At 43.0% G+C, this 144,179-nt stretch overlaps 6 protein-coding genes, 1 long non-coding RNA gene and 1 pseudogene across 22 annotated transcripts; 7 read left to right on the top strand and 1 right to left on the bottom strand.

The window, feature by feature from the left end:
• Positions 1-17,419: 17,419 nt before the first annotated feature.
• Positions 17,420-20,281, top strand: LOC106561290 (uncharacterized). 2 transcript variants are annotated; one of them, XM_014125078.2, is made up of 4 exons: positions 17,420-17,674; positions 18,180-18,273; positions 18,572-18,659; positions 18,886-20,281. In XM_014125078.2, exons 2-4 carry the CDS (start codon positions 18,260-18,262, stop codon positions 19,816-19,818), a joined length of 1,035 nt encoding a protein of 344 aa, XP_013980553.1. In that variant the 5' UTR covers positions 17,420-17,674; positions 18,180-18,259; the 3' UTR covers positions 19,819-20,281. The 2 variants fall into 2 exon arrangements, with proteins under 2 accessions (XP_013980553.1, XP_045544246.1); XM_045688290.1 differs by having other exon boundaries at positions 17,449-17,997.
• A 13,171-nt stretch (positions 20,282-33,452) lies between these two features.
• On the top strand, positions 33,453-47,617 carry LOC106561283 (uncharacterized). Of its 9 annotated transcripts, none has more exons than XM_014125061.2 (12): positions 33,453-33,742; positions 36,638-36,725; positions 36,899-37,223; positions 37,854-37,947; positions 38,415-38,502; positions 38,723-39,047; positions 39,258-39,351; positions 39,452-39,539; positions 40,663-40,987; positions 45,870-45,963; positions 46,062-46,149; positions 46,347-47,617. In XM_014125061.2, exons 3-12 carry the CDS (start codon positions 36,944-36,946, stop codon positions 46,953-46,955), a joined length of 2,085 nt encoding a protein of 694 aa, XP_013980536.1. In that variant the 5' UTR covers positions 33,453-33,742; positions 36,638-36,725; positions 36,899-36,943; the 3' UTR covers positions 46,956-47,617. The 9 variants fall into 9 exon arrangements, with proteins under 9 accessions (XP_013980536.1, XP_013980533.1, XP_045544242.1 ...); XM_014125058.2 differs by having other exon boundaries at positions 36,872-37,223; XM_045688287.1 differs by adding an exon at positions 35,966-36,029 and having other exon boundaries at positions 33,465-33,742; positions 36,638-37,223.
• Positions 47,618-48,008: 391 nt separating this feature from the next.
• LOC106561292 (protein FAM3C) lies at positions 48,009-56,299 on the top strand. Of its 2 annotated transcripts, none has more exons than XM_014125083.2 (10): positions 48,009-48,279; positions 48,402-48,434; positions 48,943-49,017; positions 49,249-49,323; positions 49,519-49,642; positions 50,291-50,349; positions 50,461-50,511; positions 55,467-55,551; positions 55,798-55,924; positions 56,093-56,299. In XM_014125083.2, the coding sequence occupies exons 1-10, from the start codon at positions 48,261-48,263 to the stop codon at positions 56,180-56,182; spliced, it is 738 nt and encodes a 245-aa protein (XP_013980558.1). In that variant the 5' UTR covers positions 48,009-48,260; the 3' UTR covers positions 56,183-56,299. The 2 variants fall into 2 exon arrangements, with proteins under 2 accessions (XP_013980558.1, XP_013980559.1); XM_014125084.2 differs by having other exon boundaries at positions 48,045-48,279; positions 48,402-48,451.
• A 14,553-nt stretch (positions 56,300-70,852) lies between these two features.
• hakai (E3 ubiquitin-protein ligase Hakai) lies at positions 70,853-74,113 on the top strand. Its single transcript, NM_001173564.1, is given in 8 exon segments — positions 70,853-70,870; positions 71,422-71,589; positions 71,671-71,771; positions 71,922-72,005; positions 72,320-72,393; positions 72,582-72,902; positions 72,904-73,173; positions 73,175-74,113. Coding segments are annotated over 8 exon segments (1,458 nt in total). The 5' UTR covers positions 70,853-70,857; the 3' UTR covers positions 73,602-74,113.
• A 145-nt stretch (positions 74,114-74,258) lies between these two features.
• On the top strand, positions 74,259-80,370 carry actr6 (actin related protein 6). Its single transcript, XM_014125076.2, has 11 exons — positions 74,259-74,501; positions 75,747-75,864; positions 75,999-76,067; positions 76,214-76,337; positions 76,565-76,700; positions 76,965-77,021; positions 77,140-77,238; positions 77,643-77,721; positions 79,340-79,511; positions 79,624-79,762; positions 79,913-80,370. The coding sequence occupies exons 1-11, from the start codon at positions 74,434-74,436 to the stop codon at positions 80,040-80,042; spliced, it is 1,191 nt and encodes a 396-aa protein (XP_013980551.1). The 5' UTR covers positions 74,259-74,433; the 3' UTR covers positions 80,043-80,370.
• An 8,958-nt stretch (positions 80,371-89,328) lies between these two features.
• sycp3 (synaptonemal complex protein 3) lies at positions 89,329-101,200 on the top strand. The gene is made up of 8 exons (XM_014125085.2): positions 89,329-89,727; positions 89,852-89,924; positions 90,040-90,074; positions 90,228-90,345; positions 91,072-91,171; positions 91,263-91,361; positions 91,799-91,903; positions 100,875-101,200. The coding sequence occupies exons 1-8, from the start codon at positions 89,595-89,597 to the stop codon at positions 100,926-100,928; spliced, it is 717 nt and encodes a 238-aa protein (XP_013980560.1). The 5' UTR covers positions 89,329-89,594; the 3' UTR covers positions 100,929-101,200.
• Positions 101,201-107,891: 6,691 nt separating this feature from the next.
• Positions 107,892-133,988, bottom strand: LOC106561294 (uncharacterized). 6 transcript variants are annotated; one of them, XR_006757061.1, is made up of 9 exons: positions 133,855-133,988; positions 125,104-125,165; positions 117,359-117,442; positions 117,006-117,254; positions 115,943-116,845; positions 115,462-115,836; positions 112,760-112,807; positions 112,559-112,645; positions 107,892-112,140 (listed from the first exon to the last, which is right to left on the bottom strand). It is a non-coding gene; the product is annotated as an uncharacterized lncRNA (long non-coding RNA). The 6 variants fall into 6 exon arrangements; XR_001318760.2 differs by lacking the exons at positions 125,104-125,165; positions 133,855-133,988 and adding exons at positions 117,609-117,745; positions 118,148-118,455; XR_001318762.2 differs by lacking the exons at positions 125,104-125,165; positions 133,855-133,988 and adding an exon at positions 119,229-119,329.
• Positions 119,404-122,620, top strand: LOC106561287 (UNC93-like protein MFSD11; annotated as a pseudogene).
• Positions 133,989-144,179: the final 10,191 nt, after the last annotated feature.

Raw genomic sequence — 144,179 nt, 5'->3', positions numbered from 1 at the left:
GATTCCGGCTATTTCAGCCACACCAGTTGCTGACAGGGGTATAAAACCGAGCACAAAGCCATGCAATCTCCATAGACAAGCATTGGCAGTCGAATGGCTTTACTGAAGAGCTCAGTGACTTTCAACGTGGCACCGTCATAGGATGCCACCTTACCAACAAGTCAGTTCGTAAAATTTCTTCCCTGCTAGAGCTGCCCCAGTCAACTGTAAGTGTTGTTATTGTGAAGTGGAAACATCTAGGTGCAACAACGGCTCAGCTGCAAAGTGGTAGGCCACACAAATCTTAACGCTACAGCAAACAATGACATTGTAGACGATTCTGTGCTTTCAACTTTGTGGCAACAGTTTGGGGAAGGCCCTTTCCTGTTTCAGCATGACAATGCCCCTGTACACAAAGTGAGGTCCATAAAGAAATGGTTTGTCGAGATTGGTGTGGAAGAACTTGACTGGCCTGCACAGAGCCCTGATGTCAACCCCATCGAACACCTTTAGGATGAATTGGAACGCAGACTGCGAGCCAGGCCTAATCACCCAACATCAGTGCTCGACCTCACCAATGCTCTTGTGACTGAATGGAAGCAAGTCACCTCAGCAATGTTCCAACATCTAGTGGTAAGCCTTCCCAGAAGAGTGGAGGCTGTTATAGCAGCAAACGGGGACCAACTCCATATTAATATCCATGATTTTGGAATGAGATGTTCTTCGAGCAGGTGTCCATGTACTGTATGTTGACACAGCCATGTTGATCTGAGCCTTGCTGTTGGAAAACCACTACATTCTCCGACTTTCGACTGTCGGAGATGCACCTTCCCCGACTTCACTCGCCGACTTTGGTCTACAGTTGACTTCATTAGCCTTACTGCTCAAACACACCCGTTGACTTTTGTGCTTTTTTCCCAGGTCCATCAACCCGACCCAGAATTCCACAGGAGCCCACACAACCAGGGACTCCCTGGAGCAATGGCTGCTCTTGCCCAGCAGCCTAAACAAGCACCTGTACCTGCCTGCTGCAGAGGTGAGTGGCCCATCTTTATGCTTTGGTACAGATTGTTATGGTGAGGGCAGCAAAGAGAGTAACGTTCCCATTGTCTGTCTGTCTTTTGCAGATTCTTCTTCCTGGAAGGTGGCAGACATCCCTACTGCCTGAGCAACAGGAGTTGGTGAGCCAGGCCCTGTTTCAGAGGGACAGTTCTGGAAACATTGAGTTCATTCTGAGACCAACCAAGAACTGCCACTAATCTCACCTGCTCCCTTCTTTGCAACATGTTTTTTCTTGTGGATGCCCAAACGCATGTGGCGATTGAAGCTGTCATGCCCCAGTGCCAAGGCCACCTGCTCTCAGACTGTGGGCTGTATAAGACCGTGCAGAGGATTCTGGACATTGACGAGTGGTATTACATGGCCACAGAGTGCCTTGAATGCAGTCAGTGTTAGAGGAAAGGGAAGGGTGGTTTCTGGATGTGTTAAATTAACTGCCTCCAGGTTGTCATCTGTAGTTTGCAGCAATCTTTACCTCCCGGTAAGTTTATCCTTATCTGGTCCAGATGGCGATCAACTAAGTATCTAGAGAGAAGGAGGGGAAGAGAGAGGATCCATGGTCCATAGACAGTGCCTCGTAGCACTACTACCTCAAAATAGGACAGGAAAACAAGAAGAGCAATAAAGACTTTCATTGCATCTTTACCCATCTAAAGGTTTGACTTTTTCAAACCAGAGTTGACCAACCACAGACAGAAACCAACCATATATCCAATCAGATCAAACCACAACCAAGTCCCCTCAAAGAGGGGTCAAACCTTACTGTGATAAGTAGCCTAGGTGTACTGCTTGTATGAATTTGGGATGTTTTTTGTTGTTTTAATTTAACCTTTATTTAACTTTATTGGCTTGACGTCATTTCCGGTCTCAACTTGTAGACTTCTTTAAGTGCTGCTGCACCCACGTGGGTGACTGAAAGACGAATGAGGTCAGTGGCGGTAATGCACCTAATTTATGAAAGTTGCCAATCGCAATGTAAAGTCAAGAGAAGAAAAAGCATGGAAGGAAGAGAGATGACTAGAAATGATTCGGTTGACCGTTTTATGTGTGGATTAATTGGCGGAGTAGCGGACCTTGTGCTTTCAGGTAAAATAACAACTCAATGTTTATATCCCAGGACAAATTAGCTAGCAACAGCAAGCTAGCTAAATAGGACAAATTAGCTAGCAAGTGCAAGCTAACTAGCTAAATTGCCATAAATGTTTAATGCTTTTCGACCTGTCCCCAAATTAATATAATTGGTTCAGAGTTTGTTTTGATATTTTAACCTGGGTGCCGTGATCGCGTTTGGTGTAGGGGGACAAAATAAATGTATGCACGATGGCGCACGCGCGCAGCCGGTTTGGGTTCGGTGTTAGGATGAAACAGTCACTGGTCACCAAGCGCAACAGAGCTTCAGCGTGTAAATCAGCTAGAAATATGTGTCGGCATCAAGTAATTGTCTCTGGCCCCTTCCCAGTTAGGGGGAGTGATGAGGTCTATAGCAGAGTCTCACAACTCAATCGCTGGTTGAAAACTGTTTTCTGCCCCTCCCAAAAGATAGAATTTGTAGATAATTAGCCCTCTTTCTGGGATTCACCCACAAACAGGACCAAGCCTGGCCTGTTGAGGAGTGACGGACTCCATCCTAGCTGGAGGGGTGCTCTCATCTTATCTATGAACATAGACAGGGCTCTAACTCCTCTAGCTCCACAATGAAATAGGGTGCAGGCCAGGCAGCAGGCTGTTAGCCAGCCTGCCAGTTTAGTGGAGTCTGCCACTAGCACAGTCAGTGGAGTCAGCTCAGCTATCCCCATTGAGACCGTGTCTGTGCCTCAATCTAGGTTGGGCAAAATGTAACATGGCGGTGTTCGCCTTAGCAATCTCACTGGAATAAAGACCTCCATTCCTGTCATTATTGAAAGAGATTGTGATACCTCACATCTCAAAATAGAGCTACTTAATGTTAGATCCCTCACTTCCAAGGCAGTTATAGTCAATGAACCGATCATAATCTTGATGTGATTGGCCTGACTGAAACATGGCTTAAGCCTGATGAATTTACTGTGTTAAATGAGGCCTCACCTCCTGGTTACACTAGTGACCATATCCCCCGTGCATCCCGCAAAGGCGGAGGTGTTGCTAACATTTACGCTAGCAAATTTCAATTTACAAAAAAATACGTTTTCGTCTTTTGACCTTGTAGTCATGAAATCTATGCAGCCTACTTAATCACTTTTTATAGCTACTGTTTACAGGCCTCCTGGGCCATATACACCATTCCTCACTGAGTTCCTATCGGACCTTGTAGTCATGGCAGATAATATTCACATTTTTGGTGACTTTAATATTCATATGGAAAAGTCCTCAGACACACTCGAAAAGGCTTTCGGAGCCATCATCGACTCAGTGGGTTTTGTCCATGTCTCTGGACCTACTCACTGCCACAGTCATACTCTGGACCTAGTTTTGTCCCGTGGAATAAATGTTGTGGATCTTAATGTTTTTCCTCATAATCCTGGACTATCAGACCACCATTCTATTACGTTTGCAATCACAGCAAATAATCTGCTCAGACCCCAACCAAGGCTCATCAAAAGCCGTGCTATAAATTCTCAGACAACCCAAAGATTCCTAGATGCCCTTCCAGACTCCCTCCACCTACCCAAGGACGTCGAAGTACAAAAATCAGTTAACCACCTGAGGAACTCAATTTAACCTTGCGTAATACCCTAGATGCAGTTGCACCCTTAAAAACAAAAAAACATTTGTCATAAGAAACTAGCTCCCTGGTATACAGAAAATACCCGAGCTCTGAAGCAAGCTTCCAGAAAATTGGAACGGAAATGGCGCCACACCAAACTGGAAGATTTCCGACTAGCTTGGAAAGACCGTACAGTATCGAAGAGCCCTCTCTGCTGCTCGATAATCCTAGTTTTCCAACTTAATTGAGGAAAATAAGAACAATCTAAAATGTATTTTTGATACTGTCGCAAAGCTAACTGTCACGTCCTGACCATAGTAAGATGTTATTTTCTATGGTAGAGTAGGTCAGGGCGTGAAGGGGGTGTTTTTCTATGTTTTGTATTTCTATGTTCATGTTCTAGTTTTGTATTTCTGTTGGTTTTGTTTGGGATGATCTCCAATTAGAGGCAGCTGGTACTCGTTGTCTCTAATTGGAGATCATACTTAAGTAGGGTTTTTTTTCCACCTGGTGTTGTGGGATCTTGTTTTTTTTATTGCTCAGTGAAACCTGCAGAACGTGACGTTCGTGTTTCTTTGTTTATTGTTTTTGTATAGTGTTCTGAGTATAATAATACATTTATCATGAGCACTCAACACGCTGCACCTTGGTCTACACCTTACGACGAACGTCACACCAACTAAAAATCAGCATTCCCCAAGAGAGGATGGCTTTCACTTCAGCAGTGATAAATTCATGAACTTCTTTGACGAAAAGATCATGATCATTAGAAAGCAAATTACGGACTCTTCTTTAAATCTACGTATCCCTCCAAAGCTCAGTTGTCCTGAGTCTGCACAACTCTGCCAGGACCTAGGATCAAGGGGGTCACAAGTGTTTTAGTACTATATCTCTTGACACAATGATGAAAATAATCATTGGCTCTAAACCTTCAAGCTACATACTGGATCCTATTCCAACTAAACTACTGAAAGAGCTGCTTCCTGTGCTTGGCCCTCCTATGTTGAACATAATAAACGGCTCTCTATCCACCGGATGTGTACCAAACTCACTAAAAGTGGCAGTAATTAAACCTCTCTTGAAAAAAGCCAAACCTTGACACAGAAAATATAAAAACTATCGGCCTATATTGAATCTCCCATTCCTCTCCAAAATTTAAAAAAAGCTGTTGCGCAGCAGCTCACTGCCTTCCTGAAGGCAAACAATGTATACGAAACGCTTCAGTCTGGTTTTACTCCCCATCATAGCACTGAGACTGCACTTGTGAAGGTGGTAAATTACCTTTTAATGGCGTCAGACCGAGGCTCTGCATCTGTCCTCGTGCTCCTAGACCTTAGTGCTGCTTTTGATACCATTGATCACCACATTCTTTTGGAGAGAATGTGGTCTACACGGACAAGTTCTGGCCTGGTTTAGATCTTATCTGCCGGAAAGATATCAGTTTGTCTCTGTGGATGGTTTGTCCTCTGACAAATCAACTGTAAATTTCGATGTTCCTCAAGGCTCCGTTTTAGGACCACTATTGTTTTCACTATATATTTTACCTCTTGGTGATGTCATTTGTAAACCTAATGTTAACAGTCACTGCTATGTGGACAACACACAGCTGTACATTTTGATGAAACATGGTGAAGCCCCAAAATTGCCCTCCCTAGAAGCCTGTGTTTCAGACATAAGGAAGTGGATGGCGGCAAATGTTCTACTTTTAAACTCAGACAAAACAGAGATGCTAGTTCTAGGTCCCAAGAAACAAAGAGATCTTCTGTTGAATCTGACAATTAATCTTAGTTGTACAGTCGTCTCAAATAAAACTGTAGGACCTCGGCCTCACTATGGACCCTGATCTCACTTTTGACGAACATATCAAAACTCTTTCAAGAACAGATTCTTTCCAACTATGTAACATTGCAAAAATCTTAAACTTTCTGTCCAAAAATGATGCAGAAAAAATGTATCCATTTATTTTGTCACTTCTAGGTTAGACATCTGCAATGCTCTACTTTCCGGCTACCCGGATAAGGCACTACATAAACTTCAGTTAGTGCTAGAATCTTGACTAGAACCAAAATATTTGATCATATTACTCCAGTGCTAGCCTCACTACACTGGCTTCCTGTTAAGGCAAGGGCTGATTTCAAGGTTTTACTGCTAACCTACAACGCGTTACATGGGCTTGCTCCTACCTATCTTTCCGATTTGGTCCTGCCGTACATACCTACACGTACGCTACGGTCACAAGACGCAGGCCTCCTTACTGTTCCTAGAATTTCTAAGAAAACAGCTGGAGGCAAGGTTTTCTCCTATAGAGCTCCATTTTTATGAAATGGTCTGCCTATTCATGTGAGAGACACAGACTGTGTCTCGATCTTTAATTCTTTATTGAAGACTCATCTCTTCAGTAAGTCCTATGATTGAGTGTAGTCTGGCCCAGGGGTGTGAAGGTGAACAGAAAGGCATTGGAGCAACGAACCGCCCTTGCTGTCTCTGCCTGGCCAGTTCCCTTCTCCCCACTGGGATTCTCTGCCTCAAACCCTATTACAAGAGCTGAGTCACTGGCTTACTGGTGCTCTTCCATGTTGTCCCTAGGAGGGGTGTGTCACTTGAGTGGGTTGAGTCATGGAGAACAAGAGCACCTCCTCCCAGCTGCTCACTGCACAGAGGCTAGGTAACACGGTAACGACCGATAAATCCATGATAATCAAACATTTCAATAAGTATTTCTCAACGGCTGGCCATGCCTTCCTCCTGGCTACTCCAACCCTGGCTACCCCCCCCCGCAGCTACTCGCCCAAGCCTCCCCAGCTTCTCCTTCACCCAAATCCAGATAGCAGATGTTCTGAAAGAGCTGCAAAACCTGGACCCATACAAATCAGCTGGGCTAGACAATCTGGACCCTCTCTTTCTAAAACTATCCGCCGCCATTGTTGCAACCCCTATTACCAGCCTGTTCAACCTCTCTTTCGTATCGTCCGAGATCCCTAAAGATTGGAAAGCTGCTGAGGTCATCCCCCTTTTCAAAGGGGGTGACACCCTAGACCCAAACTGTTAGGCAGGGCAGGATGGAAATGGGGCAGGATGGAAATGGGTCTATCTAAAGTCTTCAAAAGCCAAGTTAATAAACAGATCACTGACCATTTCAAATCCCACCGTAACTTCTCCGCTGTGCAATCCGGTTTCCGAGCCGGTCACAGGTGCACCTCAGCCACGCTCAAGGTACAAAACGATATCATAACCGCAATCGATAAAAGACAGTACTGTGCAGCCATCTTCATCGACCTGGCCAAGGCTTTCGACTCTGTCAATCAACATATTCTTATCGGCAGACTCAATAGCCTTGGTTTTTCTATTGACTGCCTCGCCTGGTTCACCAACTACTTTGCAGACAGAGTTCATTGTGTCAAATCGGAGGGCATGTTGTCCGGACCTCTGGCAGTCTCTATGGGGGTACCACAGGGTTCAATTCTCGGCCCGACTATTTTCTCTGTATATATCAATGATGACGCTCTTGCTGCGGGCGATTCCCTGATCCACCTCTACGCAGACGACACCGTTCTGTATACTTCTGGCCCTTCCTTGGACACTGTGCTAACAAACCTCCAAACGAGCTTCAATGCCATACAACACTCCTTCCGTGGCCTCCAACTGTTCTTAAGCGCTAGTAAAACCAAATGCATGCTTTTCAACCATTCGCTGCCCGCACCTGCCCACCCGACTAGCATCACCACCCTGGACAGTTCCGACCTAGAATATGTGGACAACTATAAATGCCTAGGTGTCTGGTTGGACTGTAAACTCTCCTTCCAGACTAATATTAAACATCTCCAGTCCAAAATGAAATCTAGAATCGGCTTTCTATTTCGCAACAAAGCCTCCTTCACTCACGCCGCCAAACTTACCCTAGTAAAACTGACTATCCTACCGATCCTCGACTTCGGCGATGGCCTTTACAAAATAGCTTCCATTACTCTACTCAGAAAACTGGATGCAGTCTATCACAGTGCCATCCGTTTTGTTACCAAAGCCCGTTATACCACCCACCACTGCGACCTGTATGCTCTATTCGGCTGGCCCTCGCTACATATTCGTCGCCAGACCCACTGGCTCCAGGTCATCTGTAAGTCTATGCTAGGTAACGCTCCGCCTTATCTCAGTTCACTGGTCACGATAACAACACCCACACGTTCCAGCGGGTATATCTCACTGATCGTCCCTAAAGCCAACACCTCATTTGGCCACCTTTCCTTCCAGTTCTCTGCTGCCAGTGACTGGAACGAATTGCAAAAAACGCTGAAGTTGGAGACTTTTATTTCCCTCACCAACTTTAAACATCAGCTGTGCCGTGGGGGAGATCTTTGTGGGCTATACTCGGCCTTGTCTCAGGATGGTAAGTTGGTGGTTGAAGATATCCCTCTAGTGGTGTGGGGGCTGTGCTTTGGCAAATTGGGTGGGGTTATATCCTGCCTGTTTGGCCCTGTCCGGGGGTATCGTCGGACGGGGCCACAGTGTCTCCCGACCCCTCCTGTCTCAGCCTCCAGTATTTATGCTGCAATAGTTTGTGTCGGGGGGCTAGGATCAGTCTGTTATATCTGGAGTATTTCTCCTGTCTTATTCGGTGTCCTGTGTGAATTTAAGTATTCTCGCTCTCTCTCTCTCAGCCCTAGGACCTGGCCTGATGACTCCTTGCTGACCCCAGTTCACCGGACGTGCTACCTGTCCCAGACCTGCTGTTTTCAACTCTCTAGAGACAGCAGATGCGGTAGAGATACTCTGAATGATCAGCTATGAAAAGCCAACTGACATTTACTCCTGAAGTGCTGACCTGTTGCACCCTCTACAAACACTGTGATTATTATTATTTGACCCTGCTGGTCATCTATGAACATTTGAACATCTTGGCCATGTTCTGTTATAATCTCCACCCGGCACAGCCAGAAGAGGACTGGCCACCCCTCATAGCCTGGTTCCTCTCTAGGTTTCTTCCTAGGTTCTGGCCTTTCTTGGGAGTTTTTCCTAGCCACCATGCTTCTACACCTGCATTGCTTGCTGTTTGGGGTTTTAGGCTGGGTTTTTGTGCACTTTGTGACATCAGCTGATGTAAGAAGGGCTTTATAAATAAATTTGATTTGTTTGAACTAGGCAAGCCAGTTAAGAACAAATACTTATTTACAATGACGGCCTAACCCGGACGACGCTGGGCCAATTGTGCGCGCCCTATGGGACTCCCAATCACGGCCGGTTGTGATACAGCCTGGAATTGAACCAGGTCTGTAGTGACGCTCTAGCACTGAGATGAGGTGCGTTCGAGCGCTGCGCCACTCGGGAACCCAAAATCAATTTATAATATTGATCCACAACTGTCAGTCTGTTTGGAACAGTGGCATGTATTTATGGATGCCAGGCTTCCCAAACAAATTGACCAAGAAATAAATAACTAAATGAAATACTTTGTGTTTCATAAGCTTCCTTCAGTTAGCAAGAGGCTGAATGTATATACAAGGAGAAAGCATTAGAGCGAGCGAAACAGCACCCTTCTTTGTCTCTAAGTGTAGCTCATACTGTCTGGTTCAAACGAGTATAGCAGTGTTGCCGCCCGTAACACTTAAGGCAAGGGAAGCCAGGTAGCATTTGGCCTCCCTTGATTAAAAAAAAGTTACAAAAAATGGCCGATCACCATTGAGCTAAACTGAGCGACCTCAACTGTGAATAGTCCTGGTGAAACCAGTTTGTATTTTGGCATCCCTCCTATCAAATTCCATTGAGAGCATACCTCCTTGACAGAGAGAACTTGAATTGTTGCATCTCGTTGTGTTGTCCTCCGGTGGCTAGCTAGCTAGATAAAATTGTCCCTTTCATAAATTAGCCATGGATGGAGATAGGGATGTGGTTTTACTTAATTCTCCATACTGAGATTTTACCCACGCACCGCTACTGGTTTGGAATAGGCTATTTCTTTCTCAACAAGCTAACCAATAGAATAGATAGCCTAAACTTTTCTTCTATAGTAGATTGACATAGGCTAGTGATTTTGCTATTCGTTACTTGTATTGTTGGCTGAGGAAAAGTACATTTTTATTGTTCAGAAATGTGGTGGGTACTCTCTTCGTTCGCGGGACTTTATCCTGCTAACTGTTCCAAATGTCCGAACTGAATTTGGTAAAAGGGCTTTTATGTACTCTGCGCCATCGTCTTGGAACGCCTTACAAAATACTTTTAAACTGGAAGAACTTGTCCCGATTTGGTATTTTTAAATCACTGATGAATGATCTTGACTGATTCCCTGACATGTCAATGTTTTTAATTTGCTGTTTTTGATTTTGTTATACTCTTGTGAATTCTATGGTTTTTACTAGATTACTTGTTGTTTGTCTGTAATTTTTGTAATGACTTGGTGCTGCCTATCTTGGCCAGGACGCTCTTGAAAAATATATTTTAAATCTCAATGAGCCCTTCCTGGTTAAATAAAGGTTAAATAAAATGTGGACAGTTATTCTAACATGTGCAAATCATAATTCGGTAAGAAGGACTGCACATCATTGCATCCTTCACTCGCATGTTCTATTAATATGAATTACCATATTCTAAATGTTATTTCTGTCATTCTGAGCACCATGGGTGGACACCCTAATCAGGTTATGCACTCAATGAATATGGGTCTGGTAAATTGCTCAAATGTCTGGGAAATTAAAATGTTGATGGTCAAATGTCAGGTGCCACATTTTCCTAACGGAAACCCTGTTTCCACGTCATCTCCTGACATCCTCAGACATGGATTGACGTCCAATACTGACTTGTATCAAGGGTGACCTGGCTGGTGAATTGAGGGTAGGAAAGAGCTCAAACTTAGATTTAAAAAAAAAAAAAGCATGGACTGGGTCTCCCGAGTTGCACAGAAGTCTAAGGCACTGCATTGCAGTGCTTGAGGGGTCACTACAGACCTGGGTTCAATCCAGACTGTGTCACAACCAGATGTGACCGGTTGTCCCATAGGGCAGCTCACAATTGGCCCAGCATTGTCCAGGGTAGGGGAGGGTTTGTCCGGGGGGCTTTAATTGGCTCATCACGCTCTAGTGACTCCCTGTGGCGGGCCGGGCACCTACAGGCTGACTTCGTTAGTCAGTTGGACGGTGTTTCCTCCGACACATTGGTGCAGCTGGCTTCTGGGTTAAGCAGGTGGGTGTTAAGAAGCGAGGTTAGACGGGTCATGTTTCGGAGGACGCATGACTCGACCTTCGCCTCTCGCGAGCCAGTTAGTGAGTTGCAGCGATGAAACGAGATCGCAATTGGGGAGAAAAAGGGGGTAAAAAAATAAAGAATGGGCTTGCGGTCTGTTTCAACATAACGTTTTTTATATAACAGCGTTTCCACACCTTCCCATGACACAAGTTGTGTTGGGGAAATATTATTAGTATTTTATTTTGTTATATTCCATTAGGCCTATATTCTTACTACAAAATATGTGTGTTTACTGTGATTGGGGTAGGTATGTATTTTCTGTTTAATGAACAAAATAATGAACTATTGATTTCATTTATTTGGAGGTAACATAGTTAAACTCCAAACATGTCATTCTATTGTTAAGAAAATAAAACAAAGGGAAAACACATTTTTGACTGCACTGCCCCTTTTTTTTTTTTTTGATAAGAGCTTTATATAGCATGAAGGTGTCCAACTTTACTATACGGTACAAAAAGTTAATGATTTAATTCTGAAATACCATTAATGAATGCATATATCAATAAGCCATTAGTAAAGTGAGAAGAAAAGGTGACAGTCACTTTAAATTAACACTGGTAGTTTGTGAGAGTGTCTTTGTTAATAGTGCAGTTAACATTGATTAATGCTTTGTAAATTGATTCATTGATGTATTCATGTTAACTACTTCATAAACACATGTTGATTAATGTATCCTTACTGTAAAGAGTTGCTAATAGATTTTGTCTGAAAGGAAAAAGATGGAGGCAATCATAACTGTGAGAAAGAAGCATAAAGGAAATTTGGACAAGATGAGGGGTGAAAATGAAGCATAATTAATGGATATACTATAAACTCAAATGAATGTATAACAATATACTAACCATCACATTTAGCGAGTCTAGAGTGTACCAGGATACTCAGCACTGAAACATAAAGGAAGATAAACAAAATAGTGTAGATACATATGCAAAGGATTGAGCTATACCAGAATTATTAAACCATATGGTACTCAGAGTAGAGCACAATATGACGTGCGCTCCATTTTGCTGGGTCTGTCATTGACTGTCTCAAATTAATGTAGGCCTATTTTATAGCCTCCCATCAACTTCCTGTGTGCAATGACACAGATCACACGTTTGAGAGTGAGTTCCAGGTCAGTCTTTTAATTCAGAGATAATTAAATTCCTCTAAATTGCAACGTTAGGTAAATTCCAATAATTAAATTCCCAATTCAATATTATACCAAACAATTCCACAAATTCCAATTTGAATTCAATTCCCTCAGGCTTTCAGTCTGATCATATCACTGTTCAGACAGCCTAGCTATACTGGAAATGTAGAAATACAAGTTGAAATGATTTAAAACAAATCCTGCAGTCCATGTTGATACTATGTGCATTAATTCCGTTAGCTGGGAAATGTAAAAATATTGAATTCCAATTAAATGTAATTCCATAAATGAAGTTCCCTCAGCAAATAAAAGTTGTTTTAATTAAATTGAACTTGAATTTAATTTGATTGAAATTCAACCCTTTTGTGATGCATTACTTGTTAGGCTACCTGGGAAACAAGTATTTAAATTCTAAATTCTTTAGAATTCAAGTCAGTGACCATCGCATCGGTATAAATTGCATGTCGGCCATATGGGGAACATTTTTAGAGGTGTCAGAGCTGGGACAATCATCCCTGCGTCTCTGCAGTATAAATTCATCTTTATTATAACCATCCGGAGGTGTGACCTTTTTGAAACCAGAGCTGACCAACCACAGAGACCGAAACCAACCAATATATCCAATCATATCAAACCAACCAACTTCCTCAAAGACCTAGTGTGATAACCTGCGGGGGTAGCCTGAGTACAATAGAGGTTCATTGTAGAAAAACACAAATTACCACAGATATATGATATATCATACATCCAAATAAATTACATCAAAAGTTATCTTCACAGCACAAGGTTTGGATAGGTATCAAACATAGATGCAAATTCTAACAGACAAGTGCAGTGGTGGACTTACCATTAGGCAGAAGAGGCAACTTCCTCAGGCCTCCTATCATCAAAGGGCCTCATAAGCTGGGCATAAAAATGTAAAATAAAATATCTCCACTTCAGGCCCACCCATTCTCTGCTTGAGTCACAAAGAGATCGGCACGTGGACCTACTACAGAACGTGAGTGATGATGCAGCATTGTGGCCGGAGGCTCTGCGTGTGTGCGTGCGTATGTGTGTGTGTGTGTGTGTGTGTGTGTGTGTGTATATATATATATATATATTTTTATATATATATATAACTTGGTTCAGTCAAAGGAGAGGGATGGAGGACTTCCAGCTAGATAGGTAAGAGCTCACCAGCATTGCCATGATGACCCAGGACCATTACCCAGTGAAACTGGGCATCAACTCAGACCAGGGTTCCACAGTAAGTAAACATTTAATTTGTCTTCAGTCTGGTATAAAAAGTTTAAAAGACTTTGCAATTGATCTCTCCCCTTCTCCATTTTCTCCCTGACTCTTTCTCCTTCCCTCCCTCTCTCTCTGCAGATTTTTCAGTTGCAGGATGATGTCAGTATGGTTGTGTTCCTCCCTGATGAGGTCACTGCCAACATGACCCTGATGGAGAAGAGCCTGATGGCCGAGTTTGTCCAGGGCCTCTCCATGACCTTTCAGCCTGTGAAGGTGACCCTCACACTGCTTTCCTGGAGTTCAGCTACTCCACTGACTTGCTGCATCTGCTCACTGACCAGGGTGAGTACTCATTCATCCCACCTCATCCTGTCTTTGAATTGTTGTCTCCCTCCTCCTCCTCTGCCCTCTTCTCAACCCTTAGGACCCATAAAACTCAAAACTTTAGGAGTAAAGGAAAATAACTATTACTAAAAAAATGTGTAAGGATTCTTGTGTTCTTGTGGACAATCTAGTCCATTTTCTACAGTATTTGATGGCAGGAGTGCATTTATCTCTCTCTCTGTAATTTACATACGCTCTTATCCAGAGTGATTTACAGGCACAATTAGGGTTAAGTGCCTTGCTCAAGGGCACAACGTCAGATTTATTTTCACCTAGTCAATTCAGGGATTCAAACCAGGAGCCTTTTGTCTACTGGGCCAATGCATTTAACTGCTAGGCTACCTGCCACCTGTATCGCCCTCTCTGTATCTCTCTGTCTGTATCTCTCAACTTTAGAGTAAAGTAACTTCAATAAAAAAAAATATGAGGGAAGATAAGTGTAAGGTGTGTATATAAGGGGTAAATATCAGAAGTGGAGGGAATCATCTCTGTTTCTTACCTGTCAAGTACCTTCTGCCCTCTCCTCTATCTTGATTGGTTGAAGGACACAGACCTGATGAAGATCACCACTCAGGCAGCAAAGCACACACACCAAGCAGCACTTAAGAGGATCCTAAGAGGGGACCAGCCAATAAATATCATATGTATTAATAGTATTAATCATATGAAACAAATCAAATTAATTCAAAAGAATACTAGTCTGTCTCCTCTTGTCTATTGTCCTGCCTCGTCTTCTATGTGGCGATGCAAAGACTTTTACTAGCGAAGGGTATTTCAAGTCTTTTCAGTCTGCGTTTTAAATATCTTTCGAGGCGGTTCCGAACAGCTCTGGGGGGAGGGGGGATCAGACTGACATTAAAAGGTAATACATTTTGACATTGGGGGGGGTCTCTGCCTGGGGCCTCCACCCCTGCCCATGTGACATGGGCAGAGCACATATGAGATGGGGCCTTCATGAATATAAATGTTGATTAAATACCTATTTTCACTACCTTTCTCTTGTTCTCTGTATACCGCCATAAGCAAACAGGAAAACGCTCATCCAAAGGTGGCGCTCCTAGTGGCCGGGGACTTTAATGCAGGGAAACGTACATCCGTTTTACCTCATTTCTACCAGCATGTTAAACGTGCAACCTGAGGGAAAAAACTCTAGACCACCTTTACTCCACACACAGAGATGCATACAAAGCTTTCCCTCGCCCTCCTTTTGGAAAATCTGACCATAATTCTATCCTCCTGATTCTTGCTTACAAGCTACAATTAAAGCAGGAAGCACCAGTGACTCGGTCAATAAAAAAGTGGTCAGATGAAGCAGATGCTAAGCTAAAGGACTGTTTTGCTAGCACAGACTGGAATATGTTCTGTGATTCTTCCGATGGCATTGAGGTGTACACCATATCAGTCACTGGCTTCATCAATAAATGCATTGATGACGTCGTCCCCACAGTGACTGTACGTACATAGCCAAACCAGAAGCCATGAATTACAGGCAACATCCACACTGAGCTAAAGGGTAGAGCTGCTGCTTTCAAGGAGCGGGACTCTAACCCGGAAGCTTATAAGAAATCCCGCTATGCCCTCCCATGAACCATCAAACAGGCAAAGCATCAATACAGGACTAAGATTGAATCGTACTACACCGGCTCCAACGCTCGTCGGATGTGGCAGGGCTTGCAAACTATTACAGACTACAAAGGAAGCCCAACCGGGACCTGCCCAGTGACACGAGCCTACCAGACAAGCTAAATTACTTCTATGCTCGCTTCGAGGCAAGTAACACTGAAGCATGCATGAGAGCATCAGCTGTTCCGGATGACTGTGTGATCACGTTCTCCGCAGCCGATGTGAGTAAGACCTTTAAACAGGTCAACATTTACAAGGCCGCAGGGCCAGACGGATTACCAGGACGTGTACCCCGAGCATGTGCTAACCAACTGGCAAGTGTCTTCACTGACATTTTCAACCTCTCCTTGTCTGAGTCTGTAATACCAACATGTTTCAAGCAGACCACCATAGTCCCTGTGCCCAAGAACACTAAGGTAACCTGCCTAAATGACACCGACCCGTAGCACTCACGTCTGTAGCCATGAAGTGCTTTGAAAGGATGGTCATGGCTCACATCAACACCATTATCCCAGAAACCCCAGACCCACTCCAATTTGCATACCACCCCAACAGATCCACAGATGATGCAATCTCTGTTGCTCTCAACACTGCCCTTTCCCACCTGGACAAAAGGAACACCTATGTGAGAATGCTATTCATTGACTAAATGACTCAGCGTTCAACACCATATTGCCCTCAAAGCTCATCACTAAGCTAAGGACCCTGGGACTAAACACCTCCCTCTGCAACTGGATCTTGGACTTCCTGACGGGCCGCCCCCAGGTGGTAAGGGTAGTGCTCAGTCCCCTCCTGTACTCCCTGTTCACTCATGACTGCACGGCCAGGCATGACTCCAACACCATCATTCATTTTGCAGATGACACAACAGTGGTAGGCCTGATCACCAACAACGACGAGACAGCATAAAGGGAGGAGGTCAGAGACCTGGCCGTGTGGTGCCAAGACAACAACCTCTCCCTCAACGTGATCAAGACAAAGGAGAAGATTGTGGACTACAGGAAAAGGAGGACCGAGCACGCCTCCATTCTCATCGATGGGGCTGTAGTGGAGCAGGTTGAGAGCTTGAAGTTCCTTGGTGTCCACATCACCAACAAACTAACATGGTCCAAGCACACCAAGACAGTCGTGAAGAGAGCACGACAAAACCTATTCCCCCTCAGGAGACTGAAAAGATTTGGCATGGGTCCTCAGATCCTCAAAAGGTTCTACAGCTGCACCATCGAGAGCATCCTGACTGGTTGCATCACTGCCTGGTATGGCAACTGCTCTGCCTCCGACCACAAGGCACTACAGAGGGTAAGCTTCCTGACATCCAGGACCTCTATACCAGGCGGTGTCAGAGGAAGGCCCTAATAATTGTCAAAGACTCCAGTCAGCCTAGTCATAGACTGTTCTCTCTGCTACCGCACGGCAAGCGGTACCGGAGCGCCAAATCTAGGTCCAAGAGGCTTCTAAACAGCTTCTACCCCCAAGCCATAAGACTACTGAACATCTAATCAAATGGCTACCCAGACTATTTGCATTGCCCCCCCCCCCTTTACACTGCTGCTACTCTCTGATATTATCTATGCCTAAGTCACTTTAGTAACTCATGTATATATTACCTCAATTACCTCGACTAACCAGTTCCCCCGCACATTGACTCTGTACCGTTACCTCCTGTATATAGCCTCACTATTATTTTTTTACTGCTGCTCTTTAATTATTTGTTACTTTTATTTATTTATTTTTTATTTTATTTTTCTTAAAACTGCATTGTTGATTAAGGGCTTGTAAGTAAGCATTTCTCTGTAAGGTCTACACCTGTTGTATTCGACGCATGTGACAAATACAATCTGATTTGATTTTGTATTAATATTTTTAATTAGGTTTTACTTTCTCAACTTCTATAAGTGAGAATGAGATGTGACCCTTGTAATCTATGCAGTGATAAATGTACACGTCTCCAAAGCTTTCAGTGTGTTTTAAATCAGACTCGGGAACGCTCTGTTTTATATTTGCTTATGCTTACTTTATAATAGGTTATCCATTATATAACGTTGGCACAGACATGTGATTAGGGGTAGTTCATAGGCCAAAATTGGGGGGTTGCGGTGTTCTGTGTGGTTTCACACTTTAATTGCAAAATGACGCAGTTCGGGCTAGTTTGAAATAGAATATGTTTACCAAAGATGGTAGGCCTAGTAGTATTTTGTGTCCTGGATGCTTTTAGTAGCCTACCCTTTGGGACCTCCCTTACTGAGCATACTAAAAGAAAGCATCGCGCACAACCTAACCAATCGAATTCGTCTATTTCTCGACGGAGCCTTCTTCCCTACTGCCCTTGTGAAAAACCCTCCTCCAGGGTGAGTGGAATGAATATATCCTTCCTTTTTATTTGATCAGTCCTAAACATCGGACTGTAATCAGATATAAGTAAATCATTAATAGTAAGAAAACCCGTATATTATTGGACTTTATTGTGGATTATATAAATAGGGCACTTCACGGAGGAGGACTAGGCGGGTGCGACGAGGGATCGAGGGACGCCGCCATATTTGCTCTTGCTAGCTAGTGCACTACGGGATACGTGCTTTGTTTCGTGTACCCTTCATTTGAGTACCCTTGTATTTGTTCATGATGGAAGCGATGGATAAAAGGCCTTTTGGTTCAGAATATAACTATAAAAGTAAGTTTTATGCCAACCACGAATGTCGTTTTCTAACATTTGTGTTAACCTAATTGTTTATGTTAAGCATAGGGTATTATTTTGCGACGTCGCCGACTTGGAGTGTGTTAAAGTTATCAAAGTTATTTGTTTACTGCTGATGATGGATATGCTAACATTGTTGTATTTTTTCCCCCAATAAGTGTCAGAAAATGACATATCCAGATTGATAAAATTGCGTGCAACGAATGACGCCATCTTCACTGGGAAGAGAAACTCTGCCATGCCTGCCTGGAGGTGAGTGAGTGATACAATGTCTGATACTCAAAACAAAAGTGGATGTTTGATGGCTTTGATAATGACAATTTGTTTTGGCTTTTATCTATATGCTTACCTCAAAATAAACTGTATCGTATGCCACTTTATTTGATATGAGAATGTTATATTTTATCAATTTTGTATCACCTGATGTGCATTTCCTAACAAAAATAGAATTTGAAAAACATGTAGGCCTATAGGAAAGTTAGTGTTTTAAGAGCTAGTTATGAAGATGAAACCCTATCAATATCTGACTTAACTCACTTTGATTCTGCAGAGCGATGTTAGTGGAGTTGGGTCTCGAAGGAAAGCTTACAACTGGGCAATTGAAAAAGAAGTGGGAAAACCTTAAAAAGAAATATAAGGTAATGATTATGAATGCAATTGAGAACAGGAAACAAACACCCTTGGCCTTAACTCAAGATGTATTATCTTCTATTTGAATTACGCTTGAACACAGATTCTAGGCTTTGGTTCCAGCCCAGTACTAACCCGGTGTAACTAATCAAGTGTGTGTCATAACCATAAATCCTGCAGAGACAAGTAATAGAACATTAACCTGATTGTACCCTTTTTCATCTTTCTTTGTAGGATTTTAAGTACCCTCCTCTTGGCATGGAGAAAGTCAATCCAATGTCCTGGCGTTGGTTCCACCTCATGGATGATGCCATCGAGGGTCGCCTATCTGGGTCTGCCCGTATCCTAAACCCTTCACTGTTTGATTTTGGGGAAGTTGGGGATGTTTCATTCGCGTCCTCTCCCACTACCTCTCCCATAGCAAACAAGAGACTTTGTATGAGGCCGGAGGGGGGTGAGGGGACAAACATTTTTGAGTTCTGGGCCAAAGCACAGTTGGGGGAGAGTGTTGGGGCTGCGAGCACGGTAGCAGATGGACAAGTGGCGTACACAGACGCAGCTACAGAGGAGATCCGTAGGGCTGCGGTGGAGTGTGAGAGGGCCCTGCGAGAGGAGGGCAGGGGTGGGGGTCAGAACGAGAGGGCCGCGCCTGACAAGATGCCAGTGGGTGGATACGGGAGGACCATGGCTGAGGATGTAGAGACCATAGCTGAAGACGGAAGAGCCATGTTGGTGAGAAACCCTGGCAGGAACATTGAGAGGGAGACTGCTGAACTAGAGAGACAGATAGCAGATTTGGAGAAGGAGAGAGAAGTGTTAGAGAGGGAGCAGGCTGACTTTGACAGGGAGAGGTTGATACTGGACAGAGAGAGGGATGTGGTGAACAGAGAGCGGGTGGCTGTTGAGCGAGGCAGAGCATCACTGGACAAGGACAGAGCGGCGATGGATAGGGAGCGAGCGGCGATGGAACGGGAGCGAGCCATACTGGACAGGGACAGGGCGTCAATCGAGAGAGAGAGGACAGAGCTGCAGAAAGAAAAGGAAGCCCTAATGAAAAGCAAGATTTCCAGGAACAACGGCTCTGCTGATGTAGAACTGGACTCATCTACTATAGAGAAGAGAGAAAGACTGCTTTCCATATTTGAAAGACTTGTTGATAAGCTGTGAAAATGAAACACCATTCAAAAAAAGTGTCTAGGTGAAGGATACTATAGGTGACACAGTGCGTACAAGACATAAACAGGTTTCTATGTCACCAGGCCCCTTATCATTGTGATCATTTTCATAAAGTTAACTAGTGGTGGCTCTCAGATCCTCCCTGCACACACTGGGAGTGCAGTCATTTAATTAGTGCTGGGTGAAATGAGCATTGAGTGTTGGTTTCGCCTGGAAAAAGAACTCGCTACGATGTTTGTTGCGCTTGTTCTGTATATTTTTTTTTTAGCTTGTTTACCATTAAATGTCATCCACTATTTAAGTATAGGTTTACACTACGAGAAATGACAAGAATTTCTGTTCCCTAAATGCATTTGTTAAACAGCATTTGACCATTATTTATGTTCTGTTCGATCTGCCAGAGTACCAGTGTAATGCTATACTGTTAATAAAGCCCACTTTTTTTTTCTTCGTTCCTCTAGTTGTCATGTACTGCCATTACTATGTAATTACCCTGTACCAAGCTAGTAAATATGAATGCATTCAGTTGTACAACTGACTAGGTATCCCCCCTTTCCCCCTATAGTCTTACAATAAGCACTATGCAACTGCCTGTATTTACATACCTGGTACAATGTAATGCTCCTCTATGAACCTGGAATAATACTTATAACATAATGAAATAGCCTTCCTCACTGCCACCATGTCAATGTTATGATCATTTCATTATATTTACTTTAAAAAGGTGTGCTTGAATCTTGCAAAGATAGTCAGATTAATGTTATCAGGTTTCCAGATATTTATTTATCCAGTCAACATTTGCAGAAAGAAATAATCTCAAAAATATCTGTCAGACAACAGTCAGTCCATAATTATTCTTTCAGGGGCCGAATTCCACCTGTGCCTAATGGACAGCTCCTGAGACACTATTGTACAGCATTACAAGTTTAATAAAGTCAAAAAGGTAATGAGGTTATCTGAACACCAAACGCATTAGAACTTGTCACACCTTATTGGCTTTGCGCAAAATCAGTACGATTCCATTGGCTGGAGACTTCCAAAGGTGTCACGGGCCCTGCAAAAGGTTTGTACATGTTAGCATTTTACCCAATTTTTTTTTTTTAAAGCATTTTAAAAGTTGCCAGTCAACTCAACACTCATGACCTATTCTTGACAGACAGCTGGTTGTCAGGCCAGGGAGTGTCCATTGGTTGGCTGTGGTCACCGGGCCTGAGAGATCCTGAAGTCATTGGAAAAACGTTTGGCCATTACCTCACAAGAGTGATGTGCCTAAACAAAACATCTGGGATACCTTATCACAGCATAGATGTTCATTAGAGGAAATGCCTGTATCCAACACGTGACACATTTACCTGGCAGTGGCACGACATGCCAGAGAAGACACTGACTGACTTCAAGGGGCAAGACCAAGCAAAATGCACCCCTACTGACAGGTTGCAACAGGTGCATGGCTGTGGGACAGGGAAAATCAAAATAACTCAAAATTCCCCTCCAAGAGGAAATAGAGATGTGCATGTGATAATCCACCATGCATTATCAGTACAAGCTCTCAAACATCAAAATTACATTTTTACATTACATTTTAGTCATTTAGCAGACGCTCTTATCCAGAGCGACTTACAGTAGTGAATGCATACATTTCATTTCATACATTTTGTTTTTTCTGTGCTGGCCCCCCGTGGGAATCGAACCCACAACCCTGGCGTTGCAAACACCATGCTCTACCAACTGAGCTACAGGGAAGGCTAAAATAACTATAAACACTTGGAAGGAGTCATCAGTCAGACAGAGAAGAGCATACAATATACCAAAGATGGAGCTCTATAAAATGTTGGTCATTTTCGATAACAATGTTTACTGCACACCTTGATGCCTGCAGTCGGTGTGTGCGAAGTTCAAATGTGTGCCAGTCATGTTGAGAGTGCATAGGGTGCTTTGTTTTTACACTGCTGCTACTCGCTGTTTATTATCTATGCAGTCACTGTTCTCTCTGCTACCGCACGGCAAACAGTACCAAATTACCTCGACTAATCTGTACCCCTGCACATTGACTCAGTACCGGTACCCTCTGTATATAGCCTTGTTATTGTTATGTAATTTTCTTGTGTTACTTTTTTTAGTTTATTGAGTAAATATTTTGTTAACTCTATTTCTTGAACTGCATTGTTGGTTAAGGACTTGTAAGTAAGCATTTCCCCGTTGTATTCGGCGCATGTGACAAATGCAATATGATTTCAGCCACACCCGTTGCTGACACGTGTATTAAAATCGAGCACACAGCCATGCAATCTCCGTAGACAAACATTGGCAGTAGAATGGCCTTACTGAAGAGCTCAGTGACTTTCAACATGGCACCGTCATAAGATTCCACCTTTCCAACAAGTCAGTTCATCAAATTTCTGCCCTGCTAGAGCTACCCTGGTCAAGTGTAAGTGCTGTTATTGTGAAGTGGAAACGTCTAGGAGCAACAACGGCTCAGCCTCGAAGTGGTACGCCACACAAGCTCACAGAACGGGACCGCCATGTGCTGAAGCACATAGTGCTTAAAAACCACCTGTCCTCGGTTGCAACACTCACTACTGAGTTCCAAATTGCATCTGGAAGCAACGTCAGCACAAGAACTGTTTGTCGGGAGCTTCATTTAAAGGGTTTCCATGGCCGAGCAGCCGCTCACAAGCCTAAGATCACCATGCGCAATGCCAAGCGTCGGGTGGAGTGGTGTAAAGCTTGCTGCCATTGGACTCTGAAGTAGTGGGGACACGTTCACTGGAGTGATGAATCACGCTTTACCATCTGGCAGTCCGACAGACGAATCTGGGTTTAGCGGGTGCCAGGAAAACGCTACCTGCCGGAATGCATAGAGACTGGCCTGCAGAGCCCTGACCTCAACCCCATCGAACACCTTTGGGATGAATTGGAACACCGACTACGAGCCAGGCCTAATCGCCCAACGTCACCAATGCTATGTGGCTGAATGGAATCAAGTCCCAGCAGCAAAGTGGAAAGTCTTCCCAGAAGACTGGAGGCTGTTATAGCAGCAAAGGGGGACCAACTCCATATTAATGCCCATGATTTTGGAATGAGATGGTCGACAAGCAGTTGTCCACATACACTACATGACCAAAAGTATCTTAAATGTGTTAAGTGTAAAGACAAGTCAAACGCATTATCTGCTGATGTATGCATGTGTCACGACTTCCGCCGAAGTCGGTGCCTCTCCTTGTTCGGGCGGCGCTCGGCGGTCGGCGTCGCCGGTCTTCTAGCCATCATTGATCCACTTTTAATTTTCCTTTTGTTTTGTCTTGTCTTCCCACACACCTGGTCTCAATTCCCTCATTGCATGTTGTGTATTTAACCCTCTGTTCCCCCCATGTCTTTGTGCGATATTGTTTATTGTAAGTGCATGTTTTCTCTGGTGCGCGACCGGTTTTGTAGCCGTTTGTTTGTTGTTCTGGTTTCCGGTGGTTTTAATGAATAAAACCGCTCCGTTGATTACCCAGTTTTGCTCTCCTGCGCCTGACTTCCCTGCCGCCAGTTACGCACTCTCTTACAGCATGTCCCGTGGCGAGAAGAAAACGCTTGCCGAAAATTATCTGGGGTCATTTAACTGTAGAATTGACTAATCTTTCAGAATCAATGAAAATATCCTGGTAGACAATGTTCATTAAATATTGGGTAGTATTATTCGTGGCCATGGTTCCAAGGGGCGAAGTGAAAGACCCACATTGCACGCCCAATTTCTTCTCGTCACACTGAGACACAATAATAAACATCTCGGTGATGGCGATTCTTTGGCCTGTACTTTCACGATATTCCTCTAATGGCGAGTAGTTTTTGTCTCTGAAGTTTCAGATTTCTGTTCAAAGGACCTTGCTTTCCCTGGCAACATCTTCGCTTTTTCACCGACTTCCGATAGCAAGGACTGAATGTCCGTGGTTATTTTAAAGCCATTGCATCCAAACACATAGCTACCAAATGTTTGTTTTTTAATATCCTGGAAAAAAGTTAGCTATGTTTAGGACGGTCCTTTCTGTCAAATGGCTATTGTAGCTAGCATATCACATAATTGACATCTACAGAAAATATTTTTGTTAAAATGTTTTCATTTTGTTGAAAAGATTGAATATGCAAGAAAAAACTATTTAAAAAGCAGCGATGTGTCAACTATAAAGTGCTGCAGAATTTATGAACAAATATTTGGATCCAGGTGCGTTGTTTTTCTACCCCATGTTACACGGTTACGGCACAGGAAACAACCAATCATATCGGTTGAAATACATTACACTCATCAAATTCATACGGATCGTCCATAACGTCGAAGTATGCATATATTGACAAGATACTTGTCTCAATGGGAGTAGTTGTCCACAAAGCGACACCTGTGTCAAGCTCCCGCCTATTCCTCTCTTTGGATTGGTGGATACATCTATTTAAATACATGTTTAATAAGTATTCGATAAGGGTTGTTGATAAGGGTTGTTGACGTCAACAGCCTGTATTCAATTGGGATATGCTATTGTCGCCTTCCCGTGCTCGTCGGAACTAGGAAACTCGAAACATTTCAGACTTGCTAACTCATTTTAGTCAACAACCCAACAGTTATACACGTGCCGCGTTCAACCAGTTAGCATTTCGGAAATGTCTGAGTTTCCTAGTTCCGACTTGCATGTGAACGTGGCATAGGCTAGAAGACTATGCTAGTATCCTCATTTAATGAACGCACCATACCACCTGGTTTTTAATGAGTGTAGGGTTCGTTTGAAGGGAGGGTGTCTTTATTATTATTTTTTTTACTTCTTTCTTTTCCCATTTTGAATTACAAAGCATAATATATTTATTTTATAGTCCAGTTGGGGGCGATAATGTAACATATTGGATGCCAACCGCCGTTAAACTCCAAAGAAGAAGGGCGCGCCTCCCTCACCGCCTTCGGCTGGTCACATGACGGGCCATAGCCCAGTGCACCCTGGGTCAGTTTAATAGAATCCCCCCAGTGAACACTTAATCAGCGAGGAAGAGACAAAGCGAGAGGGAAAAAAATCTGTCTCCAGCAGGCGATGTTTCGTTTGTTTTGCATGGAGATCAATGAGAGAGTGGAATTTGGTCAACAAAAAAGTGTATGGCTTATTTGCTACGCAAGGTTTATTTAGATTGTTATGAGTGTACTGATATAGTGGTGCAGCTGTCTAAGGCACTGCATCTCAGTGCAAGAGGTGTCACTACAGTCCCTGGTTCGAATCCAGGCTGTATCACATCCTTGATTGGGAGTCCCATAGGGCGGCGCACAACTGCCCGTCATTGTAAATAAGAATTTGTTCTTAACTGACGTGCCTAGTTAAATAAAGGTTCAGTAAAATGGACATGTGACATCCTGGGGGGAAAAAAACACTGAGTTGTCTTGAGATGGTATGGATGTGCTACCTGTCCCAGACCTGCTGTTTTCAACTCTCTGGAGACAGCAGGAGCGGTAGAGATACTCTGAATGATCGGCTATGAAAAGCCAACTGACCTTTACTCCTGAGGTGCTGACCTGTTGCAGCCTCTACAACCACTGTGATTATTATTATTTGACCCTGCTGGTCATCTATGAACATTTGAACATCTTGGCCATGTTCTGTTATAATCTCCACCTGGCACAGCCAGAAGAGGACTGGCCACCCCGCATAGCCTGGTTCCTCTCTAGGTTTCTTCCTAGGTTCTGGCCTTTCTAGGGAGTTTTTCCTAGCCACCGTGCTTCTACACCTGCATTGCTTGCTGTTTGGGGTTTTAGGCTGGGTTTCTGTACAGCACTTTGAGATATCAGCTGATGTAAGAAGGGCTTTATAAATAAATTTGATTCATTGACGGCCTACCCCGGACCAATTGTGCACTGCTCTATGGGACTCCCAATCATGCCAGATTTGATGCAGCCTGGATTCAAACCAGGTACTGCAGTGACACCTCTTGCACCGAGATGCAGTGTCTTAGACCTCTGCGCCACTCGGGAGCCCCACTCAGAGTCTCTGAGTGGAAAAAAGTGGACGGTCACCGAGTGCACAGAGACTGTTTCGTGTTACCAGGTGCACGTGGTTCCTGACAGCGGAAATATAGACGTGTTAGTGTCCGGGGAGGGGTGCTTAAGTGTGGTTGCCCCGGTTTGCCTGGTGGGCAAGGTTATGGAGATGGCTGAGCCCTGGCCGGGACGCGGTGATGGGTGATGCCCAGTGAGAGGGGTGTTGACCGGGTAGGGAGAGTGGGTGTGGAGGCCCGGAGGTCTGTAATTCCAGGGAGTAAGCTATACACTCTCAGGCCCAGGGAGAGGGCAAGCAGGTGGCAGGGAGTGTAGACATAGTGGCCTGGAGTCAGAGGTCACCAGGTCAATGGGTGCCTGCCTGGAGATCAGGAAGGCCCAAGTGAATAGGTGTGTGAGTGACACTGTCCTTCAGCGGAACAGAGCAGGCAATTAATGTAAAATCGTGTGAGATGAAAATGGACAAACGAAAGGGTGTGCCATGTATAAGACTAGTCAGTGGATATTCTGAAAGTAGTTTGAGGTTTGTAGGTCACATGACAATGGAACTTCAAGGCAAAACTGCTCCAGCTCCTTCAAGTTGGATGGGTTCCGCTGGTGTACAGCAATCTTTAAGTCATACCACAGATTCTCAATTGGATTGAGGTCTGCGCTTTGACTAGGCCATTCCAAGACGTTTCCCCTTAAACCACTCGAGTGTTGCTTTAGCTGTATGCTTAGGGTCATTGTCCTGCTGGAAGGTGAACCTCCGTCCCAGTCTCAAATCTCTGGAAGATTGAAACAGGTTTCCTCTCAAGAATTTCCCTGTATTTAGCGCCATCCATCATTCCTTCAATTCTGACCAATTTCCCAGTCCCTGCCGATGAAAAACATCCCCACAGCATGATGCTGCCACCACCATGCTTCACTGTGGAGATGATGTTCTCGGGGTGATGAGGTGTTGGGTTTGCACCAGACATAGTATTCTCCTTGATGGACAAAAAGCTTAATTTTAGTCTCATCTGACCAGAGGACCTTCTTCCATATGTTTGGGGAGTCTCCCACGTGCCTTTTGGCGAACACCAAACGTGTTTGCTTATTTTTTTCTTTAAGCAATGGCTTTTTTTCTGGTCACTCTTCCATAAAGCCCAGCTCGGTGGAGTGTACGTCTTAACCTGTCTGGGCTAGGGGGCAGTATTTTCACAGCCGGATGAAAAACGTACCCAATTTAAACAGGTTACTACTCTGGCCCAGAAACTAGAATATGCATAGTATTAGTAGATTTGGATGGAAAACACTCTGAAGTTTCTAAAACTGTTTGAATGGTGTCTGTGAGTATAACAGAACTCATATGGCAGGCAAAACCTCAGAACAATCCAAGCATGAAGTGAAAAGTCTGAGAATTGAAGTTCTTCTTATGATTCTCTATCAAAGCTACAGTGTCTGTGGGGTGACATTGCACTTCCTAAGGCTTCCACTGGCTGTCTAAAGCCTTCAGAAAGTGGTTTGAGCATTCTCCTGTCACTGGTCAGATAATAGGAGCTCAGTTACTGAGTGGTCTGCCTGGCAACAAATGGATTGGATATGTGTGGTCACGCGAGCATGCCCCTCCTTCTTTTTCTTCTTGAATGAATATGCTATTGTCCGGTTGGAATATTATCGCAATTTTACGTAAAAAATACCATAAAGATTGATTTTAAACAGCGTTTGACATTCTTCTAAGTACGGTAATGGAACATTTTGACTTTTCGTCTCTCGTTCCACGCTCGCGCGTTATGCCTTTGGATAAGTGATCTGCTTTCTTCTGGAAAATGTGAAGTCCAAGATGGACAAAGGGGGCGTTGTTGGGGCTGTGTTTCTGGACCTAAGGAAGGCTTTCGATACTGTTAACCATGAGATTCTCATCACAAAATTGTCCAAGTTCAACTTTTCCCCCGATGCCTTGAGATGGATGAAATCATACCTTGAAGGCAGAACTCAGTGTGTCAGAGTGAGCAATGAGCTGTCGCCCACTCTTAGCTATGATGTGGGCGTGCCCCAAGGGTCAATACTGGGGCCCCTCCTGTTCAGCCTGTACATTAATGATCTGCCTTCCGTCTGCACTGGGTCTGAAGTTCAAATGTATGCAGATGATACAGTGATATATGTGCATGCAAAGAGCAAACAACAAGCTGCACAAGAACTCACTACTGTAATGGTCCAGGTTACAAAGTGGCTCAGTGACTCGTGTTTGCATCTCAATGTGAAAAAAACAGTTTGCATGTTCTTCACAAAGAGGGCAACAGATGCTACTGAGCCAGATGTCTATGTGTCAGGGAGAAGCTCCAGGTGGTATCTGATTTTAAGTACCTTGGAATCATACTTGATTCCAACCTCTCTTTAAAAAGCATGTGAAAAAGGTAATTCAAATAACTAAATTCAACCTAGCTAATTTCCGATTTATACGAAATTGTTTGACCACAGAGGTAGCAAAACTGTATTTCAAATCGATGATACTCCCCCACTTAACATACTGCTTCACTAGTTGGACCCAAGCTTGCTATACAACATTAAAACCTATTCAGTCTGTCTACAAACAGGCTCTCAAAGTGCTCGATAGGAAGCCCAATAGCCATCATCACTGTTACATCCTCAGAAAGCATGAGCTCCTGAGTTGGGAAAATCTTGTGCAATACACCGACGCATGTCTTGTATTCAAGATCCTAAATGGCCTAGCTCCCCCTCCACTCAGTATTTTTGTAAAACAGAAAACCCAAACATATGGCAGCAGATCCACAAGGTCTGCCATGAGAGGTGACTGTATAGTTCCCTTAAGGAAAAGCACCTTTAGTAAATCTGCTTTCTCTGTGAGAGCTTCCCATGTCTGGAATACACTGCCATCAGACACACATAACTGCACCACATATCACACTTTCACAAAATGCATGAAGACATGGCTAAAGGTCAATCAGACTTGTGAACATAATCTCTAGCTGTGTATTGCCGCTTTCCATGTTGTCTGTTGTCTGTAGCTTGTGAGGTGTGGAAACACTTTGTTGTTTTTATGGATTTTGTCTTGTTGCTTTTTGTTCTATGTTGCTCTGTCTGTATGCTACATCTTGCTTGTCCTATGTTGCTCTGTCTGTATGCTATGTCTTGCTTGTCCTATGTTACTCTGCGTGTGCTCACTGTTCAATGATTGTCTATATTGTAATTGTTTTTAATAACCTGCCCAGGGACTGCGGTTGAAAATTAGCCGGCTGGCTAAAACCGGCACTTTTACTGAAACGTTGATTAATGTGCACTGTCCCTGTAAAAATAAAAAAATTAAATAAACTCAATCTGTATGCATGAACAAAACGGAGGTATTTGTACATAAATATCGATTATTTCGAACAAAAACAACATTTCTTGTGGAAGTAGCAGTCCTGGGAGTGCATTCTGACGAAGATCAGCAAAGGTAAGAGAATATTTCTAATACTAATTCTGAGTTTAGGCTGCCCCAAACTTTGCGGGTGTCTGAATAGCTCACCGTGATGGCTGAGCTATGTACTCACAATATTGAAAAATGTGCTTTCTCCGTAAAGCTATTTTAAAATCTGACACAGCGGTTGCATCCAGGAGTAGTCCATCTATAATTCTTAAAATAATTGTTATATATTTTGTCAACGTTTATGATGAGTATTTTTGTAAATTGATGTGCACATTCACCGGACGTTTTGGTGGGATTACATTTTCTGAACATCTCGCGCCAATGTAAAATGCTGTTTTTGGACATAAATATGAACTTTATCGAACAAAACAAACATGTATTGTGTAACATTGTCACGGTTGTCGTCGGATAAAGCGGACCAAGATGCAGCGGGGAAATGTGCACTCATCTTCTTTTTTATTTAGTTGGCAAAGAAGTTTGAACCAAAAATAAACACGTACACAAAAAAGAAACAAGCCAAATAACAGTCCTGTAAGGCTTGAAGCTATACACAGAAACAATCTCCCACAAAACACATACCTATATATAGGACTCTCAATCAAAGGCAACTACAAACACCTGTCTCCAATTGAGAGTCCAACACCCAATTACCTAACATAGAAATACTAAACTAGAGAGAACATAGAAATACAAAAAAAACATAGAACATAACCCAAAACCCGTAAATAATAAATCAAACACCCTTCTAAGCAAACCACCACCCCGAACCACATAAAACAAATACCCTCTGCCACATCCTGACCAAACTACAATACAAATAACCCCTATTACTGGTCAGGACGTGACAAACATAATGTCCTAGGAGTGTCATCTGATGAAGATCGTCAAAGGTTAGTGCTTCATTTAGCTGTGTTTTGGGTTTTATTGACACATGTCCTTGCTTGGAAAATGGCTGTGTGATTATTTTTGTCTATGTACTCTCCTAACATAATCTAATGTTTTGCTGTAAAGCCTTTTGAAATCAGACAATGTGGTTAGATTAACGAGAAGTTTGTCTTTAAAATGGTGTAAAATAGTTGTATGTTTGAGAAAGTTGAATTATGACATTTTGTTGTTTTTGAATTTGCCGCCCTGATATTTCACTGGCTGTGTCCCATAGAAGTTAAATCAAAAATCAAATCAAATTTATTTATATAGCCCTTCGTACATCAGCTGATATCTCAAAGTGCTGTAGCCTAAAACCCCAAACAGCAAGCAATGCATGTGAAAGAAGCACGGTGGCTAGGAAAAACTCCCTAGGAAAAAACTCCCTAGAAAGGCCAAAAACCTAGGAAGAAACCTAGAGAGGAACCAGGCTATGAGGGGTGGCCAGTCCTCTTCTGGCTGTGCTGGGTGGATATTATAACAGAACATGGTCAAGATGTTAAAATGTTCATAAATGACCAGCATGGTCAAATAATAATAATCATAGTAATTGTTGAGGGTGCAACAAGCACGTCCGGTGAACAGGTCAGGGTTCCATAGCCGCAGGCAGAACAGTTGAAACTGGAGCAGCAGCACGGCCAGGTGGACTGGGGACAGAAAGGAGTCATCATGCCAGGTAGTCCTGAGGCATGGTCCTAGGGCTCAGTGCCTCCGAGAGAAAGAAAGAGAGAAAGAGAGAATTAGAGAGAGCATATTTAAATTCACACAGGACACCGGATAAGACAAGAGAAATACTCCAGATGTAACAGACTGACCCTAGCCCCCCGACACATAAACTACTGCAGCATAAATACTGGTGGTCCTATGGACAGATATTCCAATCTCCGCTGTGGAGCTTTGCAGCTCCTTCAGGGATATCTTTGGTCTCTTTGTTGGCTCTGATTAATGCCCTCCTTGCCTGATCCATGAGTTTTGGTGGGCGGCCCTCTCTTGGCAGGTTTGTTGTGGTGCCATATTCTTTCCATTTTCTAATAATGGATTTAATGGTGCTCTGTGGCATGTTCAAAGTTTCGGATATTTTTTTATAACCCAACCCTGATCTATACTTCTCCACAACTTTGTCCCTGACCTGTTTGGAGCGCTCCTTGGTCTTCATGGTGCTGCTTGCTTGGTAGTGCCCCTTGTTTAGTGGTATTGCAGACTCTGGGGCCTTTCAGAACAGGTGCATATGCACTGAGATCATGTGACATAACATGTGACAATTAGATTGCACACGGGTGGACTTTATTTAACTAATTATTTGACTTCTGAAGGTAATTGGTTGCACCAGATATTATTTAGGGGCTTCATAGCAAAGGAGGTGAATACACACAGTTGAAGTCGGATGTTAACGTACACTTAGGTTGGAGTCATTAAAACTCGTTTTTCAACCACTCCACAAATTTCTTTCGTTTTGGCAAATCGGTTAGGACATCTACTTTGTGCATGACACAAGTATATTTCCAACAATTGTTTACAGACAGATTATTTCACTTATAATTCACTGTATCACAATTCCAGTGGGTCAGCAGTTTACATACACTAAGTTGACTGTGCCTTTAAACAGCTTGGAAAATTCCAGAAAATGTCATGGCTTTAGAAGCTTCTGATAGGCTAATTGACATTATTTGAGTCAATTGGAGGTCTACCTGTGGAAGTATTTCAAGGCCTACCTTCAAACTCAGTGCCTCTTGCTTGACATCATGGGAAAATCAAAAGAAATCAGCCAAGAAAATTGTAGACCTCCACAAATCTGGTTCATCCTTGGGAGTAATTTCCAAATGCCTGAAGGTACCATGTTCATCTTTCCAAACAATAGTACACAAGTATAAACACCATGGGACCACGCAGCCGTCATACCGCTGAGGAAGGAGATGCATTCTGTCTCCTAGAGATGAACATACTTTGGTGCAAAAAGTGCATATCAATCCCAGAACAACAGCAAAGGACCTTGTGAAGATGCTGGAGGAAACAGGTACAAAAGTATCTATATCCACAGTAAAACGAGTCCTATATCGACATAACCTGAAAGGCCGCTCAGCAAGGAAGAAGCCACTGCTCCGAAACCGCCATAAAAAAGCCAGACTACGGTTTGCAACTGCACATGGGGACAAAGATTTTACTTTTTGGAGAAATGTCCTCTGGTCTGATGAAACAAAAATAGAAGTGTTTGGCCATAATGACAATCGTTATGTATGGAGGAAAAAGGGGGAGTCTTGCAAGCTGAAGAACACCATCCCAACCGTGAAGCACAGGGGTGGCAGCATCATGTTGTGGGGGTGCTTTACTGCAGGAGGGACTGGTGCACTTCACAAAATAGATGGCATCATGAGGAATGACAATTATGTGGATATATTAAAGCAACATCTCAAGACATCAGTCAGGAAGTTAAAGCTTGGTCGCAAAAAGTTGTGGCAAAATGACTTAAGGACAACAAAGTCAAGGTATTGGAGTGGCCATCACAAAGCCCTGACCTCAATCCTATTGAAAATTTGTGGGCAGAACTGAAAAAGCCCGTGCGAGCAAGGAGGCCTACAAACCTGACTCAGTTACACCAGTTCTGTCAGGAGGAATGAGCCAAAATTCACCCAACTTATTGTGGGAAGCTTGTGGAAGGCTACCTGAAACTTTTGACCCAAGTTTAACAATTTAAAGCCAATGCTACCAAATACTAATTGAGGGATGGAACCTACACTGTTACACCTATGTCACTCGGTCATTGCTCATCCATATTTATATGTACATATTCTTATTCCATCCCTTTACTTAGATCTGTGTATTAGATAGTTGTTGTGTAATTGTTGGATTACTGGTTAGATATTGCGGCACTGTAATAACTAAAAGCACAAGCATTTCGCTACACTCGCACATCTGCTAACCATGTATGCGACCAATACGATTTGATTTGATTACTCCAGTTTTGTTTTGAGCCGACATCACTGTCGGCCAGAACGGGGCAGCCCGCTTCCAAAACGAATGCAATCATCTTCCACGCGTTGCAAAGTACGCCTGCCCGTGGCCAGATTAATAGAATCCCCCCACTAGCCAGCTTGTTAAATAGAAGAAAAACTGCATAACATCTCGTTAAATGTTGTACATTATTGTGCAACCTGTTCCATTTGGTACCAACTCGAAATATCCCTAACAGATGGACGAATATACTGCGAGATGAAATTGTTTTGATTGTTATTCTGTTAGTGGGTTGGGTTATCTGAGTTGCTGAGTAGCTGCTTGCTACCAAAACGTTAGCGGCCACTATCGCCTGCCTAGGCTACGAAAACGTTAGCTCCTAGCTAAACAACGAATCAAGCGCTGGCAAATCCAAAGTTCTTTGTTGAAACAAACTGCACCTTGAAGATAATTTTTTTTTATCAATCTCAACGAGATGGTGGCTGAAGGATAGCTACAACTACCTACCTACTCAGCTATTCTTAGTAAGCTCACTGGATGGAACGCTTGTGCACGCTTCCTTCCTGTAAGTGTTCACTTCTCCATTCTTTCGCTGGCCCAAATGGTGGACCCAATGCCCGTCACGGATAGCTCTTATAAAAGTGAGTAGCTAATGTTATTAGCTCATTTCCCTTGTCTCATTTAGTTAGCTGGCAGAAGGTAAATTGTAACGTGTGCAATTGCAGGTTGTTTTGCTAGTAAAGTCATTTATTACGTGGATAGTTTTTATCAGCTGTGCCTCCATCCGTTGTCGAGATCTCTAGCTTGTTATATACAAGATGATTACAATACAGTGTTTTGTTTACGGTATCTGAAAAGGACGTCAAGAGGTTAATAGAACTCTGTTCCTCCAATGAGGTTATTTTCACAGGAAAAATAAATGCTGCCAAGGTTCCCTGGAAGTATTTTTTTATTTAACCTTTATTTAACCAGGTAGGCCAGTTGAGAACAAGTTATCATTTACAACTGCAACTGGCCAAGATAAAGCAAAGCAGTGTGACACAAACAACAACAGAGTTACACATGGAATAAACAAATGTACAGTCAATGACACAATAGAAAAGTATTTATACAGTGTGTGCAAATGAGGTAAGGCAATAAATAGGCCATAGTAGCGAAATAATTACAATTTAGCAATTAAACACTGGAGTGATAGATGTGCAGAAGATGAATGTGCAAGTAAAGATACAGGGGTGCAAAGGAGCAAAACAATTATAATATGGGGATGAGGTAGTTGAGTTGGCTATTTACAGATGGCCTATGTACAAGTGCAATGATCTGTGAGCTGCTCTGACAGCTGATGCTTAAAGTTAGTGAGGGAGATATGCCTCTCCAGCCTCAGTGATTTTTGCAATTCGTTCCAGTCATTGGCAGCAGAGAACTGGAAGGAAAGGCAGCCAAAGGAGGACTTGGCTTTGGGGGTGACCAGTGAAATATACCTACTGGAGCGCGTGCTACGGGTGGGTGCTGAGATAAGGCGGAGCTTTACCTAGTGTTAATGTTGCGACAGTTCTTTTCTGGTAACAGAACAAAATAGTCAGTACATATTAACCTCTAATTCATCTGTACTTTAATTAATGCAAACACGTGTATGGTAAATATGTCGTCCGTATACGGTCTCTCTGTGACACCTCGCAGGGCAAAACAGAGAAGAGAACGTCACATTCTATTGTTCTCTCATTTATACCGAGAGATATTTCCCGCTCAATGCCGACCTGTCCGAGGGAGGAGGAGCGTGGTTTAAACTTGCTCCTCCTGTCGTCGGCGTGTAGGCTGATCCCAGCGTCGTGACGCACTTCCTGTTGCCGGTTCTAGTTCTTGTCTTCAACAGATGATTTACTCGTAGTTTATGTACTTAGCATAGCTTCCCCAGTATTATAAAGGTTATGCATATAAATAGCCAGTTCAACCCTAACACTAGCAAAGACTTATAGATGACCTGGATCCAGTGGGTTTGGCGACGAATATGAAGCGTGGGCCAGCCAACGAGAGCATACAGGTCGCAGTGGTGGGTAGTATATGGGGCTTTCGTGAAAAACGGATGGCACTGTTATAGACTGCATCCAATTTGCTGAGTAGAGTGTTGGAGGCTATTTTGTAAATGACATCGCTGAAGTCAAGGATCGGGAGGATGGTCAGTTTTACGAGGGTATGTTTGGCAGCGTGAGTGAAGGATGCTTTGTTGTGAAATAGGAAGCCGATTCTATATTTAATTTTGGATTGGAGATGCTTAATGTGAGTCTGAAAGGAGAGTTTACAGTCTAACCAGACACCTAGGTATTTGTAGTTGTCCACATATTCTAAGTCAGAACCGTCCAGAGTAGTGATGCTAGACGGGCGGGCATGTGCGGGCAGCGATCGGTTGAAGAGCATGCATTTAGTTTTACTTGCATTTAAGAGCAGTTGGAGACCATGGAAGGAGAGTTGTATGGCATTGAAGCTCATCTGGAGGTTAGTTAACACAGTGTACAAAGAAGGGTCAGAAGTATACAGAATGGTGTCGTCTGCGTAGATGTGGATCAGAGAATCACCAGCAGCAAGAGCAACATTGATATATACAGAGAAAAGAGTCGGCCCAAGAATTGAACCCTGTGGCACTCCCATAGACTGCCAGAGGTCCGGACAACAGGCTCTCCAATTTGATACACTGAACTCTGTCTGAGAAGTGGTTGGTGAACTAGGCGAGGCAATAATTTGAGAAACCAAGTCTGTTGAGTCTGCCGATAAGAATGCATTGATTGACAGAGTCCAAAGACTTGGCCAGGTTGATGAATACGGCTGCACAGTATTGTCTTTTATTGATGGCGGTTATTATTATCGTTTAGGACCTTGAGCGTGGCTGAGGTGCACCCATGACCAGCTCGGAAACCAGATTGCATAGCGGAGAAGGTACGGTGGGATTCGAAATGGTCGCTAATCTGTTTGTTAACTTGGCTTTTGAAGACCTTAGAAAGGCAGGGCAGGATAGATATAGGTCTGTAGCAGTTTGGGTCTAGAGTGTCTCGCCCTTTGAAGAGGGGGATGACCACGGCAGCTTTCCAATCTTTGTCGATATCAGACGATACGAAAGAGAGGTTGAACAGACTAGTAATAGGGGTTGCAACAATTGTGGCGGATAATTTTAGAAAGATAGGGTCCAGATTGTCTAGCCCAGCTGATTTGTAGGGGTCCAGATTTTGCAGCTCTTTCAGAACATCAGCTATCTGGATTTGGGTGAAGGAGAAATGGTGGAGGCTTGGGTAAGTTGCTGTGGGGGGTGCAGAGCTGCTGACCGGGGTAGGGGTAGCCAGGTGGAAAGCATGGCCAGCTGTAGAAAAATGCTTATTGAAATTCTCAATTATAGTGGATTTATCGGTGGTGACAGTGTTTCCTAGCCTCGGTGCAGTGGGCAGCTGGGAGGAGGTGCTCTTATTCTCCAAGTATGTCAGGGTTGATGTATGAAATTTTATACACCAGTATACCGCAACCAGGTTTATATCTATCTTTTAACGGTGCAGTGCAATTCTAAGGGGATTGGGTCTTGATGGAAAGCTGACAGTTGACCAGATTGCCAAAAAGTTGGAAAATCTGAAGACCAGATACAAGGTAAAGTGGGCTTGTGTTCCTCGAAGACTGAGATTTGGGACTTCTAAAATAAGTGTTTTCTGATATTGTCAATATTCACTGATCATGAAGTCAAAACAAAAAAGCCTCATCCCAGCCATAGTCCCACTTTTGTATTTGTCTTTTAGGACTTAAAATACATTTTTCTTGGCAAGGACACTGTTGCTACCAGCATAGCCTCCTGGCCCTGGTTCCAATTTATGGGCGAGGCCATGGAAGGACGCCTCTTCAACAGCGCCCAAGTTTTGGCAGTGGCATCTTTGGCTGGTGAGGCTCCAGGTTCTTCCTCACCATTAACCAACGAGAGAGGACAGGGGGGTGACGGTGCTGACATTTTGGAGTTCTTGATCAAAACTGAGATGGAGGACAGTGTGGGGACAGAGAACTTGGAGGACAATGCAACAGTTAACACTGATGCAACTCAGACTGAGGGCCCTACTACTATGGGCTGGCGAAGAATTTCAGAATGCTCGTATAAAAGTAAGTGAGTTGGGGATCCTCTGATTCTGTTGACCATTCAAATGATTTCTTCAACCTTAATTTGACCAGGAGGTCTGTTTAGTCCAGGGCTCTCCAACATTGTTCCTGGAGAGCTACCATCCTGTAGGTTTTCAGCCCAACCCCAGTTGTAACTAACCTGATTCAGTTCAACTAATTATTAGAATCAGGTGCTGTAGATTAGGATGGATTGGAGCAAAAACCTACAGCACAGTAGCTCTCCAGGAAAGGGTTGGAGAACCCTGGTCTAGACTCTGGTCTTTAAGGTTCCCTAGTGGCGCAGCGGTCTACGGCACTGCATCTCAGTGCTTGAGGCTACACACACCCTGGTTCAAATCTAGGCTGTATCACAACCGGCCGTGATTGGGAGTCCCATAGGGCGGCACACAATTGGCCCACAATCGGCCGGTGTGGGCCTTCATTGTAAATAAGAATTTGTTCTTAACTGACTTGCCTAGTTAAATAAAGGTTAAATTCAAAAATAATCATTGAATTGTAGTTATTGGTTGTTAGCAAGCTTGCTGCAAAAAATGGTGTTATTTGATACATGGTAATATATGCTCAATCTGATGTACCTGATTCATATTACTGACATTGGTTCCTGCTTATCAGTGACGGAGCAGGAGACGGAGAGAATGATAAAGCTGCGTGCCGTGAATGAGGCTCTCTTCACAGGCAGAAAACATACTGCCAAGCCTGCCTGGAGGTGAGTATGTTTGGGAAGGACATATACAGACCATATTTTGGCCCAGCACATCCTGTGATTATCTGTCCCAAATCCACCTCCAGCTCCTTTGCACTTATGTATGTCTAAAAGGACTGGATAGGTGTTAACAATATGGTGATAAGTCTTTCTAGCTCAACTTGGAGCTATTACATATTGCTTATACCTATTTGATCATTTCAGATTTCGTTAACTGCCCTAAATGAGAATTTGTTTGCAAATTGTTGTCTTCGGCATTTTTGTTTCTCTCACAGGAGGCTGCTGAGAGGAGGACGGCTCATAATAAGGGCTGGAATGGAGTAAATGGAATGGTATCAAACACATGGAAACCATGTATTTGATGAGTTCAATTACCATTCCATTGATTTCGTTCCAGCCATTATTTTGAGCCCGTCCTCCCCAATTAAGGTGCCACCAACCTCCTGTGTTGTCTCCATGTTTTCTTGCAGAGCTATTTTGAATGAGTTGGGCCTTCAGGGAAAGCTGACTACTGACCAGCTTGCCAAAAAGTGGGATAACCTCAAGAGGCGATATAAGGTAATGTGACGGCAGTACTCAACTAGCGTATTTGTGTGTGTCATTTTCATTCTTGAATTTTTTTGTGTAATGTATTAGAAACATTCCCCAAGTTTCTTGAAGTTATTCTTGATCCACAATGTATCGCTCTCTCATCACCTCCTGCACACATCTCTTCTCAATTCTACTCCACACTGCTTTGTCCACTGAACCCAGACACTGTGTTCCTCTTTTGGTGCAGGAGTTGAAATGTCCAGCCCGCAGCATGGAGAGCAACCCAAATTCCTGGCCCTGGTTCTACCGCATGAATGATGCCATGGAGGGACGATTCGCCGGCTGCGCCCCCATCCTGACGCCAGTAGTAGAGGAGGGTGATGAGGAGTTTGAGCCCTCTCCACTACCAAGGAAGCGGGCTCGTCGGACGCCAGGGAGGGGGGGGATGTCTGAGTTCTTGACAGAGTCTGAGATGGATGAGCTGGTGGAAACGGAGGAGAGGAATGGAGCAGCCGTCTTCCAAGGGGCCACCATAGGGGAGTATCACACAGCCACAGAATTGTCATATAAGCGTAAGTGATGATGTTTTGCCTTTCAAAGGGACTATTTGCTCAAAATACAAATCAATATGATTTTCCACTTTCTTGGAATGGTATTGGTTGACCCAGACAGTTTTTAAAGTGCATGTTTGAGTTATTGGCAATAAGCTAACTAGCAACAAGTTACTTTGATAACAATTCTTTGTGAAGAATAACGCTAGTTGTTATATTTGCTTGATTTAGTGACTGAGGAGGACACCAAGAGATTGATAGAGCTGCGGGCTTCCAATGAGGCTCTTTTCACAGGGAAGAGAAATACTGCCAAGCCTGCCTGGAGGTGAGTTAGCTTGTGTTGGAAGAAACTTTGGCTAAATAAAAATGTGATATTTCCAGTCAATGTACTCAGTTTATTTTATACTTCCATTATTTCTCTGTAGGGCTATAGTAAAAGAGATGGGCCTCGCAGGAAAGTTGTCTGCTGACCAGGTTGCCAAAAAGTGGGACAACCTGAAGACAAAATTCAAGGTATTGTAACTAGTGTGTGTCCATGATTTTTCTCACCCTGTTTATCAGGGGCTGTGTGTGTACTTGCACATGTACACTGAGTGTACAAAACATTAGTAACACTTTTCCTAATATTGAGTTTCACCCCCTTTTGGCCATAGAATGGCCCCAATTCATCAGGGCATGGACTCTACAAGGTGTCAAAAGTGTTCCACAGGGATGCTGGCCCATGTTGAATCCAATGCTTCCCACAGTTGTGTCAAGTTGTCTGGATGTCCTTTTGGTGGTAGACCATTCTTTTTATATCTTTTTCTTTTTTTAAATTATATATATTTCTTTACTCTCTTTTTCTCCCCAATTTTGTGGTATCCAATTGGTAGTTAGTCTTGTCTCATCGCTGCAACTCCCCTTACGGACTCTGGAGAGGCGAAGGTCAAGAGCCATGCGTCCTTCGAAACACAACCAAACCAAGCCGCACTGCTTCTTGACACAATGCCAACTTAACCCGGAAGCTAGCCGCACCAATGTGTCGGGGGAAACACCTTACACCTGGTGACTGTGTCAGCGTTCACTGCGCCCAACCCGCCACAGGAGTCGCTAGTGCGCGATGGGACAAGGACATCCCTGCCGGCCAAACCCTCCCCTAACCCGGACAATGCTGGGCCAATTGTGCTCCGCCCCATGGGCCTCCCGGTCGCGGCCGGCTGCGACAGGTGGTGGACCATTCTCAATACATACGGGAAACTGTTGAGCGTGAAAAACCCAGTGGCGTTGCAGATCTTGACACACTCAAACCGGTGTGCCTGACACTTACTACCATACCCCGTTCAAAGGCACTTTTGTCTTGCGCATTCACCCTTTGAATGGCACACGTACATAATCCGTCTCAAAGTTTTAAAATAATAATTTAACCTGTCTCTTCCCCTTCATCTACACCGTTTTGAAGTGGATTTAACAGGGGACATCAATAAGGTATCATAGCTTTCTCCTGGATTCACCTTGTCAGTCTCATGGAAAGAGGTGTCCTTAATGTTTTGTACAGTCAGTGTATATGTACATGGATGCTCATATGTGGGACCAGAAGATGGATAGGTCACACTAAGTGATATCTCCTAATAAGTTTATATCTTCTCTTATTCCTTAGGACTTGAAGTATCCGCCGCGTGGCATGGAGAACCAGAGCACCCCTGCCTCCTGGCCTTGGTTCCAACTCATGAATGATGCCTTCGAGGGCCGACTGGCCGCGAGAGCCCCCAAAATAACTCCCATATGGATGAGCGAGGAAGACTACTTGTTTGTATCCTCGCCGGTGCCTACAGAGAGAGACCCGTGTCCCATGCCAGAAAGGAGTGAGATTTCTGAGCTGGAAGAGGGAATGAGACCAGAGGGGACAGAGGTGGATGGAACGGTTACGTTCTTAGACACCAGTGGAGAGGAGTGCCCCACACCTGTGGAATTCTCCTATAAAAGTCAGTGTCATTCCTTCATTCTTCATGTCTCCGAAAGTACTTTTCAAGGAGGATAAAATTATACTTTTAGAAATCAAATTTCATGAGTTAAAAATTGATTAATGTTCTCAGGTGTATATGAACTAGGGCTGTCCCCGACTAAAATAAATCTTGGTCGAACGAGAGTAGTTTTTTCTTTTGAGCAATCGATTGGTCGAAATTTAAAAACGTGTACTTTTTCAAATATTGACACACCCTATGTGTTTTAATAAAATCAACTATATGTACTGAGCTTGTCTGCTTTAAGCATGCTGTTTGAGTAAATAATAATGACACAAATGACTCGAGGGAGCCAGAGATCAAGATAGCCTAACCAATAAGTGGGGGAAAATAGCTGCTGCTGGCCTTCAAAGATTCTGCCCTGCCGTTACACTCCTGAAGTTGCCGGTAATAGGCTACACCAGGGGTCGGCAACCTTTTTCCATTTGGAGTGCCAATTTATCTTACCATTTCTATCGATCTGCGTGCCAGTTATGATTTTCATATGCACAATTGTGTGGAACAGTTTCATTTAATTTATAGTCTTTTGTATCTCAAAATCATTGTAATGTGGTTAATCTAAATTCTATCTAGCAAACAAATAAAAACATGGTAGCCTGCAGGTATAAAATATCCTGATAAATATACTATAAATCACATTGGCTGTCTGCAACGAACTTGAAACAAGTATCAACTGTGTCCGGCCCAAAGCCCATGCTAGCAAATTTTCTAAATTGTATAAAAAAATACTGGGCCCTCCGTTTCCCACACCAGTGAGCTTAGGACAGACACAGCTGTAGGCTATTTGTGCAAGGGATAATAAGTAATCAAGTATTTTGAAGTTTACACTGGATCAGAGCAGTACATTTTTCCCTTTCAGGCCGAGTGGTTATCAAAAGGGAGAGAGCTGGAAATATTTGTCAAATACATTGAGGAACTATTGTCATTCTCAATGGAATCTAAAAAGAGACTTTTGTTTACTTGCTATTTGAGTTGAAGACATTTTTAATTTGAGAAGCTCCACATCTCAATAGTGGTAGTGAGTTTAGATAATCAGAAATGCTATCCAACATCCCCAAATAGGCACATTTATAGGCCTACATTTGCGCACAAGTCAGGTAGCCTAGGCTTACTTCTATATGCGTAATCAGGTGCACGTCCTTACTCAACATTGACAGGAGCACTCCAAACAAAAGACAATGGATTTTGTTTTTGACAACTTGTAAATGTTAAGAAATAAACCAAAAACTTTTTCTCACAAGTGTAGCATAGGTTGTGAGCTCTGCAAATAACGTTTCCACTCCGACAATGAGAGCGCTTCACGACTGTAATAATAATATTGAATGCATTTACAGAAATTACCGTAACCAAACAAATATTGTAGATTAGAAATTGTGAATTGAAGTAAATGTAGGTTACTACTGGTGATTATATGTAATGGGGAATTGATAGACACTAACAATCAAAAGGGCAAACAATTCACACAAGGAAGTTATGAAACAATAAATGCGCACGAAATGGCGGGAGAGACGTGCTTTGTGCATCTTAGCCACACTCCCCTTTTCCTTGGATAGTGGCATCCCCGCGGCTTCCTCAATGGATTTAGCCCACTGAGACCAGCGCGAATCAGACATGTCAAGTGTGCCATGAAAAAATCTATATATTTGCTGACTGCTCAACTAAAAAAAAATCTTGGCCGACGAAGAGCCTATCGACCAAACAATCGACCAGTTGACTAAATGCCGTCAGCCTTAATATGAACCATATACAGTGCCTTCAGAAAGTATTACTCCTTGACTTATTCCACATTTTGTAGTTACATTCTGAATTCAATATTGATTCATATTTTTTTATCACCCACCTACTTACTACACACAATACCCTATAATCAAGAGTGAAAATATGTTTAGAAACTTTTGCAAATGTATTCAAAATAAAATGCAGATCTAATTTACATAAGAATTCACACCCCTGAATACTTTGTAGAAGCACCTTTGGCTGAGATTACAGCATGAATTGTCTTGTACAGTGCATTCAGAAAGTATTCAGACCCCTTGACTTTTTCCACATTTTGTTACATTTTAGAATAAGGCTGTAATGTATTACATTTAAATGTTTTCCTCATCAATCTACACAAAATACCAAATAATATAAACCAGTTTAGACATTTTTTTACAAAAAAACACACCATATTTACATAAGTATTCAGACCTTTTGCTATTAGACTCAAAATTGTGCTCAGGCTTCCATTGATCATCCTTGAGAAGTTTCAACAACTTGATTGGAGTCCACCTGTGGTAAATTCAATTGATTGGACATGATTTGGAAAGGCACACACTTGTCTATATAAGGTCCCACAGTTGACAGTGCATTTCAGCAAAAACCAAGCCAGGAGGTCAAAGGAATTGGCCGTAGAGCTCCGAGACAGGATTGTGCCGAGGCACAGATCTGGGGAAGGGTACCAAAAGAATGTCTGCAGCTGTGAAGGTCCCGAAGAACACAGTGGCCTCCATCATTCTTAAATGGAAGAATTTTGGAACCACCAAGACACTTCCTAGAGCTGGCCGCCTGGCCAAACTGAGCAATTGGGGGAGAAGGGCCTTGGTCAGGGAGGTGACCAAGAACCCGATGGTCACTCTGACAGAGCTCCAGAGTTCCTCTGTGGAGATGGGAGAACCTTCCAGAAGGACAACCATCTCTGCAGCGCTCAACCAATCAGGCTTTTATGGTAAAGTGGCCAGACAGAATCCAGTCCTTGGTAAAAGGCACATGACAGCCCACTTGGAGTTCGCCAAAAGGCACCTGAAGACTCTCAGACCATGAGAAACAAGATTCTCTGTTCTGATGAAACCAATATTGAACTCTTTGGCCTGAATGCCAAGTGTCACGTCTGAAGGAAACCTGGCACCACCCCTATGGTGAAGCATGGTGGTGGCAGCATCATGCTGTGGGGATGTTTTTCAGCGGCAGGGACTGGGATACTATTCAGGATCGAGGGAAAGATGAACAGAGCAAAGTACAGAGAGATCCTTGATGAAACTCTGCTCCAAGGCACTCAGGACCTCAGACTGGGGCGAACGTACACCTTCCAACAGGACAACAACCCTAAGCACACAGCCAAGACAACACAGGAGTGGCTTCAGGACAAGTCTCTGAATGTCCTTGAGTGGCTCAGCCAGAGCCCGGACTTGAACCCGATCTCTGGAGAGACCTGAAAATAGCTGTGCTCCGACGCTCCCCATCCAACCTGACAAAGCTTGAGAGGATCTGCAGAGAAGAATGGGAGAAATTCCCCAAATACAGGTGTGCCAAGCTTGTAGTGCCATACCCAAGAAAACTCGAGCCTGTAATTGCTGCCAAAGGTGCTTCAACAAAGTACTGAGTAAATGGTCTGATATTTCAATTTTTTTATATTTAATACGTTTGCAAACATTTCTAAAAACCTGTTTTTGCTTTTTCATTATGGGGTATTGTGTGTAGATTGATGAGGGGAAAACAATTTAATCAATTTTAGAGTAAGGCTGTAACCTAACAAAATGTGGAAAAAGTCAAGGGGTCTGTATACTCTTCCGAATGCACTGTTTGCTTGTATTTGGTATTTTATTAGGATCCCCATTAGCTGTTGCAAAAGCAGCAGCTACTCTTCCTGGGGTCCACACAAAACATGAAACCCAATGACAGAACATCAATAGACAAGAACAGCTCAAAGACAGAACTACATAAAAAAAATGTTTTTACACGTAGCCTACATATCAATGCATACACAAACTATCTAGGTCAAATATCTGCATTTGAGGATTTTCTCAAGCAATAAGTTGGGTGGGGAGTGTGGGAGAACAGCAATCTTTAAGTCTTTCCAAAGATTTTCAATTTGATTCAAGTCTGAACTTTGGCTGGGCCACTCAAGCGCTTTCACATTTCTGTTCTGAAGCCATTCCAGGGTTGCTGCCACCATGCTTCATGATTTGGATGGTGTTCAGACCATGCTGTGCCTGGTTTTCTCTAGACATAGTCCTTTGCATTCAGGCCAAATGGTTACAATTGTCTCATCAGATCATATAATCTTTTGCCTTATGCGCCGATTCTTTTACATTCCTTTTTGCAAACGTCAGGTTGCCATGTGGCTTTTTCTCAGGAGTGGCTTCCTTCTGGCCACTCTGCCATAAAGTCCAGATTGGTGAAGTGTTATAGATATTGTTGTCCTTCTGGCCAGTTCTCCCATCTCAGCCAAGTAGTTCTGTCAGAGTGGTCATTAGGTTCTTGGTCATCTCCCTGACCAAGGTCTTTCTTGCCTGGTTGCTCAGTTTGGTCAGATGGCCAGCTCTAGGCAGAGTAGATCCAAATTTGTTCAATTTCCCAATGATGGAGACCACTGTGCTGTTGGAATCTTTCAACACTCTAGAAATAGTTTTACACCCTTCCCCAGATATATGCCTCATCACCACTCTATTTCGGAGCTCTACAGCCAGTTCCTGGGACTTCATGGTATATTTTCTGCTCTGACATGCACTGTCAACTATGGGACCTTACATAGACAGGTGTTTTCTTTCTAATTCATCTCCAAACAATTCAATTGGCCACAGGTGGACTCCAATGAAGTTGTAGCGACGTCTCAAAGATGATAAAAGGAAATTGGATGCACCTGAGCTCAATCTGGAGTAAAGGGGTGTGAATACTTATGTAAATGAGATTTCTGTATTTCATGATGTGTGAGGGGGGGGGAAAAATATTTTGAATTCAGGCTGTAACAACAAAATGTGGAATACGTCAAGGGGTATGACTACTTTATGAAGGCACTGTAGGCAACAATCAAGAAAAACATTTTGGCAAACAAATAGTAACTTTATTTTTGTTTTGATGACAGTGACAGAGCAGGATACGAGGAGGCTGATTAAGTTGCGTGCGGCCAATGAAGTTCTCTTCACTGGGAGGCGAAATGCTGCCAAGGCTGCGTGGAAGTGAGTAGGATTTAGTATGAAAATAAATGTCAATGACCAAGCACTAAAGTCAGATATGCATAATCAACACTGATCACAATGGTTATTTTTGTGTGCAGGGCCATTTTAAAAGAGTTGGGTCTCCTGGGAAAGGTGTCAACTTACCAGGTGGCCAAGAAGTGGGACAACTTAAAAAGAAGATATAAGGTAAACTGTCAAGTGTTTCCGGCAAATTTCTGCAACATGAAATAATCAAACTGTAAATAGATCAAAATCAGAATGTTTATATTGAAGGACCAATCCTTAATGTCCATGCATTTCTCAAACACTTTCACCCAGCTGAAGTCTGCTCTGTTTGTATTCTACACTGTGGTCACACTTGTCCCCTGTTGTTCCCTGAACAGGACCTGAAGTACCCTCCTGTGGGCATGGAGAGCATAGCAGACAACGCTGCTTCCTGGCCATGGTTCTACCTCATGAATGAGGCCATGGAGGGCCGCCTCGCCGCCAGCGGACCTGTCTTGACCCCTATAACGGAGGGTGATGACCCCGAGCCTTCCCCTTCACAGTCCTCTCGAAATAGAGGATGCCCATTGTTGGAAAAGGATGACATCACACTGGAGTACGAACAAGAGATTTATGTGGACCCCACCATAGAGGAGTGCCACCGGGCCACAGCGGAGTGTGAGAGTGCACTGAGAGAGGAGAGGTTGGGTAGGGGGCCAGCAGGGGGCACTGCTGCTCAGAAGTCAGTGACACTGGAGAGAGAGTGGGAGATGGTGGAGAGGGAGAGGGCAGCGATAGAGGGGGATAGAGCGGCGGTAGACAGAGAGCGGCAGTGGCTGGAGAGCGAGAGAGCCAACTTGGCAAGAGACAGGATGCTGTTGGAACAGGACATGGCGGCACTGGGTAGAGAGAGAGAGGCCTTTGAGAGCCAGAGGGCAGCAGTGGTGATGAACAGTGCTACAGGCGTGCACACTGGACACGTCAACCACTGTGGGATGGGGATGTAGACTTATGGTATTAACTACCTTGGAAGCCAAGGACTGATCAAGAGCCTTCAAGTAATTTAAAGAAGACTTTTCAGCATGTTTTCACCTTATTGGCTCGAGATTAATAAATATTTTACACTCATAAGAGAACGCGCTTTCTTTGATTTGTGATTGATACATTCAAAACATCTAAACGAAATAGTTTATTAAACTAACCAGTGACAGAGTCTTCAATCTGTAACATTGTGAACTTGTTTTGAATGTCATTTGAGAATTTCTGTTTCTTTTGACAGAACAGGCTAATGATGTCATGTAACCCTTAGTGTTTGTGGTGTGACTCATTATCTCAATGACCTCATCCTGTCTTTTCAGTCTCAGTTGCAACTATATTATAATATAAGACAAAATTAGCACCATAAGTGAGAGAACTGAATTTGTTATAGAAGTGTTAACTTTTTATGTACTGACTACTTTTCTCAAATGTGACAGCTGTTTCCATTTTCAAACCATGAATATGCTATAAATTACTGCCAAAAAAGTATGGAAGTGAAATTTTGTTTGAGAAATCAAATCACAGTATGACCAAAGCTCAAGTGAGAAATGTGACGGAATATATTTTTTGAGGAAGTAGTACCCACTCAACAATTGTGTATAGCCTACAATAAAAAAGACCATACTCTGCTCATGATTTTCTTGTTATTGGATCTGTACAAATGTAGAGGACTAGGGGCTAAAATCAATGGATGGTTAGGTTTGAACGCAACAGCTATTTTATTTAACCTTTATTTAACTCAACATAGTAATGCATGGAATGAAATATGTTTGTATTGAAATGCCCTTTGTAGCCAGCTGAAGAAGCTTTGCTAGGAGAATCTCCAGGTGGACTTTATAAAGTCCTTGTCTAACCCGCTCCACTGGCTGGGACAGTGTGCCAAGTGCTGGGACAAGTCCTTCTTTCTTCCCGGACCTGGTTGGTCCTGCAGTTCCGCTCACTGTACTGGAGGATGCAGCCGCTGAGTGTTTCCGGGTGGAAAGGTTCCATATTACCCAGGAGATTCATTGCCTCTTTTCTTGCATAGGCCTTGTTCAAACATAATGCACAATGTGTTTCTGACAGGCAATTGCTGTGCATAGTGCTGCAGTAGTATAATGTTTTGAGAGGGGGTGGAGAAAAGGGAGGGATGATTGAGTCAAAGAATCTGGTGAAGAAACTTAGCTTTTAACCTAACTGGATCAACCTGACTAGCAACCTGCTGCATTTGCTCTTTTGTGCTTCTCATAAGAGGCTTCTCATACAGGAAACGGGAGAGAGCGTAATCAGATATCATGCTCACTGTACGCATAGGTAAGTCATATTTTCCCATAAAATGCCAATGTTTTATGTTTACGGAGAAATCTGTATATCAATCTGTCTCTCTGTCAATACAGTATTTACTTTAAGAACAATGACAAGTTAATCTCTTGTAGGACAAAGGGTGCATAAAACACAGGGCCCCACAAGTAAGTTGCAAAGCCAGGTTTGTTTTATGCATGTTTTATGTATTACTGCTCAATATATGAATGTTTTAATAGTGTGTATAGAGTACTATGGAATAACTTATTTTATGAACAAATGAATAAACAAGATTATAAACAGAGGGGCTAAGACTACCAACCAACAATGTGGTTTTACTGGTAGAGCAGTCTTCTATTTATCTCTGGCTCAGGCCAGTTAGGTGTTATTAACCCTTTCCTACTGTAGGGTGAGTGTAGAAATATACTTTAGTGTTTAGTGTAGGGCCCAGATCCTAGCTTGTGATGCATGCGAGTACTGACTTTCTCATAATTCATGCATTTACTGTATGTCAATAGGAAATTGGATTGAACATGAGTGAAATCAGCCCTTTGGTTGTACATTTTACAGTTGTAGTCATGCATTCATTGACAGCTGTCTATGCTTGTCCACAATATATAAGTGACTTGGAGATTATCCCGTATTAGTACGATATCTCCATTATTTATCTTGCAGGACTTCTTCCAATCATAGCAGTGCTTGGAGTCTTTGCTGTTTTCTTTGCTGTTTTCCTCATAATGCGGTCTCAAAGTAAGTATTGATGACAATGTTTGTCACGCAAGGACACATTCATTTGATAACGACTATTAATTACATGCTGTTAATAAAACCGGCATAACATTTCAATAAAAGTTTGTCATCTAGCCTAGCTACTGATGAATTTATAAGGAAAAGTGTTAATGTTTTCTTCAAGAGTAAGTACCCACTACAATAGTTCCCATTCATAATGATACACGCTGCTCCTTCCCCCTATTACTCTAGGCCACACCCTCTCCTGGTATCCTGAGTTTCCTGGTCCAGAGTGGCTACAGGTGCCAAATGTACCCCAAGAGACCAGTGAGTAATTAGAAGGATGTGTATTTCCACCTGTGCAACATGTTTGGGCTACTAGCATCCACATATTCAAAATTTAAACAAAACAAAGTTGTAGCTGGCAAGGCCAAAAAGCTAGTCTATCCCATCAAATTAATGGTATGGGGAACCATTAATATGTGTGATTGTGTGTGTTTCTCCTCCTGAATACTTGCGCAGCCTCCAGACAAAGACCAAGTCCGTGTGGCATCCCAAAGCCCTGTCCAGAGGGGGACTTCAGCTGTTTAATCACCAGTGGAGCTGCTAATGTGGTTGCACCCAAAATCTGCATAGAGGGCAAAATGTAAGGAACATATCCCTGTGTGTGTTGTTACAGGTTTTTTTCCATTCATGTTTTGTGGTTGGACTTTTAGCACGTAGGGCTCACTGTCACCTTGTTATTCAGTATGTGTTACACCTGTGCTGGTTGCGATGTCGTTAGTGGGAAGGTGTTTCACCTGAGCTTGCCCAGGTGCTATTTAAGAGTGGCTGGCCCACTGTTCCAGTTCTCTTGATAGATCTGAAGGGTTAACATCTTTAGTTGGCGCTCCCTATTTTTATTTTGTAGACCAACAAGCCTTTATCTGGTGTCGCGCCACACTTTTGTTTTGCTTCCTGTCTTTACATTTGGTGTGGGTTTTACTTTTGTTTGCTTTTTCTTGGGCAAAGTCAGTCGGCGCTCATGGTGGGTGTTTTACGTTCCTGTTGTTGCTAGTCAACCTTTAGTGGACACCCCCATGAGTCTTTCAGAACCCCTCCTAAAACCCCACCTGTTTTGGTTGTTGGTCAGTGACTCTTTGTTAGTGCCCTCTTCTGTTTGAGCACTGTTTAGTTTTTTTGCTGGGGAACGTATGTGTGTGAGTGAGAGCGATATCTTGATGTAGAGTGTCCTATTGTTCACTGTTGTGGAGGGGTTGTCAGGTTGTAAGACTCTGTTCTATATTCTCTTCAGGGTTATGGGTTATGTGGAAAAAAATGTAGGGTACGGAATTAACATTGCTGTTGTGAATGGTAAGTCAAAAGGTTATATACACATAGTATTAACAGTTTTCTTATATTTTACATCTTGTATTCAGTGTTTATCTGATTTTTAAATACCTAATTAGTCTCTTTTTCACACAGGGAAGACGGGGGAGGGTATGAAGACAGCATTTTTTAACATGTATGATGGTGGTAAGATTGTTTACAGCCCCCTATAAAAAAATTGGCTTGAGGACCATGTACACTGCCTAGTGACCATCTACACACCACATTGCAGTTTTAACATTTTGCTAATCTAATTTGTTTAAATTGGGCACTTTTTTACCAAGCTACACAACATGCTCCACATTTCAAAGTGAAATAAATGATATAAAAAAAATACAATTATATCCCAGTGTTACATATTCAGAAGACTGAGGCAGGGTTTTATCTAACCTTTTACCTTTCATATTTCTTTGAGCCTAACAAACTCCCCAGTCCCTGCCGGTGACAAGCATACCCATAACATGCCACCACAATACTTGAAAATAGAGTATCAACATTGCATTCACTACACATTACTGACCTGTATGGGGGGGGGGGGGAAGAAAGCCTGTGTTAAACTCCACTCTAAATCATTGATTCTGTTTGCAAAAAAGCAGTTAAGTAATACTGCAAGACAACACGGCAAAGAAATATACTTTTTGGGTCAAATCCAGTACAACAAAGTGAATCCCTATTTATTTTCAAGTATTGTGGTGGCAGCATTATGTTATGGGTATTCTTGTCATCGGCAGGGACTGAGGAGTTGGTCGGGATCAAATACATTTGAAAGGAGCAAAGCTCAGGAATTGCACACATTTTAATGCCAAAGACATACCAGAATGGCTTTCCAAGAGGTTTTGAGTGGTCCAGTCTATCCTGAAATAAATTTGCTTGAAAATCAGAGACATACAGAGGATATACCAAACACCTTCCTAATATTGAGCAGCACCCACCACCACATAACAGCCTAATTTCATCGGTGCCTAGACTCTACAAGGTGTCACAGGCTCCGAATACAACAGGTGTTACTGTGAAATGCTTACTTACAAACCCTTAACCAACAATGCAGAATATTTGCTAAATAAAGTAAAAAAATGTACACAAAATAACTAACGAGGCTATTTACAGGGGGTACCATTAGAGTTAATGTGCGGTGGTACAGGTAATATGTACAGTGGCAAGACAAAGTACGTTAACCCTTTGGAATTACCTGGATTTCTGCATAAATTGGTCTTAACTTTTGATCTGATTCATCGAATTCACAATAGACAGTGTGCTTAAACTAATAACACACAAATCGTATATTTGTCTAAATGTAATATATTTTAAACATTCACAGTGTAGGTTGGAAAAAGTATGAACCCCTTGGCTAATAATCACCAAAAGTGAATTGGAGTCCAACCAATGAGACAAGATTGATGTTTCTAAGAGCTGCACTGCTCTATAAAAAACACTCACAAAATGTAAGTCTGCTATTCACAAGAAGCATTGCTTGACGTGAACCATACCTCGAACAAAAGAGATCACAGAAGACCTAAGATTAAGAATTGTTGACTTGCATAAAGCTGGAAAGGGTTACAAAAGTATCTCTAAAAGCCTTGATGTTCATCAGTCCACGGTAAGACAAATAGTCTATAAATGGAGAAAGTTAAGCATTATTGCTACTCTCCCTAGCAGTTGCCATCCTGCAAAGATGACTGCAAGATCACAGCGCAGAATGCTCAATGAGGTTAAAAAGAATCCTGGAGTGTCAGCTAAAGACTTAGAGAAATCTCTGGAACTTGCTAACATCTCTGTTGATGAGTCTACGATACGTAGAACACTAAACAAGAATGGTGTTCATGGGAGGACAACATGGAGAAGCCACTGCTGTTCAAAAAAAACATTGCTGCACGTCTGAAGTTCGCAAAAGAGCACCTGGATGTTCCACCACGCTACTGGCAAAATATTCTGTGGACAGATTAAACTAAAGTTGAGTTGTTTGGAAGGAACACACATCACTATGTTTGGAGAAAAAAAGGCACAGCACACTGACATCAAAACCTCATCCCAACTGCAAAGTATGGTAGAGAGAGCATTATGGTTTGGGGCTGCTTTGCTGTCTCAGGGCTTGGACAGGTTGCTATCATTGACGGAAAAATTAATTCCCAAGTTTATCAAGACATTTTGAAGGAGAATGTTAGGCTATCTGTCTGCCAATTGAAGCTCAACAGAAGTTGGGTGATGCAACAGCACAGCGACCCAAAGCACAGAGGTAAATCAACAACAGAATGGCTTAAACAGAAGAAAATATGCCTTCTGGAGTGGCCCAGTCAGAGTCCTGACCTCAACCCAATTGAGATGCTGTGGTATAACCTCGGGACTGGTTCACACCAGACATCCCAAGAATATTGCTGAACTGTAACAGTTTTGTAAAGAGGAATGGTCCAAAATTCCTCCTGACCATTGTGCAGGTCTGATCCGCAACTACAGAAAACATTTGGTTGAGGTTATTGCTGCCAAAAGAGGGTCAACCAATGATTAAATCCAAGGGTTCACATACTTTTTCCACCCTGCACTCTGAATGTTTACACGGTGTGTTCAATAAAGTCATGAAAACGTGTAATTGTTTGTTATTAGTTTAAGCAGACTGTGTTTGTCTATTGTTGTGACTTAGGAGAAGATCAGATCAAATTTGATGACCAACTCATACAGAAATCCGGGTAATTCCAAAGGGTTCAGATACTTTTTCTTGCCACTGTACATGTAGGTAGGGGTAAAGTGACTATGCATAGATAAACAGCGCGTAGCAGCAGCGTAAAAAAAGGGTGTCAATGCAAATAGTTTGGGGAGCCATTTGATTAACTGTTTAGCAGTCTAATGGCTTAGGGGTAGAAGCTGTTAAGAAGCCTTTTGGACGTAGACTTGGCACTCCGGTACCGCTTGCTGTGCGGTAGCAGAGAGAACAGTGACTAGGATGGCTGGAGTCTTTTACAATTTTTAGGGCCTTTTGACACCGCCTAGTATAGAGGTCCTGGATGGCAGGAAGCTTAGCCCCAGTGATGTACTGGGCCGTACGCACTGCCCTCTGTAGTGCCTTATGGTCAGATGCCGAGCAGTCGGATGCCATACCAGTCAGGATGCTCTCGATGGTGCAGCTGTAGAAACTTTTTGAGGATCAGAGGGCCCATGCCAAATCTTTTCAGGGGAATAGGCGTTGTCGTGCCCTCTTCACGATCTTGGTGTTTGGACCATGATAGTTTGTTGATGTGGATGCCAAGGAACTTGAAGCTCTCGACCCGCTCCACCACAGCCCAGTCGATGTGAATGGGGGAGTGCTCGGCCTCCCTTTTTCCTATAGTCGACGATCAGCTCTTTTACCTTGCTCACGTTGACGGAGTTGTTGTTGTCCTGGCACCACACATGTCTCATCATTGTCGGTGATCAGGCCTACCGCCGTTGTCGTCGGCTAACTTAATGATGATGTTGGAGTCGTGCGTGGCCACGCAGTCGTGGGTGAACAGGGAGTACAGGAGGGGACTGAGCACGCACCCATGAGGACCCCCAGTGTTGAGGATCAGCATGGCAGATGTGTTGTTGTTTACCCTTACCACCTGGGGGTGGCCCATCAGGAAGTCCAGGATCCAGTGGCAGAGGAAGGGGTTTAGTCTCAGGGTCGAAAGCATTCGACAGGGATGCTGGCCCATGTTGACTCCAATGCTTCCCACAGTTGTCAAGTTGGCTGGATGTCCTTTGGGTGGTGGACCATTCTTGATACACACGGGAAACTGTTGTGTGGAAAAACCCAACAGTGTTGCAATTCTTGACAAAAACCGGTGCGCCTGGCACCTCCTACCATACCCCGTTGAAAGGCACTTGCCCGTTCACCCTCTGAAAGGAACACATACACAATCCATGTCTCAATTATCTCGCGGCTTAAAAATCCCCTTCATCTACACTGATTTAAGTGGATTTAACAAGTGACAACAGTAACAGATCATAGCATTCATCTGGTCAGTCTGTCATGGAAAGAGAAAGTTTTGTATACTCAGTGTATTGCTGCCCATAAATTATTCCCAACCAAATTTACTGAGCTTGAGCAATTCTGACAAAAACAATGGATATACAGAGTTCCATAATTATTGGCACCCTTGATAAAGATGGGTAAAAAAATATATAATACAAATACTGGGCTATATTCTATGCTAAATAAAATAGGAGAATTATATTATTTTATACTAATACAATTTATCAGATTTAAAAAAAACTAGTACTCAACAAAAAAAAGGGGTCAAAATTATTGGCAACCCTGTTTTCAGTACTCCAGCACTCTCCCCTTGCGAGAATAACGACAGACTGTTTCCAAAATGTTTTGAGAACACATTGGGATAGATTTTAGATCCTTCCTCCATACAGAACCTTCCCAGATCCTTGATATCCTTCGTCTGCGTTTATGGACTGTCCTCTTTGATTCAAACCACAGGTTTTCAATGGGGTTCAAGTCCGGAGACTGAGATGGCCATTGCAAAATGTTGATTTGTGGTCAATTAACCATTTCTTTGTGGATTTTGATTCATGCTTTGGATTGTTTTGCTGGAAGATCCACTTGCGACCAAGTGTCAGCCTTCTGACAGAGGCAACCAGGTTTTTGGCGAAAAATGTGCAGTTATTCAAAATGAGTAAACTGTAATGGCTTCCAATGGTGCTTCCACCAAGAATTAACTGTGAGGTGTGAAGACATATGCAATAAAGACTTAATATTTAAAAATGTATTTAGAACATTGTCTATCATTTGAAACTATTATTTAAGGCAGAAAAATGTGAAGATTGCAAGGGGTGTGTAGATTTTTACCAGGCACTGTATTTCCTACTTAGCAACATTAGTTAAATGCATCACCACCCTTTCCATGATCGGTTTCTGTACCTTGTTATAAATGTTGAGCTATTAACCAACCAGATACAATCATTCCTGTATAGGTTGGTCAACTATATCCAGCACATTGAAAATTGAAGTACAGTGTTTCTTAAAATAATACATAGATTTTGTTCAATTTGAGTGTACATAATTCTAATTTTCACTCCTCAGTAAAGAAGAAAACCATTTGATCATGTTGAAAAGGTGACAAGATGTCCCTGTCTTGCAGATATTGAACCTCTGGTGGAGTTTCTAAAGTCCATTGAGAATGGATCCATTGTGTTGATTGCCACCTACGACGACCCAGCTACAAAGTGAGTCACGTTTCATTTTAACATTAAATCAACTTTCATGGCAGAATTTGACCAATATGGTCATCCAGGATACTATATGATAATGTTTTGGGATCTTTGGAGTGTGCACCAAAATCATTTAATTAATTGAAGCGCTCTGCATGCTCATACAAAGTCCTATAGCAAGCCTATTCATATTGTTTTTAGTGATACAATTAATGACGGTAGTGAGGAAAAATACTGAATGGTTTAGTAATTGATTGACAGATTGAACGAAGAAGCAAGGAAGCTTATCAGAGAGCTTGGCAGCTCTGCTATCCAGTCATTAGGCTTCAGAGACAACTGGGTCTTTGTTGGAGGAAAAGGAGCAGATGTCGCGAGTACCTTGGAGAAGGTAATACCATACCAACATGTATAATATGTTTTCACTGTCTCTGTTATCCAGTTTTTTGGATTGCACCTGCAGTTCCCCACTTTTTACTGATATAATTTGAGGTGGATGAGCTATGTGGTTATGTTGCTGTTGCAGGAATCTAATTGATCTGTTTCCCCCCCCCCACAGCATATTAAAAACAATAAAGACAAAAACAAGTATGACTCCTGGCCAGAGATGATTGAATGGCAAGGATGCTTACCACGCTATTTGGAGTGATTGGTACCAAAAATGTTGTTATCCTGCCAGACCCCATATCCACTGTAAACATTTGCACATGTTGTGATGTCTGTATTACTCTGAAAAATGCATAATAAACAACAGTTTGGCCTTGTCTATGAAGTAATTTTTTGGCAAAATACAGAGTTATCTGTTTTAACACAGATAATAGAGCTCGGCAGCTTGTAGTCCTTCAAACTGGAAATGAGTTACCTGTGGTTCATTCAGCCATTTTTATTGTGGAAATTGATGGGGAAAGAATGGGGTTTTGGGATAAACGCTGAAAATAAGGTCTGTGGTTAACACTGGCTTTGAAGGTCTTATACGTTTTGTTCTATGCGATCAGTCTATGAGACCTTTGGTCTCTGAGTTGGGTGAATCAGCTTTTAGTTTTCTTGCACCTTATATTGTGGAACAAGCTTCAAAATATACGTAAATGTGATGTTTTGGTGCCTCAAGGGCAATTCATAAAGCTGATTGAGGACCTTATTACTGATGAATGTGTTTGTTTTTTTGACCATGTCTTTCTAAAAGCAATTTGTATTTATATTTATATGCATGCATTTTCTGTAATTCAGGGCTTGTCTGTAAACGGGACCTTGGTCTCTGTATGACTCCCAGATAAAATAAAGGTAAAATAAAAATCTGACATTTCAAACATCAAGGTAGGTATTCAGGTAACAATCATGTAAGTAATAAAAAATAAACAGTGCAGATAACAATTACCATCGTCAACTCAATCATCTCTTTCCTGCCAAGGTAGGATTTACCCTCCACCCTCCATCCTCCTCTTCCGAACGTCTCCTTTCCACTTTGAAGGGTATTTTACTTTCTTGGCTGGCCCATTCTCCTCCCCTCATTTGTGCTACTACTCCTGTACAACTTTTTATTTCTAGTAGCTACATAACACAAACAGCTTACTGAGATGTTCCACTATATGACAGATGTGCTTATAGGCGTTGTCATAAAAACAGAATTACATTTAGACACATACACTACACAGAGACAGCAATGGAGTGGGAGGATTCTGCGTTGGGCTGACCAGTTAATCAGCTAGCTACTGTACATGGTTGACACTGCAACAAGTTTAGCCAGTTGATCTAGTGGTGACCGAATGTGATAGTTAGCTATTGCCACACCTGTTTAATCTGTTCACTCTTTATGCCAATGACAAGGTGGCTAGTTAATTTAGCCAACAAGCAGAGATCATATGATTAGCTAAAAACAGGAGATTAAACATTCTGTCAGATTGAGATTCTGGGTTAGCCATAGCAAACTAGTTAGCTACCTATCCATTTAGTTTGCACTCGCCCTCAAAACACAATTTCAACTGCAAAATTATATAAGAAAAATATTTATCTTACTCCAGAAATCTATAATATTACTAAGGCAGAGTATAATTGTGCAATTTACCTCCCTTGATCGCATGTGGCTAAGAATCCACAAACAATCTCCAAGGACCTCAGTAGTGAAGAAGTGGGCTTTACTTACTAGCGTATTGATGCCCCCTAATGGTCACGTGATCAACACATTGACAGTCTTTTACTTTGTCAAATTCTATTGATCAACAATGAATGTATCGACGCCTGCGACTTCATGGGACTCAATTCACATTATTTACAGTATGTTGCCATCCTGTCTATTTATTTGTGCACTTTTCTCAGGAACAAGACAAAAAAACACCGAAGTACCCTTCAAGCTCATCATTAAGCTCGGGACCCTGGGTCTAAACCCCACCCTGTGCAACTGGGTCCTGGACTTCCTGACGGGCCGCCCCCAGGTGGTGAAGGTAGGAAACAACACCTCTACTTCGCTGATCCGCAACACATAGGCCCCACAAGGGTGCGTGCTCAGTGCCCTCCTGTACTCCCGTTCACCCATGACTGCGTGGCCATGCATGCCTCCAACTCAGTCATGAAGTTTTGCAGATGACACAACAATGTAGGCCTGATTACCAACATTAACGAGACAGCTTACAGATAGGAGGTGAGGGCCCTGGCGGAGTGGTGCCAGGAAAATAACCTCTCCCTCAACGTCAACAAAACGAAGGAGCTCATAGTGGAGTTCAGGAAACAGCAGAGAGAGCACGTCCCTATCCACATCGATGGGACCGCAGTGGAGAAGGTGAAAAGCTTCAAGTTCCTCTGCGTACATATCACTGACGATCTGAAATGGTCCACCTACACAGACAGTGTGGTGAAGAAGGCACAACAGTGTCTCTTCAACCTCAGGAGGCTGAAGAAATGTATCTTGGCCCCTAAGACCCTCACAAACTATTACAGATGCACAATTGAGAGCATACTGTCAGGCTGTATCACCGCCTGGTACAGCAACTGCACTGCCCACAACCCCAGGGTTCTCCAGAGGATGGTGCAGTCTGCCCAACGCATCACCGGGGGCACACTGCCTGCCCTCCATGACACCTACAGCACGCGATGTCACCGAAAGGCCAAAAATATCATCAATGATAACAACCACCCGAGCCACGGCCTGTTCACCCCGCTACCATCCAGAAGGCGAGGTCAGTACAGGTGCATCAAAGCTGGGACCGAGAGACTGAAAAACAGCTTCTATCTCAAGGCCATCAGACTGTTAAATAGCCATTACTAGCCGGCTACCACCTGGTTACTTAACTCTGCAACTTAGAGGCTGCTGCCCTACGTACTGTGTTACTCATACTGCTTTAATAATTTCATATGTATATACTGTATTCTGTTTTACTGTATTTTAGTCAATACCACTCTGACATTGCTCGTCCTAATATTTATATATTTCTTAACTCCATTCTTTTACTTTAGATTTGTGTGGATTGTTAGATATTACTGCACTTCTGGAGCACACAAGCATTTCGCTACACCCGCAATAACATTTGCTAAATATGCATATGTGACCAATAATTTTTGTTGGGGAAAAAGCATAATAACAAGCAAATGTCTTAGTATTTGCTTCCTAAAAGCCTTGATTATATTTCACCATCTTTCATTAATAGTAATTCATTGCAATAGTATCAACATTAAAAATTATAGTAATTATGAAAATAATAATTCTAACTTGTCTTGCTTTCTTTTCAGTTTGCATTAGCCTCAAACAAGCTAGGGGAATTTTACTGTAGAGCATTTTCATTTGAACAATTTCGTTTTTATTCTAATGCAAAATTGAGAGAACCAGTATTTTTGTTCTTATGGCTATATAACTTATATTAGAATAACACATAACTAAACCCACCCACCCCAGACTTTAGAAAATATGATTTTATCTGATTTGTTTTTCAAGAGCTACACCATGTGTATATGTATATAGTACATTCTCCTCCTCTTCCCCGTTCCACCCCACACAACTAAAGTGAAACCACTTGTGACAGTTTTCACACTGGATGTCACAACGTCCACAGGTGGCGCCTCTCCCTGTTCGGGCGGCGCTCGGCGGTCGTCGTCGCCGGCCTACTAGCTGCCACGATTTCCTATTCTGTTTCAGTTGGTAATGTCTGGTTAGGGTAGCACCTGTTTTTTGTGTTTAGTAATTAGTTGGGTATTTAGTCTGTCTGTTTTGTGTGTGGGGTTGTGCGGGATTGTTTTGTGTCTGTTGTTGTAGGTTGGGGGATTATTTGTTCTTGTCCTTAAGAATACGTTACGCGTTTTGGCATTAGGGTTGCTGGCCTGCGTCCCGCTATATTCCTAGACTGTGTTTGTCTTGCTGTGGAATTATTTTTACCCTGCCTTGTCGGTTCGGTTCTTTGGACTTGCATTCTTTATTAAACGTGTTTCACGTACCTAAGTCTCCTGCGCCTGACTTCACCCCTCCTACAGAACTACTTCTGACAGAATCCCGCACCACAAATGGAGTCAGCAGGAGCCGAAGTGCCAGCCCCGTCCGTGGAGGAACAGGTCACCCAACACGCCAACGTCCTTCATCGCTTGGGGGCTGCGATGGATCAGGTGTTGGCGCACCTGGAGAATTGGGAGAGACGTGCTCACCCACCTACACCAGCTACTGTCCACCACCCTGCGCCCCCCTCAGCGCCGACGGAGTCCAGCCCGAGTGGGATTAAGCTCGCGCTCCTGAGGGAGTTCGATGGGACGGCCGCTGGGTGTAAGGGGTTCCTACTGCAGCTGGAGCTGTACCTGGCAACCGTTCGCCCCACTCCCTCGGGAGAGGAGAGGGTGAGTGCCCTCGTCTCTTGTCTTACGGGTAGAGCCCTGGAGTGGGCCAACGCCGTCTGGGAGGGTCCAGATTCAGCCAGGGACGACTACCCGGAGTTCACCCGCCGCTTCCGGGCGGTATTCGATCATCCCCCGGAGGGCAAGGCGGCGGGTGAGTGACTGTTCCACCTGAGACAGGAGACGAGGAGCGCACAGGACTTCGCGTTGGAGTTCCGGACCCTAGCCGCTGGAGCGGGGTGGAACGAGAGGGCCCTCATTGACCACTACCGCTGTAGCCTGAGGGAGGACGTCCGCCAGGAGCTGGCCTGTCGGGACACTACCATCACCCTGGACCAGCTCATCGATCTGTCCATCAGACTGGACAACCTGCTGGCTGCCCGTGGATGTTCTCCTCGGGCCCTTTTCGTTCCACCTCCCAGTCTTCCTGCTCCAACGCCCATGGAGATGGGGGGGGCTGCAGCTAGGAGGACCGGAGGGGGGTGCCTCTCCTGTGCCCACTGTGGTCACAGAGGGCACACTGTCGACCGGTGCTGGAGAGGCTCGCCCGGGAGTTCAGAGGGCAGGCAGAGTATCACGTCGACACCCCAGGTGAGTCAGCACCAGTCTCACCCAGAGCCCCCTGTCGGCCACATGCATGCCTTAGTTTCTTTTCCTGAGTTTTCCCCGCACTCCCAGTATAAGCCGCTAGTAGATTCAGGCGCGGCTGGGAGTTTTATGGACCGTGGGGTCGCCCATAAGTTAGGGATTCCCCTGATCCAGTTGGACCAACCCTTCCCCGTGCACGCCCTAGACAGTCGACCACTTGGGTCATGCCTAGTTAGGGAAGTCACTGCGCCACTGGTTATGGTGATGCGGGGGGGTCATGAGGACCGTATCAGCCTCTTCCTCATTGACTCCCCGGCATGCCATCGTGGTGGGTTTCAGTTACCCACTACCTCTCATCGCTACGGTGGTGGAGTAATTTCACGGGGTGCGCTTCTTCACAAAATTGGATCTCAGGAGCGCGTACAATTTGGTGCGTATCTGAGATGGGGACGAGTGGAAATCCGCATTTAGTACTACATCTGGCCATTATGAGTACCTCGTCATGCCGTATGGGTTAAAGAATGCTCCAGCCGTCTTCCAATCCTTTGTGGATGAGATTCTCCGGGACCTGCTCGGTCAGGGTGTGGTGGTGTACATCGACGACATTCTGATCTACTCCGCCACACGCGCCGAGCATGTGTCTCTGGTGCGTAAAGTGCTTAGGCGACTGGTGGAGCATGACTTGTACGTCAATGCTGAGAAGTGTGAGTTCTCCAAACGAGCCGTCTCTTTTCTGGGGTATCGCATTTCCACATCCGGGGTGGTGATGGAATGTGACCGCATTTCGGCCATGCGTAATTGGCCGACTCCGACCGCGGTTAAGGAGGTGCAGCGGTTCTTAGGGTTTGCCAATTACTACCGGAAGTTTATCTGGGGCTTTGGGCAGGTGGCGGCTCCCATTACCTCACTGATGAAGGGGGGCCCGGTGTGGCTGCAGTGGTCGGTGGAGGCGAACAGAGTCTTTTGTCAGCTTAAGGCCCTGTTTACCGACGCTCCGGTGCTGGCTCACCCGGACCCCTCTTTTCCATTCATAGTGGAGGTGGACGCGTCCGAGGCTGGGGTTGGAGCTGTGTTGTCGCAGCGTTCGGGCGCGCCCCCCAAGCTTCGCCCCGTGCTTTCTTTTCTAAGAGGCTGAGTCCGGCGGAGCGTAACTATGATGTGGGGGACAGGGAGTTGCTAGCCGTGGTCAGAGCCCTGAAGGTGTTGAGACATTGGCTAGAGGGGGCGCAACACCCTTTCATCATCTGGACTGATCACCGTAATCTGGAGTACATCCGGGCGGTGAGGAGACTGAACCCACGCCAAGCCAGGTGGGCTATGTTTTTTACAATATTCCAGTTTACTATCTCGTACATCCCAGGTTCCCGGAACATCAAGGCTGACGCACTGTTTCGCCTCCACGACGCCGAGGAGCGGTCCATCGACCCCACTCCCATACTTCCAGCCTCCTGTCTGGTGGCACTGGTGGTCTGGGAGGTGGATGCGGACATTGAGCGGGCATTGCGGTCAGAACCCACTCCACCTCAGTGTCCCGCAGGGCGGAAGTACGTCCCGCTCGGTGTCCGTGACCGCCTGATCCAGTGGGCGCACACGCTACCCTCCTCGGGTCATCCTGGGGTTGAGCGGACAGTGCGGGGTCTTAGAGGGAATTCCTGGTGGCCCACTTTGGTGAAGGACGTGAGGCTCTATGTCTCTTCCTGTTCGGTGTGCGCCCAATGTAAGGCGCCTAGACACCTGCCTAGAGGGAAATTACAGCCCCTCCCCGTTCCACAGCAGCCATGGTCCAACCTGTCGGTGGATTTCCTCATGGATCTATCACCGTCTCAGGGGAACACCACGATCCTGGTCGTTGTGGATCGGTTCTCTAAGTCCTGCCGTCTACTCACTTTTCCCAGTCTTCCTATGGCCCTACAGACCGCGGAGGCCTTATTTACGCATGTCTTCCAGCACTACGGGGTGCCTGAGGACATCATCTCTGATCGAGGTCCCCAGTTCACGTCCCGAGTGTGGAGGGCGTTTATGGAGCGACTGGGGGTTTCGGTCAGTTTGACCTCGGGTTTTCACCCCGAAAGTAATGGGCAGGTGAAGAGAATTAACCAGGATGTGGGCAGGTTTCTGCGGTCCTATTGCCAGGACCGGCCGGGAGAGTGGGCGAGGTTTGTACCGTGGGCCGAGTTGGCGCAGAACCCTCTTCGCCACTCCTCCACTAACCTGTCGCCCTTTCAGGTGGTGTTGGTTTACCAGCCGGTCCTGGTGCCCTGGCATCAGAGCCAGACTGAAGCTCCTGCGGTGGAGGTCTGGGGACAGCGCTCTAAGGAGACCTGGAGTGCCGTCCAGGAATCCCTTAAACGGGCTGTGGGACGGCACAAGGAGAGCGCTGACCGCCGCCACAGTGAGGCCCCTGTGTTCACTCCAGGGGACAGGGTCTGGCTCTCGACTCGAAACCTGCCCCTCCGCCTGCCCTGCCGGAAGTTGGGTCTGCGATTTGTGGGGCCATTCAAAGTCCTGAGGAGAATAAACGAGGTGTGTTATAGGTTGCAGCTCCCTTCGTATTACCGTATTAACCCCTCGTTTCATGTGTCTCTCCTCAGGCCGGTGGTAGCTGGTCCACTGCAGGACGCTGAGGTGCGGGTGGTCCCTCCACCCCCCCCTGGACATCGGGGGGGCCCCGGCGTACACAGGTCCATCTTGGACTCCGGCGTCGGGTAGGGGGCCTGCAGTACCTCGTGGACTGGGAGGGGTACAGTCTGGAGGAGAGGTGCTGGGTACAGGTGGAGGACATCTTGGATCCTGCAATGTTGCAGGAGTTCCACAGCCTCCATCCGGATTGCCCTGCACCTCTCCCTCCGGGTCGTCCTCGAGGCCGGCGTCGGCGCGCTGCGGGAGCCGCGCGTCAGGGTACTGTCACAACGTCCACAGGTGGCGCCTCTCCCCGTTCGGGCGGCGCTTGGCGGTTGTCGTCGTCGGCCTACTAGCTGCCACTGATTTCCTTTTCTGTTTCGTTTGGTAATGTCTGGTTAGGGTAGCACCTGTTTTGTGTTTAGTAATTAGTGGGGTATTTAGTCTGTCTGTTTTGTGTGTGGGACCTAAGACCGTGTGTCCTCATTGGTGGGAGAGAACTCCTCCTTGCATCGGCCACACGAGGAACTGTTGACTTTAAATGTACTTTTTCTTTTGTGGCCTGTTGAGAGAGAATATGCATTTAATAAACTGTGACAGCTAGATAATGGTGAAGTCTTTACGTCAGTTTCATTGGTTAGAAATACAGCAAGGTCGGGCCTTCGGTCTAAGGCACTGCATTGCCTTAGACCGCTGCATCACTACAGATCCTGGTTCGATACCTGGCTGTGTCGCAGCAGGCCGCGCACATTTGAGGCGGCGCACAATTGGCCCAACGTTGTCCGGGTTAGGGGAGGGTTTGGCCAGCCGGGATGTCCTTGTCCCAGCTCGCTCTAGCGAGTCCGTATGGGAGTTGGGAGTTGCAGCAATGGGACAAGACTGTAACTACCATTTGGATATCACTAAATTGGGGAGAATAAAGGGTGCATACCTAAGAACACAAAGGACACCAGATAAGACAGACTGACCCTAGCACATAGACTATTGCAGCATAGATAATGGAGACTGAGACAGGGGTTCGGGGGACACTGTGACCCTGTCCAAAGTTACCCCGGACAGGGCCAACCAGGCAGGATATAACCCCAACCACTTTGCCAAAGCACAGCCCCTACCCACTAAAGGGATATCAACAGACCAATAACTTACTACCCTGAGACAAGGCCGAGTATAGCCCACTAAGATCTCCCCCACTGCACGAGCCCAAGTACAAGAAGGGTGGGAGAGCATGAGCAAGGCAGCAACAGCAAGGGTGGTTTGTCACTCCAGTGTCTTGCCGTTCACCTTCTCACCCCTGAACCAGACTACACTCAGCTACTGAAGAGAGGAGTCTTCAGTAAAGACTTAAAGGTTGAGACCGAGTCTGCTTCTCTCACATGGCTCAGCAGACCATTCCATAAAAATGTAGCTCTATAGGAGGAAGCCCTGCCTCCAGCTGTTTGTTTAGACATTCTAGGAACAATAAGGAGGCCTCTGTCTTGTGACTGTAGAGTAAGTGTAGGTATGTACGGCAGGACCAAATCGGAAAGATAGGTAGGAGCAAGTCCATGTTTGCAGTAGGTTAGCAGTAAAACCTTGAAATCAGCCCTAGCCTTAACAGGAAGCCAGTGTAGAGTCTAGCACTGGTGTAATATGATCAACTTTGTACTCTGTGGTGTACTTGTGGGTTTATCCTCTCACTTGGATGGCAAGGAGGTTCAAGTTGTAATAATGGGTAGCATACACATTAATAATACATTTTTCTAAATTATAATCTGGGATGACACCCATATTGTAGACCACAGTCAGTGATGATGACCTATATCTGATCTGTTTTTGTAAACTTAACCAAGTTCGCACATTCACAGGTAGGCACTTAGAGCCTATTGAGCCTCCAACCTTTAATCTCGGTCACCCAGCACATCTGTCCACAAGAGATTACAACCTTGCGACAGTTATTACTGAATCGGATGCAGCTAATAAGAAGCTAATGGAAGCAAATGGAAACTTGCCCATTTGTAACAAGCATGGAAAGAAGCATTTTTTGTCATACCTCTGTAATTACAGACTGCAATTACCACCAGTTACATGTTAGTACAGTGTAACTGAGTTATAACAATTAACTACAATACTTGTTACAGTGTAATTACACATGTAATAAGTACCCCTGAAAACGTGTTTATTTATTAGCCTAGTGGTTATAGTTAGGCATATCATGTTAAATAGGCTTTGTGAAATCATTGTCAAAAGCATAACCCTTACAAAAAAAGATTGCCGTTTTGAAACTGCAGTAACTGCAGTTGACTGTGGTATTTTGGATGCAGTAATTGCAGAATAGCTGCAGTATACCGCAGTTGAACTGCAATAACACTGCACTGTAACTTCAGTTAGACTACAAAATTACTGCAAAATTATTTTGGACACAGTATTTGCAGCATACTGCATTCTAACTTCAATATTTTGTAAGGGAAGAGATACTGTAGTATGTTGTCATGACGTTGCCCTCTTTGGACACTGCGAGCACCATCCCCCGACCTCTATACTTCTGACACCAGGCTCTGTAAGAGCGGTTGTAAATTCCTACGAGGAGACCCTCTCCTCATGGCCCCAGTATAGGGAGAACAAAGGAGTTCTTCCACCTCACAGAACTGGAGAACCGAACGATATTCAGGTTCTGGAGAAGGTATAAAAGATCGGTGAAGAATCCAGCTATGAACTGGTCCGTTTGGTACAATTTTGTGAAACTCATGAGAGACAATACGGCCACATTACCATAATCATGTTTATACAATAGCCTCAGCTATGAGACTTACATCTAAATGGTTGTATAAAATGAATGAATAAGTATGAAGCTATTTGTGAGATGATGGGATGCTATGTAATGATGTTAATGTGAGAGAGTTGTATTTCTGTTCAAAGTTTCACTAAGTCCTTGGCACGCCCCCAGGGACACAGACAGGACCTGGCGTCATCAGACAGCTTTTTTCTATGTCCCGAATAAAACCCCCACCTATGTTTTCTATCACCAGACCAAACTTACCTCAATTATGAGATGGCTAAAGGTTGGAGACCATGCATTTCTCTTGATTAACTTTTAACCATACCATGTGGTTAAACTCTTAGACTATCGATACCGACAGAATAAGAACAAGTCTTTGATATTAATTACTAGTCTGCAGCTAGGAATTCGGTATCATTGAACGCGAAGACCGACAACCACCGAAACAGCTATTCTATAACGACATTAATGAATGTCACTCTGAACTACCCATTCTAACCACGACAGAGAGAGAGAGAAGGCGGACAAATTCTCCAACAGAAACAAACTTTTCAACAGAGATCCCAACGACACACTGAGCATAAATATATTGATTGATTGCAATTGTTCCCGAATGAGTGAGCGTTCATGTGCAAAGGTTTAGTATTTCAATTGTTATAATTATCAACTCTGTAGTGCCTTCTCAGCTGACCCCCACTCCCCTTTTGTCTAACAAGCCGCCATGCCGGTTTAGCCCACTAGGGCACATTCCTCTAATTACATTTACATTTAAGTCATTTAGCAGACGCTCTTATCCAGAGCGACTTACAAATTGGTGCATTCACCTTATAATATCCAGTGGAACAACCACTTTACAATAGTGCATCTAAATCTTTTAAGGGGGGGGTTAGAAGGATTACTTTATCCTATCCAAAGACCTGCTAAATATTTCAAAGGCCTGCTAAATATTTCAAAGACCTGCAAAATATTTCTAAGGTCTCCTAAAATGTGTTTTTGTGTTATACTTGTAGCCCTGGTTGTCCTGAAAATAAATGGTAAAACACTTAATTATGAGGCTAAATGCCGATAAATGAAAGTCAGATAAATGAAAAGCTGATTTTTGTTGGGGTCTCGTGACCGATAGGGTTCACGTCTTCGGGATCGGTGTCCCTTCCACGGGACAGTTGAGCTAACGTAGGCTAATGCGATTAGCATGAGGTTGCAAGTAACAAGAACATTTCCCAGGACATAGATATATCTGATATTGTCAGAAAGCTTAAATTCCTGTTAATTTAACTGCACTGTACAATTTACAGTAGCTATTACAGTGAAAGAATACCATGCTATTGTTTGAGGAGAGTGCACAATTTTGAACATGAAAAGTTATTAATTAACAATTTAGGCACATTTGGGCAGTCTTGATACAACATTTTGAACAGAAATGCATTTCATTGGATCAGTCTAAAACTTTGCACATACACTTCTTCCATCTATTGGCCAAAATCTAAATTGCACCTGAGCTGGAATAATACATTATTGCCTTTCTCTTGCATTTCAAAGATGATGGTACAAAAAAAATACAAAAGTGGTTGTTTTTTTCTTTGTATTATCTTTTACCAGATCTATTGTGTTATATTCTCCCACATTCCTTTTACATTTCCACAAACTTCAAAGTGTTTTAAAAAAAATAAAAATGTAATAGGTGTGCCTGTGGTATGTTTTAATTTTTTTTATTGAATATTCGATACATACAATATACTTGCAGTGAAGCCACTCAACAACCACATCATACCAGTCATCCAACAGATTCTCATTCAGAGCGACACACAGAAGCATCCAGGGTCAATGCCCTGCTCAAGGGCATGTTGACCGATCTACCACCAGGCCAAAAAATGTGAACCCGAACCCTCCAAGATCCCCCCCCCCCCCACAGTTCCCCAATAGCTGTCCCTCAACCATTCGAGACCCCTCCCACAGTCCCCCCCAGGAAGAAAAATAAATAGTCTCGGTAGCCATTTGATTAGATGTTCAGGAGTTTTATGGCTTTGGGGTAGGAGCTGTTTAGAAGCCTCTTGGACCTAGACTTGGCGCTCCGGTACCACTTGCTGTGTGGTAGCAAAGAGAACAGTCTATGACTAGAGAGGCTGAAGTCTTTGACCATTTTTAGGGCCTTCCTCTGACACCACCTGGTATAGAGGTCCTGGATGGCAGGAAGCTTTGCCCAAGTGATATACTGGGCCGTATGCACTACCCTCTGTAGTGCCTTGGGGTCAGAGGCCGAGCAGTTGCCATACCAGGGAGTGATGCAACCAGTCAGGATGCTCTCGATAGTGCAGCTGTAGAGCCTTTTGAGGATCTGAGGACTCATGCCGAATATTTTCAGTCTCCTGAGTTAGTTAGGCTAACTCTCTGAAGTTCAAAATACATTCAAAGTGCCTTCATGGAAGCCGCTCCTCCATAGGTATAATTCTGTGGTCCTAATTCAGGTAATGTATGTCATAACAACAAGATGCCCAGCGCTTCATGCCCACTGCTCTCCTCACCTTCAAAATTTCAGTCGTATGTCGCACCCTACACTACACTTGTCTGTCCAATGCATGTACATAGCTTGCATGGTCCACTGCTCTATCCATTGGTGAAGAAATGTAATGTCGAGCTAAATGTAAAAAAAATATGTGAATTTCTGAAGTTTAAAAGGGAACAGAAAGGAACGTTACTTTTTGGGAGGTTTGAACCGGTTCAGAATTATACTTCGCTGGTGGGAACAGTGGAACAAAAAAAATGATGGTTCTGTTCAGAACAAAACTATTGGAAAATATTTTTGGTTCCAACCCCTGGTTTTGATGTAGTCTTTACCCGACAAAGTCAGTTTAGGATGTCAGTTATCCCGTGAGAGCTTTTGTCCCAAACCCATTAAGGTGTTTTAGGTGCCAAGCTTATGATCATGTTGCAGCAGTGTGTAGAAAGGAGATTCCTAGATGTGAGAAGTGTGCAGCAGGGCATGAGACAAAGGAATGTGTAGTATCTGGATATCTGGATATCATAAGGTGAATGCACCAATTTGTAAGTCGCTCTGGATAAGAGCATCTGCTAAATGACTTAAATGTAAATGTATCGGTTGAAAAAGTTGTGTGTGTTAACTGTAGGGGTAAACAGAAAGGAAAACGCCGCACACTGCTGCTCATGCTCCCAGGTGATATTTATTTATGACAACATTTCGAACCTTAGGTCTTCATCAGGTATCCATCATATACCATTGATAAGTCATGAAGAACTAAGGGTCGAAACATTGTTATTAATAAATATCACCTGGGAGCATGAGCAGCGTTTTCCTTTCTGTTTTCGACGAGTTTGCCTACAACTCCAGCACCTGCGGAAAGTACCTGGATGTGCATATGTTCTTCAGCTTTTGTAACTGTAGGGGTACACATGGTGCTGGAGATCCGAAGTGTCCAATGAAAAAAAAAGGCAGGTTGAGGTTGCCAGGATCAGAGTAGTACAGAAGGTGTCGTATGCTGAGGCACTAAAGACAGTAGTAGAGGGAGATGGGTACAGGGCGAGGGATCCTAAGAGACTCCTTGTGAATAAGCCAAGGCCAATAGTTAGCGTTCATAGCCATGGTTATCAACTTTACCGCGGAAATGGAACGTATATCACATAAAAATAGATGATGTGGTGGCAGCTGCAGAAAAGTACTTGGGTGTATGAGATTTTACTGCAGAAGAGTTGGCCTGGTGTTGGATCAGATGGAATAGTGGTGAGGTTTTAATGGGTGTAGTTTTTTTTAAATGTATTCTTTATTTAACTAGGCAAGTCAGTTAAGAACAAATTCTTATTTACAATGACGGCCTACCGAGGAACAGTGGGTTAACTGCCTTGTTCAGGGGCAGAACGACATATTTTTACCTTGTCAGCTCGGGGATTCGATCAATGCTCTAACCTTTTTCTTTTTTCATTTTTTTTTCACCTTTATTTAACCAGGTAGGCCAGTTGAGAACAAGTTCTCATTTACAACTGCGACCTGGCCAAGATAAAGCAAAGCAGTGCGACAAAAAACAACAACACAGAGTTACACATGGGATAAACAAATGTACAGTCTATAGCACAATAGAAAATCTATATACAGTGTGTGCAAATGAGTAAGGAGGTAAGGCAATAAATAGGCCAATAGTAGCGAAGTAATTACAATTTAGAAATTAACACTGGAGTGATAGATGTGCAGATGAGGATGTGCAAGTCGAAATACTGGTGTGCAAAAAAGTAAATAAAAACAATATTCAACTAACCTGCCGCCCCAGGTTAGGCGGTAGGGCAATTTTTCTTCCCTTTTCCCAGTCCTTTTTCCTTACCCTTTTTGTGTCACATCGTGTAATGAATTCACACTCCAGAACAGTAGGCAGAAACATACGGCCAGGTAAGAGAACTACAGTAGATGATTAGGAAGGCTGCGACTGGCCTTACACTCCAGTACAGTTGGTGGCGCTATATGCGCCTTTCAGTTGGTTGCGATCGGCCAATACAAATGTATAGAAGAAGAACAATCCTTTCCCATACTGCAATGCGTCAATAATTTGATAATGTACCAAAATGGTGAGGAGTTTGTATGTGTACATCCATTTGTTCTATTTTGTATGGTGTACATATGATACATTTTGTGTTGCAGTGGCTTTTATTATTATGCAGTGTTTCCTGTAGGTAGCTAGAGCCGAAAACACAGACAGGAAACTGTGTTGGGCTCAAGGCCTTTGAGGGCTAGCACTGCCTAGCTCGCATTATTTTCAGTTGGCTAGCGAGCTACAGTAGCTATATGCTTATGGCCAACGTTAGCTAGCTGTATACATATTATATTGTTGTAGTTGATATTGGTAGTTAGGTAAAGGATGCAAAAATGCATCCCAGTAGACCATGTAACACCACTATGCAACAGTAACCTGTTGAAGTTAGCATGCAAACAAGTAGCAAACTAGACAGGCAGGATATAAGCATGTTTTGTGACCACTGACACTGGCCCAAGCAGAGACAGAGGATAATAATCTATGACCCAAGCATTAGTTTAAACAGTTACAGCCAACACGTTGAAAAAAGATAAATGTGCACATTCAACTAGCTATGGCTATTGACATTGACATGATTATTTTTAGACACTGATCTACAAGGCACTGATGGTTCAATCATTCTGGAGGGCCATGATGTACGCAGACGGATCCCGATTAAGCTGATATCCAAGCAGCCAGTCAGAAGCAAGGCTGTTAACCACTCACAAAGACCCTTAAGCAGACTGCCCTCCAAAACCCAGCCTAATGATGAAGGTAAGCATGATGGTGGCTTGAAGGAGAGAGAAGCACATCCAGAATTGCCATTCATGCCAGTTGTATTCCTTAATGTTTTAGAGGGCTTTGGGTTCAAGCAGGAAGATAGATTTGAGCGCAAGTCTGGAGATGCGTTAGGCAACCAGAGGAGGTTCCCTCAGCCCATGTTCTGGGACTACAAAGTAAGTGTCCATTCTCTATTTTTCTTTTAAATCACGGTTACTCTAATTTGTTGCGACCCAAAATAACACTATCATGATGTTGCAGGCTGCATATTGTGTGTATTCTTTCAGAGACAGCTAAATGTGAAAATATTAGTTTTGTCTCTTCAGCTGAATCTGGTTGGCGAGAAGGACGACACGCCAGTTCATTTCTGTGAGATATGTGGCCTTCCCATAAAGCTCTATGGACGCATGGTAAGTTTATGCCTCCTTCCCTCACTAGGAATATTTCTGCAAGTAACTATAATCCACACTCTTTATTCATTCATTTTTATGCCTTGACACCACAGTAGGTTGGTGGCACCTTAATTGGGGAGGACAGGCTTGTGGTAATGACTGGAGCAGAATCAGTGGAATGGTATCAAATACATTAAACACATGGTTTCCATGTGTCTGATGCCAATCCATCTACTCTGTTTCAGCCATGAATATGAGCCGTCCTCCCCTCACCAGCCTCCTGTGCTTGACGCTTGGCGCTCATGTGTGCTAACAGTGTTCCTCTTCCACAGATTCCCTGCAAGCATGTATTTTGCTATGATTGTGCCCTGCTCCATGAGAAGAAGATGGAAAAGATGTGTCCAGGGTAAATTGCCTCTCAAACCTTTGCCTTCGATTATACTGTACAAGTTAAATTAGTCATTAACTGTTGTGAGCCATCTCCCTCACATTGTGAGTGCACAGTCTAGTCTCTCTGCTAAGTCTCAAAGCATGTGTTGATGTAATGCGTGTGTTGTCGCTGGCTCCACTTCCCTTACTAAACCCTGAGATTAGTCTCACCCTATACAGCTGCACAGATCCGGTCCAGCGGATTGAGCAGTGCCTGCGGGGCCTCCTCTACATGTGCAGCATCGTTCCGGGCTGCAAGCGCACCTACTTGTCCCAGCGCGACCTGCAGGCCCATGTCAACCACCGACACATAAGGGCAGCCAAGGCTGCAGGAGGGGGCATTCTACCATGCCTAGAGCCCTTGCATCCACAACTGGCCTCAGAGCCACCTGACCACTTTCGTCTGCTACCACTGCCCCACCTGGCCAAAGGACACCCCCTCATACCCCCACAGCTGCAGGGACACGACCCCTATGGCCAGCCCCCCTCCCGCCTCGCCGTCAACCCCCTCTGAACTGGGCCCCTCTGGCCTCCATCGCCCCCCACTGGGTCAGGAGATGTTCCACATTGCCACGTTGACTACTCGCAAGCACAGCAACCTCATCACTGTGCCCATTCAGGATGACTCTGGGGAGTCGCCCCTTCCCCAGCCTACCCAGGGAATGCCCCCTCCCCACCCCCATCAGGGAGACTACCCTGGCCAGCCCCACCACCTGATGGCCCTCCCACCCCAGCAGCAGCACTACGGCCCACCCCCCTCAGCCGCCACCCACCCTCAGCCACCCTATGCAGCACCTTCCTCAGGGCCCCGGTACGCCTCATCTGGTCTACAACCAGGTCCCTCCCATGTCCTCAGGCCTGCCTCCTATCACCCCACCACCTGGACACATCATGGGCCAGATGCCTCCCTACATGAACCACCCACCTCCCCCAGGCTCCCTGCCCCAACACGGTGGTCCTCCTGTTAACACGCCCCCTCCCCACCACTACAATCCAAGCTCCATGCAGCAGGATCGGGGCACTGTCAGCCCGCCCTTTAACCAGCCCGGGGGACTGAGCCCAGGGATGTGGCCAGCCCCCAGGGGCACTCACCCGTCCCGCATGCAGCGGCCCCCACCCCATGGCCAGATGCCTGGTCCTCCCCAGCTCCCAGACCAGTCCCGCTACCGCTCTTACTATCAGTAACCTCACCCACAAAACCTAGTTCAGAGTTCAGACATTGTGTTGATTAGTTTAAATATGGAGCCTATATGAGTGAGTGGAACTAATGAAAACCTGTAGACTCACGTCAGGTTTTCTGAACATCTCAATAGGTTTTAGAAATCATTTCTATGTTTTTGAATCCTCATCAAATAAATTGTGAAAGACTGAACTTAATTTAATTTTTCTGAAACCATCCTTATTCAGACACATGGAAATGTTATTTTGTAATTTTCCAAAGATTTCGTAATGCCTGGTGAATTTTTCAATGGGACAGCATTTGATTAAATGTATGGTTACAAATGTGTTACAAAAATGATTTAATGTGTTTGGTAACATTTTGTGGAGGCATTGGCCATTCATATTTTGGGAGAGACGTTAAACAAAATGAATCTACTGATGCTATGAAAATAATGATCAAAAATACCTGCCATTTCTGAAATGTGTGCAACTGAGTTTTTTACCAAATGTTATAACAATAAAGGTTGCATACCCCAGTTTGATCATGTTATTGTGGAGGACCTTGTAGGCGTATATTTTACACTGTCGGAACTTTGTGGATTGTGATTTTCAAGATGCCAATAAATGCCAATGTTTGTTGGTACAGGTCCGGAACTAATGTTATAAAACACGCTTCCTCCCGGCCTAACTATTGGAAGGACACATTTCTTGAGCAATGATTGACCAGAAAGAAGCACGCTAGAAGAGCGCACGATAAAGTCGATATTTGCTCAGCTATGTAGCTAGCTACTGTAGTTTGATTGTTTATTGAACTACAGTTTAAGTGGCCCTGGTAAAGTCTCGCAAGTTACAGAAAATGACCACTTTAGTTCTTGATAACGGAGCTTATTCGGCCAAAATTGGATACAGCCACGAAAAAGTCAGGTAACAACGTTACAAGCTATGATGCTAGCTAACAAATATAACTGGATAAGCATACCGTTGTGCTTTTTATTGTTGGATGTTTAATAGAAAAAAATGCATCTATTATTGTGACCAATTTCAAGGGAATAATGAGATCGGATGGTTAAAGCTTCAATCTGTGAATCGTTTTTCAGCAAAACGGCAGCCCCGTCACTTGTTTTGGTATAGACAGGTTGGTTGTTCAGCAACAACTATGAGGCAAAACAGACGGGATTGGCTTAGATTGTTGACAACGTGTAAACTATATTTCGTCTTCAATGTTTATATTAAACATAAATACATTTCCACAATGAGTACTTGTCTCTCAAATACATCGTTACTTGTTGGTTAACTAGATTTTATCCATATTAGCATTGACATGAAATCAGTCAGAACAAGACAGGATGGTATCAACAGCAAGATTAAAGTTGTTGCAACTAGTCACTTACGATTCTCCACATGGCAGTTTGTCATTGTTGGTAGCTATCTGGCCGTCCAGAATCACAACAACTCATGGATTTCTGCCCCATTGATGCGTGCACATCGTTTTCCTGAATTTGTCAGCTAACCCATCTATACAGATGGGGCTAGGGCAATGAGCTACCTCTCAAATTCATAGGCTGTTCTCTAGCTAGATGCAAGGACTGACACTTCATGACATGTACATGATATTTTGAAGCTTTATGTTCTTGTTTTTGTAAACAATGGAGTAATAAAACCTTTCATTTGGGTAATAGAGAAACAGTCGTACTAGCTCATGGGGCATTTATAACTTATAATATTTTTCAATAATCAATGGGAAATATCAATAATAATCATATCTTTAAATGAGTATTTCAGGATTTTACAACTTGATTTTAGATGGTTCCTCACCCTGAAAGTTGTTTACGAGCCAGGAGAAATTGTTATGCGTGGTTCGGTTTTCTTTAAACAGTTACTGCAAACTTCAGCTAACTTAAGCCACTGCAAGTTAAGATCAATGGAAGTGGTGTGGGCATGTAAAAAACTAATCTAAAGTTAAAATAAAAATACCAAATCTGAAGTTAGTTACGTTTGTAGTGGCTGTGTAAAGAAAACCGAACCATTGATTACAGTTTATCCTGGCCCATAGACTACTTGCAGGATGAGGACCCATCTAACATTAAATTGTAAAATCCTAAACTACCTCTTTAATCGGCAGACCTCTTCGATTTCAAGCAGAGTGCTCTTGTTTCTCTTTTCCCATAGCGTTATCCCAAATTGTCAGTTTCGCTCCAAGACGTCAAGGTTGAAGACTTTTACCGCCAACCAACTGGATGAAATCAAGGATCCCTCAGGACTTTTCTACATTCTCCCTTTCCAAAAGGTGCGCACGTAATCTGGCCGTGTCTCCAGGGGGTTGCGCTGCATCTTGCCAGTAAATGATTCCTAGGCTTGGCGGACAAAAGGGGCACTGCATCCGAAAGACTAAAATGATTTTTATCGTCTGTTTTGTTGCAGGGTTACCTTGTTAATTGGGATGTCCAAAGAAAAGTGTGGGATCACCTCTTTGGAAAGGAAATGTTTAAGGTGCTGTTGATCCACTGTGTTGTGATTAATGATTTTCCACAATTAGCTGAATCACAAATGTTGTGTAAGTAACCCTATGGAATTGAAGATAGGTGGAGATTGATAACAGTGGGGAAGAAGTTGCAATGTGTATGTTATGGCTGCAGGTGGACTTTGCAGACACCAGTGTAGTGATCACAGAGCCCTACTTCAACTTCACCTCCATTCAGGAGTCCATGAATGAGATCCTGTTTGAGGAATACCAGTTCCAAGCAGCTCTCAGAATTAATGGTGAGTTCAATGTACTCAGTAAAGGACTTCCCCAGTGGCCGAAGGCTTGTGTGTTTTCAATTAGTATCTATGCTAGATCTAAGATATCTATATTGTGATCTTACACTGTGACTGAATGATAAATTCAACCCAATGCAAGTTAAATTATGATGATACAGACCTGGCTGTGATAATGGTAGAAAGTATTCCTACTTGGCTGTGTAATGCGGATGTCCTCTTTGTTTCAGCTGGATCCCTGAGCGCCCACCGCTACTTCCAGGTGAACAACCAGGAGCTGTGCTGCATCGTGGTGGACAGTGGCTTCTCCTTCACCCACATAGTCCCCTACTGCAGGGGGAAGAAAATGAAGGATGGGATATGCAGGTTAACACTTGCTATTCAACATTAACAGTGCAAAAATGTTACCAAAAAGTACTATAATTTTCAAAAACGTGCCACGACATGATTCAAAATGAGTAACCTCCACATGGAGGTCTTAAAAATACATATGGTATGAAATATGGTAGCCTTCGGTGTTATTTATTTGTGCTGTGCCCTAAAGCTAATGCGAAATGGTTCTGGGACTTAGCTATTAGCATGTAACACTATTTTGAGTTGACCATGGTTTCATTTGGTTTTCCTTGGTAGGATCAACGTAGGGGGCAAGCTACTGACCAATCATTTGAAGGAGATTATTTCATATAGGTAAGATTGTCATGTCAAACTGACATTGAATATTGTGTTCATAGTTTTCTACAGCTTCTCCAATGTCACGTGTTTGTGCAGAATTGTAATTGATATAATTTTATTCCTTCCTCAACAGGCAGTTGCATGTCATGGATGAGACCCATGTGATCAATCAGGTGAAAGAGGATGTGTGCTATGTATCCCAGGATTTCTACAAGGACATGGATATAGCACAGTAAGGACATTTTCATTTTTATTAGAGCATCGTCTCGCCTGCTAAACAAGACACAAGTCTTGTTTAGTATGTATGTATGTATGTGCATTTCTAAGGACAGTTTTTTTTATTTAACCTTTATTTAACTAGGCAAGTCAGTTAAGAACAAATTATTATTTACAACAATGGCCTACCGGGGAACAGTGGGTAACTGCCTTGCTCGGGGGCAGAACGACAGATTTTTACCTTGTCAGCCCGGGGATTCGATCCAGCAACCTTTCGGTTACTGGCCCAATGCTCTAACCACTAGGCTACCTGCTGCCCCAAACTTGTAGGCTACTATTTAATTGAAGCAGTTATGTCAGTAGATGAGTGAGACATTGAGTGAGTGTTGATTTAAAGGTGGTGATCGCCTCTGTTTGCAGGTTAAAAGGAGAGGACAACACAGTGATGAGAGATTATGTGCTACCAGATTTCAGCTCCATCAAGAAGGGCTTTTGCAAGGTATGGATTCTTCACACGCATTTATTTGAACGCACTTTCTGTTCATTGTTACACTTAAACTCAGCAAAAAATAAACATCCTCTCACTGTCAACTGCGTTTATTTTCAGCAAACTTAACATGTGTAAATATTTGTATGAACATAACAAGATTCAACAACTGAGACATAAACTGAACAAGTTCCACAGACATGTGACTAACAGAAATGGAATAATGTGTCCCTGAACCAAGGGGGTCAAAATCAAAAGTAACAGTCAGTGTGGCCACCAGCTGCATTAAGTACTGCAGTGCATCTCCTCCTCATGGACTGCACCAGATTTGCCAGTTCTTGCTGTGAGATGTTACCCCACTCTTCCACCAAGGCCCCTGCATGTTCCGGACATTTCTTGGGGGAATGGGCCTAGCCCTCACCCTCCGATCCAACAGGTCCCAGACGTGCTCAATGGGATTGAGATCTGGGCTCTTTGTTGGCCATGGCAGATCACTGGCATTCCTGTCTTGAAGGAAATCATGCACAGGACGAGCAGTATGGCTGGTGGCATTATCATGCTGGAGGGTCATGTCAGGATGAGCTTGCTGGAAGGGTACCACATGAGGGAGGAGGATGTCTTCCCTGTAACGCACAGCGTTGAGATTGCCTGTAATGACAACCAGCTCAGTCCAATGATGCTATGACACACCGCCCCAGACCATGACGGAACCTCCACCTCCAAATCGATCCCGCTCCAGAGTACAGGCCTCGGTGTTACGCTCATTCTTTTGACGATAAACACGAATCCGACCATCACCCCTGGTGAGACAAAACTGTGACTCGTCAGTGAAGAGCACTTTTTGCCAGTCCTGTCTCGTCCAGCGATGGTGGGTTTGTGCCCATAGGCGATGTTGTTGCCAGTGATGTCTGGTGAGGACCTGCCTTACAACAAGCCTACAAGCCCTCAGTCCAGCCTCTCTCAGCATATTGCAGAAAGTCTGAGCGCTGATGGAGGGATTGTCCGTTCCTGGTGTAACTCGGGCAGTTGTTGTTGCCATCCTATACCTGTCCCGCAGGTGTGATGTTCATATGTACCGATCCTGTGCGGGTGTTGTTAGTGGTCTGCCACTGCGAGGACGATCAGCTGTCCGTCCTGTCTCCCTGTAGCGCTGTCTTAGGGGTCTCACAGTACGGACATTGCAATTTATTGCCTTGGCCACATCTGCAGTCCTCATGCCTCCTTGCAGCATGCCTAAGACATGTTCACGCAGATGAGCAGGGACCCTGAGCATCTTTCTTTTGTTGTTTTTCAGAGTCAGTAGAAAGTCCTCTTTAATGTCCTAAGTTTTCATAACTGTGACCTTAATTGTCTACCATCTGTAAGCTGTTAGTGTCTTAACGACCATTCCACTGTTCCACAGGTGCATGTTCATTAATTGTTTATGGTTCATTGAACAAGCATGGTGAACAGTATTTAAACCCATTACAATGGAGATTTGTGAAGTTATTTTGATTTTTACAAATTATTTTTGAAAGACAGGATCTTGAAAAAGGGACGTTTATTTTTTTGCAGAGTTTACATTACAATTTAAGGAGGTTGTGGATGGAGTAGTCCCCTGTTCTCTGACCATCTTCTGTGTCTCCCCCAGCCAAGAGAGGAGATGAATTTCACAGGGAAATACAAGACCGGAGAGCAGATCCTGCGCTTGGCCAATGAGAGGTTTGCCGTCCCAGAGATGCTCTTTCACCCCTCAGACATCGGCATCCATGAGATGGGCATCCCTGAAGCGCTAGTCAACTCCATCAACAACATGCCAGAGGGTAGGAGAAAGAACAATCATCACACTTTCACTCACAGTCATACAAGAGATTGAACAGGTGAAGAGGTGTCAATGAAATAAAATGACATTTTCTCTCCTGTTTCCTTGTATAGAGATGCAGCCCCACTTCTACAAGAACATTGTCCTCACTGGGGGTAACACATTGTTCCCAGGGTTCAGAGATCGGGTGTACAAAGAGGTCCGCTCCCTCACCCCCACCGACTTCCAGGTTTCTGTGCTGCAGCCACCCAAGTGAGTGCACAGGCAGGGTCTATTTAGAAGCGTGAAGAAGAAATAAACACTAGAGTTTGCAACTACTTTTCATGGCTTAACATTTTTATTTAGGGAGTAAAATCTTATCACCGATTTGTAAATGAACACGTTACCTTTCTCTGTCCGTAGTCCAATCTCCTACCCATGGGAAGGAGGCAAGCTCCTGGCAGAAAACCCAGACTTTGATGAGATGGTGGTCACTCGCGAGGACTATGAGGAGAATGGACATTTCATTTGTGAAGAAAAGTTTGATATCTAAAGGACTTTAGTTGTAATCATTTGTCTCACAAAGGTCATTGGGCAGAGGATGGCTGAAGCAACTACAGCAGATCCAACAATTACTTCTTTTTTTTAAACTGAAAATGTAATTGGAATTTAGATTTCTAGTACTGTTATTATTGAATCACAGGTAGTGTCCATCAAAGGAGTGTAGAACTTACCAATTCATATTTACCACTGGGTTTGCTGGCAAACCATAAAACCAAATTCTAACTCAATACAGTAACAAACCACCCCTAAAGCCCCTCACTCATCATTAAATTGCTCCAGTGAGTTTATTTGCTAAGTAAACACATTCCTCAAGAGTCTCTTAGATGTTGATCATTATTTCCCCCCTACTTACAGATTCAACTTTACTATCAACTTTCGTAGAATCAACTACTGTCTGGGGAGAAACTGATCTCCTGAAGCGGGATCATGGATCCATCTGTGTCATAGAAGAACAGATATTGATTTCTATGAGAATTAAGGTTCTAGAAAACTTTCTCTGCAGGAAAGGCTCGTTCTGAGCCCATTTGTTCAAATGTTACATCTGGCACTTGACTAAAGTGGCTGTTATTTATTGACGATCATTATGAGACAACACATGTAAGAGGTCATGCATGCTTATGACAAGATGCATTACAACCACATGTTAATGCATTATACCTGTTGGTGTAACAGGATGAATAACCATGGCAAGAATAGGTGAGAAATCCAAATTGAGATTAGGCACTGGTGTCTTTAGTTATTTTTTTACATTTTACATTTTAGTCATTTAGCAGACGCTCTTATCCAGAGCGACTTACAAATTGGTGCATTCACCTTATAATATCCAGTGGAACAACCACTTTACAATAGTGCATCTAAATCTTTTAAGGGGGGGGGGGTTAGCAGGATTACTTTATCCTATCCTAGGTATTCCTTGAAGAGGTGGGGTTTCAGGTGTCTCCGGAAGGTGGTGATTGACTCCGCTGTCCTGGCGTCGTGAGGGAGCTTGTTCCACCATTGGGGTGCCAGAGCAGCAGTTATGTGACTAAACTACTGTTGCTTAACAACAGACCTTGTGGGTAAAGATGGCCAACAATTACTTATTTGAGGAAAGCGAAGAAACAACTGTCTGCATTATATAACGGCCTGAAGCATTATATATGCTGTTGTTATGCTGATTAGGCTTATATTGTTACCTGTGCATAGAAGGCACTGACATCTCTGTACTTTGTACCAAATGAAACTGGGTGTAGCTGGTAGTATGATATCAGTTTCAACTCAACTGCAGAATAAATTGGTGGCTATGAGTGATCATGGAAATATGGCAAGTTTTTGCATGCTTTCCAGTCATGGTAAGTCCAACATTTTCAAAGAGGGACAAAGCATGTTTTTGTATTTTTGACATAGACACCAGCAATACAGTATAATGTTTGTAGGAAGCAGGAAAAAACTGTTCATGATTTGCTCAAGTTTCATATCGCCATTGCTCATGTCTGGAAAGGCAACCTGAGATTGCTCTTTTTCTCTGTGACAGGCCAAGCACTACCAGAAGTCAAGATTGTGCTTCTTGGCAGCAGAATCTCTGGCAAGAGTTCCTCTAGAAATACCATCGTGGGTATATAGAAATGTAGGCAAAAACAGTCAGTTGCACAAAGCAGTCAGTTGCACTACCAGCTACACTGTATGGTGGTCACAGTGATTGAAACACCAGACTGGAGCAGTGTTCCGACAGTGACCACTCCAAAATGGTTTAAAGAAGACATTCAACATAGCATTTGTCTGTGCCGTCCAGTGACATATGTATTCCTCCTGGTAATCCCAACCGATGAGCCATTAAGAGAAGCTGATAAGAGCGCAGTGGAAGAACACATGGGTCTTTTCAGTGAGATGGTTTCGAGACATGTCATCATTCTGTTCACATATGGTGATGGCCTACAATAAATAACAATTGAGCAGCAGATTGAAAGGGAGGGGGAAGTCCTCCAGTGGCTTGTTGCAAAATGTGAGAACAAATATGTTCTTAGCAATATGCTCAAAGCGGAAAATACTCGGAAGTTGAATAACTTCTGGAGAAGAAAAAGGAGATGACGGAAAGAAACAGGTAAATAATAGCCACATTTATCTAAATGGTTAGTGTCAATAAAGAACCCTATTGCCACATGTTCTTTGTCAATTAACTTGTCTCAAGTCTCAACAGCGGCAAGCGTTTCAAAAACATTTTCTGTTTTGTGCCTACTTACCCAATCCTAAACTGTGTCATATGGCTTCCAGCACTTCATCACTTGGGATCTGAACGCAGGACAGTACTGCTGGGAAAGACTAAAGCTTTGAAGAACTCCGCAGGAAACAGTCATTCTGGGCAGAGAGGCTTTTGAAGCTACTGGAGGACGAACTGCACATTGTGAGAAGAAGTTGGATAAGGTGGCACGTCGCCAGCTAACTAGTCGACACACCGGGCAGGAGGAACGGATCAATCTAAGAAACCCCGAACTTAGATAAGTGGGAAATAGTGCATTGTGTGTTCTCAGGGGCCCAAAGCTTTTATTTTGGTCATTTGGTCCACTTAATGGCTCATTTTGAGCAGTAGTGGAACACATGGAACTACTTGGTCGAAACGTACGGAGACACGCTAGTGCTGTTCACTACAGAGAACCCACTAGAGGACATAAAGCAGAGAGCATTAAGCATGGAAAGAGAAGGGAAGGCTCTCAAGTTGCTCTTGAAACAGTGTGATCAAAGGCATCATGTGCTGAACTTAAATGGAATGATCTCCCTTAGACCACAGAGCTTCTGAGGGAGGTGGAAAGGATGGTGATAGGAATCGGGATTACAGTAGGTTTTACAAGACCTTGAAGAGGAGAGCAGCGATTGACAGAGGGAAACAGAGGATGTTGAAAGTGCGAGAGCAATGAAATATGATCAAAGAAAATGGTAAGACCAGTGCAGTGGTCCATTTGCAGTAGACCCACATGACTACTGTGGTCTTTTACCCCTTTCCTCTATTAGCTTAATTTACCTTTGTGACAGAGGTATCACACATTAATAATTCAACCATTTCAAGAATTTATTTCCAAAATGCTATATCCACCAATTTTTCACATTTGTGTTTTGTAATCAGAAATTATTGCTTAATTGTGTGTAAAATAATACTGTTTCTCAGACTTGTAATTCATAGATATTAGATGTGTACGAAAATACATTTCTTTGCAAAATGCTATATATCCATTGTTTAGCTGAAATAGAATGTTCGTATCCTGTATATTTGACTGCGATATGTGGTTGTCTCACTATCTATCTTAAGATGAATTAATTTACTGTAAGTCGCTCTGGATAAGAGCATATGCTATGTGTTAAATGTAACTGTTTTACATACAGATCTCATATTACTGTATTGAATTCTCTCTTATATATATATATATATATAAATTGATGTCACATGTAGTTATATTACATTTGACTGTGCAAAACCTAGCAGTAGTACTTATGTCTCTGAGAGTGCGGTAGATATATAGCATATAAAACATGATTATTTGTGTCTCTGAAATGAAACCAAGTGATACATTTTAAACAAATACATGTCTGTCATTGAACAGCCCCTTGCCATGATTAGATTGTTTTTTTTCACTCACACATTCTTTCATAATTTCTTTCATCACTAAAAGCAAATGTACCAACATTTCTGAAAATGTATATATAGCATTTTGGAATGAAACTCTTCAGTTGTAGATGCCAAATTTCTCTCACATATTGCAGAGACCAACTTCTCTTTTACTTGATGTCACTTAGGCCTACTTGATATAAGCCTAAACATAGATATAGTAAATACTAACACTATTTTTTTCAGTCTCTTTCAATAAATAAATGGTACAGGGAACTTTTGTATCTTACTTTCCACCCTACACTCCTTTCACAGAACCTGCAATCCGCCTCTAAGAACTCAGGAGTGTTCTTCTGGGATGGAGAATGAGTGGGAAAAAGTTCAGCAGGCAACACCATCCTGGTAAGGGAGGAATTTCAGACTGAGCAAGTAACATCTGAGTGTTTAGAGGGGCAGAGTGCAGTGGCAGGGCAACAGCTCACTGTTGGACATATCAGGAAGATGGACAACCTCTGAGATCAACACTCCAAAGATGGAGAAACTGGAGAAAGCTCACAGTGTGTCTCTGTGTGCCTCAACCACATGCATTCCCTCTGGTCATTCCGGCTGGCGTCTGCTTCAAAGAAGTCGAAAGAAGAACCGCGGAGGAACACATGGGTATGCTCAGTGAGACAGTCTGGAGACACACCATGGTGCTAGGAGACCATGCCATTGAGCAGCACATTGAAAGTGAAGGAGAGGCCCTACAATAGCTCATTGAGAAATGTATTTTTAATAACATGAACAAAACCAGGTCACAGAGCTATTGGAGAAGGATGAATTGGTGGCAAAGAACAGAAGTTGCCACACCAGAAATTAGGATCTAGATGAAGAAAAAAACTATATCTGTAACTGAATGGGAAGATCTAGTCGAGAAGATGGTCAAGATAACAACAGAGGAATCGCAGAGAAAGCATTGTTTTTTCCTCTCCCAGCAGTAACTTTGTTTTTTTTTAAAAGAGAACCTTGGACCTTGCATGTTTTTATTATATATGCCTATTCATTAAGTGCATACCATGCAACTGCACTACTTTTACTGTGTGATAAGAAAGGCACACAATATGAAGGGCTTTACTCAACTGCTTTTATGTTTCAGTGAGTGGTGGCACCCCCTCTGAAGATGGAGCTCAGCTTATAGTACTGCAGCACACGCCAAGGCAAATATACTTATGACTAACAAAGTGAATAAATGGCTAGGTCAACTGAGTACAGATGTCAGTGTTATTGAGCCAACAAGGAAGACAAGGACAAACAGAGGAAGCATAGACTTCCCTCTTCCCAGCAGTAAGTCTATTAAAATGACAAGCTTACTGATGAGTCTTGAACAATAACCACCACTCCTGCTAAATTCTCCTTTCTGTACTAAGTTGATGATTACTTTTATAAGGAATTTCTTTGTCTCATACAGCATGTCAATATACAATTATTCACCTAGACAGACTAGCAGCACATCATTTGCAAACATTACATACATAGTGCAAGAGCCACGTAACATTAGACTTAAAGTATTCACATAGACAGTTAACCATACAGCACAGTACAACAACAGCTAAATGTACCAGAAAGATATTGTGCAAAGCTATTTTTGTTTTACATAACATACAGCTGCACTGCTATTATTTATTTATTTATATTGAACCTTTATTTAACAAGGCATGTCAGTTAAGAACAAATGCTTATTTACAATGACAGCTTACCCCAGCTGTGCCAATTGTGCACCACCCAGGCCACCCACTCACAGCAGGATGTGATGCAGCCTGAATTCGAACCAGGGTGACGCCTCTTGCACTGAGATGTAGTGTCTTAGACCACTGTGCCACTCGGGAGCCCTCGAACAACAGGGACACAACAAAGTGCTTTACTCAATTCTGCTTTTAGGTTTCAGTGAGTGGTGGTGATGCCCCCTCTGAAGATGGAAGCTCAGTTTTTAGTGCTGTTGCTCATGGCAAGGTGTCTGAATGGAAAGGGCATACTGGGAGTTCTTCCAATGCATCATTAGAATATCAGAGTGCAGCCAGTAAGTCTGTTAAGTCCATAAAAATGACAAGCTAATTGAGTCCTGATCAATCACTACTGGAACATTCTCCTTTCTTTATCCAATTGTCTTTTTGAATTTTATTTGAAATAGTAAACAAGTATAGACTTTCTGTTTATGAAGCATGGCTATATGTACAGTACCAGCAGAGATGGGCAGTATTTCTGTTGCATGTATTTGAAATATATATTTCAATTACTTCTGAGTAATTTGTATTACATGGGGCTGAACTACACTCCAATGTATTTTGTAACATGATACTTTTGAGAGCTGTAAATTGTATTTTCAAAATACTTTTCTATAGCATTTTTTGTATAGTTCGCAATTTTGTGGCCCCCTTTCACCCTGCATTGGTATCAGACGTCTGGTACTATGGTGTGATAAGAGTGTCTGATACATTAACTAAATATAAATGTATATGTAAAAATGGACACTTGTAAAGCATGCTTAGTATTGTTCTAATGAGCTCCGCCTGAAAACAAGGCCAATAATAATACCCAATGTGCTTTGCAGTTCATTTTGGTATGTTAATATCCACATATACATTTACATTTTGGTCATTTAGCAGACACTCTTATCTAGCGTGACTTACTCAACCTTGCTTTTATGTTTCAGTGAGTGGTGACGCCTCCTCTGAAGATGGAAGCTCAGTTTCTGATTTACGAGTACATGATTGGCCAACAGAGGAATGCTGGGACTCATTTCTGATGCATCATCAGGATATGATGACTGAGTGCAGTTGCTAGTTTCATGGATACCTCTAATGTGACAAGTCAGAAAGGGAAAAGCCAAGAAGATAGACTGAATCATGTCAGTGACAATGCAAGAATGTTAGAAAAAATAGACTACACACATCCAGAAGGCGAGGTCAATACAGGTGCATCAAAGCTGGGACCAAGAGACTGAAAAACAGCTTCTATCTCAAGGCCTTCAGACTGTTAAATAGCCATCACTAGCTGACTTCCACCCGGTTACGCAACCCTGCACCTTTGCACCTTAGAGGCTGCTGCCCTATGTATATAGACTTGGCATCACTGGTCGCTTTAATAATGGAACATTAGTCACTTTAATAATGTTTACATTCTGCTTTACTAATTTTGTATGTATATACTATATCCTACTGTATTTATGTCAATGCCACTCGAACATTGCTCGTCCTAATATTTATTTATTTATTAATTCAATTTTTTTGTACTTTTATATTTCTGTGTATTGTTGTGAATTGTTAGATACTACTGCACTGTTGGAGTTCGGAACACAAGCATTTTGCTACACCCGCAAAAACATCTGCTAAATATGTGTATGTGACCCAAAAATGTTGATTTCATTTCATTTCTTTCACAAGGCCAAATTAAAAAATGCAAATTCCTGTGAAATAGTGAGGCCTAGGAAGGTGCAACCTGGCATGATGGTAAAGGGCCGAATGCCATGCCAATTGGCCATATAGTGGTTCTATAACAAATTCTATAACAGATGCAAACATTGAAAAGTAACACCCCTCAACCTGTGTGACCTAGAGTCATGAAATTTGGTACGTCGGTCCCTCTCCTCATAAGGAACAAAAACCCTAGAATTTTGTGAAAAACACTTAAAAAGCTACTCCTCTGGCACAAAATGACCAATCTGCACAAAACTTGATATGTGGCATCTATAGACCAATTTCTCACAAATTACTATTTTGCAAGACAGCATCTCAAAACACATGGCCTCTACTGACCAATAAATATTAATGTGGATGTGGTCTACACATGTTCCAAACACTGTCAAGCCCGTTCAAATCAAATCAAATGTATTTATATAGCCCTTCTTAGATCAGCTGATATCTCAAAGTGCTGTACAGAAACCCAGCCTAAAACCCCAAACAGCAAGCAATGCAGGTGTAGAAGCACGGTGGCTAGGAAAAACTCCCTAGAAAGGCCAAAACCTAGGAAGAAACCTAGAGAGAAACCAGGCTATGAGGGGTGGCCAGTCCTCTTCTGGCTGTGCCGGGTGGAGATTATAACAGAACATGGCCAAGATGTTCAAATGTTCATAAATGACCAGCATGGTAAAATAATAATAATCACAGTAGTTGTCGAGGGTGCAACAGGTCAGCACCTCAGGAGTAAATGTCAGTTGGCTTTTCATAGCCGATCATTTGAGAGTATCTCTACCGCTCCTGCTGTCTCTAGAGAGTTGAAAACAGCAGATCTGGGACAGGTAGCACGTCCGGTGAACAGGTCAAGGTTCCATAGCCGCAGGTAGAACAGTTGAAACTGGAGCAGCAGCACGGCCAGGTGGACTGGGGACAGCAAGGAGTCATCATGCCAGGTAGTCCTGAGGCATGGTCCTAGGGCTCAGGTCCTCCGAGAGAGAGAAAGAAAGAAAAAGAGAATTAGAGAGAACATACTTAAACTCACACAGGACACCGGATAAGACAGGAGAAATACTCCAGATATAACAGACTGACCCTAGCCCCCCGACACATAAACTACTGCAGCATAAATACTGGAGGCTGAGACAGGAGGGATCAGGAGACACTGTGGCCCCATCCGATGATACCCCCAGACAGGGCCAAACAGGCAGGATATAACCCCACCCACTTTGCCAAAGCACTGCCCCCACACCACTAGAGGGATAACTTCAACCACCAACTTACCATCCAGAGACAAGGCCGAGTATAGCCGAGTATAGATCAACCACACGGTGGCACTATAACGAGCCCATGTTTATATCTCAATCTTTTTGACTCAGAGTGATGAAATTTGGCAAAAATGCTCAAGGATATGAGTCTAGCTACCGTGCAAAGTATAGTTTTTGTTTGGCCACATGGTGGCGTTGTTAGACAGGACAAATCATTCACGCAAGCTCATTGGCTCATAACGGCCATATCGTTTGTGCAAGAGTCATGGATATTGTGTTGTGTATTGTGTTTGAAGATGTGCATCAATAGATGGTGTATGCCAAATTTGGTGCAGATTCTGTAGATGAATACGTTTTAAAGTAATCAACATCCTTAAATGGTCCACAATACATCAAAATAATATTATATTGCATGATCAGCTTGATTTTGAGTTCTGATATTTGAAGGAAAAAGGAAACCGCACACTGCTCTTGATAGTAACACTGAACTTTAATAAGCTTACGTATCGGCCTCACGGACTTCGTCAGAGCTTTTGAGGAAGGACGAAGGCCGATACGTAAGCTTATTAAAGTTCATTGTTACTATCAAGAGCAGTGTGCGGTTTCCTTTTTCCTTCATCTTGTTCAACAGTTACCATGCACCTGCAAAAAAGATTGCTCAGATGTGCGAGTGCCTTTTGAATTTGGAGTTCTGATATTTGGCAAGCCTGGTAAACAGTACTGATGTAAGTTCTTATAAGGAAATGTGTGAAATTTTTCCTGGTGGCTGCACAATGGGCCCATATCTGAATCCTGTTATTGCTGCTTGCAGCTACTGTATATTTGATCCCTGTACTCTTCTAGCTCGCCTAGCTACAATATCTGGATTTGAGTGTCTTTGAAGTCTGGTTTAGGTCGTCCTGCCTCTCAAGATTTCATAGCAAGCACGTGCCATCATGGCGCGAAATCCTGGAGAACCAATTATATTTTCCCTGGCGGGAACAGACCAGCAGGAACCTCAAATACAATTTACTTTAGAGACTCTGTGGCAACGTTACAGCAGCAACAACGTAACCATTACGTAGACTGACCGACGACTGTAAAAACATATACAGTATTAGCAACTGATAAACATTTGACTTATGTCGAAATTACAGTAGGTTATAGCGGTAGCAGTGACAAGTACTCGTCCTCACTTATTTTAAACGTTGACGTAAATTAACAGTAGTTAGCTAGTCTAGTGTGTTCCTTAGATTTTTGGCTAGAATAACACACGTCCGGTACTGTTAATGGCCTCCACTGGGAGAAAACAGTCAAAGAAAACGAAGCATGCAGAAGACTCAACTGACATAAAATCGTTTGATTTCGCACTTGAGGACGAAAAGACAGGACTGAGTTGGTCAGAGGATGACATCCGAGAAGGTAACTAGCGAGATAACTAACGTTAGTTATGCAAAGGCAATTGGTTTTCTGACTCCATTTGGGCTAGCTAGCTAATTTACCGTATGTGGTATTTTATCACCTTCATCTCTGCCAATGTCCATAGATGAAACTCCTGTTGTTGACAAGATGGCCAAGAAAAGGTCATTTGAGGAAGATGATCTAAAAGTTGGATTGGGGTAAGTTATAAAGTTAGCTAACATAAACTAAGCTTCCTACCAGCAACGGCCTGTTATAATCGTCAAATTGAGCCTTCATCCTTTTAATTGTTTCTTGAATCATGGCATTCCCTAGGAACGAGGTACAAACCATGTTGGAGAGATTTGGAGGCAAGTTTATCACAATGTGATTTATTTTAGCTAGCCAATAGCTATATATTGAATACTCTAAAACAACTGTTGGTTAAGGTTGTAGTAACCAAAGGTAGGCTTATGCTATGTTCTTTAATAAATGTTTGTCTCAAATTAGTATGTGTTTCATAGCTGATATAAGCAAAGCCATGCAGGCCAAGAGGAAACGTTTAGAGACCTTCACCAAGAGCTCACTGAAGGGCAGCAATCAGAAACTGGAGCAGCTGTGGAATACCCAGTATGCACAAAGGTAACAACACCTGCTGAGACCAGAGATTGTGTGAGGCAGTGTCAGCCCTCCTTCACCTCAGCAACACCTCCTGGCATTGAATATAGGCTGTATCACAACTGGCAGTGGTTGGGAGTCCCATAGGGCGGCGCACAATTTGCCCAGCGTCTTCCGGGTTTGGCCGGTGTAGGCCATCATTGTAAATAAGAATTTGTTCTTAACTGACTTGCCTAGTTAAATAAAGGTTAAGTCAAAAAAAAAAAAAAATGTACACACAGATGGCACCCAGTTTGTCATATGCATTCTTTGTTTAGCAAGGTGTTTTCTTTATTCAGATGGAGCTGAAGAATACAAAGGTACCAATCAGAAGTATACTTTAGACCTGAAAGTTTTGCTTTGTTCTCGTTAAAATCATTTGTATTCATTTTTGTATCGTTGCTTGCTCTTTGTGTCAATGTTTTTGGATCACCTTTGAAACAATATGCATGCTCTCAAATCAAGCTCCCAGACTCCAGCAACAACAACAAAACTAAGAATATAATTATGTTTGGGCGCATTGTAGGGTACGTCAATGACTACACATGGCAGGTAACATTTGATATCACTGTAGTGGCCAAAATCCTATCCCAGACACCATTTTATTGCCATTAGTTTACACATTTATTAGCCTACATCTGATGTTTGCTTTGCACTATGTCATTTGTCTTGGGTAACGGTGAAAACATTGTCTACTGGGTGTTTTTGCAGGCAGAAGCTGACTCAGGAGTACTCACAGCAGGTGTCATCTGTGCTGCAGCAATGGGAGATGGATGCACAGAAATCAGAGGATCAGGAGGAAAAATTGAATGTCAGTGCTATTCTGTATACTGATAATGCAACTATTTCGGGACTCACATACAGTATACAGCTGAAATGTAACATTATCTTTTCCTCTGTAGAACTTGTTTCGCCAGCAACAAAAACTGTTCCAGCAGGCTAGAGTGGTGCAAAGCCAGAAACTGAAAACCATCAAAGAGCTATACGAGCAGTTCATTAAGGCGAGTCCCAGATGACAGTTTCCTCATACAATGTTAGGCAGGTGCAAAGGCTCCCACAGACACTGATCCATAGCTGGAATTCCATCATTACAGATGAGGAATTTTACACAACTTTTTCACAAGTGTTTTTGATTTGCACATCAGTATGGTACTTAATTTACAAATCGTCTGTCCTGTGGCATTCGCTAGATGACTTCTCCGTCAGGTTTGTTTTCTGTATTTACTGGTCATGCGACACATGCTACGGGAGTACCAATTTCAAAATTACGTGTCAACTCGCTGCTGTTCTCCAACACACTATTGTACAAATCAAAACACCTGTCAAATTGAAGTGCAAAAGAAACGCTATTTGGAATGATTCAATTTCAACCCAGATCTTTCTATCAAGTGAATGAAAATAATTGAAACTCTTGGGTTTGTCATAATGTCTTTTTAAGAACATGGAGGAGATGGAGAAGAGCCATGAGACCTTCTTGCAGGGGGCACAGGTGGAGCTGAAGAAGGAGATGGCAGTGTTGCAGAAGAAAGTTATGATGGACACTGTGAGTTACGCAATGTCAATCGCATTTACAGCTTTTGAAAAATTGTACACTCATGACAAAATTATGTTAAGTTCAGCTAATTGGCTTGGTTCAAAGCTAGCAAACGGTCAAAAATAATTAATGGAGAAAGTGACACCAGCTGTCATGACATTTTTTTATTAGATTATTTTCATGCCATGTAGCCTTCATGTCTGAGGGTTAATTAAAGTAAATTGAAACCACTTATTAATTTATGATGGAAGTTATGTTGCGTCCAACTCCTACTCATTTCTGGCTACCACTGAGTTATGGCAAGAAGAATGGCGCCGAAGGAGATGGCTGCCGTTTTACGATTCCGTAACCAATTGTGCTATTGTGTATGTTTTTTTCGCGTTATTTGTAACTTATTTTGTACAATAAGGATTTACTTCAGACGCCCGACAAGGCCCTCATCCCTGTCATTCGCAGGACGAAGAGACGGAGGTATCGAGGACGAAGGTCTGGGTGCCTTGTAAGGATCCGTCGCCGAGAGGGTACCTTCCCCATCGGTCCTATTAGCCAATGTACAATCAATCGATAATAAAATAGACGAACTACGATCATGTATATCCTACCAACGGCACATTAAAAACCGTATTCTTATGTTTCACCGAGTCGTGGCTGAACGACAACATGAATAACATACAGCTGGCGGGTTTTACGTTTTTTCGGCAGGATAGAACAGCGGCCTCTGATAAGTTGAGGGGTGGCGTTCTATGTATATTTGTAAACAACAACTGCTGCACAAAGTTAGGGGAAGGGGGTATATCTCACCTCCATCATCTAGGATGTGACAACGGTTCATCAAATCTCCCCATTTCTGCCCATTGTTTTTGCTCAGTTTTGCAGGCCTTCTCAAACAGCTGCAACTGTATATGCATTCGTAAATCTTGACCTTTCTTGAGTTGGGCTCCGGGATGGTCCAACTGTTGAGAATCTGAGTCTATGGTTGTTGTGGGGGAAAGGGGTTGCATGTGTATCCCACAACTGTTATGAGGGAGTAAAAGATGTTATGGACATTATAGGATGATTCACAATAATTGTTTGCTAATATAATAATTGCTTGCCATAATGTAATTTTGGTAATGGCGAGACTGGTGAGAAGTAAAAATCCTTTACATAAATTGCCTACATTACTACAAATATTAATAGCTAATTATGGAAAATAAGAAACAGGATTTTATATATAATTTGAATGGCTATATATAATACAAATACAGTTGAAGTCGGAAGTTTACATACACCTTAGCCAAATACATTTAAACTCAGTTTTTCACAATTCCTGACATTTAATCCTTGTAAGAATTCCCTGTCTCAGGTCAGTTATGATCACCACTGTATTTTAAAAATGTGAAATGTCAGAATAATAGTAGAGAGAATGATTTATTTCAGCTTTTATTTCTTTCATCACATTACCAGTTGGTCAGAAGTTTACATACTCAATTAGTATTTGGTTGCATTGCCTTTAAATTGTTTAACTTGGGTCAAACGTTTCAGGTAACCTTCCACAAGCTTCTCACAATAAGTTGAGTGAATTTTTGGCCCAATCCTCCTGACAGAGCTGGTGTAACTGAATCAGGTTTGTAGGCCTCCTTGCTTGCACACGCTTTTTCAGTTCTGCCCACAAGTTTTCTATAGGATTGAGGTCAGAGCTTTGTGATGGCCACTCCAATACCTTGACTTTGTTGTCCTTAAGCCATTTTTCCACAACTTTGGAAGTATGCTTGGGGTCATTGTCCATTTGGAAGACCCATTTGCGACCAAGCTTTAACTTCCTGACTGATGTCTTGAGATGTTGCTTCAATATATCGACATAATTGTCCTGCCTCATGATGCCATCTATTTTGTGAAGTGCACCAGTCCTTCATGCAGCAAAGCACCCCCACAACATGATGCTGCCACCCCCGTGCTTCACGGTTGGGATGGTGTTCTTCGGCTTGCAAGCTTCCCCCTTTTTCCTCCAAACATAACGATGGTCATTATGGCCAAACAGTTCTATTTTTGTTTCATCAGGCCAGAGGTCATTTCTCCAAAAAGTACGATCTTTGTCCCCATGTGCAGTTGCAAACCGTCGTCTGGCTTTTTTATGGCGGTTTTGGAGCAGTGGCTTCTTCCTTGCTGAGTGGCCTTTCAGGTTATGTCAATATAGGACTCGTTTTACTTTGGATATAGATACTTTTATACCTGTTTCCTCCAGAATCTTCACAAGGTCCTTTGCTGTTGTTCTGGGATTGAATTGCACTTTTCTCACCAAAGTACGTTTATCTCTAGGAGACAGAATGCGTCTCCTTCCTGAGCGGTATGACGGCTGCGTGGTCCCATGGTGTTTATATTTGCGCACTATTGTTTGTACAGATGAACATGGTACCTTCAGGCGTTTGGAAATTGCTCCCAAGGATGAACCAGACTTGTGGTGGTCTACAATCTGAGGTCTTGGCTGATTTTCTTTGATTTTCCCATGATGTCAAGCAAAGAGGCACAGAGTTTGAAGGTAGGCCTTGAAAATTTCCCCCTTCTGATAACCAGGCGGCGAATCGCATCTCTGCATGTCTGTCAGACATATCAGTGTGGATGACGGATCACCAGCTCAAGCTGAACCTCGGCAAGACGGAGCTGCTCTTCCTCCCGGGGAAGGACTGCCCGTTCCATGATCTCGCCATCACGGTTGACAACTCCCTTGTGTCCTCCTCCCAGAGTGCTAAGAACCTTGGCGTGATCCTGGACAACACCCTGTCGTTCTCCACTAACATCAAGGCGGTGACCCGATCCTGTAGGTTCATGCTCTACAACATTCGCAGAGTACGACCCTGCCTCACACAGGAAGCGGCGCAGGTCCTAATCCAGGCACTTGTCATCTCCCGTCTGGATTACTGCAACTCGCTGTTGGCTGGGCTCCCTGCCTGTGCCATTAAACCCCTACAACTCATCCAGAACGCCGCAGCCCGTCTGGTGTTTAACCTTCCCAAGTTCTCTCACGTCACCCCGCTCCTCCGCTCTCTCCACTGGCTTCCAGTTGAAGCTCGCATCCGCTACAAGACCATGGTGATTGCCTACGGAGCTGTGAAGGGAACGGCACCTCCATACCTTCAGGCTCTGATCAGGCACTGCGTTCATCCAACCCCTGGCCTGCAAGCCCCCCTACCACTGAGGAAGCACAGTTCCCGCTCAGCCCAGTCAAAACTGTTCGCTGCTCTGGCACCCCAATGGTGGAACAAGCTCCCTCACGACGCCAGGACAGCGGAGTCAATCACCACCTTCCGGAGACACCTGAAACCCCACCTCTTTAAGGAATACCTAGGATAGGATAAAGTAATCCTTCTAACCCCCCCCTTAAAAGATTTAGATGCACTATTGTAAAGTGGTTGTTCCACTGGATATCATAAGGTGAATGCACCAATTTGTAAGTCGCTCTGGATAAGAGCGTCTGCTAAATGACTTAAATGTAAATGTAAATGCATCCACAGGCACACCTCCAATTGACTCAGATAATGTCAATTAGCCTATCAGAAGCTTCTAAAGCCATGGCATCATTTTCTGGAATTTTCCAAGCTCTTTAAAGGCACAGTAAACTTAGTGTATGTAACCTTCTGATCCACTGGAATTGTGACACAGTGAATTATAAGTGAAATATTCTGTCTGTAAACAATTGTTGGAAAAATGACTTGTGTCATGAGCAAAGTAGATGTCCTAACCGACTTGCCAAAACTATAGTTTGTTAACAAATTTGTGGAGTGGTTGAAAACAAGTTTTAATGACTCCTGGGCTATGGAGTCGGGGGTGGTCTGCCGGGCATTGGGATGACAACCCAACTCGGGATGAGGGGTTTTAGCGGGTGGAATAGTGGGGACCAATTGGAGATTTACTAAGTAGCAATGCAAATGTCATGGTACAGCTATATAGACATTCAATCATCATGTTACTTTTTAATGGTACGTTTACAAACATATTTTGATAAATAGAAATTAAACTTGTCTCATGGTAAGTGGTGAAATAAGTATAGCCAGTTATAATTGTAATGGCTTAGCAGATAATAAGAAAAGACGATCAGTATTTACCTGGCTAAAAGAGAATGAGTATAATATCTATTGTTTACAGGAAACTCATTCAATCATTTTAGATTAAGTTTTGTGGAAAGAGGACTGGAGGGGGGAATATATTTCTCCCATGGGCAAAGAAATTCAAGAAGGGGTGATTATATTAATTAACAGTAATTTTGATCCAAATGTGCAAATTGTCCAAACAGATCATCAAGGTAGATGTATTATTTTAAATATGTTATTGGACAATAAACAGATATGGCTTATTAACCTATACGGTCTAAATAATGATGATCCAAGCTTCTTTGAAAATATATCTTAAGAATTTATCAACTCTACAAGCAACACTAGACTCTTATTATGGTGGGGGATTTTAATAAGGTTTTACTGGTGTTTTGCGGGTACTATTTAATGAAGCTGCCGGTTGAGGACTTGTGAGGCATCTGTTTCTCCAACTAGACACTAACGTACTTGTCCTCTTGCTCAGTTGTGCACCAGGGCCTCCCACTCCTCTTTCTATTCTGGTTAGAGCCAGTTTGCACTTTTCTGTGAAGGGAGTAATACACAGCGTTGTACGAGATCTTCAGTTTCTTGGCAATTTCTCCCATGGAATAGCCTTCATTTCTCAGAACAAGAATAGACTGACAAATTTCAGGAGAAAGTTATTTGTTTCTGGTCACTTTGAGCCTGTAATCGAACCCACAAATGCTGATGCTCCAAATACTCAACTAGTCTAAAGAAGGCCAGTTTTATTGCTTCTTTAATCAACAGAAGGTTTTCAGCTGTGCTAACATAATTGCTAAAGGGTTGTCTAATCATCAATTAGCCTCTTAAAATGATAAACTTAGATTAGCTAACACAACGTGCCATTGGAACACAGGAGTGATTGTTGCTGATAATGGGCCTATGTAGATATTCCATTTTAAATCAGCAGTTTCCAGCTAGAATAGTCATTTACAACATTAACAATGTCTACACTGTATTTCTGATCATTTTGATATTTGAATGGACAAAAACTGTGCTTTTCTTTTAAAAACATGGACATTTCTAAGTGACCCCAAACTTTTGAACGGTAGTGTGTATTTACCCCAAAAATATATGGGGGATTGGAAATGATGCAGACAATTACATTGATGGAAGCAACAATCTATCCGCAATATTAAAGCTGATCCACCCCTTAAAAAAAATAAAGTCTAAGGAAGTCTCGAGGTTTTGCTCACCTGAGGTAGATTATCTCATGATAAGCTGTAGACCACACTATTTACCAAGAGTTTATCTGTATTTTTTGTAGCTGTCTATATAGCACCACAAACCGATGCCGGCACTAAGGCTGCACTCAATGACCTGTATACCGCCATAAGCAAACAGGAAAACGCTCATCCAGGTGTGACGCTCCTAGTGGCATGGGACTTTAATGCAGGGAAACTCAAATCCGTTTTACCTCATTTCTACCAGCATGTTAAATGTGCAACCAGAGGGGAAAAAATTCTAGACCACCTTTACTCCACGCACAGAGACACGTACAAAGCTCTCCCTCGTTCTCCATTTGGCAAATCTGACCATAATTCTATCCTCCTGCTTCCTGCTTACAAGCAAAAACTAAAGCAGGAAGCACCAGTGACTTGGTCAATAGGAAAGTGGTCAGATAAAGCAGATGCTAAGCTACTGGACTGTTTTGCAAGCACAGACTGGAATATGTTCCGGGATTCTTTCGATGGCATTGAGGAGTACACCACATCAATAAGTGCATCGACGACATCGTCCCCACAGTGACTGTACGTACATACCCCAACCAGAAGCCATGGATTACAGGCAAGATCCGCACTGAGCTAAAGGGTAGACCTGCCGCTTTCAAGGAGTCGGACTCTAACCCGGAAGCTTATAAGAAATCCCGCTATGCCCTCCTACGAACCATCAAATAGGCAAAGTGTCAATACAGGAATAAGATCGAATCATACTACACCGGCTCTGGCGCTCGTCAGATGTGGCAGGGCTTGCAAACTATTACAGACTACAAAGGGAAGCACAGCTGCGAGCTACCCAGTGACACGAGCCTACCAGACGAGCTAAATTACTTCTATGCTCGCTTCGAGGCAAGTAACACTGAAGCATGCATGAAAGCATCAGCTGTTCCAGACGACTGTATAATCACGCTCTCTGTAGCCGATGTGAGTAAGACCTTTAAACAGGTCAACATACACAAGGCCGCAGGGCCAGACGGATTAGCAGGACGTGTGCTCCGGGCATGTGCTGACCAACTGGCAGGTGTCTTCACTGACATTTTCAACATGTCCCTAATTGAGTCTGTAATACCAACATGTTTCAAGCAGACTACCATAGTCCCTGTGCCCAAGAACACTAAGGTAACCTGCCTAAATGACTACCGACCCGTAGCACTCACATCTGTAGCCATGATGTGCTTTGAAAGGCTGGTCATGGCTCACATAAACACCAATTATCCCAGAAACCCTAGGCCCACTCCAATTTGCATACTGCCCCAACAGATCCACAGATGATGCAATCTCTATTGCTCTCAACACTGCCCTTTCCCACCTGGACAAAATGAACACCGATGAGAGAATGCTATTTATTGATTAGAGCTCATCGTTCAACACCATAGTGCCCTCAACGCTCATCACTAAGCGAAGGACCGTGGGACTAAACACCTCCCTCTGCAACTAGATCCTGGACTTCCTGACGGGCCGCCCCAGGTGGTAAGGGTAGGTAACAACACATCCGCCACGCTGATCCTCAACACTAGAGGCCCCTCAGTGGTGCGTGTTCAGCCTCCTCCTGTACTCCCTGTTCACTCATGACTGCATGGCCAGGCAAGACTCCAACACCATCATCAAGTGGTAGGCCTGATCACCGACAACGATGAGACAGCCTATAGGGAGGAGGTTCGAGACCTGGCCATGTGGTGCCAGGACAACAACCTCTCCCTCAATGTGATCAAGACCAAAGGAGATGATTGTGGACAACAGGAAAAGGAGGACCGAGCACGCCCCCATTCTCATCGACGGAGCTGTAGTGGAGCAGATTGAGAGCTTCAAAGTTCCTTGGTGTCCACATCACCAATAACTATCATGATCCAAACACACTAAGACAGTCGTGAAGAGGGCACGACAAAGCCTATTCACCCTCAGGAGACTGTCCTCAGATCCTCAAGGTTCTACAGCTGCACCATCGAGAGCATCCTGACTGGTTGCATCACTGCCTGGTATGGCAACTGCTTGGCCTCTGACCGCAAGGCACTACACAGAGGGTAGTGCGTAAGGCCCAGTACATCACTGGGGCCAAGATTCCTGCCATCCAGGACCTCTATACCAGGTGGTGTCAGAGGAAGGCCCTAAAAATTGTCAAAGACTCCAGCCACCCTAGTCATGGACTGTTCTCTCTGCTACCGCACGGCAAGCGGTCCCGGAGCGCCAAGTCTAGGTCCAAAAGACTTCTTAACAGCTTCTACCCACAAGCCATAAGTCTCCTGAACAGCTAATCAAATGGCTACCCAGACCCCTCTTTTACGCTGCTGCTACTCTCTGTTTATTATCTATGCATAGTCACTAACTCTACCTACATGTACATATTACCTCAATTACCTCGACTAACCGGTGCCCCTGCACATTGACTCTGTATTGGTACCCCCTGTATATAGCCTCGCTATTGTTATTTTACTGCTGCTGTTTAATTATTTGTTACTTTTATTTTCCATTTACTTAACCAACAACGCTTTAAGAAGTTAAGAAAAAGAAGTGTTAAGGGCTTGTAAGTAACCATTTTACCATAAGGTACTGACTTTGTTGTCCCCATGGGGAAATTGTGTTGCAGTGTCATGTACACGTTTAAAGTGGCGTTTAAATACAAAACAAAATTGACAATACAACTTTCATAAGTTACATACCAATAAAACATTTTTTTTTTTTTTAAAGACGAGCCTGTTGGCCTTACTGAGTCGATAGGAACATTAGCCCAAGCTACTTAGGAGGGATATCACACCTGGCACAAATGATTGTCTTGTTCTGTTTTTCCTGCTGAGTGGTGCCCTATACCTGCGCCCAGAGAGAAGTAGTTCAAAGTCTGGGTACAGGGGGTGGCTTGGGTCTAAAATGATTTTGTGAGCCTTGCGGAGGGCCTTGACCTTAAAGATCTCATCCAGGCCTGTCTGTTTGACTCCAAGTACCTTGCTTGCTGTGGTGATAATCCTTCTCAGCATATTTCTCTGGCTGACAGTGGCATTGCCAAACCAACAAACAATACAAAAAGTTAAAATACTCTCAAACAGAGTCAGTATCGTACAGTCTACATTTAAAGAGCCCAGCTTTTTGAGAAAGTACAGTCTCTGTTGGCTGTTTTTATAGATCAGGTCTGTACATTTACTCCACTGAAGCTTATTGTCCAAGAGGACACCCAGGTATTTGTATTCCTCTACAATCTCTATATTCTGACCTCTGATAGATGTTGCAGAGGTAGGTGTTGTACACTTCATGAAGTCTATGCACATCTCTTTGGTCTTGTTGGTATTGAGGACCAAGTGTGATTCCTCACACCACTCTACAAAGTCATCTAGGACCGGGCCATGATGTTCCTTGTCATCATGCAACAGGCTGATCAAGGCAGTGTCATCAGCGAATTTAACGAGGTGTCTGTCAGGATGGGAACTAGTACAACTATTAGTGTACAGGAGTGGGGACAAAACACATCCCTGAGGAGAGCCTGTGTTGGTATTGCGTATGTCCGACACGTGGGGACCTATTCTGACTCGCTGTGAGCGTTGGCTCAGGAAGTCCAACAGCCACAAAAAAAATTGTCGGCGCATGTGACAAATACAATTTTATTAAATTTGTATTTAAAAAAAAATCTGGAATGGTTTCCCATTGGTCACTTGAGTGTTATAATCTATCTCTCTCTGTCCACAGCAACAGCAGGAGATGGCCACTGTCCGCAAGTCTCTTCAGTCTATGCTGTTCTAGAGGAAGTTTAATCTGATGTTACCATGTCAATAGCCTCTTCAGTCAAACCGCTAAGTGTTTTTACAATTCGAGAGTTCACGACAATTAGACACTGGAAATGAAAGACAGAGAAGGTTTTCAAAGTCAGAATTTTGTTTGTATATTTTCATGCTGTATTTATTCATTAACATGTTGCTTATTCGTATATTTATTTGCCAGTTGATCTGCTATTGTATACTCACCTGTATGTTTATCTTCTGTTTGTTTCATAAAACAATTTGCTCTAAACAATACAATTTTGTTTTTATTAAAGCCATTATAAGTAGCAGTTATTTTCTATAATGGACTGAAGTATTTTCTGATTTGTCAAGGCAGACAACAATAACAAAATGTTGATCCACTCCTCTGTCTGTGTGCTTTTACATTTTTGCTTCTTTTTTCTCCAAACATTGATGTATTCTTTTTTTATATTTACACAATGTTGGGGCTGTACAGTATGTTGGTTGTCATGTAATAGACTATCAAATCACCAGTACATCCCTGCAAATAGGTGGCAATAATGTACCAATAACTGAGCTGCGCATGTAAACAAACCCACAAGGAAGAAGACACTTCACTTACTGGATAGGATTGCAGGGACTGTTATTAGGCAAAAATGGATAAGATTTGTTGCTACCTTTTTTAGTGTGTCATACTTTTGTTACATTTCTCTTGAAATCAATGCTTAGCCACTGATTAGTTTCCATATGCCAATGTTGGCTCTGTGTTAGCATTTAAAGAGCTAGGTAGGATGTTGTAAATTTACAATTTCCTATGAATACAGTTCAAATTATTTGGGTGTTCTTTGAGGTAAACCAGATGAATGTTTGCTATCCAGGGAATGTGTAAGACAGATGTCGCTGTATACTAGCTACTTCAATGACCTCTTTTTTTTTTTTTTTTTTTGGCTCCTCGTATTGTATTGTTATTCAAGAAAATAACTTGCAGACCCGTGAAAGTGAATGCATACCAGACAATGCTATTATAGCTAGGCCTTTAGTAATATGCATTGACCAGACCTGACATTTGTATTTTGTCCTTTGAAGATATGTCTGTATAGTTTGATCAATGTAATGAGTTAAGTATGACTACTATACTTTTAACTATCCCTCCTGCCTTGTTAAATCAAGATGGGTTCTTCTCTAATCTCTTTTCTGGCCTGTTTTGCACCAGGAAAATTAGGATACTGATCCTGTGCTTGGATCGAGCTGGGGAAAAAAACTACAATTCTTTACAGACTTCTAGTTGGGGAGGTTGTCACCACTATAACCAGTGAGTGAAAATATTCTGCTTATTCTCAGTGCTGAGTAACATACGCAAACTGATGCTCGTAACTTTGCATGCCAATACAATGGTATGTCTTGCAACATATATATTTGTCACTGAAATGGCTCAAGCTAAGAATAACATACAGTACAAACAGTTCTGATTCACTTACAGTACTTGAAATTTGGTGACTCAAGATTCAACAAATGAGACAAACTGAACAAGTTCCACAGACATGTGACTAACAGAAATTGAATAATGTGTCCCTGAACAAAAGGGTGGACAAATCAAAAGTAACAGTCAGTATCCGGTGTGGCCACCAGCTGCATTAAGTACTGCAGTGCATCATCTCCTCATGGACTGCACCAGATTTGCCCGTTCTTGCTGTGAGATGTTACCCCACTCTTCCACCAAGGCACCTGCAAGTTCCAGGACATTTCTGGGGGGAATGGCCCTAGCCCTCACCCTCCGATCCAACAGGTCCCAGACGTGCTCAATGGGATTGAGATCTGGGCTCTTCGCTGGCCATGGCAGAACACTGACATTCCTGTCTTGCAGGAAATCACGCACAGAACGAGCAGTATGGCTGGTGGCATTGTCATGCTGGAGGGTCATGTCAGGTTGAGCCTGCCAGAAGGGTACCACATGAGGCGGATGTCTTCCCTGTAAAGCACAGCGTTGAGATTGCCTGCAATGACAACAAGCTCAGTCCGATGATGCTGTGACAGCCCCGCCCCAGACGGACACTCCACCTCCAAATCGATCCCGCTCCAGAGTACATGCCTCGGTGTATTGCTCATTCCTTCAACGATAAACGCAAATCCGACCATCACCCCTGGTGAGACAAAACTGCGACTCGTCAGTGAAGAGCGCTTTTTGCCTGTCCCGTCTGGTCCAGCGACGGTGGGTTTGTGACCATAGGCGACGTTGTTGCTGGTGATGTCTGGTGAGGACCTGCCTTACAACAGACCGTTAACCACCTAACCCTCAATGTTGCTTTTCCAAGCGAGAAAACGCTCCCCATAAAGCCGAATGTTGTGGCACACCCAGGCGCTGGAAGGGTCGAAACGTCACTACTTGCCACAGTCATAAACCCGCCTATTTAAAAAATCTATCTTCTTAGACTTTGATTTGAATCCTACGCCTAAACCCACCCAATGCCAACCTTAGGCCAATCCCTAAACTAAGAACAAGAGGCACATTTTGTTTTCACGAATTTTTACGATAAGATAGCGGTCTCTACCAAGTCCAGCTCCATGGCCTCAGCGTGTGCCCAAGCTCAAACAAACCCCACCACAGACTCGGTGTCATACCTGCTAAGCACAGAGAAAGAGAGGCATACTGCTGGCTGGGAGCTTCCTCTCTACAGGTAAGAAGATAGAGATGCTTGGGAAACGGGGGACCAGAGTGTGGGGACGAGAGCATTCATTATACTACACCGATTCAGAAACCCAAAAGTTAACTACAAACAAAATCGAATAATAATGATAATTCCACTGTACTCCCTCAAAACATTAATCATTCGTTTTCAACTTCCTCAATATTTATATGTACTTAATTTAGCATGCGCTACCCTTAGACACAATTATCCTCTATCGCAAATGTAGTAAATTTCTCAGCATAAGGAATCAGTGAAATTCAATCCCAGGCATTTAATAAAATGTTTTTTTAGACGTGTTCTCCCATGTCTCCTTTAACATACATACTTTAGGTGACTTCCACCTGTCCCGGAAGAAAGACTCCTATTCAAACACATCAGATAATACACTGTTTAATTAAGTAAAATCAACACCTAAAATAAACAATAAACAAACCCATAACCCCTTTCCAGCAATCTAATCATTTCAACCTGTTGCATAAATTTAGTAAAAACAAACCTGTTGTTTAACAAATATAAAACCTTTTAAAAAGTTGGTGCTGTCTCATCAGCGTAAGAGTCAAAACTAACTTTTTTCCACTTATATCTACAATGTTTGCATTCCCCAAAGATCAATACTGTTCAGCTCGTACATTAATCATCTTCCTTCTGTCTGTACAGGGTCTGAAGTTCCAATGTATGCAGATGATACGGTAATAAATGCATGCAAATAACAAACAAACTACCAAAGAACACACTACTGTAATGGTTAAGATGACAAAGTTGCTCAGGGACTCATGTTTGCATCTCAATAAAAAAAAACACAGTCTGCATGTTCCTCACAACGAAAACAACTGATGCCCCTGAGACAGATATCTATGTATTAGGGGAAGAGCTCCAGGTGGTATCCGATTTTAAGAACCACGGCATCATACTTGATTCCAACCTCTCTTTTAAAAAGCAAATGAAAAAGATAACTCAAATAACCAAATTCAACCTAGCTAATTTCCAAAACATATGAAATTGTTTGACTACAGAGGTAACAAAACTATACTTCAAATCTATGATACTCCCCCACTTAATATACTACTTTACTAGTTTGGCCCAAGCTTGCTGTACAACATTAAAACCCATTCAGTCTGTCTGCAAACAGGCTCTCAAAGTGCTTGATAGGAAGCCCAATAGCTATAGAAAGCATAAACTCCTGAGTTGGAAAGAAATCTTGTGCAATACACTGACGCCTGTCTTGTATTCAAGATTCTAAATGTCCAGGCTCCCCCTCCACTTAGTACTTTTGTTAAACAGAAACCCCAAACCTTCTGGCAGCAGATCCACAAGTTCCGCCATGAGAGATGACTGTATAGATCCCTTAAGGAAAAGCACCTTTAGTCAATCTGCTTTCAGTGTGGGAGCTTCCCATGTCTGGAATACCCTGCCATTAGACACACACACACACACACACACACAACTGTGATTCATTTGCACTGTGCCTGTAAAAATGTTAAATAAACTCAAACTGCAATCCACCTGACCTGACATTGTTCCACGTAATGGAAACAGATTATAATGTTAGAATACATTAACTTCCTGCTCAAATTCACTGGTGTTACCTAAACAATAAACCAAGCAACAATCATCAGAATACATTATCACAAAATGTTTCCTTATTCACACCTGAATCCCTTACAGCCAAATATAGCCCAGCGCACACAACCAACTCTCCTATCCTTACCAGTAGGCAAAAATATAACCCCTACTCAAACAACGTTCTGCCTTACCTCCATCGTAAGATTAAAAGCAAACCTTACCACTTTCTCTTCCCTTTCGGTTTCGGTTTCACACTTATGAAATGTCCAAGACTTAAAAAATAACATGTAAAGAGCCAAATTTATAAAATACATAAGTCAATCCATAACAATAAAAAACACATTTCGCTGGGCACAACTCTATCGCAATTACCTATCCGCGTATTATTATTCATTAGATTTAGGTAACTGTCTCTTCTTTGATTCAGTTATTTAAATGGGATTCCTATTCTCAATATGTTATTTCAGCAGACCATTTAGGCAACAGACAACGTATTACATCGAAATCGCCTCGCTATTTAAGTTGAATGAATTCGTCTTTCAATTTGAACCAAACAAGCTGTTAAAGCGTTCAGTTTATATCTTAAACAAACAGTAGCGACCATATCTTTCCAGGCAAAACATACCAATAGTTGAATTCCAATCAGAAACCCAGATTTAAGTCAATTCATTGGCCGGGAAACAAACCCAGGCCTCCTGCGTGGCAAGTGAGAATTCTACCACTGAACCACCAAAGCTATTTAAATAAACCCACTTTACAATTGTCTATAGTGGTAAAATCAGGCACGTACTACCGAGACAATTCTCAGAAAATAGCCCTAATTTAAAGGTCCAAGCGTTACTCCGGCGATGATTCTCACATGCCAAATTAATAGATTAGCAGTCAAAGAGTAAAATCGACATTCATAGACTAGGAAACAGATCTTGCGCATTTTAATATTATGTTTTCTCATGCAACGTATTTCAATTACTTTACTACATAACATTAATCACAAAATGATAATTAGTTTGATGGATACCTAGGCTTTGTATGACATTATAAATTACGTCGAGATTCCATCTTAATTCGCTCTAACTTTATGGAAAATGGTTTATTCAATAAATCCAGCAACTCCTCTCTTACTGGGAAGAAAAAATACAACCGTTTCAGACTTTAAGGGCATTTTTATTTCAAATGTAGTTACATCGTTAGGGTAAATTAACCAAAAGTGGACACACTCAATCAGTTTCTAGAGCACAATTTCCCAGACATTGTAGAAAGTTTAATAATGCTTAAAACCTCATCTTTATCAAATTATCCATTAAAGATACCAACTCAAAACCTACGTACGTCTACGAATGGGTGGTTTAAACTGTATCTAATTATATTCTCAGCATTACTTTATCAAATCTCAAGTCATTGATTATACACACATACAATTTATCATATTTTAATATATTCACAGAATCCATATAAAACGTTAGAAATTCTTAGGTACTCACACAGAACTTTAAGGATCACCCACACAGGATTGGTCAGATGCCCACACAGAACTGGTCAGATGTCCACACAGAACATAATTGAAAGGTTACCCACACAGAGTCAACCTACCTCACTCACACAGTACGCTCCTACAAAGAATACCTAGTGGTCCCAAAACAAAATACTCACACTGAGTAACCCAGGGCATACCTGGCTAGCACATTTAAAATAATTGGAATTCACCACCTCTGAGGGTCACTTAGATAGTCACACAGACACTTTCAGAACGAGGTCCTTCTTCCAATTGGGCTTCACCAAGTACCATGTTTCACACAGAACACAGTCACCCTGGCTCCTCACCCCCACAGACCGCACCAATCCCCACTGTGATCAATTCAGTGTCAGGACGGCTCTAGGTCGCCTGCAACCGACCAGTGGCAGAGTATCTTTGAGTCCGCAAACTCTCAGATTACTCTCCTCTGACTCGGCCCTGCTTACGCCTCCAAGGTGCCCCCCTCACAAAGGAATACACACTCAAAGCCTACGTAACAGAGGCTTTTCTAAAAACTCGACTTCAAGTGTGGTTTGCTCACCTCTTTCTTAAAAAAAAACTAAGTTCGAGATGTAGTATCCACTCGGTTCGCTGCCACTCAGATCAAAGGTGGGTCCATCTGCTTCGTTCCCGAAGTGTGGTTTCCCTGAGATCCCAAGTTTGAGGGATCCCTCGTGCACAATTTGCCCAGATCGTCGGGAGCGGTAACCAAGTGAAGATTCACATCCCATCCCCGTCGCCAAATGTGGTGGCTAATTTCTGCATTACCAAATGAGGAGAGTTAAACTTTACACACACCAGTCAGAGTTATACTTAAACTACATCTTTAATAATTAGAGCTTTGCAATAGCACTTGACTTTCAATGATGCGCTATTGAAAGTGACAACACAAAAGTACAAAGATCTTTTATAGCCAAGATACACCCCTCTCAACCTACATGACGAACCACAGATCTTAGGAACAGTTCACAAAGAAAGACTTCCTTGAGAGAGGAGTATCCCATAGCCAGATAGCATTCGCTATAAATTATCGTTCAGTTTGGTCCCTAAAACGAGGTTCTAATCTCGTTCCTGGTACTTCATAGCACAAAAGCATTACCTCATGTTATTCTGGAATGCTCTTTAGGTTTTATCACCCAAAGACATCGTAAATCTCCTCTGTCAGTGCTATCTCATAGAGGCCCATCCTCAGTAAAATACACACAATAGTTAACAGAATACTCTATTCTGTTGAATAAAACAACCATTATAATACAATACAAGCATTATAACATAATCTTGCAATTTTCCACGACACTACACGTTAACTGTAGGCAATCGTTTTGAAGGAATCTCCAGTTATAAGGTATCTGTAGAAATATGGAAGATAATGTAATTATTAGACTTTTACATCACCAGGTCATTGTGGATTACTAAAGTATAATATCCCTGACAACAAATCATGATAACATTGACGCATGGGTAGATGCATGGACACACATATGTGCCTGTGTAGCATGTGACAATAACAGGATCATATCAAGGATAGCGTCACAAATGAATACTTAAATACCACTTGAAGCTTGATGATGAGTTGATAATTTGAGTCAACTGTGCAGTGCTAAGTCCCTAGGACCAGGACTGAGAACCACTGCTCTTCATATGTAGACAGGCTTTCATACCTCTCTTTATCTGAGGACAGAAAACCTCACAAGAAAACAGACTTCAAGGGACAGGAACTACACAAATGTACCTGCCCTATCCAGAATAGTCTACTCTCTCATGACAGTTGGGGCTGCTATCCTATCACCCTCCTCCATGGCTGTTTAGCTAGCTACCTACAAATGCATTTGGAGTTTGTTTTTTTACAGTGATAAATACATCAAGATATATGGTGATATTTCATTCACTTAGCTAGCTATCTATACAGTATGTGAAGTTGGCTAGATAGCTAGCTAGCCAACTCACTAGCACATTTAGCAGCTCATTTGCGTTAGCCTGCAATGGGTTCTCCCAGCCATGTGGACAATTGAAAACAGGGCAGCAAAGTTTGTATGTCATCAGAGCGTTTTAGGAGGATATTACTATTAAACTATGTACTCATTAATAACTAGACCTTCATACAAACTTGCTATGCTAAATTCTTGACGCACAATTGACTCTGATTTAAAAAATTATAAACAAATGTATGCATTCTCGTAATGTCGCAAAATAACAAATAAATAACATTTTTACACAGAGATACCAAAGGCAGTACAGTATTAAGACAGTGTCATGGCGACATTGACTAGCTAAACGCATGGTATTTTGAATATAAATCAATCTGGGTTTAGGCCAGGGCACAGCACTATCACAGCAACCACATTAGTTGTTAATGATATTGTCAATGCTTTAGACACTAAAATGAACTGTGACTTGTTTGTGGACTTGTCAAAAGCATTTAATACTGTGGACCATGCTATTTTACTTAAAGTTTTCCTCGATTGGTCTGGGCTCTGACGCCTACTCATGGTTTCATCATTATCTTAGTGACATAACTCAGACCATCGTGATTGATGGGGTTAAGCCTGAATTTCTTGAAGTCGATACTAGGACCTGCTCTTTTCACTATTCATATACATTTTATTGGTTAAAATGTTTAATTTCATCTATATGCGGATGATACTATTATTTACGCAATTGCCCCGACGGCTGACCTGACTGTGACAAGGCTACAGTCCAATTTTGCTGCTGTGCAGGAAGCCATTACTGATTTTTTAAAACGTGTGCTTAATACGGGCAAAATGAAATGCATGTTGTTTTCAAGTTCTCGTTAGATTGTCTCAGATGGATTACATCTTCACGCATCGGATGGTTCTATATTAGAAAGAGTCCCTGTATACAAATACCTTGGTATTTGGATTGACAATGATTTAACGTTTTTAAAAAAACATACGAATGAGCTTGTTAAGTGGGCTGTTTTACAGAAACAGATATTGCCTCTCTCTAGTCACCAGGAAGCAGATTGTGCAGTCAACCTTTCTATCTGTTCCTGGTTATGGCGATACTATTTATCAAATTGCAGTTGCCACTACTCTTAAACCCCTGGATGCCGTTCATCATACCGCCCTTTGTTTTATCACAGGAGACAGTTTTATTACTCACCACTGCATTCTTTAACAAAAGGTTGGCTGGACCTCTTTAAAGTCATATAGATCACATCATTATGCTATTTTTGTTCACAAAGCCCTGCTCTACAAGCTTCCAATTTACCTAACTTCAGATTTAAAATGACAAGTTATTAAACCCATTCACAGGGTCGGTTAACTCTGGAGACTCCTTTTGGTGTCTACAGAGTTAGGTAAATCAGCCTTCAACTTCCTTGCTCCCTGTGTTTGGAATAATATCCAAAATATGTTTTGATTGGATGCTTTGGTGTCCCTAGGGCAATTCAGACAGCTGACAGAGGATTTTTATAATGAAGAATTTGTTTGTTTTAATTGAGTGTTATGTATTTAGTGTATATTGTGCTAGTGTTAGTTGTTGTATTGTGCAGGGCTCATTTGCAAAAGAGACTTTAGTCTCAATATGACTTCCCCATAGGGCAACCTTCTAACATAAGTTGTGCATCTTTTATTTTTATTCAACTTGACATGTTCTCTAAAACACAAATTATATTTCATTAATTAAGTCCTGAAGGTATTGCTTTGCATATATCATTAATTTCTATACCATGTATCAACTACTGCCAGTTTACTGCAAAATGAGGTTCCACCTATTCTAGGTGGAAATCTATCTATTATAAGTCATGCATCAACAGATTCTTCACTTTGTCAACTCAAGGATTAGAACTAGCAAGCAACCTTTTGGTTACTAGCCCAATGCGCTAACCGCTAGGCTACCTGCAACACCTTAACATGACAAGTGTAACTGTAATATTATTTAGAAAGGTTAACCAAACGTGAAGTTATATTTTCAGGTAGGAGTATAGAGAGCAGCTGTCCACAATTGAAGAGATGGTTTCAGACTGAGGCCCAATCCCAAATGGATCCCCAGACCATATGCATTTGTTGAAAGGATTTGACAGTGCAATCAACATGTTAATAGTTATTTCTACCTTGTTGTCCTCTGATAGGCTAGGTTAAAGCTTCACCTGTAAATTAACCCCTTAAAATGAGTGTCAGATCAATGTCGGGCTCTATAAATGGAACACAAAAGAAATCTATATATTTATGAAATGTATTAATAAATAAGTAAATCATTTTACAAATGATTATTAAACGTATATTGGGCTCTATCTGAACTGGAAGATTGTTAGTATAGAATTTGTTAGAACTCGGCCTATTGTAGTCCTACTGCTAGTCCTACATAGCTCGCCAGCATGTATACAGTTAATAACAGTCCAGTAAGTACAGTTATTTTAACAGTCAAAATTCTGTCTTGGGACATATCATTGGAGAGGCGTGCGAAATATTTGCTGACCTGTGCTTGTTTGGCGACGCTTTTACCACGTCAGGAAGAAGAATGAAGCATGTGCACGCGCAAACATTGACATCAATGTTTGGTGTTGATTTGGAGGGTGGTGGTAGAATCTAACAACTGGATTTCATTCTTTCTTGGGTGATGCATTCCTTATCAGAACCGCCCACAAATCATGGATATACTCGCAGACGTGGGAAAAGCATCGCCAAACAGGTACGGGTCGGTGTCCTCGCACATTGACTCTGTACCGGTACCCCCTGTATATAACCACACTATTGTTATTTTACTGCTGCCCTTTAATTATTTGTTATTTTTATTTATAATTTTTTTGTGGTATTTTTCTTAACTGCATTGTTGGTTAAGGGCTTGTAAGTAAGCATTTCACTGTAAGGTATTCGATGCATGTGACAAATCAAATTTAATTTGAAATAACTTGCAAGGTGGCTAAATGTTATACAGCTAGACCAGAGTTCCACTGTGATCTAGGAAATGGGCTAGGTGACTGCATGCTATTTAATGAACTAGTATGCCTATCGTCAACGGCTAGTAAGACAATGCATCCATGCATGCTCTCTTTCCGGATTTTATGACAACAGAATATCAAACATCATAAATAGACAACTTAAAGCAACCACATAAAAACGAACTAACTCCTCACTTCTTGTGTGAACAATTCATTCCCAAAGACTCAGACAACTTGTGATGCCCAAACCTGGCAGGCCTTTTCCTCTTTTTGTCTAAGCAGTAAGGGTGCTCAGGACCGCTGTTCTGGGTTTTGGACGTCTAGCAGTCAGATGACTCTTCGATCCAACCTTGCTCGCTCTAAGGCCAACTGCAGTAGGCTGACAGGGGATCATGGGGTCGGGACATCTAGCTGCTCGTTGTAGTGCAGTTGCTTTCTTGGCTGCTGGGCTGACATGGGCTTTGCTTGGCCATTGCTACCAGGGCGTCACTGTAGTAGTCATCCTTGGTCAAGGAACTGAACTCCTTTGGCATGTCTTCCACCAGGTCAGGCAAATCAGGCAGAATGTCTGTTAGATAAAAACATGATATAGATGAGAGGGGAGCTAAAACAAAGTCTTCAAGACAAACAGTATCATTCAAATGTAATATTTCTATATTCATTTATTTTTTATTTGGGGGATTTGAGTGTAATGTTTTGTACTGTTAGGTATTACTGCACTGTTGGCGCTAGGAACATAAGCATTTCGCTACACCTGCGATAACATCTGCGAAATATGTGTACGCGACAAACAAAATTTGATTTGTGTTAAATGTTGCATGCACTCTTCGAGTCAAATAGATTTGAGTCAAATGTTGTACGCTGGGACTTTTAGTTAATAAAACTCTAACTGTTGATATACAGATTTATATATGTGCTATAGCGATTTATATTCTATAATAACAGAAAAGAGCAAATTCTTTGAAGATCTGGCCTTATTTACTCACCCCCTTCTGAGTCTCTTGGCACAGCGAAAGGCTAGTGGTCAGGAACACTGGAGGTTACATCTTCCCTCTCCAAGCCAGTGGTTATGTCTGTCAAGTGAGTGCAGTTACATCATTTTTAGTCTTGGCATGAACAGAAGATTGTTAGTCTATAATCTAGATATGTAGAAATGATTAGATGATGATGATGATCTGTTAACCAACCGTTTGAAAGGTCCTCTTGTGGAAGTTGTTACGAGGCCTGAACTGTAGCTGTTAAATACATAATATATACTGTGTACCAGTCAAAAGGGTTCCATTTTAGCTCCTGTGTTCTTCTCAATTTGTATTAATGAGTCACTGCAAGGCTCCCTTTATGGTCTCAAACTGGTCTTGAATGTACAAAAAACTTTACCAGAGCTAGAACTCTGCCAGAGAAAGTTAGCATTGTCATATCTGGTGGCTTATCCATTGAAAATTGTCATCCTACAAATACCTAGGTATATGGTTGGATGACAAGTTGTCCTTTAAAGTTCAAGCTTAAATTGAAATAAGGCTTGATTCCTGCTTATGGCTAGAAAGAAGCTTGTTCAGGCCATTTTTCTCTCTGTAATTGTTTATGGTGACTAATTGTATATGCATGCAAACTCCTATCTTAGAGACTGGACTCTGTTTATCATGCATCAATGCGCTTTATTACAAATGCCAAGTCACTCACCCACCATTGCACCTTGTACCAAATGGTAGGTTGGACCTCACTTTATATGGGCAGAAAGATACATTTGTATGTGTTCATCTACAAAGCCCTTTTGGGTAAACTCCCTCTTTACCTCTGTAGTCTGGTCTCCTTCACCACCAGCAGTTACCATGCAGCAGTAACTAACAGTGCAGCCCGGTCTGCTAGGTGGTTGCTACTTAAAGTCCCCAGGACATTCACAGTATTAGGCAAGACTGCCTTCTCTTCTTGTGCACCAGAGGCATGGAATAGTCTACAATCCATGCTTCATCTAGATATGACAGTGCCACTGAATTAATTTAAAATATTGATAAGAGACTGTTACGGAGGACTGCAAATGCTTTTATTAGGCTGGATCGTATTGTGTTGTATTGTTGTATGTTTTAATTATGTAATGTATTGATTGTTGCTGCCTTGTTGGCCAGGTCTCCCTTGAAAAAGAGACTCTGGGTCTCAATGGGCTTTTCCTGGTTAAAAAAAGATTAAATTAAAAAAAGCTTGGACACACCTACTCATTCAAGGGTTTTTCTTTATTTTTACTATTTTCTACATTGTAGAATAATAATGAAGACATCAAAGCTATGAAATAACACATATGGAATCATGTAATAACCAAAAAAAGTGTTAAACAAATCAAAATATTTTATATTCCTTAAAGTATTCCTTTGCCTTGATGACAGCTTTGCACACTTGGCATTCTCTCAACCAGCTTCACCTGGAATGCTTTCCCAACAGTCTTAAAGGAGTTCCCACATATGCTGAGCACTTGGCTGCTTTTCCTTCACTCTGTGGTCCAACTCATCCCAAAACATCTCAATTGGGTTGAGGTCAGGTGATTGTGGAGGCCAGGTCATCTGATGCAGCACTTCATCACTCTCCTTGGTCAACTAGCCCTTACACAACCTGGAGGTGTGTTTTGGGACATTGTTTTGTTGAAAAACAAATGATAGTCCCACTAAGCATAAACCAGATGGGATGGTGTATCACTGCAGAATGCTGTGGTAGCCATGATGGTTAAGTGTGCCTTGAATTCTAAACAAATCACAGACAGTGTCACCTCCATGCTTCACGGTGGGAACCACACATCTGTTTACCTACTCTGCGTTTCATAAAAACACGGCGGTTGGAATCAAAAATCTCAAATTTGGACTCATCAGACCAAAGGACAGATTTCCATTGGTGGCCTGATTCACCCAGTCTCCTCTGAACAGTTGATGTTGAGATGCATCTGTTACTTGAACTCTGTGAAGCATTTATTTAAGCTGCAATCTGAGGTGCAGTTAACTCTAATGAACTTATCCTCTGCAGCAGAGGTAACTCTGGGTCTTCCTTTCCTGTGGCGGTCCTCGTGAGAGCAAGTTTCTTCATAGCGCTTAATGGTTTTTGCAACTGCACTTGAAACTTTCAAAGTTCTTGACATTGTCTGGATTGATTGGCCTTCATGTCTTAAAGTAATGATGGACTGTCATTTCTCTTTACTTATTTGAGCTGTTCTTCCCATAATATTGACTTTGTCTTTTACCAAATAGGGCTATCTTCTGTATACCACCCCTACCTTGTCACAACACAACTGATTGGCTCAAATGCACTAAGAAGGAAAGAAATTCCACAAATTAACTTTGCATTCCAGGTGACTACCTCAGAAAGCTGGTTGAGGGAATGCCAAGAGTGTGCAAAGCTGTCATCAAAGCAAAGGGTGGCTACTTTGAACAATCTCAAATATAAAATATTTTGATTTGTTTAACACTTTCTAGTTACTTCTTGATTCCATATGTGCTATTTCATAGTTTTGATGTCTTCCATTCTACAATGTAGAAAATAGTCAAAATAAATAAAATCCCTTGAATGAGTAGGTTTGTCCAAACTTTTGACAGGTACTGTATATCCAATAATAAAACAAATACTATACTTTATAATACCGTTTCATAAAGCAAATAAGTACCAGCTTTGGTAATTCTAAAGTAAAAAAAGGACTGCATCAAACTTGTTACTCATTCAGTCACGAGCTGGGGTGTGACGTCACCAATTTGTCCAGATACTTATGAATTCTTCAAATGGTGATTTGAAACTTTTCAAACCAGTTGCATGTTTTCAATGAAATGCTAAAATAGATAGCTGTAAAAATACACACAAATAAACAGACATTCTGTATTGTTGCATCATTCATAATTTGTTTGGTGTGCTAACTCACCATCTAATGGCTGACTTGGCTGTCTCAGTTGCTGCAGAAAATCCAGAGATATTGTTGCTGTAAGAGATATTTAATCAACTTCGGCACTCTGCTTTGGTCCATAAAATATTCACATTAAAATGATTTTCTAACCATAAACAATAATTAATTAGCCACTATTTTAACTCCTGTTATCTTTAGCTTCTCAGCCCTGATCTCCGGTGTTGTTAGGAGGAAGTTGATGGACAGGCATTTGTATATCTGAACCACAGCAGCCTGGTGCTTGCATGGAGCTCCTGGGTGCCCTACTGGACAAGTGCAGAGGTCCATCTCTATGTCCACAGTATAGGTCTGGCCTGGTGTGCTGTCCTTCACCCTGTACTGCTTCTCCCCCATCTGACAGACATTAGGAGAGAGAAGATGGACAACTTATATAAGATATAACTAATAATAAAAGACCACATGATGGATATTTGTAATATTACAAATATCACTATTTTACCTGCTCGATGTCAGATGGGTTGATGTTGCTTTCCTGGGCCAGAAAACGAGAGTGCTAGAATGTTTCCCTGCGGTCAAGGGCAACATCAGTCACCCGTGCCTCACAATAGGCCTCCAGGCTGGTCAAATAAGGCAGGGAGATTGAACACTTTCGTCCTCTAGAGGATTTTTATCCATAAGGACCCGCATTGCTGCCTCCACAAAGTCGTTCCCTCGGGTTGGTTCCCCATGTCTTGGTTTTATCATAATACTGAGAATAAAGCATAAGTTAATAGATTGCACCTCATTATACTGTTATACTACACTAACCTGGCTACAACTGAGTTTTGTTTTGCCTGCTGATAGAGGGGCTCAACCATCTCTTCCCTGGCACACATGATGTCTTTGCCGACAGTGAAGAGGGTCTGCCTGTCTCTCAGGTCTACTCCACTCTCCTTGCCCCACAGCCACCTCCACACTGCCTGGAGTAGGTGGAAGGTGTAGAGGAGCAGTGTGGCCCCTGGAAATGCCCCCCCTAATGCTCCCCTCTCTGCCTTGCAGTCATCTGAAATGATGAGGTGAGGACCAGCCTGACCTCTCCCTGCAAAGGTGTCTGCAGTATGTCCTTCAACAGTTGACGGCCCTCAAGGATTGTGGTCTCATCCTCAGACCGAGTCAGGATAACCTCAAGGGGTAGACCGCCAGCACAGGTGTGGGTAAGGAGAAGAAAAACTATGCAGTTCTCTGTCCATGTTCCCAGAGGAATCAATGAAGCACCAGAGGGGCTCCTCCAGAAGATTTCGCAACCTTGGCACAGATCTCGCCGCACCTAAGATTATACTCCTCAACCTGCCTCTCTAGGGCTGAGAGCATCTCAGGCCTATTTTGTTCCCCATGCTCCTGCCTGAACACTTTGTGGTACAATCTGTGCAAAAGAGAAAAGTAGTACAATGATGTGTACACAATTTCCAACACCTACCATGATACAAAAGGAAATTATCATAATCATAACACAAGACTGTCCTGAATTTAAAAAAATGTCACCCAGTTTCCTAGGCACCTATCTTTAAAAAATATTAACTTACTGGTAACAGAACTGGAGGTCTCAACAGAGGTGAAGATGTAGTCCTCTCTGTACTCAATCTGCAGGTCGTTCTTCAGGACCGTCAGGACAGATGAGGGGGAGTGCCCAATTCCAAAGAGCTGGGTCAGTGTCTCTATGGCTTTGGCCCCCACATCCCTGTGCCTGAGGGCGTCTGCCACAAACGTTGTGGTTCTGTACATTGTACATGTACACAATGGCCAAATATTCTGGAAAATTAGGATCTTTGCTCCTGGGACCAAACACACACAGAATTGTGTCAAATTGAATCAGAGAACAAATAAGGGACAACTGGTTTAACAGACAGGCTTATTAGACATGTGAAAGCTGACCCACCTGCTCAATCTTCTGTCTTGTCGGCACGTGGCAGCAGAGTACAGGTAATCTTTGTTTGGAATCTAATAATCACATTGTGTTGACCTATAATGAGCATGAACAAAATGTTGTTTATTCTTCTAATTTCTACAAAACAGCTAAATAATAAATATGACTGCACGTCACGTAATCATTTAACACGTTCATACATTTTTTACGTAGTTATTACACAATCACTCGTATTTCATATGTCACAACGATTCACCAATACCTATGCTATGATGTTGGTAAAGTTTTGTCTCGCGCCCCTGCTGCTGCCGCACGAGTGCAGACACACTTCTCCAAACTCTGAACAGTGTTGGTCATAAAAAAGCTAGCTGGCTGATGGATGCAAACGATGTTCTTCCCCTAAAACATAGCAAAACGACATAATCTGTTTCAGTAGCTATAGTTAGCTAGCTTGGTGTCATCATCTAAAATACCCCTAATTTATAAGACAGTTCTTATTTGATTAATGGTGGTCAGACCCACCTATGTGAAACTAGCCAGTCTACTCAGTGACACCCAGAGAACATTAGCATCGTAGCTCAATTCACTACTGTGAACTGAGCCACATTTACTGCACCAGTCAACCTACTATGTGTATTGAACACTATTCCAGAGGAAAAACAATACAACGTGGATGTTTTGGAGCCTGATAACTCTGGAGGACTTTATAACGTTAGTTTTGGGCAACAGGGTTAAGTAGTTGGCTAGCTAGTTATTTCAATAGGAGAACAACAAGTGGCTACCTAGCTAATACTTACTCACATGGATACTTAAATCATTGCTAAGAATATGGAAAATGACTGCTGGAAAAGTTCTACTGGTCATTGTTTTCAGGCTGGTGCCATTGGTGCTAGCTAGGTACCATGCTACAGCTAGCTAGATACAGATGTTATTAGCAACTTCTGGTGTATCAAAGATATTTGCAAACTCGTTTGATCTTGATCTAATTCAAATGCTCACACAGACGTTTTCCCATTCGGTCGAACAAATAATGTCTTATTATTTGGGGGCGGCAGGTAGCCTAGCGGTTAGAGTGTTGCTAGATCGAATCCCCAAGCTGACAAGGTAAAAATCTGTCGTTCTGCCCCTGAACAAGGCAGTTAACCCACTGTTCCTATGCCGTCATTGTAAATAAGAATTTGTTATTAACTGACTTGCCTAGTTAAATAAATGTTAAATAAAAATAAATTATTACCAACGCAGTAATGTACAGTTTGGCTTGCACGTGCATATTCAGCACACATTCTATAATATAGCTGTGTTATTTGACGTGTGAAAAGCTTATTTGATGCTTCAAATAGTGTTATTTGATGTGCATATTTTTTTATACGCAAAGACACACACGGCGTTCCATATGTGCGAGTGAGTGAGACCGTGTGTGACATGACAGTGTTGCTCCAAGTGCAAGTGACTCCCGACTCTTGTGTCTTCTGTAGCCACTCTTTAAACTCATAGTTGGCCATTCGAAAAGATGCCTCAAAAGAACAGTGGTCCATTTGTGTAAGCCTCGTAGGAAAATACATGGTACTTGTACCCGGGAGGTATAGTAACCAACTATGAATTGAAAAATGCATGTAGTCAACAGTGATATTCACTGACAACTACATAGGCCAAACATTTAATAAGCATACCAGCAAACAACTTTCGTTTTTTATCATGAATTCATTAAAATGATCAATAACAATCTTTGTGATAACTACAGCTAACCTTCAATTGTGGATCCTCGGTTTCACCAGCAAGATGAAAATTATGACTAAAAGTAACAATCCCTAGTCAAAATGTTCTATACGTAAAAATCTTTAAGCTATTTTATACGTTAATGACTGGTATTTTACCTACCTACCTGTAGCGCTATTGGCATTCATTATTCTCAGATGAGGTGAGAGAACTCGCGCTTGGAAGATGATCCTCTCGCGCGCTCTGAATCTATCCAATCACCGCTTTCATGCTGTTGACCAATGACGGGGACGTATGTAGGCTGGAATACGCCTCCATCTTAAAAAGGGCGTGGATTTGGCTTAACCTCTTTTGGGGGAGACGCATTTCGCAAGTGTTCACGAAAGTCTCGCGATGTTGCGCCTCGGTTTTGAAGCACTTTTGCTCAGCCTTGACAGTAATTTGTTTCTACCCGAGCTAGAGTGGTGTTGCATCTTATCACTCAACTTCTGGTTTTGTTATCGACTATCAGCAGTTTGCCAGTTTCGGTGCAATGTCCATCTGGTATCTCCACCTCGTTATTGCACAAACGAGGACTCGTCAGACAGTGCAGCACCCGACTCGATGAGGCGTGTGGACCACTTCAGAGGTTTATTAACTAGCTAGCTGATCATCAAAATATAACAGTGCCGCCTTAAAAACATGAGTCCAGAAGGAAAGACATTGTTGAACATCGTAATCCTGGGCTTTGGATTTATGTTCATGTTCACTGCTTTTTCAACATGTGGAAATATAGAGCAAACTGTGATCAAGAGTTTCAACAGCACTGGCTTCCGTGGGAGTGGATACACAAGCATTGTCCATCATATATGGAGTTTTCTCTGCATCCAACCTGATTGCTCCCTCAGTAGTGGCTGTTATAGGACCACAACTTTCCATGTTCTTTTGTGGACTAGCATACAGTGGATACATTGCCATGTTCATCCAACCCTTCACTTGGAGTTTTTACGCAGCCTCTGTAGTTGTTGGAATAGCCGCTGCAATATTGTGGACTGCTCAGGGTAACCTACTCACCATCAACTCTACAGACGTCACCATTGGCAGGAACTATGGTATTTTCTGGTCCTTGCTACAGTTCAGCTTTTTATTTGGGAACATGTATATTTATTTTGCCTGGCATGGCCATGTTCACATATCAGACAAGGATCGTCAGACTGTGTTCATCGCTCTCACGGTCATAAGCCTGATAGGCAGCTTCCTGTTCTTCCTGATCCAGAAGCCAGAGCCTAAGTCCATACCCTCTGATGAATCTGAGTCACTGCTGCAGGCTGAGTCCTCAGAGTGCCTCTGTTGTTGTAGTGCCTCAAGGTCTCGGTTCCCAAGCTCTGTATGCTTTCAGGAAGGCATTGCAGCTGTCTGTCACTAAAGAGATGCTGCTGTTAAGCATCTTCATAGCATACACAGGCCTGGAGCTGACCTTTTACAGTGGGGTATATGGGACGTGTATTGGGGCCATGACTCAATTTGGGGACAATGCCAAAAGTCTGATTGGGCTCTCAGGCATGTTCATTGGCATTGGGGAGATCCTGGGAGGGGGCATGTTTGGGATGTTGAACAAGTGCAACCGGTTTGGGAGGAGCCCTGTTGTGCTGTTGGGGCTGATCACTCACTTTGTGGCCTTCTACTTGATTTTCCTGAACATCGCCAGCGACGCCCCTCTGGCCCCAGAGGAGGGTACACACCTGCAGGCCTACATCACCCCCAGTGTTGAGTTGGCTCTGCTGTGCAGCTTCCTGCTTGGCCTGGGAGACAGCTGCATCAACACCCAGCTGTTGAGCATTGTGGGATACATGTTCCAGGAGGACAGCGCTCCCGCCTTCGCTGTCTTCTACCTTGTCCAGTCCATCATGGCAGCCCTGGCCTTCTTCTACAGTAACTACCTACTACTGCACTGGCAGCTGCTCATCATGGTGCTAGTGGGCTTCCTGGGCACGCTATCCTTCTTCATAGCTGAGTGGATGGTGGTCTCCAGAAGACGCGGTACTGACAACAATAGCATATGACAACCTAGGCCTAGGGGACAAGGGGCCGTGGTGAGAGGAACTCCCTACCATCCCAGCTATCCTTTAGGACCCTTCAACTGACACTGGCCTACCTCAGCCCCACTAAGCACAGACTGTAGGTAATGCTGTTTTTGCAGTCATCCCAACTCTATAGAGTTTTGCTTTTCAAGTGCAAGAGACACTTTCTGTTGAATGCTGTATGTTTGCTCTACTTGGAGCAAATCAGTCCTTTTTTTTTAAGGAGAGTGGATTTTATATGATAGTGAAATCCATACAAAATTATTGAACAATGCTGTGAATATGCATTTCTTTGTTGATGTTTATAGAAAGCTAATTCTGATTATTTTAACAGCTCTTTCGGATTGTTATTGCAACCCAGCTAAATTCTGGAAAACTGTCAAATATGTAAAGAGTTCTACTTCCTCCTCTCTGCCACAACAAATTAATTCAGACACTGGCCTTATTTCTGGAAAAAATGCCATCATTGAGGCATTTTATTTTACCTTTATTTAAGGCAAGTCAGTTAAGAACAAATTCTTATTTTCAATGACAACCTAGGAACAGTGGGTTAACTGCCTTGTTCAGGGGCAGAACAACACATTTTTACCTTGTTAGCTCAGGGATTCGATCTTGCAACCTTTCGGTTACTAGTTAAAAGCTCTAACCACTAGGCTACTTGCCGCCCCAATTATATCACCATTTTATTTCAGCGGGCTCTCTTTTTGAAATAACTTGTAAGCCAATTCACAATGATATTGGGCTGGATGCTGATAGGGGAAAAATGCTGAATGATCAGAGAAATTATAGTCAAAGCATTTATTTTAGGCTATTTACAGAAAAAGAAGTCCTGGATGCTTTGCTAGCCATAGAAAACAAGAAATCCACAATGGCCAACCAATTGGATCCCAGTCTGCTTAAGTGTGCAGCGCCCATCATTGTAGGCTTGATAACCCACATTGTTATCAGGAAATATTCCAAAAGTATGGAAATCAGCTCTTGTGCTGCCACTCCATATGGGGCGGGGATAGTAGTGATCTTAATGAATATCGCCACATTTCCAGGCTTCCTTGTCTAGCTAAAGTTCTTGAATCCTTAGTGAATGTACAACTTTGCTCTTTTTTATCTGAAAAATGTATTTTGAATGTAAACCAATCAGGGTCTACACCTGGGCATAGCACTATTACAGAAACCACTTGAGTTGTTAATGATCTTGTCAATGCTTTAGACACTAAAATGAAATGTGCTGCTTTGCTTGTGGACCTGTCAAAAGCTTTTGATACTGTTGATCATGCTATTTTATTGAATAACTTGTCCTCGATAGGCCTGAGGTATGACTCTTGTTCATGGTTTAATGATTATCTTAGTGAAAGAACTCAAGCCATCATGATTGATGGGATTAAGTCTGAATTTATTGATGTAAGTAAAGGTGTACCACAGGGGTCACTTTTGGGACCTGTTCTCTTCACTATTTGTATAAACACCATTGGTCAATCTGTGTTAAAAATGGTAAAATTCATCTATATGCAGATGTCATTTTTTTATTTAACTAGGCAAGTCAGTTAAGAACAAATTCTTATTTACAATGACGGCCTACCAAAAGGCAAAAGGCCTCCTGCGGGGACGGGGGCCTGGGATTAAAGAAAATAAATACAATATAGGACAAAACACACATCACAACAAGAGAGACAACACTACATAAAGAGAGACCTAAGACAACAACATAGCAAGGCAGCAACACAATATAACAACAACATGGTAGCAACACATGGTAGCAGCACAAAACATGGTACACACATTATTGGGCACAGTCAACAGCACAAAGGTCAAGACAACAATACATCACACAAAGCAGCCACAACTGTCAGTAAGAGTGTCCATGATTGAGTCTTTGAATGAAGAGATTGAGAAAAAAAAAAACTGTCCAGTTTGAGTGTTTGTTGCAGCTCGTTCCACTCGCTAGCTGCATTGCTCCTTTTTGTTTACAAGGCTCTACTTTATAAACCTATGGTCTTATATAACGTTGCTGTTGAAGTATAGACACTTGAGTTGCCTAACCCGTTCACAGGATTGGTTAACTCTCGAGGTTCCTATGGTCTCCACCGAGTTAGGTAAATCTGCTTTTAGTTTGAATGCACCGTATTCCTGGAACAAAATTCTAAATACATTCCATCTTGATGTTCTGGTGCTGTTCTGGCAATTAAAAGCAATTATTGACACTAAATTGTCCAGTCAATCAAACAATATATAATCAATCAAATAATTAATTTATCAGCCCAAAGATTGATGTAGCAATCACACTTTAAAACAACCATAGTGTTGAGGTAATTAATTACAACTTGTTATGCATTATCAACCTGATATTATACTTGAATGTAGTTACATTTAGAATGGCACCTGTATTTCCATGTTTGTTTTGTATTTTTTTTTGGGGGGGGGGGTTGAGCCTTGAAGGAGAACTGCACCTGCTGATTTGGCCTAGTTTTTTGTCTTACTCCTCAAGAAATGCTGACGGCTATGACAAGAAGCCAAACTTGAGTTGGCTTGGGGGTATGGTTTGATGTACACACCCATCTGTCAGAACTTTGCCCACAGCTGTTTACCCCCACTCAGTCTCAACAAACAAACCAGCAGGTTGAGTTCAATAACTACAGGCAGATGTATGGTGAGATGCCGGAGTAAGCTTTGAATAGGTCAGTAGCCTACAGAGTAATATGAGAAGAATGCAATTGCTGAATTTATTTAGATATTCTAAACTAAATGTTTGATAACTTTCAAATGTAGTAACAGGTCCATGTAGAATAAACAACACTTTACACAATACCATAGAAGAAGTGTTCTGCTAATATAACAATGCGCACCTTTCATTGTCATTACCAGCCGATACAGATACTGTGCCCATCGCCATTTTGTCTGGTGGTAATGTAGCTACCTTGGCAAACATGTCAGAGTGGTCATACCTTCCTGTGTGGTGTCCCATATACAACAAGAGTTCCCTGAGCCTGGTGCAGATCACACAGGGGTTCTCCCTCCCCACATTGACTGATACCATTCAATTAAATAATAAAAAAAAAAGACAATACAAGTAAAAGTTGTCTAGTAAAATTGTAATGCTGATTGCCAGGTCTATCCATTCAGAGACATCAGTGTCAAGCCTGTCTGTCAGTCTGGATTTCATCACATCATCTTGTAACTTTCCATGTGCTGGCTCCATGCATGTTTCTGTGAGGTAGCCTAGTGGTTAGAGCATTGGACTAGTAACCAAAAGGTTGCAAGATCAAATCCTGAGCTGACAAGGTAAAAAGCTGTTGTTCTGCCCCTGAACAAGGCAGTTAACCCACTCTTCCCAGGCTGTCATTGAAAATAAGAATTTGTTCTTAACTGACTTGCCTAGTTAAATGAAGGTAAAATGAAATAGTTAATTATGTAAATGCCTTACTCTGCTTATCTTAATCGGCTTAAGGTCATAATTTAAGTAAGCATACCTGGTTTAATGAGCAATTTTTGTATTATTAGGACATGTAAACAGTTTAATTGGCCTTCCAGCTGTTTATTTGATCTGCACATGTACCAGCACCAGTAGCGCAAGCCTCCCTCCCTGCGTGAGTGAAGTTCGGAAAAACTAAAAGTATCCAGCTTAGACATAGTTTTCACAAACTTTATATATCCAAACTCAGAATCAAATAGTCTTATGCAAAAATAACATGGTCACTGTGGTTGAACGTTTATTTTTATTGCTGATTTTCTGCATTTATCAATAGTCCCATCAGTAGCCTAATTTCAGATGTGTCCATGTAAACAGGAGTATTAGGGAAATCGTTCTTCTTGCAAAGCATGTTAACATTTTAAACTATTATATTAATCTGACTATCCAGAATAATCATATTGTTGTGTTCATGTAACCATGCTCATTGTTCTATTACCAATGGCAGTTAGGATCAGTAATATCTGACCTACAAGCAGGTGCTTTGTTGAAGTTTGAAGTGGTCAGATAAAACCTACCCAATTATGGTCTCCCATCAAAAGACTGAGGCTGGCGTCTGGCAAAAGCATCTCCAGTCAATCTGTAGAAAGAGGCAGAGTTCATCAGTGACACATGGAATGAAAAAGGTGCTGCTATCACTGGACATTTGTGCTGTACCGTATTATGAATAATCACCTCATTGTGAATATGTTAAGTAGATGTGTTGAGTGCCAGGTCTCTCTGCAACACATACACACAGTCACTGTTCTATTATCAATGGCAGTTAGGGATATGTGTTACGTGTGACACGTTTTTCTTGCTCCCCATTTTCCCATCTTAGTGTGTTTGTGTCCTAGGCATTACAGGTGTACTGAGTTGCGGCTGACGATGGTGGGCGTGGCTTCTGTCCGGAGTCCTGGCAGCTGTAGCTGATTGAGAGAGAGAGAACTTTTTTTTTTTTGGCTAGTTGAGGATTTTAGGATTTGTTGTTTTAATTTATCTTTGTTTGTGTTTCAGCCTGTCCTCCTGATGTACTCCACCCTACCAAGGTCCTGGAGAAGGGGAAAAGGTAGATCTGCCCATGTGTGTACATTGCCACGTCGATAACCCATTGTTTTATACACTAGGTTAGCTGGGCGGGTGTCACCCTTGTATTTTCTTGGAACCAGGTAGGACAGTGGGTTAGGGTTTAGAGTGTGTTAGGAAGGATTAGGTGTGTAGAAGAGGAGGGGACCTTTTGTTTATTTTCATTAATTGGACCCCGATCCCAAACATTCCCTTCTCTTACCTTCCCTGTTTTTTTTGGTGTTCTTACTGATTCTTTATGGGTGTTTTTATATTGTTTAATTGCTTAACTAAACATTCCCCGAGGGCTAACCTTGAGTTCTGGTTATTTCCGCTCATTACACCCCACATTTCTTCCCCATCCATCTGGTTTACCTTGTGTGCGTAAGCACAGGCATTTACGTCTCCTCCTCAGACGAGCTACACCCGAGGGGAGAACGTAAGAGTGATATGTTTGTTCCTTGTCTAATGACAGGTTTAACTACTTTTAATAAACCGATACTTCAGCTAGCAATATCACTGTGTAGCCATGCAAGGCAGACCTCACCCCACCGCTGCTTGGCTCGTGCATTGCCTCCTGTGTAATGCAGTCTTAATGTTAACACATCTTCCTTCCTTTTAAAATAATTTTCTCTAACTAAACATGTCACATATCAAATCTCACATTTGTTTACTCAGCATTGCATAACATGCAAAAAAAAAAACATTTTTTGGGGGGTCAAAATCACACATCACTAAACATATTTTGAGTATGTTTGTTTTTTTCCAAAGAAACAGTTTCTGGCCAACAATACTCTATTGTGGCTCTCTTTGTTTTCACATAAACAAACATTCAGTCCAGGTGCTTTTTGTGCAATTCTCAATAAGCCTTTCAGAGGTCTTGACAGTCATGATGATCCTCAGTCCCTTGAGTGAATGGCTGAAACCTTAGATCCACTTGGTTTCCTCGAAGTTGAGATCCATGCTCCGTTTAGATTTCGTAGGATCTCGGTGCAACTTCTCTCTGTATACAGGTTTTTTAAGCAGTTTTCCGGCTGATGGGACCATTCCCATTAGTTGTTATGTTCAAGAAGACCTCTGGGTGGAGTGGACTGTGCTGACAATTGAGGTATGAACTTTGCAAGGTAGGCGATCCTGCCTGTGAAGCATCTCATGTTGTCCTTGTTCTTCGAGTGCTCCATTTTGTGATCGCTGATGTTTTCCACAGGTCTGGTTTGACTCCCTCCTCTGAGAGTATGTCTCCCATAAAGGTAAGTGTTTTCCCACCAAACTCGCATTTGTCGTTTAGTTTCAGGTTGACTTTCCATGTCAGGTCCAGCACTTGTCTCACTCTCGCGTTGTGTTCTTTTTTTGTGGACCCCCAGATGATGATGTCGTCCATCATGGTCTCTACTCCTGGAATATGCTCGAAAATCATGTGGATTGTCTTGTGGTAGACCTCTGGCACTGAGAGAATCCTGTATGGTAGACAAAGAAATCTGTACCTGCCCTCAGGTGTGTTGAATGTGCATAGCCTTTAGCTTGCATCAGCTAGCTTCATTTGCCAGAATCCTGATGAGGCCTCAAGCTTACTGAACCACTTTGCTCCAGCAAACAGCAACATTATCTATTTTCTGGTTGGCAACTTCAAATGCTCTCACTTGATGGCTTTGTTGAGATCTCTAGGGTCTAGACATATCCTGAGATTGCCATTCTTTTTCACCACAATAACCAGCGAGCTTACCCAATCTGTAGGTTCATCGATTTTTTTTTTATTTTTTTTATTTTATTTTATTTTTTTATTTTTTTTGTGACGACGTCCAATTTCTCCATGAGTCCGAGTTCCTCGATCTTTTTCCTCAGTGTGAATGGAAATTTCTTGCACGAATACACAACTGGAGTAACTTTGTCATCAGTACATGTTTTGTGTTCTCCAGCTAAACATCCGAGACCTTCAAACACATCCTTGTACTCAGTCAGTAGTTATTCTTGGTCATTTTCAGTCTGATGTCACTACAAACACTCTTCACCAGATTCAGCTTTTCACATGCACTGAGTCCTAGGACAGGCTGTACACTTTTCCACAATCAGCAGCTGTGCTTTGAACTGTTTTCCTTTATGCTGTAAAGTTATTATGCAGCTTCCGTTGACTGGTACATTCTCCCAAGTAACCTTCACAGGGTTGACTGGTACATTCTCCCAAGTAACCTTCACAGGGTGTACTTTCCCTTATACTTTGTGTTTTGTAGTCATCCAGCAACAACAGGTTTACCTGAGCTCCAGTATCGAGCTTGAATGGTATTATAGTCTCATTCATGGTCAATGGCACAATCCATTCAGCTTTTATTGCATTGCAAATATCCAAAGAATCAACAAAGAATTCTTCAGTTTCCTCCTTGACTGTGTGAAAATGTTTCTTTGTAGCCTCAGCTCTGCAGCATTTTGAGAAAGTATTATTTTCCCCAAAGTTGTTAAACAATTTGCCATATGCAGGGAAATTTTATAGCTGGATAACTCATCATTTTCCACATGTAAGCTGTGTTCGAATACTCATACTACCCACACTTGCCGTACTATTTGTGATGTGAATTGAGTATATAGTATGCTTATTGGTCATAGTATGGATATAGTTAGTATGCCAAAAGTTTCCGGATGTTGTACTAAATTCGCGAAAATATGAAGTACACACGCAGAGGACACTATTTCCGTACTTTAGGGCCCATAATGCAATTCTTCAGGAAATGGGCGTGGCTTCACATTGTTTTCAGATTGATTTGAAGAAAAATGGAGAAATTTGCAGCCAAAGTCCAATGTTAGCAGATACAAATTCATTGCTTTAACTAATTATGCCAACTAATTAATTGAGCAATGTAATAAAGTAATTCCTTTTCAAATAAGTTGCTTTACACGTTATGTTGGCTGACAATTTGTTAGCTACGCTGTCCTTACGAACGACATCTCAATCTCTTCATTCAAAGACTCAATCATGGACACTTTTACTGACAGTTTTGGCTGCTTTGTGAGATGTATTGTTGTCTCTACCTTCTTGCCCTTTGTGCTGTTGACTGTGCCCAATAATGTTTGTACCATGTTTTGCTGCTGCTACCATGTTGTGTTTCTACCATGTTGTTGCTATGTTGTGTTGCTACCATGCTGTGTTGTCATGTGTTGCTGCCTTGCTATGTTGTCTTAGGTATCTCTTTATGTAGTGATGTGTGTTTTGTCCTATATTTATATTGTATATATTTTCTTTAATCCCAGGCTTCTGTCCCCTCTGGAGGCCTCTTGCCTTTTGGTTGGCCGTCTTTGTAAATAAGAATTTGTTCTTAAATGACTTGCCTAGTTAAATAAAATAAAAAAACAGCATAAAATATCTAAGTAGTAATTTGTTATGCTAACTAGCTAGCAAGAGGTTGCATAGCAACCGCATCAACTTCCGGTAGACCGGCGAATAGCTAGTACCCTCGACTGAAAGGATACTGTTCCGTTTTATAGTATACTAAAATTAACTAATAGTATGTAGTATATACTCAAGTGTGTAGTATACAGTATGTGTATTCAAACACAGCTATAGTGTTTAGATTTCTCTTTTCCTTGTTTTTGTTTTGTAAAGCATTGTGTTGCTCCTCTCTTTTTACTGCATGCACTGCAGTCTCATCCCTGTGCAGCTCTTTAGCTTGTGGTTTCAGCTTCTCTGCACATATTCAAAGCTTTATCCAAAGTTAAATCTAGCTCAAGCAGAAATCTCTCCTTGAGTCCATTATCAAGTATGCCACAGACTATCCTGTCTTTCACTAGTGAGTCTTTCTTTCATATTTTCAAATTCACACATTTTGCTCAGTGTGATGAACTCAGCCAAGTATTGGTCAAAACTGACTCCCTGTTTCTGATCATGACAGAAAAACTTGTAGCTCTCTCAAATGTGATGTTCTGGCTTGGTACAAAGTATTCATCAAATTAGCCATGAGCACAGTCAATGTCAAGTTTGCCTCTTCTAAATTTCAAATGCATCCTCTCCAATAACATGCAGAGAAATGGAAGCTTTCAATTTGCCATAATCTCCCCCTGCTCCACTGGCTGCTAGGCAGTGGTGTGTATTCATGGATGCCAAGGGAAGTAAGGCTTCCCCAAAACACTTTTAAAAAAAAATAAGTAAAAACATATAAAATAATTTCTTTCATCTCTCTGTGTTTCATAATTTCCTTTCAATCCCTAAATGTATCTCACTGTAGAAAGCATCCAAGCGAAACAGTGCCCCTCTGTCTCTGTAGCCCATCTATCTGATGCTGTTTGGTCAAAAAGAGCATGATATTGTTGCCACTCATCGCATTGAATGCAAGGGAAGCCAGCAAGCGTTTGGCCTCCCTTGATAAAAATTTGAGAATAATAGCCAATCAGCATTGAGCTGAACTGTGTGAGCTGAACTGTGAATGGTCCTGGCGCACCAAAAATAAGTGTCAAGGCAAGCCAGTTTTGATTTGTCTTCATGTAACCGATGTGAAATGGCTAGTTAGTTAGCGGTGGTGCACGCTAATAGCGTTTCAATCAGTGACGTCACTCGCTCTGAGACTTGAAGTAGGGTTTCCCCTTGCGTTGCAAGGGCCGCAGCTTTTGTGGCGAGATGGGTAACGATGCTTCGTGGGTGTCAGTTGTTGATGTGTGCAAGGGTCCCTGGTTCGAGCCCAGGTTGGGGCGAAGAGAGGGACGGAACCTACACTGTTACATTCAGACCAATCACATCACGCTAAACAACATTGACAGAGAACTTGAATTGTTGCATCTTGATGTGTTGTTCTCCGGTGGATAGCTAAAATTGTCTCTTTCCTAAATTAACAACGGTCCTGATCCAGCCATACAAGTGGTGGTCAGTGCTCTTTAATTATATTTCACCATTATTTAACCAGGTAGGCTAGTTGAGAACAAGTTCTCATTTACAACTGCAACCTGACCAAGAGTAAAGCGAAGCAGTTCGACACATACAACAACAGTTACACATGGAATAAACAAAACATACAGTGTGTGCAAATGAGGTAAGATATGGGAGGTAAGGCAATAAATAGGCCATGGTGGCGAAGTAATTACAATATACCAATTAGACACTGGAGTGATTGATGTGCAGAAGATGAATGTGCAAGTAGAGATACTGGGGTGAAAAGGAGCAAAATAAATAAATAAATAAATAAATACAGTATGGGGATGAGGTAGTTGGATAGGCTATTTACAGATGGGTTAAGTACAGTGATCTGTGAGCTGCTCTGACAGCTGGTGCTTAAAGCTAGTGAGGGAGATATGAGTCTCCAGCTTCAGTGATTTTTGCAGTTCATTCCAGTCATTGGCAGCAGAGAACTGGAAGGAAAGGCGGCCAATGAGGAATTGGCTTTAGGGGTGATTAGTGAGATATACCTGCTGGAGTGCGTGCTACGGGTGGGTGCTGCTATGGTTACCAGTGAGCTGAGATAAGGCGGGGCTTTACCTAGCAGAGACTTGTAGATGACCTGGAGCCAGTGGGTTTGACGATGAGTATGAAGCGAGGGCCAGCCAACGAGAGCGTACAGGTCGCGGTGGTGGGTAGTATATGGGGCTTTGGTGACAAAACGGATGGCACTGTGATAGACTGCATCAATTTGTTGAGTAGAGTGTTGGCTATTTTCGTCGAGGATCGGTAGGATGGTCAGTTTTACGAGGGTATGTTTGGCAGCATGAGTGAAGGATGCTTTGTTGCAAAATAGGAAGCTGATTCTAGATTTAATTTTGGATTGGAGATGCTTAATGTGAGTCTGGAAGGAGAGTTTACAGTCTAACCAGACACCTAGGTATTTGTTGTTGTCCACATATTCTAATTCAGAACCGTCTAGAGTAGTGATGCTGGGCGGGCATGTGCGGGCAGCGACCGGTTGAAGAGCATGCATTTAGTTTTACTTGCATTTAAGAGCAGTGGGAGGCCACGAAAGGAAAGTTGTATGGCATTGAAGCTCGTCTAGAGGTTAGTTAAGTGTCCAAAGATGGGCCAGAAGTGTACAGAATGGTGTCGTCTGCGTAGAGGTGGATCAGAGAATCACCAGCAGCAAGAGCGACATCATTGATGTATACAGAGAAGAGTCGGCCCGAGAATTGAACCCTGTGGCACCCCCATAGACTGCCAGAGGTCCGGACAACAGGCCCTCCGATTTGACACACTGAACTCTATCAGAGAAGTAGTTGGTGAACCAGGCGAGGCAGTCATTTGAGAAACCAAGGCTGTTTAGTCTGCCGATAAGAATGTGGTGATTGACAGAGTCGAAAGCCTTGGCCAGGTCGACGAATACGGATGCACAGTAATGTCTCTTATCGATGGCAGATATATTGTTTAGGACCTTGAGCGTGGCTGAGGTGCACCCATGACCAGCTCTGAAACCAGATTGCATAGCGAAGATACGGTGGGATTCGAAATGGTCGGTAATCTGTTTGTTAACTTGGCTTTTGAAGACCTTAGAAAGGCAGGGTAGGATAGATATAGGTTTGTAGCAGTTTGGGTCTAGTGTCTCCCTCTTTGAAGTGGGGGATGATCGCAGCAGCTTTCCAATCTTTGGGGATCTCAGACGATACGAAAGAGGTTGAACAGGTTAGTAATAGGGGTTGCAACAATTTTGGCACATCATTTTAGAGAGGGTCCAGAATGTCTAGCCCGGCTGATTTGTAGGGGTCCAGATTTTGCAGCTCTTTTAGAACATCGGCTATCTGGATTTGGGTGAAGGAGAAATTGTGGAGGCTTGGGTGAGTTGCTGTGGGGGGTGCCGGGCAGTTGACCGGGGTAGCCAGGTGGAAAGGATGGCCAGCCGTAGAAAAATGCTTATTGAAATTCTCAATTATAGTGGATTTATCGGTGGTGACTGTTTCCTAGCCTCGGTGCTGTGGGCAGCTGGGAGGAGGTGCTCTTATTGTCCATGGACTTTAGTGTCCCAGAACTTTTTTGAGTTTGTGCTACAGGATCTAAATTTCTGTTTGAAAAAGCTAGCCTTAGCTTTCCTAACTGCCTGTGTAGATTGGTTCCAAACTTCCCTGAAAAGTTGCATATCACGGGGGCTATTCGATGCTAATGCAGTACGCCACAGGATGCTTTTGTGCTGGTCAAGGGCAGACAGGTCTGGTGGGAACCAAGGGCTATATCAGTTCCTGGTTCTAAATTTTTTGAATGGAGCATGCTTATTTAAGATGGTGAGGAAGGCACTTTGAAAGAATGACCAGGCATCCTCTACTGACGGGATGAGGTCAATATCATTCCAGGATACCCCGGCCAGGTCGATCTGGAAAGGCCTGCTCGCTGAAGTGTTTTAGGGAGCGTTTGACAGTGATGAGGGGTGGTCGTTTGACTGCAGACCCATTACGGATGCAGGCAATGAGGCAGTGATCCCTGAGATCTTGGTTGAAAACTGCAGAGGTGTATTTGGAGGGCGAGTTGGTTAGGATTATCTATGAGAGTTCCCGTGTTTACGGATTTGGGGTTGAACCTGGTAGGTTCATTGATAATTTGTGTGAGATTGAGGGCATCAAGCTTAGATTGTAGGATGGCCGGAGTGTTAAGCATGTCCCGGTTTAGGTCACCTAGCAGCACGAGCTCTGAAGATAGATGAAGATAGAGGTCACATATTTTTTTCATGAGCATGGCCTTAGTATACCCAAGAAGACTGAAGGCTGCGATCGTTGCCAAAGGTGCTTCAACAAAGTACTGAGTAAAGGTTCTGAATACTTGTATCAATAAGATCTTTTTTTAAATATATTTTTTTATAGATTTGCAAAAATGTCTAAAACCTGTTTTCCCTTTGTCATTATACCTAGGATAGGATAAAGTAATCCTAACCCCCCCCCTTAAAAGTTTTAGATGCACTATTGTAAAGTGGTTGTTCCACTGGATATCATAAGGTGTGTCAAGTTGTGTATGGTTCACACTGCAGCTCTTTGCCCAAACTTGAAAAAGGCCTTTAAGGACTGAAGGACGCAAGGGACAACTCAGTTTTCTTCTGACTTATTTTATTTCTTTAGTCAGTTAGTTAATTAGTTCTTTAGTTAGTTAGGTTGATAACCTTTAAAGGCAAAACACAAAAAGAAATATACATTACTTCAAGTAAGGTCATTTCAAATTAAATATATAATCTTAATGTAGTCATTATCTAAATTATACTATATACTAAATTAGACAATTGGTCTCAATTCTCAACACAAATAAACACCTAACTGGCAACAATTTTACACAATGTCCATGTGCCTACCGGTTGAGTCTCCAGAATCCTAAATGAGCTGAATGTGTATGGATGAGAGTCTCCTCTTCCATGAAGGACTTCCAGTGAAATGCTTTTCCACCAAACATTTCACCACCTGCTATCACAAAGGTGCACCAGTATATATGTTCCCCAGGGAAACACAAGCTAATGATGGGTTCTACAATGCATACACTCTTTCGCCCCCTGCTGGTGTTTTATCTTTGAAATCAGTTGAAAATCTGAACGCCTTGAATATGAATACCTGTCTTTTGACGCAACAAGGTGAATGCACCATTTTGTAAGTCGCTCTGGATAAGAGCGTCTGCTAAATGACTTAAATGTAATGTAAATGTAATTATGGGGTATTGTGTGTAAATTGATGAGGGGAAAAATGATTTTATCAATTTTAGAATAAGGCTATAATGTAACAAAATGTGGAAAAAGTCAAGGGGTCTGAATACTTTCCGAATGCACTGTATTTGGTAGTTTTATCTAAAAAGGATAACTTTTTAAATGTTTTACAATTTTTATTTGATGAAATTCACTGAGGAGGATGGTCCTCCCCTTCCTCCTCAGAGGAGCCTCCACTGATTCATACATTATGCCTCTGGCCTGAGAGGATGGAAGTTCAATATGTAGCTAGAAGTAGTAGGCTAACGTTAACTAGCTGGCTAATCTTGCCCATGAAAGGAAGTTAGTTTTACGCCTGCTTGCTAGCCTAACTTTTTATTTACCATCTAGAGGTAAAATGGATGAACATGCTTTGTAATATTTCTAAAACAAACTTCCGGTTTGGAGCTAGCAGTCGCACGACGCTTCGCTCCACAGGTAATATTACACTTCACTACATTACAACGGCTTGATTTGTTTGATCTGAGCAATTCTTCTTAGCTAGCTACATAGCCGTCTTTGTATCAAAGATAATTGTGTAGTTTAGAGTAATTAGAGTAAATATCGAGGCTAGCTATCTTCGTCATCCTAACGTAGTCAACACTGCTAGCTGCTAGCTAGCTAGTCATCACTGCTAGCTAGCCAACTTCTACCGACTAGCAGCACTGCAGAAACTATTACATTACAACGTAACGACTTGATTAGTGTGGTGTTAGTGTTAGTTAGCCAGCTACATAGTTGTCTTTGCTGTCTCTGTATCTAAGATAATTGTGTAGTTTGAGTAATTATCGAGGTGAGCTAGCCAGCCGCGACGCGGCGCTAGACTTAGTCAACACACCTAGTCATCATTAACCCACTGCTAGCTAGCCAACCGTTACCGACTAGCAGCGCTGTAGGTACTAATACTTTACAACGGAATGATTTGACTAGTGCAGTGTTAGCTAGCTAGCTACTTAGTTGTCTTTGTCATAGCTTGATAATTGTGTAGTTTAGTAATTACCGAGGTCAGCTAGCCAGCTATTTCCGTCCCCCGCGACGCCATTTTTCCTAACCCAGCCAACTATTACCGACGAGCAGCATTGTAGAAACTAAATGCATTACAAGGAACGTCTTGATTAGTGTTATGTTAGCTAGCTAGCTACAAAGTTGCTTTGTATCATGACAAGGGGTAGTACTGAAACTATCGAGGTTACCTAGCCAGCTACACGTTCAAAGTCAACAACGCAGCCACTGCTAGCTAGCCTACTCCACCAGCCAGCAGTACTGTATCATTTGTCATTTTAGTCAATAAGATTTTTGCAACGTAAGCTTAACTTTCGGAACATTCAAGACGTGTAGTCCACTTGTCATTCCAATCTCCTTTGCATTAGCGTAGCCTCTTCTGTAGCTTGTCTACTATGTGTCTGTCTATCCCTGTTCTCTCCCCTCTGCACAGGCCATACAAACGCTCCACACCGCGTGGCCGCTGCCACTCTAACCTGGTGGTCCCAGCGCGCACGACCCACGTGGAGTTCCAGGTCTCCTGCAGCCTCTGGAACTGCCGGTCTGCGGCCAACAAGGCTGAGTTCATCTCAGCCTATGCTACCCTCCAGTCCCTAGACTTCCTGGCGCTGACGGAAACATGGATTACCACAGAGAACATTGCTACTCCTACTGCTCTCTCCTCGTCTGCCTACGTGTTCTCGCATACCCCTAGAGCATCTGGCCAGCGGGGTGGTGGCACTGGAATCCTCATCTCTCCCAAGTGGACATTCTCTCTTTCTCCCCTGACCCATCTGTCTATCTCCTCATTTGAATTCCATGCTGTCACAGTTACCAGCCCTTTCAAGCTTAACATCCTTATCATTTATCGCCCTCCAGGTTCCCTTGGAGAGTTCATCAATGAGCTTGACGCCTTGATAAGTTCCTTTCCTGAGGATGGCTCACCTCTCACAGTTCTGGGTGACTTTAACCTCCCCACGTCTACCTTTGACTCATTCCTCTCTGCCTCCTTCTTTCCACTCCTCTCCTCTTTTGACCTCACCCTCTCACCTTCCCCCCCTACTCACAAGGCAGGCAATACGCTTGACCTCATCTTTACTAGATGCTGTTCTTCCACTAATCTCATTGCAACTCCCCTCCAAGTCTCTGACCACTACCTTGTATCCTTTTCCCTCTCGCTCTCATCCAACACTTCTCACTCTGCCCCTACTCGGATGGTATTGCGCCGTCCCAACCTTCGCTCTCTCTCTCCCGCTACTCTCTCCTCTTCTATCCTATCATCTCTTCCCTCTGCTCATACCTTCTCCAACCTATCTCCTGATTCTGCCTCCTCAACCCTCCTCTCCTCCCTCTCTGCATCCTTTGATTTCCTCTGTCCCCTATCCTCCAGGCCGGCTCGGTCCTCCCCTCCTGCTCCGTGGCTCGACGACTCACTGCGAGCTCACAGAACAGGGCTCCGGGCAGCCGAGCGAAAATGGAGGAAAACTCGCCTCCCTGCGGACCTGGCATCCTTTCACTCCCTCCTCTCTACATTTTCCTCTTCTGTCTCTGCTGCTAAAGCCACTTTCTACCACTCTAAACTCCAAGCATCTGCCTCTAACCCTAGGAAGCTCTTTGCTACCTTCTCCTCCCTCCTGAATCCTCCTCCCCCTCCCCCCCCCTCCTCCCTCTCTGCGGATGACTTCGGCCAACCATTTTGAAAAGAAGGTTGACGACATCCGATCCTCGTTTGCTAAGTCAAACGACACCGCTGGCCCTGCTCACACTGCCCTACCCTGTGCTTTGACCTCTTTCTCCCCTCTCTCTCCAGATGAAATCTCGCGTCTTGTGACGGCCGGCCGCCCAACAACCTGCCCACTTGACCCTATCCCCTCCTCTCTTCTCCAGACCATTTCCGGAGACCTTCTCCCCTACCTCACCTCGCTCGTCAACTCATCCTTGACCGCTGGCTACGTCCCTTCCGTCTTCAAGAGAGCGAGAGTTGCACCCCTTCTGAAAAAACCTACACTCGATCCCTCCGATGTCAACAACTACAGACCAGTATCCCTTCTTTCCTTTCTCTCCAAAACTCTTGAATGTGCCGTCCTTGGCCGCTCTCTTGCTATCTCTCTCAGAATGACCTTCTTGATCCTAATCAGTCAGGTTTCAAGACTGGGCATTCAACTGAGACTGCTCTTCTCTGTGTCACGGAGGCTCTCCGCACTGCTAAAGCTAACTCTCTCTCCTCTGCTCTCATCCTCCTAGACCTATCTGCTGCCTTTGATACTGTGAACCATCAGATCCTCCTCTCCACCCTCTCCGACCTGGGCATCTCCGGCGCGGCCCACGCTTGGATTACGTCCTACCTGACAGGTCGCTCCTACCAGGTGGCGTGGCGAGAATCTGTCTCCGCACCACGTGCTCTCACCACTGGTGTCCCCCAGGGCTCTGTTCTAGGCCCTCTCCTATTCTCGCTATACACCAAGTCACTTGGCTCTGTCATATCCTCACATGGTCTCTCCAATCATTGCTATGCAGATGACACACAATTAATCTTCTCCTTTCCCCCTTCTGACAACCAGGTGGCGAATCGCATCTCTGCATGTCTGGCAGACATATCAGTGTGGATGACGGATCACCACCTCAAGCTGAACCTCGGCAAGACGGAGCTGCTCTTCCTCCCGGGGAAGGACTGCCCGTTCCATGATCTCGCCATCACGGTTGACAACTCCCTTGTGTCCTCCTCCCAGAGTGCTAAGAGCCTCGGCGTGACCCTGGACAACACCCTGTCATTCTCCACTAACATCACGGCGGTGACCCGATCCTGTAGGTTCATGCTCTACAACATTCGCAGAGTACGACCCTGCCTCACACAGGAAGCGGCGCAGGTCCTAATCCAGGCACTTGTCATCTCCCGTCTGGATTACTGCAACTCGTTGTTGGTTGGGCTCCCTGCTTGTGCCATTAAACCCCTACAACTCATCCAGAACGCCTCAGCCCGTCTGGTGTTCAACCTTCCCAAGTTCTCTCACGTCACCCCGCTCCTCCGCTCTCTCCACTGGCTTCCAGTCGAAGCTCGCATCCGCTACAAGACCATGGTGCTCGCCTATGGAGCTGTGAGGGGAACGGCACCTCCGTACCTTCAGGCTCTGATCAGGCCCTACACCCAAACAAGGGCACTGCGTTCATCCACCTCTGGCCTGCTCGCCTCCCTACCTCTGAGGAAGCACAGTTCCCGCTCAGCCCAGTCAAAACTGTTCGCTGCTCTGGCACCAAGGGAACAAGCTCCCTCACGACGCCAGGACAGCGGAGACACCACCTTCCGGAGACACCTGAAACCCCACCTCTTTAAGGAATACCTGGGATAGGATAAAGTAATCCTTCTAACCCCCCCCCTTAAAAGATTTAGATGCACTATTGTAAAGTGGTTGTTCCACTGGATATTATAAGGTGAATGCACCAATTTGTAAGTCGCTCTGGATAAGAGCGTCTGCTAAATGACTTAAATGTAAATGTAAATGTAAACGTATTACTAGTATGAAGTAATGTGTTAAATTGTTTAATACATTTTTTGTGACATTTTAGCCAAAAGATCACAGATGAGACAAAATTGTTCACCTGCCCCTTTAAGGGTTGGAGGTTATCGTGGTAAGATGACTGAAATAATGTTTTTGCCAGTGAGGTTGAGTCTGACTAGTAGCCGCATTGTCTTCTCATCCCTAACAGTTGAAAGTCAAACATTGTTTTTCAATCTAGCTTGTGTACAAAACAATATAAACAGCCAAAAACCACAAGGACAAAGTTTCACTTCAGTAGACTTTAGTTTCAAGTAAATTGGACCAACTTTTATACCTGTGCACCGCGCTTCTAAAAATGTATATTTCATTCAGCTCTTCACTTGCGCTCAGCCCCCAGCCAGGCAGTGTTGCAGCGCGAGGTGGGATAGGCTATAGTAGGCTTTGCAGTTCTTTCACTTTGTGCTATTCATTTACCAGCTATAAAACAAAACTGCAGAAATACTTTGAAAACAGCTACTGCAGCATTCATTTTGCTATAAATGTGATCATACTTGACAATTTGTATTCACAAATGTGAGTGAAATTAACACCCGGATTTTGGCGGATGTTAATTTTAGGCCCTGCTAGCAAGCAAGCATTTTTGCCAGGTAGCCTAGGACAACAAAAACTAAAAGTGTGTACTGTATGACAATCATAGACTGTTTCGGCAACATGAGAGAAAGGAGGATGGCATTAGTCGGCAAATCCGATCTTGCTCCTACCATCTTATAGGCAGAAACTCAAACAGGATGTATCAGTGACTAGAATCATTCAACGCTGGTCTGACCAATTGGAATCCACGCTTCAAGATTGTTTTGGTCACGCGGACTGGGATATGTTCCGGTCAGCCTCAGATAACAATATCGATCTATACGCTGACTCGGTGAGTGAGTTTATAAAGAAGTGCATTGGAGATGTTGTACCCACTGTGACTATTAAAACCTACCCTAACCAGAAACCGTGGATGGATGGCGGCATTCGCGCAAAACTGAAAGAGCAAACCACCGCATATAACCATGGAAAGAGGTCAGGGAATATAGATGAATATAAACAGTGTAGTTATTCCCTCCGCAAGGCAATCAAACAAGCGAAATGCCGGTACAGGGACAAAGTACAGTTTCAATTCAACGGCTCAGACATGAGACGTATGTGGCAGGGTCTACAGGAAATCCCAGACTACAAAAAGAAAACCAGCCACGTCACGGACACCGACGACACTCTTCCAAACAAACTAAACACCTTCTTTGCCCGCTTTGACGATAATACAGTGCCACCGTCGCAGCCCCCTAACAAGGACTGCGTCTCATCCCCGCCCTGTGCAATTGGGTCCTGGACTTTCTGACGGGCAGCTCCCAGGTGGTGAAGGTAGGAAAAAACATCTCCACTTTGCTGACCCTCAACACTGGGGCCCCACAAGGGTGTGTGCTCAGCCCCCTCCTGTACTCCCTATTCCCCCAACGACTGCGTGGCCATGCACACCTCCAACTCAATCATCAAGTTTGCAGACGACACAACTGTAGTGGGCTTGATTACCAACAACGATGAGACATCGAACAGGGAGGTGAGGGCACTGGGAGTGTGGTGTCAGGAAAACAACCTGTCACTCAACATCAACAAAACAAAGGAGATGATCGTGGACTTCAGGAAACAACAGAGGGAGCACCCCAATATCTACATCGAAGGGACAGCAGTGGAGAAGGGAAAATGTATAGTCCTCGGCGTACACATCACAGACAAACTGAAATGGTCCACCCACACAGACAGTGTGGTGAAGAAGGCGCAACAGTGCCTCTTCAACCTCAGGAGGCTGAAGAAATTTGGCTTGTCACCAAAAACTCTGACAAACCTTTACTAATGCACAATCGAGATAATCTTGTCGGGCTGTATCACAGCATGGTACGGCAAATGCACCGCCCTGAACCGCAAGGCTCTCCAGAGGGTGGTGCGGTCTGCACAATGCATCACCGGGGACTAAAACTACCTGCCCTCCATGACACCTACAGCACCCGATGTCACAGGAAGGCCAAAAAGATCAAGGACAACAACCACCCGAGCCCCCTGCCTGTTCACCCCGCTATCATCCAGAAGGCGAGGTCAGTACAGGTGCATCAAAGCTGGGACCGAGAGACTGAAAAACAGCTTCTATCTCAAGGCCATCAGACTGCTAAACAGCAATCACTAACTCAGAGGCTGCTGTCAACATACACACTCAAATCTTTGGCCACTTTAATAAATTGACTTAATAAAGGCATCACTAGTCACCTTAAATAACGGCACTTTAATGATGTTTACATATCCTACGTTACTGATCTTATATGTATATACTGTTCTATGACATCTACTGCATCTTGCCTATGCCTATCATTAGTCACTTTAAATAACGCCACTTTAATAATGTTTACATATCCTACATCACTCATCTCATATGTATATACTGTTCTATAACATCTACTGCATCTTGCCTATGCCTATCATTAGTCACTTTAAATAACGCCACTTTAATAATGTTTACATATCCTACATCACTCATCTCATATGTATATACTGTATTCTATATCATCTACTACATCTTGCCTATGCCGCATGGCCATCGCTCATCCATATATTTATATGTGCATATTCTTATTCATCCCTTACATTTGTGTGTATAAGGTAGATGTTGTGAATTTGTTAGATTACTTGTTAGATATTACTGCATTGTCGGGAACTAGAAGCACAAGCATTTCGCTACACTCGCATTAACATCTGCTAACCATGTGTATGAGACTAATACAATTTGATTTGTAAATGTTTAACTCCTTCAGTAGGCTCCCCTCCCCTCACTGACATTTTCAATATCTCCCTGACCGAGTCTGTAATACCTACATCTTTCAAGCAGACCACCAGAGCGCTGGGCATCTTGTTGTTAGGACATGCATTACCTGAATTAGGACCACAGAATTATACCTACGGATGAGCGGCTTCTATGAAGGCACTTTGAATGTCTTTTGAACTTCAGAGAGTTAGCTTAACTAACACAGGAGACTGAAAATATTTGGCATGGGTCCTCAGATCCTCAAAAGGGTCTACAGCTGCACCATCGAGAGCATCCTGACCGGTTTCATCACCGCCTGGTATGGCAACTCCTCGGCATCTGACCGTAAGGCGCTACAGAGGGTATTGTGTGTGGCACAGTACATCACTGGGGCCAAGCTTCCTGCAATCCAGGACCTATATAATAGACGGTGTCAGGGGAAAGCCATAAAATTGTCAGACTTCAGTCACCCAAGTCATAGACTGTTTTCTCTGCTACCGCACAGCAAGCGGTACCGGAGTGCCAAGTCTAGGACCAAAAGGCTCCTTAACAGTTTATACCCCCAAGCCATAAGACTCCTGAACAATTAATCAAATAGCCACCGGACTATTACATTAACCCCCCCATTTGTTTAGTACATTGCTGCTACTCGCTGTTTATTATCTATGCATAGTCACTTCACCCCTAACTACATGTACAAATTTCCTCTAACCTGTACCCCCCGCACACTGACTCAGTACCGGTAACCACTGTACAGTCATGGCCAAAAGTTTTGAGAATGACACAAATATTAATTTCCACAAAGTTTGCTGCTTCGGTGTTTTTAGATATTTTTGTCAGATGTTACTATGGAATACTGAAGTATAATTGCAAGCATTTCATAAGTGTCAAAGGCTTTTATTGACAATTACATGAAGTTGATGCAAAGAGTCAATATTTGCAGTGTTGACCCTTCTTATTCAAGACCTCTGCAATCCGTCCTGGCATGCTGTCAACTTCTGGGCCACATCCTGACTGACAGCCCATTCTTGCATAGTCAATGCTTGGAGTTTGTCAGAATTTGTGGATTTTTGTTTGTCCACCCGCCTCTTGAGGATTGACCACAAGTTCTCAATGGGATTAAGGTCTGGGGAGTTTCCTAGCCATGGACCCAAAATATCGATGTTTTGTTCCCCGAGCCACTTAGTTATCAATTGTGCTCCATCATGCTGGAAAAGGCATTATTTGTCACCAAACTGTTTCTGGATGGTTGGGAGAAGTTGCTCTCGGAGGATGTGTTGGTACCATTCTTTATTCATGGCTGTGTTTTTAGGCAAAATTGTGAGTGAGCCCACTCCCTTGGCTGAGAAGCAACCCCACACATGAATGGTCTCAGGATGCTTTACTGTTGGCATGACACAGGACTGATGGTAGCGCTCACCTTGTCTTCTCCTGACAAGCTTTTTTCCGGATGCCCCAAACAATTGGAAAGGGGATTCATCAGAGAAAATGACTTTACCCCAGTCCTCAGCAGTCCAATCCCTGTACCTTTTGCAGAATATCAGTCTGTCCCTGATGTTTTTCCTGGAGAGAAGTGGCTTCTTTGCTGCCCTTCTTGATACCAGGCCATCCTCCAAAAGTCTTCGCCTCACTGTGCATGCAGATGCACTCACACCTGCCTGCTGCCATTCCTGAGCAAGCTCTGTACTGGTGGTGCCTCGATTCCGCAGCTGAATCAACTTTAGGAGACGGTCCTGGCACTTGCTGGACTTTCTTGGGCGCCCTGAAGCCTTCTTCACAACAATTGAACCACTCTCCTTGATGATCCGATAAATAGTTGATTTAGGTGCAATCTTACTGGCAGCAATATCCTTGCCTGTGAAGCCCTTTTTGTGCAAAGCAATGACAACGGCGCGTGTTTCCTTGCAGGTAACCATGGTTGACAGAGGAAGAACAATGATTCCAAGCACCACCCTCCTTTTGAAGCTTCCATTCTGTTATTCGAACTCAATCAGCATGACAGAGTGATCTCCAGCCTTGTCCTCGTCAACACTCACACCTGTGTTAAATAGGGAATCACTGATATGATGTCAGCTAGTCCTTTTGTGGCAGGGCTGAAATGCAGTGGAAATGTTTTTGGGGGATTAAGTTCATTTGCATGGCAAAGAGGGCCTTTGCAATTAATTGCAATTCATCTGATCACTCTTCATAACGTTCTGGAGTATATGCAAATTGCCATCATACAAACTGAGGCAGCAGACTTTGTGAAAATGAATATTGTGTCATTCTCAACTTTTGGCCACGACAGTATATAGCTTCGTTATTATTATGTTATTCTGTTACTTTTTTATACTTTAGTTTATTTGGTAAATATTTTCTTAACTCTTCTTGAACTGCACTGTTGGTTAAGGGCTTGTAAGTAAGCATTTCACGGTAAGGTCTACACTTGTTGTATTTGGCACATGTGACAAATAAAGTGTGATTTGATAGCAGGCCAGGGGGATTGTAAACTGGACGTTCACAACTGGCGTCTCAGAGTAGGAGTGCTGATCTAGGAGCAGTTTCACTTTTTAGATCATAATGAATAAGATTATTTGGATACTGTCTGGAGAGTGCCTCACACAGAGGTGTGACACACACACACAATGCAAACA

This window comes from Salmo salar, chromosome ssa10 (assembly GCF_905237065.1).
Source record: "Salmo salar chromosome ssa10, Ssal_v3.1, whole genome shotgun sequence".
Classification (NCBI taxonomy): Eukaryota; Metazoa; Chordata; class Actinopteri; order Salmoniformes; family Salmonidae; genus Salmo; species Salmo salar.
Note: the sequence above shows the minus strand (reverse complement) of the source record. Positions and strands in the feature narration are given on the sequence as shown.

Coding starts and splice junctions, on each gene's coding strand:
- LOC106561290 (XM_045688290.1), top strand. CDS start 17,946: ATGATGGAAGCGATGGATAAAAGGCCTTTTGGTTCAGAATATAACTAT. Junction 17,998..18,179: donor TTCAGAATATAACTATAAAA/GTAAGTTTTATG, acceptor TCCCCCAATAAG/TGTCAGAAAATGACATATCC. Junction 18,274..18,571: donor TCTGCCATGCCTGCCTGGAG/GTGAGTGAGTGA, acceptor TTGATTCTGCAG/AGCGATGTTAGTGGAGTTGG.
- LOC106561283 (XM_014125061.2), top strand. CDS start 36,944: ATGGGCGAGGCCATGGAAGGACGCCTCTTCAACAGCGCCCAAGTTTTG. Junction 37,224..37,853: donor TTCAGAATGCTCGTATAAAA/GTAAGTGAGTTG, acceptor CCTGCTTATCAG/TGACGGAGCAGGAGACGGAG. Junction 37,948..38,414: donor ACTGCCAAGCCTGCCTGGAG/GTGAGTATGTTT, acceptor GTTTTCTTGCAG/AGCTATTTTGAATGAGTTGG.
- LOC106561292 (XM_014125083.2), top strand. Junction 50,350..50,460: donor TAACATTGCTGTTGTGAATG/GTAAGTCAAAAG, acceptor TTTTTCACACAG/GGAAGACGGGGGAGGGTATG. Junction 50,512..55,466: donor TTTTAACATGTATGATGGTG/GTAAGATTGTTT, acceptor CCTGTCTTGCAG/ATATTGAACCTCTGGTGGAG.
- sycp3 (XM_014125085.2), top strand. CDS start 89,595: ATGGCCTCCACTGGGAGAAAACAGTCAAAGAAAACGAAGCATGCAGAA. Junction 91,172..91,262: donor ATCAGGAGGAAAAATTGAAT/GTCAGTGCTATT, acceptor TTTCCTCTGTAG/AACTTGTTTCGCCAGCAACA. Junction 91,362..91,798: donor TATACGAGCAGTTCATTAAG/GCGAGTCCCAGA, acceptor TGTCTTTTTAAG/AACATGGAGGAGATGGAGAA.
- actr6 (XM_014125076.2), top strand. CDS start 74,434: ATGACCACTTTAGTTCTTGATAACGGAGCTTATTCGGCCAAAATTGGA. Junction 75,865..75,998: donor ACATTCTCCCTTTCCAAAAG/GTGCGCACGTAA, acceptor GTTTTGTTGCAG/GGTTACCTTGTTAATTGGGA. Junction 77,239..77,642: donor AAGGACATGGATATAGCACA/GTAAGGACATTT, acceptor CTCTGTTTGCAG/GTTAAAAGGAGAGGACAACA.